The sequence below is a fragment of the Erpetoichthys calabaricus genome, chromosome 2 (assembly GCF_900747795.2).
Source record: "Erpetoichthys calabaricus chromosome 2, fErpCal1.3, whole genome shotgun sequence".
Classification (NCBI taxonomy): Eukaryota; Metazoa; Chordata; class Cladistia; order Polypteriformes; family Polypteridae; genus Erpetoichthys; species Erpetoichthys calabaricus.
Genome location: NC_041395.2, coordinates 338,478,243 through 338,622,421, shown reverse-complemented (window position 1 = coordinate 338,622,421; position 144,179 = coordinate 338,478,243).

Genomic DNA, 144,179 nt, shown 5'->3' with positions numbered 1-144,179 from the left:
GGTGCATGGCACAAGCAGAGCTTCAGGGAAGATACCTTGTCAGTTCTACTCCTCAGCCTAGCACCTAACTCTTTGAATTTCTACAGCAGAACTGACAGACTACCTTTATGTATGTCATTTGTTCCAACATGGACAATGAAAATCGGATCCACCCCCACTCTGGCCAAGAGCCTATCCATCCTCCCAGGGAGGTCTCCCACCTGTGCACCCAGAAGGCAATACACCGTGCAAGACTCTATAACTCTGGAGCAAACCTGCGGTTCAGTCCCCCTAATGATCAAGTCCCCAACTATCACTACCTCTTTCTTTCTGGAAAATAGTATTGAGGTGGCCCGTTTGGGCTCCCTGGATACTCCTTCAGCAGCAGAAATAAAATAATTAGAAGACAAAATACAGTTCTCTCTCTGATTTTTTTCATTATTTTTCAACCTAGGTACAGAATGATTAATATTTAAAAAATGATCTTATCACATCTTGTTTAATTTACAGAAAATGCTTTTCCTGGTGAGGGTTGCAAATGAAGCAGCCCAAGCAGGTTAACCCAGACTTCCCTGTTCTCCAGCTACAGATTCTATTCCAGTTCTTACTTTGGAATCCCTGGGTGTTCCTGAGTCCTCTGAGATATACGGAGATATAATCCCAACAGCGTGTCCGGGGTCTGCTGGAGGTTCTCTACTCAGCTGGATGTGATCCGGAACAATTCCAGAGGTAGCCACGTCATTATGACATGTCCCAACTACCTCAGTTGGTTTTCTTTGATCCAGAGAATTAGTAACTCTAATCTGAGGCTCTCATCAATCGAAGAGCTTCTCATCATGACGCATAGTGTCAGCCCAGCGACCCTGCAAAGGAACCTCATTTCTGCCACTTCTAATCACGATCTCATTATTTTCGTCATTACCCACAGCTCATGACCATACAGTAGGTGAGGGCAGGGATGTGGATCATCCGGTAAACTGTGAGCTTTACCTTCAGACTCGGCTCCTGCTTCTCCACCATGAACCTGTACAGCGCCTACAGAACAACTGCTTATGCTCCATGTTACAATAACTACAAATAGTGACTAGTCCTATTATTGCCTGGCTTGTGGACTTCTTACTCACCTAAACCCCAGTAAGTGTCTTTTTCTTTCTGTCTCTTCAGTTCTTCTTTATGTCTCTGTTTTTAGTCTTTGTTTGTGGTCTTTTCCAAGCTTCTTTATTCATTCTGCTATGTAGGCAGGTCTGCAAAATGGAAGGTGACAAAGCATTTTCTGTCCATCTCAGCTTCTTGGTTGTTGACTGGGTGCCAACACTCAAATTTTGCTTCTGGGCATTCATTGGAACAGCTTGGCCTCTAGTGCCACTCCACTCCAATGATCTATTTGTAACCCGGTTTCTTGCATGGATTTTTTGCCTTCACTATTGATTACCTGCACCAACCCAAAGTCCGTAACAACTCAAAATAAAAGTAGCACTGTTGCAAAAGGTCAGAAAATGGAAACAGTTAGAAATAACTATTTTCCCTTTCCTGTCGTCCTACACTATCCTTCCATTTTTTTTGTCAATGCCTGTGTATCCTTTTCTTTTTTATTGTATGGTAACTGCTACCTGAAAAAGTGGGCTAAAACCTCTCCAAAATCTAAGTGCCTAATCCAGCATCTCTCCTAAAACTGACCTTTGTTCGTTGCATGAGACCAGCTCACGTTTCTGCATTTGCAGGGAGTTTCATAGGCTGTCTTTTTAATGAACTGGTCAGTTAGGTTTCGAATTATTGAACCTAAGTGTGTGTGTTTTTTAATTACTGACTGGCCTAGCAGTGCTGTTAGGACACTCACACCTCTGTGCATTACTGACTTGTGGCTTGAGCTTGTAAAACTTTCTGCTGCACCATCTCCCATCCTTTGTACTTTTGCTTGTCCTGTTTCATTCAAACCAACTCCTAAACTGGTGCACTTTCTTTCCAATGCAGTCATTCTTGCACTAGCATTTTCAGACATTTCACACACAAGCAATTGAGTTTCTTTCACTTCCACTGTTCCTTGTTTTAATTCCACACTTAATTCCACACTTGACTGCCCTTCTATCTAATTTCTTTTTCCTAAACCAAATTTCAATGCAGCACTGGTTACTTTTCCTAACAGTGGCAAAATATCTATTGGAGTAGCATGTTCTTTAAATACTAGACAGACCTCAGAAAAGTGGAAGGAAACACCCTTGCTGTTTTTCCTTTCTTTCATTCCTCTCCTTTGGCTCACGCTCAAATTCCCACTCTTTATCTGAGCTCTCATCAATCTCAAGCAAGTCACCCACCCTTATTTTAGGGTTCCAGTCAGATCCCATTACTACTGCCCTAACTTTTACCATGGGCAGTTTACACTACTTTTTTCCTCTGCTTTCTCTGCTTTCCACTTTGGCAGTGGGTGTGTACATGCTAGCACCTCACATTTTTCATGCCAACTGTTACATCTCTCAGCACTTAGACATTTACACAACATTCTATTTTCACTTTCCACCACTTTGCTATTTTCTTTCTCATATTGATCTTCTTTATTGCCAATAATACAAGATAGAAAACCTCTGAAAACAGCAGCTGTCTTCTTTATACCTGATCTGTTTTCCTGCTTTAAATCCTCACAGCCCCCTTCCATTTTGTGACACACTCGGCTCAGCTTCTGCTTTCCTTACCTGCAATATGGATTTCCATTTCCTCACTTTAGCCTGCTTGCCTCTGCCACTCCATTGGAAGATGGTTGGCTTTAATATGAATTTAGGTATTTCTGAGTCCACAATACTACTCTAATACAATTTGCCAAATTCATTATGGGTTGGCCTAGTTTTGCACCTGTAACACAAACATACACAAAGATCCTAAAAGAAGAAGTGTCATATGAATGATGCATGCAGTGCCCATCACTCCCCAGCATTCCAATTAGGAACTCACTACCTCCAGCACAAATAAACATGCGGGTGTCTTCGTGACACACACAAAATCTCAACACTTTCCTTTGGTTATATGCCATTCATCAACCAAACAATGATTTACTTCCAAAGCATTGGTACACTGGGTGCCCCAAAATTCACATACATACCCACACATGTACAGTACATCAAAACAGTATTTGCAAGTAGGGTGCAAAACATGATTAACCCCAAAATCCAGCCGATTACGCAAATTGTTTTGTCTTGGTAGAGTTCTATATTTCTCTACTTTCCCCCTTTTGTTTTAACGTGTAGCCTTTGTCAGAAAGCCTCAGATCTCACAGACTTAGAACTGTTTAGAAGGTATTGTAATATATAACTTCTCCCCACTTTCTCTTCTACATTTATAACCTCAGGCAATTAGGTGTAGTTAAAGACAAGCAAGAGTTAATTTACACTTTAAATAATATATTATTGATAATATTGTGAATATTGACAACCATAAGACCTGAAAATTGCTGATGTGTAGCTTCAGACGGCACACAGCTTTCAGCTTTCTTCAGAACAGGCCGCATGCCTCTCAGTATGGCTGCTGAGCTGTGCTCTTCATTGTGTGGTCCTCTTCATGGAAATGTTGTGAGAGATGCTCCTTCATGATGATGATGTAAGAGACAGAGGGAGCAGTAAATCAATTAAATTAATAGACTCTCTGTCCAAACCCTACAGCTAATAGGGCGTTGTGGTACTTAATGGCTTCTGATTTAAAACCAAACAGGCAACTTTAGACCAATAGAATTCTGGTGCGACACAATGGTTTGACGCCTGCCATCAATACCATTTGTTAAGGGGAAACTTTCCAGTTAGGTATTTGGCCTTCATGCAGGGGTTGAGAGGGAGAGTCCTGAAGAGAATCACTGGTCAAACTGGTTTTAGGCACTTCGCGTGACCCGTTCATAAAATTACAAAGACTCAGTCCTAAAGACGTGGGGGGTGGGGGGGTGGGGGTTTTCTTAATCATCAAACCATTGTTGTTCTTATAAATAATGTAACACTAATATTACATTGCTTTGTGTAAGTTACAGATAAAGACATACAAAATATGTATAATCTTATATACAAAATGTCACACCACAACAGCATGTACAGCTGCCACAGCACCTGGCACACTTCTGTTACTTGATGATGAACCTGCTGACAGCAAATTCTGAGATGTATAGAAACATCTGATCTGCTCAAATTCCAGTAAATGCTTCTAAACTTAATGCACGGTGCTTCATCCTAAAACAAGAGAATGATTCAAACATACTGCTGGGGCAACAGAGGAGTTTTTCAAAACTAAAAGTTGGAAAATTCTAGAATGGCCAAGACAGTCACCTAATTTAAATCCAATTGAGCACCAAAGAAGGCCCTCAGCACCTGCTGATGTCTATGAATGCATGCAAAAGATACTTGACAAAGTCCTGCATATGATGGCTTTAACAGACCTGTCATTGCTGTGTCCAGACATTATGGTTGCCTGAAATTTGGAGGACTGTGTAAAAAATGTGTTGTGTGACCAACATTTATGCAAATCCCTTTAAATGAAAGTCTACAATATGCACTTTAATCACATAGGAATTGTTAAGATTTGTAATTTTAAACTGCGGAGAAGTGGAGGAAATCAAGGATAAATGTGTCTTTTTCCTAAACATTATGAAGGGCACTGTGTTTACTTGTACTGTGTAGAATTAGTTTGGTTAGGCTATCAATCATAGCAATGGGGTCTTTCACCATTTGTTACAAGCAAACACCGACCATCAGCTGCTGTTCTGCAGGCACTGTATCTGTCCATGGAGGTGAAGCGGGAGCCAAGAACAATAAATATTTTGTATGTCTTTATTTGTAGCTTGGGCAAAACTAAGTCAGGAAAGTGAATTTTATGACAGAGTTGGAGGAAGTGCTTGAAACAAATGTTTCTCTGCTAAAGTCAACTAAAAATTTCATCCATCCATCCATCCATTTTCCAACCCGCTGTATCCTAACACAGGGTCACGGGGGTCTGCTGGAGCCAATCCCTGCCAACACAGTGCGTAAGGCAGGAACAAATCCTGGGCAGGGTGCCAACCCACCTCAGGACACACATACACACCCACACACACACCAGGGACAATTTAGGATCAGCAATACAACTAACCTGTATGTCTTTGTACCATGGGAGGAAAGTGGAGCACCCGGAGGAAACCCACGCAAACACGGGGAGAACATGCAAAGTACACGCAGGGAGGACCCAGGAAGCGAACCTGCAAGGCAGCAGCACTACCACTGTGCCACCGTGCCGCCCACAAACAAATATTAATTGGAATGAATTAATGAAAAATCTAACCTAGAAAGATTTGTATCAATAATTACTATGTAATTACCTATATCAGTACACTGTAACTTTGAGATATTACTCCGTACTTACTGTGTAATACAAAGTAACTCTATAGTTAATTACTCAGTTGTCATTGTTATTCCACACTTTATATAATTTCAATGTAACTATTTATCACTGATCCAAAAATAAGTGTAATTACATAGTTACACTGTATCTGTACTTTAAACATGTAATAAAAACTTCAGGGTATGTAACTACAACTATGTAACAGATGTTCCACGCTCTGGGAAGTTTTAATGGAGAGTTGCAGTGATACCTGCATAGGTTTTCAATGATATTTCAAGATCTTTCTTAAATGGTGAAAAACACCTTTGCAAAGTGGTGAACGCTTTTGCCTCACAGATCCTTTATACTGAGATGGAATTCTGTCTGGACATACAGTATAGGTGTGAGAAATATGTACATTCTAGACATGTGTCTCTGTGTCTTCTTGAAGAGTTTTTCTGCCATATCCCAAGGACATGTAGGTTGGGTTACGTGGCCATATATGTGAGAGCGTGAGTGCTGGTGTGTTTGTCAGTGGGCCTTGCAATGGGATGGCTGGGATGTTTCCTGCCTTGTGCCTGATGATGCTTCTAATGGCTCTCTGACCCTGTGAACCTGAATTGGATCTTGTAAGCTTGGCAGTATTATAGTAGGGATGGGTATATTAATAGTCCAAAAAAATGTAACAATAAATAGTGTAACACAACTACAAGAATGTGACAAATGCTTGTTTTAGCAAAACATGTCAAGGAAGTGCCCCTCTAGATTTTGCATATTTCAGCAATAAAGTCTTCTTTTGTAAGCGATTGTACCAGCAGGATAAGTGACGATAATATAATTACTCTCAGTCTTTTGCCAATATTACAGTGGAAAAGTATATTAATGTGCATAAGAAATCATCAGCCATCTGATTTATGATTTTGTCACTTCTTAAGATGCCATTAACAAATAACACAAACCAAAAGGGCTAGAACCTTACATATCATTGGAGTGGCCATCATTTCTCATGGACTTCTCAGAATCCTCACCAATTTAAGTAACAGTTACTAATCTCAGTTTAAGTTGAAGTTACCAGTAATCTTTCATGGTGCACTAAATAACAAAAGATAATGCAGGACATATAATGAATGTCTGCCTGTGCAGTTTCTATCTGCAGTTAATAGCATGCACTGAGAAAAGGATTACTCAGGGGGTTTTGGAGATGGCTGCAACATATCTGCAAGCAAATAAACATCTGATCTTTTCATCTTGATTTTCAAGTATTTTTGGTAGTTATCTCAAACGTTGATACACATCCAGGTGAATTCATTTTTCTAAAAGCTGGTAATCAAAGGTGTAAAGTCTACAAGCAGGGAAGCTCCAAACATAAAATGGTTTAAGTACATACCTCAGTGTTAAGACTCAAAAAGAACATCAAGAAGATTGCTGACAGTCAGGCATTGAAGGCATCTAAAACAAACAGCATAAAGAGGAACTGCAGGATTAGAAGAGAATTCAAGTACTCTGTGGTTATATAATACTCAGAAGGGATTTGCATACTGGGAAGAAAATGTCAGCATGTTGTACTAATACGTTACTTACCTAGGAACTGCCTACTTGTAAAATGTAACACCTTTGAGAACAGAATGTACTTACCAAGTACTTATTAAGTACATACAGAGGAATTGCCTACTTAATGTGAAGTGTAACTTGTTTGTGAACAGAATATACGCTACGTGTACTAAATGTGTACTTAAACAGAAAGAAGCTAACATGTTTTTATTCAATACCTAGGCAAGAATAACCTATAAAGAAGTATCTTTTATCTTGGTTAAATCTTGAATGCATATTTTCACTCTCTTGTCCTCATATATTTTATTTAAACCTAACAATCAGAAGAGAAACAATATACTATAAAAAAAAATACATAAAAAATAAAAGCAAATACTGTTTTAAAAAATAATTTTATTGTTACCTAAATACAGAACTGCAATCAAATTAAATTTTATTAAAAATAAATAAGCTACTTATACTATCACATTGAGACACTATTATAGCTACATAATTAATTTAAAATTAACAATTACAGAAATTAAAAGTAAAAGTTTTCAGGTTTTAATGCAAAAATGCTTGTAAATACTACATATTGGCTTACATTTTTCAATATTTTATATTATACATAATGAAGATATATCAATAAAAACTTCCATATATTCAACAAATGTTGGGTCATACTCCATATTTTATAACACAGTATAGGAATGTTTACCCTCAACCCTAAAATGCATGCATGAATAACATGATAATTATTGTCAGATTGACTTTAATGAACATTTTTTCTTAATGCACTATAAACTTACTGAATGTCATATAAAAGCTGTGAAAGAATTCCTGTCTGGTTTTTCTTTCCTAACCAGTAAGTCCATTCTATGAATGCAAGGTGTTCCTTTAACAGATTTGCAGTACGATTAACCCTTAACCTTCACACTTGTGTATTAATTGTTTGCCACGCTCGGTCATTATGTTGAGTGTGACTTCCTGTCTGTGGATCAACAAAGTTTCCTTGTGATTGACAGAATAATGTCTTTACCCCCGTAAGCTAATAGCCCTGACATAAGCACGTCACTTATCACTAAGGACCGATGACCCTCTTCTAATATGTCTCCGGATGATTGGAATGAATGTGTTCTGAGAACATTTTTTTTACCATTTTCAGAAGAGGTCGTTGATGATTCCTGTTCATTTCCAGCATGCCAAAGACGCCACCTTTTCTCATCCAGGTTCTTCAATATCAACCCAAGTTGTTCTAAGGAACAAAGGACAATCAGTTTAACATTCAAATTGTTACTTCTGACTATTAGACCAAATATATTGTGCTCCTGAACTGGGTTTTCTCTAACATGATATTAAATTAAAAAATCAACATTACTATAGTTTATAAATAAAAATAAGCTTTACAGCTTACCATAATGTTAATTCATTTAAAGAATACATGCAGTGTTATATCAACTATTGCATTAATTAGTTGAAAATCCACACTGCAAATCTAAACTTAACAACATTTATTGTTAATTCCATTATGCGTTATTTACTACTTTAAATCTTCAGATTTTATTCACTTTAAGTGACAGTTTAGACGGTTCTTCAGAAGTCTTAATACATTTGTGTAACCACAGACTAATAACAAGTCCAGTTAATAGTGTGTTCTTTATTAATAAAAACAATTCACAAGCAGATTTTGATTGTTTCCTTTCTGGGCTTTGTGAAGAACAAAGCACTGGGAATAGTAAAGATTTCTTGCTTAGACTTCTGTTAATTAAAAGTCTTCCTTTATTTTATTTAAATCCCCTTAGTACCATATAATGGCTAAGGCATTAGACTATAAAAGTTGAGTTTCCAGTTCAGCTCCTGACACAGACTTACAGATCAACATTATTTATCTCACATATTTTCCAGAGGTGCGGTTGTTGATCACTAAGCATTTGTTTTATGCTGAACATGCAAAACACATCGAGTGGTGCTTTTTAACTACGCAAAAACAGTACATTTTTTTCTTACTTGTTATTTAATTGAAGCTCTTTTAGGTGGTGCCAAAATTTCAATGGAAAGTCTTCACACTATTATATGTTCTAAATAAGATGAATTGCTTAAAACATGAATACTGTATATATAGCAAAATCTTTGTGTAATACCTTTCTTTTAGGAGAGAATTTGATTCATCAATCACAACAAATCTTTGATGGCCCCCAATTTTTAGACACTTCCTCCTTCTGAGCTTCTTCATTGCTTTAACACACACCTTAATAATATGATTCATGTGAACAAATTAATCAGAAATATTTTAATACAAATAATATAAATAGAAATACTAATAAATGATATAAGTACCTAAAAACAAATGGTAACAAAGAAACAAACATTCTGCCCCATGTATTGTGCTGTGTTGTTTGATGGTATATTGTTTGATAGAGAAATAAAAATGAATTAATTTTAACTCAAGAAGTGAGAAAGATTTTACATTCCATGTTGTTACTAAGGAGAAGTCTGTGCATTTAAAGATACAATTATTTACTGTCAGTGTTACTAACACACTGACCACTTTAGCTAAATTCTAACTTTAACCTCTTAACTGTGGTTAGAAACTAAATATGCAAATAAATTAAACTGATACTGTGCTTAACAAGAAATGTTTAATTACAGATTTCAGTCAATATGGAAAAGCGTTTCCTTTTAAAAAATGAAAACTGTTTTGAAAATCCAAAATTATTAAACACATATTTTTAGGAAGGGCGGCACGGTGGCACAGTGGGTAGCGCTGCTGCCTCGCAGTTGAGAGACCTGGGGACCTGGGTTCGCTTCCCGGGCCCTCTTTGCGTGGAGTTTGCATGTTCTCCCTGTGTCTGCGTGGGTTTCCTCCCACAGTCCAAAGACATGCAGGTTAGGTGGATTGGCGATTCTAAATTGGCCTTGGTGTGTTTATGTGTGTCCTGCGGTGGGTTGGCACCCTGCCCAGGATTGGTTCCCTGCCCTGTGTTGGCTGGGATTGGTTCCAGCAGACCCCCGTGACCCTGTGTTCGGATTCAGCGAGTTGGAAAATGGATGGATGGATGGATATTTTTAGGAAAGGAAACTATATTTTATACAGCACATAGTCACCGTTACTACATTCACTAAAGCATAAAATTCAAATAAGAAACAACATTGCAAAATAATAAATAAAAACAAACAATTATTAATTTTTTATCTGGGAATAATTATAGCCTGGGTGTTGTCTTCAAATATTTTATCACCTAATCAAGAAGAAAACACAACACATAAATAAACCGACCATACAAGTCAGTATTACCTTTCTAAGTCACTTTGTCATTTTAGTCTGTCTGTGAGCTCACCACAACACTACCATTTTATAGATCTTCCCTTTCACTCTTGCAGGTCCTCCCTCTTCTCTTACAAATCATTACTGCCACTCTTCTCCACCCAGTCAACCCTGCCTGCACTTTCTTCACCACCTCTCTACCGCATTCTCTGTTGCTTTGGACTGTTGAACCCAAGTATTTTAATTCATCTACCTTCACCACCTCTGCTCCTTCCACCCCCTTCCCTCTCATTCACACACATGGACTCCATGTTACTCCTACTGACTCTCATTCCCCTTCTCTCTACCACCTCTCACCTGTACCACCATCTCTCCAGGTTCACCTCAATCTGCTGTCAACTCTCACTATAGATCTCAATGTCATCCGCAAACATCATAGTCCTGTCTGGCCTCATGTTGTGGGTCCAGCAAGAGAGGGAAGACTCATGACAGGACCAAGCAAAGCTCACAGACAAGAAGTGAGGCGTACCTAAGTCATTGCAGCAACACAGGGAGCCCAGAAGTGACAAAAGAACACTCACTCCACGAGGAAGAGACACTGACAGGGATTTGACAGTTCAGCAGCAAACGTCCAGCAAACCGAATGTTTCCGTGGACATTTGGTACACAACATGCAAACTGGACTTTGCACCATTAAACATTGTGTAATCCACTGTTCTGTTTTTAATGGACTTTTAGAGTTTGGACTGTGTGATATTTTTTTCAAAGGTTTTCACTCCTGATATTTTTAAATTCTTGTCTACATTTTTTTCTTGGTGTATTTTTATATCATCTGGTGTAAAACAGGTTACTATTGCTTTTCCTGAAATTGTTGCTTTGTCATTCCTTGTCCGCCCAATTTAAAGAAACCTGTGTGCTATTATCTGTAAATCTCAAGATTTCCCAGTCTCTTAATAAAAGTGGATGGCGTAGTTGGACATTTTAACTCAATAACGCAGGGTAAGTCCAACTTTTCTTAATCTGTTAGTATCCTGCTAGGTAGTCTATCAAAAATTAAATATTTCAGTATTTTTTTCTACTTATTAGGAAGTTTTTTTAAAGCACAAAGAACCAACTTCACATGCAGAGAACCCTTCCCAGAAAAGAATGATGCTTTGTCAAGCGATGGTTCAATGAGGAACCGCGCAACACAATAAAGAACCATAAAATGCCAATTAAAGAACCAGGAGTTTTTGTGTGAGCAGTTCTTACACACTTCCCAACACTCCAATACTTTTTGGATGGAAACAATGCATAGGACATATAAATTTAAATTTTTCCAGATATGTTGAAGAATGTCACCTTCTACTTTTCTGATGCTGTTGCAATTGGATCGATGATCACATTTGTGTGCTTTAGACTCCTTGAGACTGTGTGTCTGTTTTATCATAAAAAGGTTCAGGCATCAACATTTCATTTAGTACACATAGCAGGTATATATTTCAATAATATATTTTGTGTTCAGTATCATTTATTCAAATATTATTCGCATTTTCAGAATCAATGATATTTACTGTTGCTGCCAGAACAGACACTAAATTGATACGCTAATTTGAATCAATGGGAAGTCAAAAGAAAATGACAGACCGCTTGTTTTTCCTCAGTCTTGTGAGTTTCTCCCCAGCTCAGAAATCTTGTGGCAATGCACTGAAGGAGCTTGGGAAGAAACTGGTGAGGAGCATATTCTCAAACCATATGTTTTCTGACTCAAAGCTTTAAATAATCACACAATTTGAATTTTAATAAAGGACTACACTAACACAGTGCACGCATACTTTTCACTTTGGCGATTGTCAGTGAAGTTTGTTGGTCACGTCTTTCTTGGTGTTAGTTAATCAAACTTGAAACTACAGGTAGTATTATTTTAAAAGTTTAGTGCATGAATGTAAGCTTATAACACATACTTCTTTTATTGGGGAAGCCTTGGTCTATTCAAATTTTATAATCTGACTGCAGGACAATGGACACTGTTACAGCTGAGGAGTAGATGTCAACACGGAGAACATGCACACTTCATGCAAGTCTTGTATTAAGTATGTGTTACAAGTTGTATGTGTTAGAAGACAGTGGCCAAATCTGAACTCCGGAGCCTTTCTTGGTGCAGTAATGGTTAACTCTACTGCCTTCCACTAACCCTAATTTCAAATCCCAGCTGGTTGCAACAAAAATGCATTGGAGACCCCTGAGCTGGCTGGTAATCTCTTGGCTCTCTTTATTTCTTATTATTTTTGGCTGGTTAAGAAAAAAAATAAACAGGGGTTCAATTATCAGTAGTGAATGGTTACCATTTAAGAAAGTGACTGGAATGAAAACCTGCATACACTGCAGCCCTCCAGGATCGAGTTTGACACCCGTGATCTTGAATGCACTTGACACTTCAATGAATTATGATGTTTGTCAAGCTCATCAGGTATATGAAGTAAATCAGCATTTCTGAACAGGAATGTGCCTGCAGCAATGAGATAGAACATTTTCACGTGTCTCTACTGGGTGGTTCAGAATCAGCATAAGTGGATCTATAAAAGGGGGAAAGAGAGAAACTGAATCACAGAAGACCAAGATGGCTTTACTGGTACTGCTTGTATCCTTGAGCATCATGTCTGCAGAGTCTCAATCCATCATTGCTGAGACTATGACATTTCTCAATAAAGGAAGAAATCCAAATGGCACATTTCAGGTATACAGTTAAGTTCAATCTGTAGTCAAAATAACTAAATATGTAGATATTAGGCTTGAAATAATGTACAAGAAGTGCTTTTAAACAAACAAGCAATCTTGTTTCTAATGTTATATTCTAATTTGAAAATCTATTAAATGAGAATAAAACAGCTATACAAAGCATATGTCATTTGTGTATAACAATTACAATATTTATCATAGTAATAATTTCTTTTGTAAACCTAAATCAGTGTTATTGAAGCACAGACATTTCTAATTAGACATCATTGGGCTAAACTATTCATCACCCTGGCTAACATGAATGTATTTAATTTTCCTGCAGGTGGAATTTCAATACAAAGCGACTTATTATGGCTCTGGTAATTTACAGACTTTCGAGTACTGCTACAATGGAGTTTGCTACCAGATGGGCACTGGACTCCTAAAAAACATTTCAGGTTCAGATTCAGAGATTGGCCTGTCTTTGTTAGGAGGATCCACGGTGATAAATGCACTCAGTGACAAACCATTTGATGTGAGGTAGGTGGACAGATTCCAGCCCGCACTGGTCCTGGTCTGGACTAAGTGGGTTACAAAATGAAATGACATGTGCTTAACCCATTGCATTTTATAAGGTGAAAAATGAAGTGATTTTTTTTGCTTGTTTTGTTCTTTTTCTTTGTCCTATCTTTAAATATAAACTTCAATACATGAGCAATGGTACCAAGAATGCAGTCAGACATGTTTTTTGGTCACATACACCGTCAGCATGGCACTGCCTGATCTAAACACTAGCGTGGAGAGTCGCTCACGTACTGAAGTGTCTATAGCTGCAGGTGGAAGCTGCCATCGCACTTCCCATAACTGATCTTTTCCTAAATGAGGAGTAGCATTGCACATGTACTTTGTTGGCATGCCTATGTCGATCAAACACAGGATGCTCTGCAGTCTACTTGTGACTTTACACTGTAGTTATTAAATAAATAAATATAGGTAAACAACATTCGATGTGGCGTTTATAAAAGTAACATTTAAATGTTTTTCATATAAAGACCATCGAGAAACATAATCGCAAACAGAACTTTGCACAATACCTTGACGAGCTCTGTAAGCCCTGCTGTTTCATTGAAGACATGATTATGGCAGATTCACTGGCAGGATGACACCCATCTTTCACCTTTACGCCTGGTGCAGCTACATTGTTCTTGTGTGTGAGTGGACGTTTCTTGCAGGGAGGGCTTCTGTTCTCTTTCTCTGATGTAGAACCCTTATCCTCATCTGAGTTCACCTCAGTTATTAACACGTCTTTATTTGAAAATAGCAGTGTCAGATCAGGTGGAGCATGAACATGACTAAGAGAATAAAACTGAATAACAAAAAAAAAAAAGGTAACCTTTGCAAGTACCATAAATTTACAACAGCTGTTACAGACTCAAATCAAATGTATGTTTTATTCTATAATAGTAACAATAAGAGCAGCTCACTACTGAAATGGTAAATCTAGGAAGTGCCCAGAATTGAACTCACAACTTCTTGATTATGAGTCAGCAGTTCTTACTGCTGCCCGACCCAAGCGATCATGGCAGTGTCATATTCTAACCCGATTTCTTTGTCTTTGGTTATATTCGCGAATGAAACCGCACTTGTTTTATTATACTTGTACCTTTTATGAAAGTGTTTTTTTTATATTTTGGACTTCAGTCTTCACACATTATACACTTCATGTCAAACTTTTCTCATTATAACATGAAAAACATTTCTGTTTTAGGTATATGTGCAACAGTTTCTGTCACCCTACGTTTACCCAGATCATTGTAGACATGGAACACACATGAAATGCATGTGTTCCAAATAACAATATATTATTTAACTTCTACAACTCCAGGCACCTCACACCCAGATAAACAGACTTGAGCTGGGAGAACTTTTTGCTTGAGTTGAGCAGCGGTGGTGGGGGAGATGGGATAGCAGTCTGCTTGCTACTTGTGCTTATTGACACATTTGCAAAAGAAAAGACTCTAATGGAGAGATGCAAAGGAATAAAAGGTGGCCCAGGATTACAAGTTTTTTCGTAAGCTTCAGGGATTGTAGTGTTAACATATTGATCTTGGGACTTGTAAAAATTGGTCTAAGCTTTTATTCTTTTTTTTATTATTATTTATTGAGTTTTTTAAAAGCAAGTATCATTCCATACAAACAAGTCAAACTTAACAAAACTCAATTCAACCTCCAGCCAAGACAAGGAAAAAATCAGATAAAAGAGAAAATTTGAAAATGTCAAAAGCAGAAAAGAAAGCCCATTAAAGATGTAACCCCAAATCATGAAACAAAATCGAAGTCAAAAACAGTGGTATGATTTTGGCCAATTGAAGTACTTTAAATAACACAAGTTGTAGTAGTCAGATTCAGACAGTAAATGTACTGAGGAGTCCCCGGGCTTATAAGTCATCGCTTCAATGATGTCACCCAACACGACTTTGAGTTCCCTTGACAGCAAACACTAAAACTTGATTCTGTCATGGTAAAAAAAAAAAAAAGATAATTAATTTATATCATGTCATAATGCAGTCCAAAACAAAGTTAATAGAAACATATAAATTGTTATATTTAGAAATATGAAAAAAGTTTAAGATTATGTGATAAATTGTTTACTAGAATGAATACATAACATTGGGACTTTGGCTTATTGTGACTCTGGTACAGAATATTTTGTAACAATTTTAAATAAAGTTTAAGAGACGTTTAATAAAGTTGTATGTAATATGCTATTAAAAAGGCATGTGGTTAAGTTGCCCTCAATTCCTTCTTTTTAACTTCTGATGATGAGTCTCTTTTGATGTACTCTATCTGTTCAGCTTGATGAATAAACGACTAAAATGTTCTTGTCTGAATAGTTTAAATAACATTTCAGTTTAATAAAACACCTTCCTGTGTGTTTTGTAAAGTATGACATTTCAAACTATTACATATCAACAGATGATTATATTGTATAATAATAAGCAGTTCACACAGGGTAATGAAACTAAACATTAACAGTTCAACATTAACAAATTTCAACTCAGTTAAAAATAAAGACAACTCCTTGGAGGAAAAAAAAGTTGCTAAAAAGGAAGTTATAAAGGAAAAAAAAAACATCTTTATAAGGCATATAAGAGACAGCTGGAGAGTAATATTACAGAAAAGACAAAATGTTACCCAAAGATTCTTTCAATATTTTAGAAGTTAAAGCAAGCAAGGGATTACAAAGCAGAAGACGCTGATGGTAGAGGTGTGAAGGATTTTAAGCTGGGCCAGGATTATGAGTTTTTTCGTAGGCTTCAGGAATTCTAGTGTTAAATACTTAGGATTAACAGTACAGAGTAATGGGGATTGTGGAAGAGAAGTGAAGAAGAGAGTGCAGGCAGGATGGAATGGGTGGAGAAGAGTGTCAGGAGTGATTTGTGACAGACGGATATCAGCAAGAGTGAAAGGGAAGGTCTACAGGATGGTAGTGAGACCAGCTATGGGCTGGAGACGGTGGCACTGACCAGAAAGCAGGATCAGAGCTGGAGGTGGCAGAGTTAAAGATGCTAAGATTTGCACTGGGTGTGATGAGGATGGATAGGATTAGTAATGAGTACATTAGAGGGTCATCTCAGGTTGGACGTTTGGGAGACAAAGTCAGAAAGGTGAGATTGCATTAGTTTGGACATGTACAGAGGAGAGATGATGGGTGTATTGGGAGAAGGATGTTAAAGATAGAGCTACCAGGCAAGAGGAAGGCCTAAGAGAAGGTTCATGGATGTGGTCAGTGAGGACATGAAGGTGGTGGGTGTAACAGAGCAAGATGTAGAGGGCAGAAAGAAATGGAAAAAGATGATCCACTTTGGCAACCCCTAATGGGAGCAGCTGAAAGAAAAAGAGGGTAGAGATTTCATCTGCACTCGCTCTACCTGTTAACCTTTTGTACAGCACTGGCTTTGTCAGACAGTGTGCTATTGGCTGTCACAATGAGGGGTGAGAATGACTTTGCTGGAAGGTAGGCGCTCAGCCAGTACATATTACATGCCCAGCAATTTTTCATCGCCAGTAAATCCAACATGTCCCACAACTACTCAAGTTCTGAATGTTAGTGAAGTATTTAACCCTTAAGACTTTCTCACAATTGTATGTTATAGTGCAGAATCACAACATACTAGGATTTTTCCTAATTCAAAAATCTGAAATGTGAAAGCAAAATTAAGTTGTATTATTTCAAACTGTAATAATAATAATAATAATAATTACCTCATTCTTGTTGAGTTTGTATCCAGTCCTTGGCTTAAAGTGGTTTATTTATTTATTATTCACAGAACCACAGGGAGGGGATGCTGGTGCCATGCGTGTTGCTGCCACTCCTCCCTGTTAACAACACTTTTTATTAAAATTTGTGTTACATTTGCACTTCTTACAGTTCTTTCACTTTTTTATTGTATTTATAGTTAATGAATGCATGTGATGCTCAAACTGTACTGATCTGGATTTATTTTTATAGACTTTATGGTCTTTACCTTGACTGGGTTTGCATCCTCGGAGTCAACTAAATCTTTTTGTGGTTCATGAGACAAGTCTTATGAAAATTTCTTTGTACCATAGTGATCGTGGGGTAGAGGGGTTCTTTCATCAGAATGGCTGGCCCAGTGCTGTTTCAGCTGTGGAATGGCCAAATGGGGGAGGCAGCTTGAGGTCTCCTGGACTCTAAACAAATCCAAATCATATTATGTGATATCATCTGCAGTTAAATTCTGCCCCGTACTTGTAAAATTTTTATTTTTATACTGTTGAGGATTTGTTCTGTTCTGTGCATTGTATTGTATTGACCTCCTTCTTTTTGACACCCACTGCACGGCCCAACCTACCTGGTATGGGGTCTCTCCTTGAACTGCCTTTCCTAAGGTTTCCTCCATTTATTTCCTTACAAGGGAGATTTTCCTTGTCTTCTTAGAGAGTCAAGGCTGGGGGGCTGACAAGAGGCAGGGCCTGTTAAAGCCCATTGCAGCACTTCTTGTGTGATTTTGGGCTATGCAAAAATAAATTGTATTGTATTGTATTGTATCTAGAAGCCGGTCTTCTTGATTATAATGGATATACTGGATTGCTCTTGATTAATTCTATACATGCTTAATGACTGAGAAATGATTTGATTTTACATCCATCTTTCTTGCTGTGGAGTGATCATGCCTGTAATACCCAGCATTATGTGGCTTTATACTGGAATCTCCGAATTCTGATATCTTCATGCATATCTTGTAATATCTCCTAATATGCTTCTTCGGCTGCTTGCTATTGCCACTCATCTGTGCCACCCCACCAGTCTCACCTTCTCTGCTGTGCTGCTTCTCTGATACTTTCAGATAAGTATTGCTCTGTACTATGCTAAAATACTCTTGTGATAAATTCCTTCATATTAAACAGTTTGTCCAGAGTGTATAGTCAGATTGGAATGTCCTTATAGACACTGGCATTAGGCGGCACCTGAAATATTTACATTGTGGGTCAGATCTCCACCATTGCCAGGCTGCAAATGAAAAGGTCAACAGCAGCATGTGTTCAGGAATATGCCTTCCTATTCATGGCTTTGGAAATAAGAGTGTCAGTGTGCCATATTTGCAATTTGTTAAAATAAACATGGATCTGACCACAATGAACCCTCATCAGCTAATATTGCATCATTTTACTCAAGAGCTCTTAATGGCAAAACACCGGTGCTATCAGAATTCATTACACACTCCAACCTTGACATGTTATGCTTAAGCCTGGCAAAAACTAAATGATTTTACGTTTCTCACAGAGGCAACGCCATCCAGATGCATTTACTTCATAGAGCCTCGCAGCTCAAGACAAGGTGGAGGAGTCGCAGTAATTTTTAGAGCAGTACAGAACATCAAAATATTCCCAGTTGACTGCCTATTGTCTTTTGAGTGGCAGGCTCTTAAGGCTAATAACGAAATCAAGTTCTCTCTTACTTGTTACTCACTATCATCCCCAAAATACAATACGTCTTTTTCATTCTGATTTGACTGAATTATTAACCTGCTTAAATTCCCTTTCTCAGAGACTCATTCTTCTTGGCGATTTCAACATCCATATTGACATTACTACAGGGAAGCTGAGAAATTAATTCCTGTCCTTGCTGGACTGCTTTGACTTGTTGTTTTTCTGAATTACTCTGGTGGTCATATATTGGACCTGATCCGCACATCTGGCTTATCTGTTGGCAACACTTGTAGCTGTGATTTGGGACTCTCTGATCATAAAGCAATACTTTTCACTGTCTCATTACCTCACCCTCTTCTTACCTGTATACAGTACGTAAAATTTCTTTCAGAAACCTTAAAAAATATCTGTCCTTCTGTCCTTGCTAGTTCCATTTCTGATCTTCTGATTATTGACCTTTATAACTCAGTCATTCTTTCAAATTCTTTACAACATAAGGCAGTGGCGTAGCGTGGGTGTTAGCCGCCCGGGGCGGAGGAAAATTCCGCCGCCCCCTTATTTAGGTATTTCAATTTAAAAGACTAAAATATACAGTAATTCTAAAGAATTTTGCCGTCCCCTAAAAGTGCCGCCCGGGGCGGGCCGCCCCTGCTGCCCCCACTACGCTACGCCACTGACATAGGGATGTTTCTTTTAAGCATTCAACTCCATGGTACAATTCAGAGTTATGGTCTATGAAAGCAGCTGGCCGACACCTTAAGCGAATGTCACATAAGACTGGTCTCATTGTGCACATCCAGGCTCTCTCTGACTTATCAAAAAGCTTACAGGGATGCGCTAACTGCAGTCAAGAACACATATTATGGCCAAATAATAGGAAGTGGTTTTGTTCTCTGTAGTTAATAAACTACTTCAACCTGCATCTGGCCAAATTAACTTCTCTACCAAAGTCTGTGAAATTTTCCTCCATTTTATCCACAATAATAACCTGCTTTGTAAAATGAGTCCCACTCCCTGTGTACTGGACCCCATCCCCACCTCACTTCTAAAATCCTGCCTTTATGCCATAATCCCGACTGTTACGATGATAACAAATACATCCCTTGACACCAACCTTGTGCCAGCCACTTTTAAAAACGCTTCTGTAACACCAGTGTTAAAAATGTCTGGTCTTGATGATGACAATCTTTACAATCTTTAGCCCATTTCTCACTTACCTTTTCTGTCAAAGGTTCTTGAGTGTTTTGTAGCATCCCAACTCACCAATTACTTAACTTTTAATAATTTGATGGAGCTCTTTCAGTCTGGTGTCAGGGCACAGCACTCTGAAACTGCTCTGCTTCAGGTTACTAATGATCTGCTTATGGCAGCAGACTCTGGACAAACCAGCATATTAATTCTGTTAACTCGGAGTGCAGCATTTGACACTGTCAGACACGACATTTTACTGTCCAGAACGGAGAACATGATGGGGATTTCTGGCACTGCCCTCCCATGGTTTAAGTCCTATCTGACTGACAAGAGTTTGTTAGTCTTGGCAAGAGCAGATCCAGCTCAGCGTCAGTCATGCAAGGAGATCCTAAATTGGCCCTAGTGTGTGCTTGGTGTGTGTGTGTGTGTCCTGCAGTGGGTTAGATAGATAGATAGATAGATAGATATATATATATATATATATATATATATATATATATGGGTTGGCGCCATGCCCGGGATTGGTTCCCTGCCTTGTGCCCTGTGTTGGCTGGGATTGGCTCCAGCAAACCCCCGTGACCCTATGTTTGGATTTAGCGGGTTGGAAAATGGATGGATGAATAGACATTTTTAAGCTAAAATGAAAAAAAAAACTAAAATTAAAATGGCCAAATGTCCGTAAAACTAAACTGAAAATAAACTGAAGCTGGAATGACAGCTAAAAATACCACATAAGTTAAAACACGTTTTGAAGACCTTGCTCCCTGTTTCCATCTGATAGTATGGGGAACTTCTAAACCACCATTTAATGCCCCCCAATGTCCTTCCATTGTCATGTTGCCCCTGAAACAGTTGCTTCTGGAGATCCTTCTATTATGCTGGGCCAAGTGTGTCCTGATACTGTCACCACTGTCACACTGTAGTCAGTCCTGGACTTGTCACAGTTCTTTACAGAGGGCTTTCCTGGAAATAAAGAAGCCACATGAGTCTTGTATAAAGAACACTTTGGACTTTTTATGCTATTCATAAATCTGTAGTCTGTTCTTCCAGTACAAGTTCATGAGGTGCTGGGGCTTTAAGTCAGGACACCTGCATTATTACAGATATACTGGGCTGTATAAAGGATGTATGGTCTTCTTAATTAAATGTCACTACTTCCTCTTCATTTTGTTACTAAAATTTTTTTGAAAGCTTTTATGTATTCCTTGTCTCTCTAAAATCGCCATTTGTGTCTTGTACCTTGGCATTTTGGTTGTTTGTGGTCTGCTGGTGCAGTGACAACTTTATCCCCTCAGTCTTGGTTGTGAGACCCCCACTTGCTTGAGAGGGTGTGACAAGAATTCATGGGAAGATAGCAAAGGTTAGCCATTCACTGTCAAAATGCAAAAAGTAAAGCCAGTCTGGTAATTCAAACTGTGTTTTTTTCTTTTAGTAATAAAGTAAGAGATGTTGTTTGTAAGAATGGTAAAATGAGTTTATATATTGGGAAACAGAAGGATAAGAAGTCTTTTATTCTTTATTTTCTGTTTCAAAAGCTTTTCTGGCTGCTGTTGGTTTCCCCGCAATCGTTACACCAAATTGCAGTTTACGACTCACGTGGACCTGGGTGTGCGATCCGACACTGGACTTCCCAACAGACCTCCGATCACAGCGTTAAATCTAATTGTCAGGTTTGGAGCTCTTGCACATTTTGTTTAATTTGTTCTGAAAATTATTCCTGACCTTTGCTTTCATTTTCTTCTGTTCAGAATTCAAAAAGACTTCACCCTGAGAACATCTTATAAAACAAAACAAAACAAGCCTCTAAAAAAAGAAACCTTCTTTTTATAATTTCATGTTTAAATTTTGCTTTTATAAACTTAATTTGGGTAAAATATTTGGCTTTTAGAGAAAAGCTATAGGCCTTTTCATTTTGATATATTTATTATAAAATATGGCTATAATAACCACTAGTCAGTTATAAAAATGTGAATGCTGCTCTTTAACTTTCTCTTTCCCCTTTTCTCTCTCTGTCTGTATTTGTGTGTTTCTCACTCAAGGACATATTACAAGGTAAAAGCATAAACAGTACAATTACTAAGTAAAGTAAATAAATTAATACATACAAAGATGTATAAATAAGTTAAAACACACACGTATTAAAGAACACAATTAAACATGTAATCACAACAATTTAGAAGGATAACATCTACTGATTTTTCTAGAGAAGGCAATTCTGACCGGTGAGTTTAAAGATGTTTTTGAAACAAAGAGACATGATTTAATGCTGAAGGCAGTTTCAGAGCAGAGGAGCAGCCTAACCATCCAAACCTAAACCTCCCAGTGAAGACATGCGTACTGAGGGGACAACAAGAAGGCCACAATTACAAGAGCGCAGTGAGCGGGTCGGTGTGTAATCTGTAAGAAGATCTTTTCCATAAGTGGGAGCAGAATCATGGAGTGTTTTGTAAGTGAGGACAAGAAAAAAGTTAATACGGTACTTAACTAAAAACTAATCAAGATTTACAGAATAAGTGTAAGGTGATTTGTGAGCCTTAGTTTGACTCAATAAAGCTGAACTCCTGCCATATTTTTATTGACTTTCACTTAAAACTTTGGTTCCGGTTGGTTCTGACTACTAGCAGGCCATCAACTCCTCAGTTGGCTGGTGACATACACTTTTATTTTTGTTTTAACATTGTTTTTCTTCAATATATTGACATTGATACTGTGTTCCTGTTGAAAATTTGTATTTTGATGTGAGGTGCCACCATTTTGTGGTGTTTTCTCATGTAGACAGTCGTCTTATTTGTCGTCTTGGCAAGTTGTTAAATTTGTGATTGGGTGCAAAGCATTATGGTGATCCTGATACTATAAAAGATGGTGGCACACAGCTCATGTTGTACACATTTTTGAATTTGTGAATAAAACCTTTTCCAGGTGTTTACTTTGTTAAATTCACTTTAGAGATTCATGGCCATTTGTGCTTTTTTGACAAAGAGTTTAGTATTTATGGTAGGACTGATCTTTTAGTTAAGATTTTGGCTTGTTTTGACCATCCAGTTGCTCTCAGCTCATGGTCTTTTATTATTTTATTTGCCTAATTTTATCCAAGCAGAATATAAACTTCAACCAGTATAATCAATGCATTTGAGTGCATTTACAGTAGAACTTAATTAATTTCAGAGGCAATAAATGAGGATTTTGTGATGCAGCAACTCAAAATGACAAAAAAGGGTGTAAGGCCTCAAAAAGGAGCAAAAGTAGACCAACACTTCCAATAGTCTGTCAAGAGAAAGACCCCACTACATGCAGCCTGGTCCCAAAATCATCAGGCAGGCTGCAAGGCCTACTCAGGCCCAAAAACGGGGCACATGCTTTTAACAGTTCAAACATACTTTTAAATGTCCTCACAATGCAACAAATGCCCTCCAAGTTTATTTAAAAATATTCAAAATAAAGATAAAACAATAACAATAACGTTGAATATAAACACTTGCTGTAACATAACAAAAAAAGGGATAAATTTAAGTGAAAAATAAAGATATCAGACATGGGCTTGGTCTCCCTCATTTCCAACTTCTCACATCTCATGAGTCTTGGGCTCAGTTGTCCTCGACCTCTTTGGAGTTTACATATTCTTCCTGTGTCTGTGTTCATTTTTTTCTGTGTAGTCCAGATTTCCTCCCACATCCGAAATGTGCACTCCAAGACAAAGTTGACCTACAGTAGTGTCAGTGTGTGTGTGTGTGTGTGTGTGTGTGTGTGCAATGGACAGGCACCCCATTAAGAGTTGTATCTTGTCTTGAGCCTGACTCCCTCATGCTCTATTACATTATTTTATAATATAAATAAATTAAAGTATATTAGGTATTTATGTAATGTTTTCACCTGATGTTTTTAGTTTCCCATTTAACTGTCCCACACCTATCAAGCTGCCAGTGTTTGACCCCGATGGAGATCGTGTAAGATGTCGGTTTGGACAGCCCATCAATAAAGAGTGCTCTGGCTGCAGTGAGACTTTTGTCATCACTCTAAATGAGGTAAGAGGCTACAAATAGACATGTCAGTTAAAATAATGAGGCACAAGCAGAATTCTAAGAATTGTATACACTGCAGAAACCAAACATACTAAAAATTGATTGTCATATTATTTTTGGCTTACATATTTGAGAGCTAATCAAATAAAGACACAAACACCATTGAACCCATCAACTTACAGTCCTTGCCTTACCAAAATGCCATGGCAGCAGGTCCTCAAATAAGAACAATTTCCTTTACCTCTGAAAGCCCTCATTACTCACAAAATCACTCGTCTATGATCCCAGATTTCCTAACTTCAAACTCAACCGCAGTACAGGCTCGTGCAAATCAGCTCCTTATTATGGTGCCCCCAGTTTAGTACCAGTGTGAGTGCCACTGGGTGGTGAGGGAGAAGCAACACTGGAATCTCAGCTGTGATCCTTGTTTTTATTATATTGTTGTGAATTTATTCTTGGAAGTTCAACCTTCAAAACTGGTATAGTACTCAAATATCTTTATGAATTTAATAAAATAATTAGAAAATATCATGCATAATTAATAAAACATCTAATGGCGAAAAAAAATATATACACACGATCACATTCACATGTACAGTATATAGATTATATACTCTGTGTGTGCGTGTATTTAGAATTCTTTATATGCATACAGTACATGAATATAAATAGACAGATATGTATATGTAAATAAAATGCAGCCAATCCATTGTGGAGACCAGCCTCGACACAGACAGGCAGACACCAATGGTTCAAAACACCACACACGTTTATTTTCCATATTTACAATAAAATGAGTCCTGCACACAACCCAGTGCCCCTGCACCACACACCCTCAGTCCAGGCCTTTCAAACTCCTGTCCTCTCTTCGCCGCCTCCACTCCTCTCCTCCAAGCTTTGTCCTCTTCCACCCGACTCTGGCTGATGACTGGTGGGAGGTGGCCCCTTTTATGTTCACCCGGACGTGCTCCAGGTTCCCTCTGATGAGCTTCCTGTGGCGCTTCCTGGTGTGGCGGAAGTGCCACATGAGCACCCGGAAGCACTCCATGTGTCCCTGGTAGTACTTCCGCCAGCACCTGCGGGTGTGGCGGAAGTTCTGACATCTAGGGCTTCAGAGTCTTCAAGGCACCCCCTGGCGGTGGCCACGGGCCCCTATAGGGTTGAGCTTCCATGCTCAATTCCTGTGGCCCCCACACAGACCAGGGCGGCTGCCCTCTCGTGGTCCAGGGGAGGCATTGTCCCTCTCCCGGTCCTTCTCGGCATCCCGGCTGAGCACAGCCCCTAGCCGCCCGTCACACCATCTATGATCTGAACTTCAATAATTACTTCTTAGCTGCTAGGAACAGCCTGAATTCCCATTTCCCAGCCTGTTCACTGTGTGTAATTCATGTACTCTTTGCATATCCATGAATGCTGCCTCCTGTGCCCCTATGACAATTAGGTCGACTTATGACTCTGTTATCAGTGGTGGTAGACTGTTGTCCATCCTGAGTTAGTTGCTGCCTTGCATCTTGTAACAGACAACTCCTTAGGTAAAAGGAGTCCCTGCTACCATACAACTTTCCTGAGCTTTTATTGGATTTCTTGGATGAAACTGTAAGAAAAATGTGGTTCCAATACTTAAATATATTCAAGCCCAAGACACCAATTCCAATCCATCTTTAGTGGTATTTTAAACACGGCACATACAAGGTACATATACATAGTGTCAAATAAACGAGACATCACACTGATAAAGGGTTGGGGCAGCCACCCGTATAATATGGTATCCTGGCTGCTAAGTTGTTTCTTCAAAAATAAAGAACACCGTAGTGCATAATACAGAGTCCAAACCAAGACTGACACATAGGGGAAACGGTTAGACTTTTATAGGGGGAGACAGGAAGTGAGGTCGTATGGGTCTGGCTCAGGATCATCGGCCATTGGTTCAAGCCCGGAGGTGACATCACAGGGGCCGGAGCCGGTAAGGTCTTCTTCCATTGGCTCGGTCCCGGAAGTGACGTCATGGGAGCTAGGTGAGATCTCCCGGGAATGGTCTACAGGCAAGGGAAAAAAAGAGTCAGTGTACTCTGCCACGTCCCGGCATGCCTCAGAACTTCCTTCCCTCGAGCCCTTTAGCTGCCTCCCATGCGCACGTGTGTGACAATAGTCACAAAAAAATACTGAATACATCCCTTTTTCCTTTCAAATTAGCAATCCAATTCTGTTCTCACTTCTTACAACTATTTCCATTAACAAGCAACCATGCCAGCGCAAGATTTTTCTTAATCAGTCAACATGATATCTAAGACAGGAAACTTTTATGGCTCACCAGTTCTCTCTGTCATGGGCACAAATCCTCTTCTCAGCAGTCTCCATGATCTTCCAACACAGTAATCCTGAACTATCTGATGTTGAGCAGTTTAGTCGTTCCTAACGTAGGTGCTGCATTATTGGTGTCCACCGCATTTTCCTTCTCTTGCTCTTTATATCCACACTAATCTCATGTTTTTTTTTTTCTCTTTCCTCTGTGTCATCTACGTTTTTGTTTATTAAAGCTGGTGTGAAGCCCCCTCATTTCTGGCAATAATACAATGGCCTCAAAAAGACAAATTCTCAAGGATCTTGTTTTCCCAAGGAAAAACAAACAACTCATAAACACCTTAAATCTTAGCCTTATGTTTTTATGAGGAACCACTAGAGAACACAGACAAATTACTATATGTGGTTCGTTACAACCTCCTGCAGCTGACATGTGCGTGACCTTGTCATGGGTTTGGAAAATGATTAGATGATATATGTTTAGATAGAAGATCCTTTGGGGCAGCAGTTGGAGGAGAAAACAATGCATTAAGAATTTGGATCATGAGATGCAGTGTTAGAGGATGCACTAGTAATGACAACTCTTGACCTTTTTTTAAATAAAAGGTAACTAATAGTTGGAGGAATTACACCCCTCATTTGTACAAGATGCTTCCAATGCGGTAACAGCTGTGTATGGAGAAGGTCAGGCTGGCTAGTGTCTGTACTCCCCCAGTCTAGCAGATGGCAGCAGGTATCCTCGGAATCTAATACATGACTCCAGCTCCCCATAATGATGTTCAGGTGACCTACTTTTACTATGGCCCTTTAATTAGGAGCAGCAGGAATACCTAGGGTCACTAGGTGGGAGTTTCAGAAATTACTTATTGTCCCAGAAGGGGGCTGTGACTAGAAATTTAAAAAGTGTCCTTTAGACAAATCCACAGTGTGTGTTGAATCTGGAGATAGCAAATCCTCAACTGGAGACAAAATGAAAGGCCGTTAATGGAATGTGCTGAATTTAAAACAGATGGTGCTGAGAGGTAGACAATCAGTAGCCACCCTACCCAGACAAATTTGTGAAACTCAGCCCAGAAAAATCATGGGAGTTTTGTTTCTGTTTGTAATGTGTTTATTTTGCAAATTTCTGTTCTCTTTGCACTTTGTACTCAATTATTATTTTTGTTATTAAAAAACTTTTTTTTAATCCTATCTTGCAATATATGGGTTAATAAAGGCTAATGGGCTGACCATATTGTCCACAATAGAAAATAAGGATAATAAGAGCAAAAAATGATTATTTTATCCATACAAAATCTGTTAAACATGCTGAGTAAATTCCAGTGGACTTTTAGGATGCCATGATGTCCTGTTAGTAGTTAACATTTGCACATTCCTCAAATTGCAGCAGGCATTTCAGACTTTCTCTGTGCTATCTAGAAGATAAAAAATGTCACAAAATAACTCAATTACCAAATCACACATTAAAATAAATTATGTAGACCAGGGGTGGCGAACTCCAGGCCTTGAGTGCCGCAGTGGCTGCAGGTTTTCATTCTTACCATCTTCTTAATTAGTGACCAGTTTTTGCTGCTGATTACTTCTTTTAATTAACTTGACTCAGGCCCCATAGTTGTTTCTTTTTCTTTATTTAGCAGCCAAACAATAATGAGACACAAAACAAGCCACCACATGACCAGGGGGGTATTTTTCGTACGTGGATTACACGTTTAGCCGGATGTAATTGTCGATGATTTGGCCTGATCCTGGATCTGTCGGTTTTTCGAAACTCTTGCTGGATGTGTTGTCATAGCAGCACATCCTATTCCTCAAACCGGCTCAGAGCAGGTTTGTTCGACGTAAACAATGATTAGCTCACACATTTAATCAGTGTCCGTGCATGGAGTTCATTTAGTCATGGCTTCGCCGTTCATGAATGAGCAACCAATTGATATCGGTACGCAAATTATAAGATAAGAATTTCATATAGAGAGGGTTTTGTGTGATCAGCAAGATCCTTTATTGCTCCTGGAGGAAATTCTTTTCGAAAGATACCGCTTTAACCGAGGGGGAATATTGTACCTCAAAGATTTATTAGCACCTTATATTCGAAGTCAAACTAGGCAAAGTCGGGCTCTCACAACCACACAGACAGGTTTTTTACAAGCGGCACTTTTTTATATACTGTAGGCAATGCGGAAAATCTAACTAAAAGTGCAGTTTGCTGTTTGGCTCTGAAATATTTCCTTCAGGTTTTCATAGTGTTTCCTGGACACCTGCGTGTGCAGACTATAAAACAGGTGTTTCATGCCATTGCAGGTAGGTAATACACAGACAAAAACACCCACAGTTCCATGAAGAATCTCAATCAGCCTAACATTCTCATTACCAGGATTTCCAAATGTGATTGGGGCACATGGGACTGATCAGAGTGGAGTTTGATCAAACATTATTTGGAAAACGTACCTCTCCTCCTGATGAATAATCAGACACAGTGTCTTCATCAAATATTTGACCTTCGTCAATATCTCGTTGGTCAGACACAGGTTCTAGGGATATGACATTCCCTGCAACTGACCCAACAAAAAAGAGGGCTATATGGAACATACCTATGGCACACATCGATGACAAATATATGCAATGACCACCGTTTACCTGAAATGAAGTGACCACTGCATCCTGCCACTGGTTCTGAGGAGGAGCTTCCTCCTGGAATGCCCTCAGAAACAGGGCGATGGGCATTTTGCTGGAGAGCCAACTCTTCTGCAGCGGTGAGGTCTGGACCGCTTGGACCTCCAGCTGTTTTTTGCTTGTCTGCTTTTGTTTCCTTAAGAGGCATTAGCTCTCTGGAAATGTGTTCTTTTATATTGCGGCGTTTTAATTAACCTGAATTATAAATTAAAAAGGTATTACCCCACCCAGCATGAAAAATGACGGTTACAAGCTTACACGACAAGTTAGGATAATTCTAGCTCTTTATTGACGGTTTAACGCGGCATTACAAACGGGAAGTTTATGGCAGACATATCGGGCCTGTGGGTCGCCCAACCTATAACAGCCCGCCATCTATCGTTGCCACACTGAAAGGATTTTAGCCGGGCAGCAGATTATTTCTGAATGAGGACATACTCTTCCGCATGGAAGCTTCGAAGTGTTGGCCGTAGCTGTCCATTCTTATATTGGGTTGCTCCATGTGCAGGCTCTTGGCTCCGATCCAAACAAGGACATGAAGGATTCCAGCTCCACCTTAAAAAAATACAGGAATAGCACAATGCCTACATACAGTTTTCTTATTCTCCCAACAAGGAAATAGCATGGTGTGCTAACAGAAGGCAGAAATATAATAGGCTGACTATTCAATTCTCCAGCTGTCTGTGGCCCCTCTAGTCCTGTGCTTGGCTCGGCAATTCTAAATTCTGCTGCTGAGCCCCCTGTCTGTATGAATGAGTCCATAACAGTGGGCACAGAGAACAGTGACATTAAAATTAATAATACATAGTATAACTGCTTTCTTATTAGCTTTAAAATTAATGTTTTTTATATTATATATGATTATTTATGTCAACAATTCTTTAAATAGTTATATACCAATATTTACCAGTTTGAAGTATATTCTTGTACTTCACTTTAACCTGTTCCCATGTTCTCCTTGTGTTCACGTTTGATCTGGAATTATGACATATTAAATAATAATTAATCTGACACATAGGAAATGAAACGCTGCATTCAGTAAGTACAATGCACACTACTTAGCGTTTAATTTGTCGGACACTTTTTGCCAGCCGTCTTTTCTGGTCTGGGCTGCTTTTGCAGTGTTACATCTTGTGCATATTAAATCTTGAAATTCTTCATGTCCTTCGAATAAAAGGTCTTGCTCCGCTTTTGTGAAAAAAAATGTGCCCGTTCAGTCGTCATTTTGTTACAGCCTATCAAAGACTTATATATATGGGCTTTTCAATCAGCGTGGGCGCGCGCATTCATCTCGGATGATTAGATCCAGCTAGACTAATCTACTACACGGCTGCTTTTGAAAAACCGACTTATCCCGAATGAGTTTCACTGGCATCAACTCATCCAAGATGAGACATCTGATCTCGGATGATTTAAGAGACATACGGAAAATACCCCCCTGCTTAACAAAAACAGGAATAACAAAAAGTATACAGGTAAATTGGAGGCAAAACAAAGGTGGGCAAAATTTTCTCTCTGAGGGCCACATAGACATCTGTATGGTCTCTAGCGGGCAACATGTGACAAAAATCTAAATTTTCTAAATAATGAAAGTTATTTTCACACAATAACACATTTATTAGTCATATACACAAAGTAAGCAACAAATCAAATGAGCTTTTTTGCTGTAATTCACTTTCTGATAAATAACTTCCAAACTTACTGTGCTTAGTTTGAAAATGTCTCTACAAATTGAACTACTTAAAAACTGCAAGACTGTCATTACATATTAGACACATTGCTTTACTTTCAACATTTGTAAGTAAATAATAATAATCGTATGTCCATTCCTTGTTAAAAACACAACATTCATCTTCAATTTTACATTTTCTCACAGTAGCACTCACTGTTAGGGTAACAACATTTAAAATATAACACAGCACTTGAAAATGACAGCCGAACTAATCTGAGCGATCCAAACACACACGCAACAATGCCTGTGCTTACAGAACAAATGGTCTTCCAAATACATACAATCGAAACATCAAGCGTACACTTACACACAGTACAAAGTCCACTTTCATAAACACATGCTTCTGCTTGTACACAGGTAAAATTATAAACGAGCTTGCTCATTTGTTCACGTTTCAAACCATGCAGTGAATATCTGTTTACTTTGTAATTTCTGTTAATAAAATCACAAAGGTTTTAAACTTGTGTGTGGGCTGCTCAAATTGACGTCATAGTCATTTTTGTTAACAAAATCACAAAGATTTAAAATTTGTGTGTGGGACGCACAAATTGACATCGCAGGCCATAGTTTGCCCACCATTGTACTAAAATAATCTTATTAAACCAAACCTTATGGTTACCCTAAGCCTGCCTACACTAAAAGTCCATAAGTCGCCTATGAGGTTGTGGTCAGCTTGCCTACTATAACAACAACATTTATTTATATAAAACAACTGCACAGTACCTCAATTAGGCCTTTTGCTCATCCTTCTGAATCCTGTCCATCAAAAGATTGCCTTCAGCTCCCATTCCTCCCATTTCTACACTGAATTTGTGACCGTCTAAAAAAGAATTTCAAGCTCCAGCCAGAAAACAGTTTTGGGGACATGCTGGTGATGGACTTCACATGTAAGCAATGGTTCTTTGTATTACCTGGGACCTCACGTATAAAACATGCATACACTCAGAAACATTCGTCAGTCATTTCTTATGCCAAAAATTTAAATTTATACAGCATGAACCTGATGTGATAACTGGCTTAACTTAATGGCAAATTTTGACTATCATACGCAGCCTTTTTGGTGTTGGGATTTTAGCAACTCTGGGCGGCAGAACAATGAAGTCAACAGAAAATCTTGTGTCATTGTGCATTTCAATAACACGTTAGTCACATTCCAGTGTTCTTGAGCTAATTCTATCACAGTTAACTGACATGTTCTCTCAATACGGCTTTCTTCAACATTGGTAATAGCGCCTAATGAATGTGCTTAATGAAAATTGCCTTAGTATGCAGCCTATTTGATAAATAAAAAGGGTGTGCTGGGTGTTGTACAACATAACTGGCATGGCAGCATTACCAAGAAGCCAAACATCACACACATCATGACCTTGAAGTCTGCTTCCCACAATACTATTTGATAAATTAATGAAATCATGGATTGAGGTGAGTCACCTCGCAATGTTAGTCAGACATATTTCAATATCATAATTTAATTGTATATTAATTGTATCAAAGTGCTTTCTGCTTACCAAAGCAAATTCATGCTGTGATGCTGCCTTTATTACAATATGTGTACGGTCAATGGTGCTGATTTCATTAGGAAAATCAGTGACCCTGCAAACTACCTATTGATCTTGGCTTACTCAATCTAACCGTAAGAAAATGTAATTTATCTTGATAGTATTTTAATTATACCATCCCATAAAGATGGCATCATACAGCTCAGGGATGACCGCGAGATTCCTGACTGGTCAACCAGTTCACTCTGAAACGCCCTCATTGGCAAATAATGTCAGTGGCTATAAGATGAGTAAAAGATAAAAAATATACAAAATATATAAGTTCAGGCAACCATTTTCAAGGCAAAATTGAAACTGAAAAGTAATTCATAGTTAAAGTCGCACAGAACGTTTCTCCATTTTAAGGTAGACAAGTTTGTAAATCCCCTCCTTTAACCGTCACCTTATCGTGGAGGAGGGGTTTGCGTGTCCCAATGATCCTAGGAGCTCTGTTGTCCTGGGCTTTATGCCCCTGGTAGGGTCACCCAAGGCAAACTGGTCCTAGGTGAGGGATGAGACGAAGAGCGGTTCAAACCTCCTATGATGAATGAAAACTTTGGACGGCGTTTTCCCTTGCCCGGACGCGGGTCAGCGGGGCCCCCCTTTGGAGCCAGGCCTGGAGGTGGGGCTCGATGGCGAGCGCCTGGTAGTTGGGCCTGCACCCATGGGGCTCGGCCGGGCACAGCCCGAAGAGGCAGCATGGGTCCCCCTTCCCATGGGCTCACCACCTATGAGAGGGGCCAAGGAGGTCGGGTGCAGTGTGAGTTGGGTGGTGGCCGAAGGCGGGGACCTTGGCGGTCCGATCCTCGGCTACAGAAGCTGGCTCTTGGGACATGGAATGTCACCTCTCTGAAGGGGAAGGAGCCTGAGGTAGTGCGCGAGGTTGAGAGGTTCCAGCTAGATATAGTCGGACTCACCTCGACGCAGAGCTTGGACTCTGGAACCAATCTCCTTGAGAGGGGCTGGACTTTCTACCACTCTGGAGCCCCCGGTGAGAGGCGCCGAGCGGGTGTGGGTATACTTATTGCCCCCCGACTTGGAGCCTGTTCATTGGGGTTTACCCCGGTAGACGAGAGAGTAGCCTCCCTCCGCCTTCGGGTGGGGGGACGGGTCCAAACTGTTGTTTGTGCGTATGCACCGAACCTTCTGGGGACTCCCTCGTTCTTCTGGGAGACTTCAATGCTCACGTGGGCAATGACAGTGAGATCTGGAAGGGCGTGATTGGGAGGAATGGCCCCCCCCGATCTGAACCCGAGGGGTGTTTTGTTATTGGACTTCTGTGCTTGTCACGGATTGTCTATAACAAACACCATGTTCAAGCATAGGGGTGTTCATATGAGCACTTGGCACCAGGACACCCTAGGCCTCAGTTCGATGATCGACTTTGTGGTCGTGTCGTCGGACTTGCGGCCACATGTCTTGGACACTCGGGTGAAGAGAGGGGCGGAGCTGTCAAATGATCACCACCTGGTGGTGAGTTGGCTTCGATGGTGGGGGAGGATGCCGGTCAGGCCTGGTAGGCCCAAAAGTGTTGTGAGGGTCTGCTGGGAACGTCTGGCAGAGCCCCCTGTCAGAAGTAGCTTCAACTCCCACCTCCGGCAGAACTTCGACCACATCCCGAGGGAGGTGGGGGACATTGAGTCCGAATGGGCCATGTTCCGTGCCTCTATTGTTGAGGCGGCTGACCGGAGCTGTGGCCGTAAGGTGGTCGGTGCCTGTCGTGGCGGCAAACCCCGAACCCGTTGGTGGACACCGGCAGTGAGGGATGCCGTCAAGCTGAAGAAGGAGTCCTACAGGACCCTTTTGTCCTGTGGGACTCTGGAGGCAGCTGATAGGTACCGGCAGGCCAAGTGGAATGCGGCTTTGGTGGTTGCTGAGGCAAAAACTCGGGCGTGGGAGGAGTTTGGGGAGGCCATGGAGAACGACTTTCGGACGGCTTCGAAGAGATTCTGGTCCACCGTCCGGCGTCTCAGGAGGGGGAAGCAGTGCATTGTCAACACTGTATATGGTGGGGATGGTGCGCTGCTGACCTCAACTCGGGACGTTGTGGGTCGGTGGGGGGAGTACTTCGAAGACCTCCTCAATCCCACTAACATGCCTTCCAATGAGGAAGCAGAGCCTGGGGACTCAGAGGTGGGCTCCCCCATCTCTGGGATTGAGGTCACCGAGGTGGTCAAAAAACTCCTTGGTGGCAGGGCCCCGGGGGTGGATGAGATACGCCCGGAGTTCCTCAAGGCTCTGGATGTTGTAGGACTGTCTTGGTTGACACGTCTCTGCAACATCGCATGGACATCGGAGACAGTGCCTCTGGATTGGCAGACCGGGGTGGTGGTCCCCCTCTTTAAGAAAGGGGACCGGAGGGTGCGTTCCAACAACAGAGGGATCACACTCCTCAGTCTCCCTGGAAAAGTCTATTCGGGGGTCCTGGAGAGGAGGGTCCGTCGGATAGTTGAGCCTCGGATTCAGGAGGAACAGTGTGGTTTTCGTCCTGGTCGCGTGGATCAGCTCTACACCCTTAGCAGGGTACTGGAGGGTGCATGGGAGTTTGCCCAACCAGTCTACATGTGTTTTGTGGACTTGGAAAAGGCATTCGACCGTGTCCCTCTGGGAATCCTGTGGGGGGTACTCCGAGAGTATGGGATACCGGACCCCCTGATAAGGGCTGTTCGGTCCTTGTACGATTGGTGCCAGAGCTTGGTCCGCATTGCCGGCAGTAAGTCGAACCCGTTTCCAGTGAGAGTTGGACTCCGCCAGGGCTGCCCTTTGTCACCGATTCTGTTCATAACTTTTATGGACAGAATTTCTAGGTGCAGCCAGGGCGTTGAGGGGGTCCGGTTTGGTGGACTCAGGATTGGGTCACTGCTTTTTGCAGATGATGTTGTCCTGTTTGCTTCATCAGGCCGTGATCTTCAGCTCTCCCTAGATCGGTTCGCAGCCGAGTGTGAAGCGGCTGGGATGGGAATCAGCACCTCCAAATCCGAGACCATGTTCCTCAGCCGGAAAAGGGTGGAGTGCCCTCTCAGGGTTGGTAGCGAGATCCTGCCCCAAGTGGAGGAGTTCAAGTATCTCGGGGTCTTGTTCACGAGTGAGGGAAGAATGGAGCGTGAGATCGACAGGCGGATCGGTGCGGCATCCTCAGTAATGCGGGCTCTGCATCAGTCTGTCATGGTGAAAAAGGAGCTGAGCCGCAAGGCGAAGCTCTCAATTTACCAGTCGATCTATGTTCCTACCCTCACCTATGGTCATGAGCTATGGGTAGTGACCGAAAGAACGAGATCGCGAATACAAGCGGCTGAAATGAGTTTCCTCCGCAGGGTGTCTGGGGTTTCCCTTAAAGATAGGGTGAGAAGCTCAGTCATCCGGGGGGGGCTCAGAGTAGAGCCGCTGCTCCTCCGCATCGAGAGGAGTCAGATGAGGTGGCTCGGGCATCTGATCAGGATGCCTCCTGGACGCCTCCCTGGTGAGGTGTTCCGGGCACGTCTAACCAGGAGGAGGCCCCGGGGAAGACCCAGGACACGCTGGAGGGACTATGTCTCTTGGCTGGCCTGGGAACACCTTGGGATTCTCCCGGAAGAGCTAGAAGAAGTGGCCGGGGTGAGGGAAGTCTGGGCATCTCTGATCAAGCTGCTGCCCCCGCGACCCGACCTTGAATAAGCGGAAGAGGATGGATGGATGGATGGATGGAAGTTTGTAAATACACTGATTGTTTTCAATGGGCGATTTTGAAATTTGAAAACCTTGTACAGCATGAACCATTTCAGATATGTCAATGAAAATTGCACTGTCTGAACAAATTTCATTGAAGAATAGATGTGCCACATTTCAACCAAATTGATCCACGGGAGTGGGGTGGGGGGAGGGCTGAGTTATTTCATGTGGACAGACAGACGTAGCTGTCACGATAGGCGCTTCTCGCATAATATGTAAAAATGCTCAAAAAAAAGAAACAGTCGCATCAGAGATCCATGAGGGAGTCCACTTTTGACATCAGCCATTTTGTAAAATACATTTTCCTCGTGTCCATCTTCACATTCGCCTTAAATTCTAATATCTTTTAGTTCAATTACTAGCCTTTGGTTCAGTAACTTGGAATCCATTAATGATCATTATTAAGCAAATATTGATTCAATTTAATTGTTTTATTAAAATACCTATATAAATTATTCCTTAGTTTAACCTTCAAACCAAAATGCACTTTTTATTAGAAAACACCTACTCCATTCTGTGATTGTTAAGGGCATTTCAAATCAAGCCCAAACTCATATTCGGTGTCAAGGAGGACAATTAAATTATAAGAAAAAGTACTTTGTCAACCAAATTTATACCCACTAAGGAGCAAAAGCATACCAGAAGAAATTTCTCAGTCCAAAAATTCATTTTAAAAAGCTTTAGTGAAATTTCAAAGCAAACAGTCCATACAATAATAGAGAAAAGCTGTTACACACATTGGATAAAAGGCAAAAAAGGAAAAAATGTTTTTTCTTAAACTTAACATTTCTTGTTAAACTTCAGTAATCTTCTATGCTTAAAGATAAGTTATTTCTTTTTGCTTTACTTCACATTCAGTACGTTCTAAACGTACGGCGCTGCACATACAACTGAGCATGGTAGGGCACATTAAAGCACGGTTTGAAACTGTGTGCCCTCCATGTCTTACTTACGGCAAGGCAGATCACTAACTGAGGCTAAACTATAGTCAGAGGGACAAGAAATACTTAGAATATCTTCTAAGCAGTGGTGTGCTGGGGAGGCAGCATAAAGAAGAGAGACGCCTCACGCCTGGACAAACTGGTGAGGAAGGCAGGCTCTATTGTAGGTATGGAGCTGGGCAGTTTGACATCTGTGGCAGAGCAATGTGCACTGAGGAGGCTCCTGTCAATCGTGGAGAATCCACTTTATCCACTTAACAGTATCATCTCCAGACAGAGGAGCAACTTCAGCGACAGACTGCTGTCACCGTCCTGCTCCACTTGCAGACTGAGGAGATCGTTCCTCCCCCACACTATGCAACTCTTCAATTTCACCCAGGGGGGTAAACGTTAACATTATTCAAAGTTATTGTCTGTCTGTACACCTATATTGTTATCACTCTTAAATTTAATATTGTCTTTATCAGCATGCTGCTGCTGGAGTATGTGAATTTCCCCTTGGGATTAATAAAGTATCTATCTATCTATCTATCTATCTATCTATCTATCTATCTATCTATCTATCTATCTATCTATCTATCTATCTATCTATCTATCTATCTATCTATCTATCTATCTATCTAGAATATACCAATTCAATTCAGCTTGTGGGGTTTATAAGAACCTCCCATATACTATGCACTAATTTATAGGCAAACATTTAACATAACTAAGAAAATGCTTCTGTCAACTTAACCTAAATAACTAGTAAATGGCTCTTACAGAAACAATTCATATACTGCCCCTCTGAACCTACTTAAACAAGATATTATATCCCTGACTAGCCTGTTTGGTGCCTACTGCACTTACCCACTTCTTTATACAATTACAGTACAATTAAATTTATTTTTGTGTAGCCCAAAATCACACAAGGAGTGCTATAATGGGCTTTAACAGGCCCTACCTTTTGACAGACCCCCAGCCTTGACACTCTAAGCAGACAAGGAAAAACTCCTAAAAAAACCCTTGTAGGTGTGCAGGATGTCAAAAAATAGGAGTAAATACAATACAATACACAGAACAGGACACAAGTAATCCTAAATACAATATAATACTGCAATACAAATATTACAAGTACAGAGCAGAATTCAATAGTACATGATATTACATAATACAATTTGGATTTGTTCAACAGTCCTGGAGACCTCGGCCATCAAGCTGCCTTCCCCTATTAGCCATTCAACAGCTGAGTCATCTCTGGGTTAGCCAATCTGATGAAAGGACCCCTCTACCCAACGATTCATGTGATCCTCCATCAGAGGAGACTTTTCTTTAGGCAGGCAAAACAACTTGGCAGGTGGGCTGTGGCACCAAGTGCCACATGTGAGTACCGAGAAGAGAAACAGAATAGGTGAGGGTTAGTAACAAATTATAACAATCATGTTACTTATGTTTTAGTGCTAATGACTAACAACAGAAATGCAGTCTGCACAGTTAATCTGCAGCTTTAATCAGGGTGTGCTAAACTGAAATGGTGAATCTTCAGTTAGGATCTGTAACTAAAAGCACGACCTCCCACTGTGATTTTATTAATCCTTGGAATCATGAGCAGACCGGCATCTTGCGATCTTAATGTGCGCTCAGGTTTGTAAGTCATGATAAGTTCAGATGAGGCTTTTTATGTTAAAAGGAGGATTTTGAAATCTGCCCATTATACACACAATGCTCTCCCTTCTCGTCTCCTGTTCCTTTTTAGATATGCTGGCCTCACTTCATCTCCTGTCATCTACACTTCTCTCAACTCCACACTCAAAATGAAACTGGCCAGATGGGGATTTTAAGCCAGTGCCACTTAGTAATTCCAGGCAAATCTTGGGAAGTACCACCAGACATAACAACAGTAACATTTATTTATATAGCACCTTACTCAGGAAAGATGGTCAGTGGGGAAAGGGAAAAAAAAATTCCAGTGCAGAAAAAGACCACTGGCGTTCTGTAACTAAAAGCTCACCCAGGCCCTGCTGGCCTTTCTATCATATATCTAAGAGATAGAAAAGAATAAAATACAGAGTTAGTTTACGTAAACATCCTCAAGGACAGGATCTTTGTATTCTTCTTTCTACCACCAGCCTCAAGGAATTTTGATCAACTACAAATTTAACAAAAATTCTGAATAAAAAATTAGGTTTAAGTCATGATTTAAACAACTCTGTCATTCCAGCCTGGTGTATCTCTATAGGTAGATTATTCCATATTTGTGGAGTTTTTAAACTAAAACCAAAACAGAGTATGCAGGGCCTTTATTTGGAAACAAGCCTACTAAGAATAAATTGAAATAATCTGAATGAAAAATTTCTGTGGTGTGACCCTTTAAAGTCAAACTCTTCTGCTGTGACACTGATCATATGATTGCACATCCGGCCAATGAGCTCCCTTGGATTTTGTGTCTCAGCCTTGTGTGAAGTCGTTGAAGTGTTTCTCATTGTTTATTCTTGTTTTGCTTTTTTTCAGACAACATGTGAACTTTCATTTAGTGACGCATTCGGATGGTCAGGCATACTTGATCTCGTCATCGAGGATTTCCCTCAACAGGACATTACATTAACATACAGTGATGGGTCCTCCGTGAGCAAAGGAAACAGTCCAACAAATGAACCTCTAAGCAAAATACCATTCCAGGTTTGCTACAGTAAGTGTTTCTTTAATGCTTACAATTTTGTTTTATTTTAATATTTCCATACTGCTTGAAAAATACAGAAGAATTCATGGAAATTAAAACAAAAATTAAAAAGTAAAAAAAAATTCCATCAGTTAATAATTTCTTTAAAAATTAGGTTTACATTGTGATTAGTGGTGCTGCTCTACAGTACCTTGGTTCACAGGGTCTTTGGAGTTGGCATATCATCCCCCTGACTGGATTACTGCACCACCCTCTACCTTCCTAAGCTAATTGACTGTCAACTCAAAAGTGACTTGTTGCACTGTGACATACAGGATTGATTCCTGCCCTTCTCTTGATGCTGGGATTGTGACCTTCTACTATGGAAAATGTGAGTTTAGATACTGAATGGATGTTCACAATAGGGTCAGAGACATAAAAAAATAATTAAAATGGATATTGCAAGTGTCATGGTGAAAGACTGAAGGCAGGCCGAGGTAGATGTGACATTTGTTGGAATAATGAAGAGAGCAGACCCTTGAAGTGGTGAGCGGGAAGACCACACAATCATCCCTTTTATCTTAACAAGTGCTCTGAGCTATTAGAAGGAGTAAAATAGAGGGGAATTATGGATAAAGTGAAGGCAGCCTCATTTTAAAGGAGTAGAGGATATCAGACAGCATGTCATGGGAGCCCCATAAGTAAAAAGCTTTAGTAGGCTGACCTAAAGGAAATGAAAGCTTGAACAAGATACATTTCATAGGTAGTGTATGAGGCAGCTGGCATTCATGCCCGGCCAGGATGCTTCCAGAATGGAAGGACAGGGGGAGGTAGTTTATGAAGTGCACTGCCTCTCCTGAACCGTTAGTTGGCAGCCCTCCTGGGCTGCCACAGCTCCACGGATTACCACAGGCCATGCTGGGAGTTGGAGTTCACTACAGCCCTGTTGGGTGCCGTGGGGACTGCCGGGGGTGCTGCAGGGATTGTTGAGCCCTTGTGGACAGGGCTCACACCTTAGACAGAAGCATTCCCAGGTCATGAGGATGCAACACCAGAAGTACTCCCAGGATGCAGAATATAAGGGGCAGCCTCACCTCATTTGGAGGCCAGAGTCGGGAGGAGGTGGATGAAGCTCACCGAAGAGGTGTGGAGAAGGAAGGAGGCTGCAAGACTCCTTAGGAAATGGACAGTGTTTACTGTGCGTGTAACTGCTAGTATCAGTCCTTGGACACTGCTCTGGGTCGGGGTGCCTTTTCCTGAATAAAGGGCTTTGTGTTGGACTGAGCTGGTGTCTTTGCCTGTCTGTGTCGGGTTGGGGCGGCAGGTGTGCCCGGGTCTCCACTGTAGTTGTAAAGGGTGATATCTTGTGAGTAGTGGGAAGAAAGAAACTACAAGAGAGGTATAGTGTAAAATATGGTAATGTTGTAATGATGATTCCAAGGTAATTTACTTATTCATTGATAAAATTGCTGCAAATCATAAGCCTTTGTTGTCATCAAAGACTTCAATTCCACCTACTTAATCATGAAGTGGGCTGAAACAAATGTTTAAACAACAAACAGTAAAAATTAGTAATTACTTTTACTCTCTCAAAAAAACCATCCTCAGTCTTTATATTAACAACAGCAATTCAGTATGCCCTAAAGAAAAAAAAAATAATGCTTCATTCTGTAACATCGTGTCTTGTTTCTGTTGCCTAATTTGTGCTTTTTTTCCCAATTTCCTTAATATTTTTCTCATATGCAGTACATACAACATTTTGCAAAAAGCATGCAATGCTAATTGTCGATTGGAATTTCAAACTTAGGAATGATATGCAGGTGGACAACAGTGTTAGCTTTTTTAAGCATAAAAGGCTTTATTTTTTTAAAAAGGTAGAATGTAATCAGCTCATTCCAGATTTATTGTCACGTGTGCACAGTACAATGAAATTCCTGTTTGCACATTCGGCCAACACAAACCACACCACCATCTTGCGATGGCCACCATAGATTATGTAAACTGTAACATTACACAATATGGTTGGTATTGATGTGCGAAACAGATGAGATTCCTTTTGCGTACGGCCTTGTGAAACTGATGCTAAATTTGTTTTGCATGTAATTTTACTATCACTCCTCCCAGAATTACGCCTCTTTGAATATGCAGATAAATATAAATAGCCCCTTATGTTTTGTGTTCTATGAAAAGACAATGGCAAAAGCATGGGGAAAAAGAAGAATTTCATTGAATACCAAGTAGAGGCAAGAAAAATCATACTATTTGTTGGTTTAAGCAGTGATATAAACAACAAAAGGAAGAAACTCGAAAGTTCAGAAAGTTGCACAGTGCCCGAAATAAATAAGAAGTGGTCAGATATCAAAATCGCAGAGAAACGGTGAGTCGTAGCCCACTGTCTGAGTGTCATATGGAAGCGTATTAGGGTTCAGAGAAAAGAAAAAAAACTGGGACACAGTGTGAAAAAAAGTTTGAAATTTCCTTAAATTCACTTTAATCACATACTTTATTTAGTCATTAAGTAGAACGTCATAAACTTCAGCTTAAAATCGTTTAATAGTTTCTCAAATCCCATCGTATCTAAAGTAGCATGTTAAATGCTTTGCATTCTATGTGTTCTTCTATGTACTCTTATGCGTGTGAATCACTACGTGCTTGGCAGGAACAGGGGCGTGAGCTCATTAGTACCACTGCAGGACTGATTCCTCACATATTTAATCATTAACCATGCACATTATTTAAATGAAGTTAAAAATTAATGTGTATAATGTAACATATATACTTTACTGCATTTCATCTTAAACATGAAATCAAGTTCTCCAAGAAGATAGCGCCTGGAAATCTAAATCGACTAAGAAGCCAGTCGTTACCATCTGTAAATATGTGCTTTCTTCTATTGAATTGAATTGAATTCTTTTATTGTTATTGCATGGTACAATGACATTCAATAAGCAAACTCTCCATAAAGTTATTTTCCAATAAAATGGTAAAATAACAACAATAATAACAACAACAACAATAGGATAAAAAACAGTGAAAAATATACAATATGAAAGCATAAGTGGCTCAGTTGTGCAATATTACAACTGTAATGCAAGTTAACAGTGAGGTAATTGTACTTATAAATACAAACAGTTCAACTGAGAGCACTTGATGGACTGATTGAGTACGTTTATAGCTCTTGGGATGAAACTGTTTCTGAACTGTGAGGTCCGTACAGGAAAGGCTCTAAAGTGTTTGCCAATGGGAGAAGTTCAAATAGACTGCACATGTCTGAGGCAGCATGTGCTAGAAGCTGTATCCCGATATTCCTCCCCTCTTTTGAAACAATCTGCCATAGAGCTTTCTGATCAGCTGCTGTACAGCTGTGATTCCACACTCAGATACACTGAGTTAAAAATACTCCGAGTGGTGCACTGATAGTAACAATGCTAAAGTGACTATGGTATTTGGAATAGTTTGGCCATTCAGTGCACCATTATATGGTTACAGGTTGATTGAACTAAAAAATGCCTTGAACTAAAAAATGATGTGCGGTTAATTTCAGGGATTTTGATAAAGCCACTTCAGGATTGTGAATCTAAAAAATAAAGGGAAACCACACAGGAACAGTAGCACTGCTTTGACGCTGGGTGCCGTCAGTTTGCAAAACCGAGCAGAGAACTTGCGTACACAAGGGATTGAGCTTTACGGCAAGTTTAGATTTTATACATCGCAATGTGAGCGTGGAAACTGGTGTACGCAACATTTTTGTGCGTATGCATATGCACCATTTATACATGAGGCCCCAGGAGATTTTACCCTGAGCAGCCAACCCAGAAACAAACATTTGCTCTCTAGGAAAGGGTGGCATTACTGGCTAAGGCCATTTGAACAGACCCCCTTCCAGATCGTGCAGCAGGTCGCCTGCTTCCTCTTAATCAGAGAATTACCTAAATATTTTGCCCAGCCGGTCTGGGGAGAATTTCTAAACATGGATGAGTTCATTGAGCTCATTGAGACATCTAGGACGGCCTCACAATCTGAGAGACCAGAACGGTCCACTAGCGGACACTATGGGGATTGCGTCCCACCAAATCTGCCCCTTTCTTACAAGCCAGAGCCTGTTCCGAAGTCCCCGGACCCGTGGGTGCGCAACCTGCTCGAGGAATAAGGAGGTGTGCAGATGGAGAGAGAAGAGAGGCTTATGTGCGCTCACAAACCCCTTGACGATATCACATATGGGAGTAGTAATTGTGAACGGATTTAAAATTGAAGCATTCTTTGATTCTGGCAGCAACTTGTCCATTGTTGATCGCCGATATGTACTACCGTGACAATGGCTAAAATTAAAGACCAGTATAACTTGTATACATGGAGGAATCTGTCATTATAAAACCGCCTTATGTTTCATCAGTCATGGAGGATTGCTTAAAAAATTCCCTGTAGCGGTCCTCACGAATCCACCTTTCTAGGTGATCCTAGGGCGGGACTGGTCTAATAATAAATGTGGTATAGTACTGACTACTCCCACTCCTAACCTAGGCCCAGTAATAGAAGGAAATGATCCTTCTCCAGGTGTTTTCACACCGTGTTCTCAGACGACAGAGAGAGATACGGAAGGCCACGAAACGTCATCTCCCAATGCCTCAACAAGCCAGCAGCTAACCCCACCCCTTGAGGTCAGACCGGATCCTCTCTCTGAAATACAGTTGCAATTTGAAGAAACTCCGGCTTCTTTCAAAATTCGCTTAAAATGCAGTCATGCTAGTCAATGGCTAACACACTCATCAGCCCATGCCACAGGGTCTTCACTTTGTGATTGAAAATGATCTGTTGTATTGGGTAGTGGAGCATGAGGGGGAGGTGTGAAAGTTGTTGTTAATCCCACGAACCTACCAACGGCAAGTCTGTGAGTTAACACACACCCACCTCATAGGAGGCTATTTGGGCGCCAAGAAAACGTTAGAGCGTATCAAGCTCCGATTTTATTGGCCGGGGATTAATGAGGAGGTTCGCCATTTTTGTATCTCGTGTCTCGTGTTCAGAGTGTCAATTACGGCAAATTCGTCCCTTGATCGATGTCCCCTTTTGAAAGGATTGGGGTCGAAATTGTAGGATCCCTAGAGCCCTCTGCCTGAGGACACAAGATATATTAGTTCTCATGGATTATGCTACCTGATATCCAGAGGCTGTTCCTTTATGCTCAGCTACCTCCAAGGCTATTGCACAAAAACTTGTAGGGGTCTTTGCACGACGTGGCATCCCTTATGAAGTCCTTACGGATGAAGGGACGCCTTTTACCTCGGAAATGTTCAGGGAAACGGCCAAGTTACTTAAAATAAAGCACTTAAAGACGGCGGTGTATCACTCTCAAGCCAACGGTCTAGTCGAGAGGTTTAATCAGAATCTCAAACAGATGCTTCGCAAGGTGGTCAGCGAGGATGGGAGGAACTGGGATCAGCTCCTCCCCCTCGTGCTCTTTGCCTATCAGGAAGTCCCACAAGCCTCTACGGAGTTACCGCCTTTTGAATTATTATATGGATGACAACCCTGGGGAATTATGGATATTTTGAAAGAAGGATGGGAAGGAGAGGCTCCTCCCTCTAAAAATAAATTAAAGTACATCGTGCAATTACGCGATCAATTGTGAAAAATTTTACCTATATTAAAAACTCACATGGAGGAGGCGCAAGCAGCACAGGCCCGCTAATATGACCACGATACGACTCTCCAAAAATTCCACCCAGGGGATTGTGTCATGGTTTTAGTTCCTACTTCCCATTCTAAACTGCTAGCCAATTGGCAAGGCCCTTACAAGGTTAAGGAGAGGAAAGGGCTCATTGATTACCTGGTGAAACAACCTATTCATCGGCTGTGCAAGCGGGTTTATCATGTAAACTTGTTGAAGCCATGGAAGGAAAGGGATCCTAATCCCTCCTCTGCTCAGCCCCGCTCATTATTTACTTTGAAAAATATCCTTAACTTCGGCACTGAAATGAATTCTAAACAGAGACAGGAGGTCAAAGCAGCTATCCTGTCTGTCCCAGAGGTTGTAAGCGAAAAGAATGGGTGGACCTCTCTGACTGCACACGACATAGTGACGGAGCCCGGAATTATTGTTCGAGAGCACCCTTATCGGGTTCCTGAGTTAAAGAAAGCAGAAGTGGAGCTTGAAATCAAGCGCATGCTGGAAGTAAGAGTGATAGAGGAAAGCTTTAGTCCCTGGTCCAGTCTGATCGTCTTGGTTAGTAAGCCTGATGGGAGTTGGAGGTTTTTCAGTGACTTCCATTGGCTTAATCAAGTCTCCCAATTTGATGCTTATCCAATGCCTCGAGTGGACAACCTCCTTGAGAGGCTGGGGCAGGCAAATTTTTTGACCACACTTGACATGATGAAGGGGTACTGGCAGGTTCCTTTAATGGATTCCACTAAGGTCAAGACCACGTTTAGCACCCCTAGCGGATGCTGGCAGTATCGTATCCTTCCATTTGGGTTACATGTGACTTTCCAGTATATGGTGGATAAAGTGCTCTGCCCCCATAATGTGTATAGTGCTGCCTATTTAGATGATATAGTCATTTATTCCAGCACATGGAAGGAACACGTACAGCAGGTCAGAGCGGATTTGCAGATGCTGGGAGAAGCCGGGCTTCGAATCAATCTAAAAAAATATTTTTTGGGTTGAAAGAAGCTAAATATTTAGGCTACCTGGTGGGTCAGGGTACCGTGAAGCCACAGTGTTCAAAGGTTGATGCCATATTGAAGTGGCCTCGGATTAGCTGGGTATTACCGGCGGTTTCTAGCTAGGTTTTCAGAGAGAGCGGTGCCCTTGACTGATTTAACAAAGAAGAGGGCTCCTAATAATGTGGGATGAACTGATAAGACAGACGCTGCATTTTGTGACTTAAAGCAGGCCCTTACGTCAGCACCAGTATTGAAAACGCCTAACGCCTTGTCACACACGTGAGATTGGGAGACATCTGAAAGGCCTTAAGAATAGTACTATCATGCCAGACCAGGGGGTGGTGGGCTGCACTAACTCTCTTTTTCAATCTTCTGCAGACCATCCATGAGATATCTCACTAGGTCCCGGCCCCAGTGATGTCGTCACTTCTGAGCCTAGCGCCATAGACAATATCACTTCCGGGACAAAAGACATCACTTCCGGTTCCAGTCCCAATAACGTCACATCTGGTCCCGATCTTTAAAGCCACTATCTGTTCCTGTTATTTTCATTTCTGTTGTGGACTCAAACCTGTGATCACCTCAATCAATTTAAAACCCATTTGCAGCCAAGCACAATATACAGGTGGCTTCCCCAAACCTTTTTATGTCTATGGTCTGCTTTTGTGACACCCTGGCTAGTAGAAACACCATACAAATGGTTGTGCCCATGGAAGATGACTGCTGAAAATGGTGCAGAAAAATGGTAACACAGTTAAAATAATAAAAAAATAAAAACAGAAAATAAACAAGTTCAGAAATTCCAAAGATGGAACAAACCAGAACAGACAATGTCAAAAGACATGTCGTTAGCATCAGTGCACTTGGAAATCTTCCTTTATTAGCTACAACCAAACTGACTCATCAGCACATTTCTTGAACAAATTGCATATGGGCTTATGTATTTTTTGTGGGAAGATAATAATAATATAATAATAGCACATTTTATTTATATAGCGCCTTTCCCATGCTCAAGGCACTTCACAGAATTTAAGAAAGAACGGCAGGGTATACAATATATAACATTGTAAAAACCAGATAAATAAATGAAGAAGATTAAGACAGTAAATTCAGAGAAAAAGCCTAACAGACAACATAATTGATGGTCTCGCACACACACATACAGGTTACATGAGCATCTTGACAGAGATAAACTGAGAGAAGGGTAATAAAGTCAGGTAGACCTAAAAGCCTTCCTGAAAAGATGAGTTTTGAGTTGTTTTTTAAAAGAATTCATGGAGTCAGCTGACCTGATTAATTTTGGTAGGTCATTCCAGAGTCTGGGCGCTATACAGCTGAAGGCCCTGCTGTCACCCATGGAGTGTAGATTAGTGTGGGGCACAACAAGATTGCCAGAATCAGAGGACCTTAGTGGGTGGACAGGCACATAGTGATGGAGAAGGTCACTGATTTAGTTTGGCGCAATGTTGTTTAACCCTTTGCAGTCGTATTTAATTTTCAACGTCACGCTACATTAGTCGTAATTAATTATTGAAAAAACGCCAATAATTACAGCAGTTATTTTTTTCAAGCACGTAGGAATAACACAGGCCACTTTTCTCGACCAGGCGACTGTGCAAATCGGTCAGAAACTTGCAGGGCCACCAGCGGTGGCCTGACGACCTATAGCGCACTTTTTACTAAGGCCAGTTTTCTGGCCTAACGACCGCAAAGGGTTAAGGCTTTGTAGGTTATTAATACAATTTTATATTCAATTCTGTAAGATACAGGGAGCCAGTGAAGGCGGAGCAGGATGGGTGTGATGTGCTCGCTGCTGCTGGTCCGTGTAAGGACTCTTGCAGCCGAGTTTTGAATAAGCTGGAGCTGTGATATAAGATTAGAAGGGGCACCTGCCAGTAGGAAATTACAATAATCGATGTGGCATGTGATAAAAGCAGGGACAAGTTTCTCAGTATTAGAAAAGGAGAGGAAGGAGCGAACACGGGATATGTTACAGAGGTGAAAGTAAGAACGTTTCTTAATGTGATTTATGTGGGAGGAATTAAACATGATACCAATATTCTTTACAGTAGACGCAGGTCTGATGAGATTACCGCCAAGATGGACTGGGAAGGAGCTCATTTTATGAAGTTGCACTTTAGTCTCAGTTTGCAGGAGTTCAGTTTTGTTGCAGTTTAATTTTAAAGAGTTCTGCTCCATCCAGGTATTAATTTCACTGAGGCAGGTTGTGAGCTGAGAAAGCTCAGATGAAGTTCTATTTTTAACATTGAAATAGAGTTGAGTATCGTCTGCATTAAAATGATAACCCAGTCCAAAGCTACGAATAATATGGCCAAGGGGAAGCATATAAATACAGAAGAGCAGAGGGCCGAGGACAGAGCCCCGAGGAACTCCTTGTGTGACTGGCGCTGAGCTGGATCTGCTGTTGCCAAGACTAACAAACTCTTGTCTATCAGTCAGATAGGACTTGGACCACTGGAGGGTAGTGCCAGAGATACCCAGCATGTTCTCCATTCTGGACAGTAGAATGTCATGGTTGACGTGAGTGTCAAATGCTGCACTGAGGTGTAATAGAATTAATATGCTGGTTTGTCCAGAGTCTGCTGTCATAAGCAAATCATTGGTTACCCGTAGCAGAGCAGTTTCACAGCTGTGCTGCACCCTGAAACCAGACTGAAAGGGTTCCATCAGATTATTAGAAGTTAAGTAATTGGAGAGCTGGGAGGCTACAACACGCTCAAGAACTTTTGACAGAAAAGGTAAGTGGGAAATAAGCTGAAAATTGTTAAGATTGTCAGCATCAAGACCAGACTTTTTTAACACTGGGGTTACAGAAGCAATTTTAAAAGTGAGTGGCACAGAGCCAGTGTCAAGGGATGAGTTTATTATTGTTGTAACAGTCGGGATTATGGCATGAAAGCAGGATTTAAGTAGTGTGCTGGGGATGGGGTCCAGTACAGAAGTAGTTGGCCTCATCTTACAAAGCAGGTTATTAACAAACGCAGATGTGACTGGTGAGAACTTAGAGAAAGAGCTGGATGGAGTAGGAGAACAGGGAAAGATATAAACAGATGATGTATTTATGTTAGTTGAATTATTTAGATCTTAAATTTTGTTATGGAAAAAGTGGAGGAATTTCTCACAGACTTCAGTAGAAGAGGTAATTATGCCAGATGCGGGTTCGAGTAGTTTATTAACTACAGAAAACAAAACCTTTGGGTTATCGTGGCCACTTTCTATTATTCTGCCATAATGGGTGTTCTTGGCAGCAGTTCTAAAAGATAAATTATGTGTTTTCTGTTTTATACAACCTGGTATCTATCCATGGTATGTTGTGTCAAAAAAGATACTGATCTGATTTATAATTATTTAAAGATAATATATACCATGACAAAAAATAAGAAGACTGCACTTCAATGAACCTGCCAGGGTTAAGCTACACCACTAGGTGACTTTTCCCCAACTCAGGTAGGGGAAAGTTCCTTAATAGCACTCAGTTTAAATCGCTCCTCATATTTAAGGCTGCCATATTTATTCAGACTGAATATATTATACATGATTTAGAGGGCTTTTATGTAATTTGCAAGTGACTTCTGCTCACCTTTAACATTGACACATCAACTGCCAGAAGATGACTGTCTTTACTGTCAGCATTGGACACTTATTTGCTTTTTGCTATGTTTTCTAGGGTTTTATGAATCTCCCAGCTGTACCTTGGGGGATTACATACCTCTGCTTTTGGATTCTACTCCTCAAAATCAGGAAAGAAAAACTGCATTTGTTGGTAGTCAATTTGAGTTCAGCATCACTGCACGTGCATCACTGGCAAAGTAAGTTCTAAGTTTTTCTGAATGATTTTACATTTTCAAAAATTCTGTCATGAATGACTAGTTGTAAAGAATCTTTCACTATTTCATATCTCATTTTATTAAGTGCTTAGATTAATATAACATTTTAATATTTCTGAGTTCATTAGAAGACAGTACAGTGCATAGAGTTACATCCTGATAGTCCTGGGATCAAATCTCCACTCAGACCAAGTCTGATTTCTCTATGTTTGTGTTGGGTTCCTGCAGGTCCCAGATACCAGCTGATTATGTTCTATAAAATTAATCTTGCATATAAACGAGTGTAGGTGCGCATGTGGCTGACTTTTGATGTCTTGTCCAGAGATGACTTTTGGCATTCTGCCTGACTTTCTCAGGATAGGCGCCAGTTATTAACATCTTGAGATGTATGAAGGACTTTCCTTTCTTTCCTTGTGAGGATTTCCTGTTTTACTGCAGTTGTGTAATGGGAGGAATGGGGGAAGTAAAGGGGCTGATTGAAGCCTTCCGTCATTGCTTGTAGCACCAAGCTTTCTGCCTTTCTGCCATCTTGTGAATTCCCAATGGTTCTTGTTTAGTAGTTATTGATAACATCTTATTCAATGCTGAGGACCTCTCTTTTCCCATTGTTGCATTTGATTTTGCCTAATGTCAAAGGCACCTGCAAGGGGGGGGGGGGGGGGGTCCTGAAAAAATAATGCCCCCCTTGTGACCCCTATTAACCATACAATTATTTTTCTTCTGATATTAAGCTTTATATGGGACTATAAATGCTACATGTGGACTTCTTTACGGGTGTAAAGTTAGTTTTCCTTCATTCCATTTTTAGTTTTAGTAGACGAGTTCCACAAACGCTGGACACTTGTGGTGGTTCAGTTTTTATACGTGTATTTATGTTCTGCTCTTTTCTGTATTTCTTTTGCACATCTGTCTTCCTCTCTGGTAAATTTTTGTTCCTTGTAAGGTCATTAGAAAGTAAGTTATGTAGGTTTGTTGTGCCATTGAAGCTCCTCTTCTCTCCATTTGTATCAGGGAGACAAGTAAACTTTTTGATCTGTGACTGTAATATAATATCATGGCCAACTTTTTTTAATACAGTGTATAGCCTTGTGACAGACTGGGTGAGCTCCACACTCCCTTATCACTTCTTGGAGCCTCTTCAACCCATAACTATAAATAGACTTGTACTGAGATGAGCCAGGCAAATGAGGACACACACATTCAGCAAGTGGTGGGTGCAAAAATGTGCATAAAATAAAATAATGCGCAATAAACATGTGGAGGTTAAAAGGCCAAATGAAAATATCCATATAAATGAGGTTAAAAATCACAAGCAGTAAGCAGTTCTGTAAAAACTCACAAGCCATGGTTCATTCTTTTTAAAATCCATCCTCACTGCTGCTCACCCATCAGGATCTACTCAGTTCCCAGGGACACCTGTCAACAAGCACAGGCATCCTTCATGGGCCTACACCCTAGCCACCTCATTCAGCCACCACTGGGTTGGTTAAAAGCTCCACTGTCATCTCTCCTAAACACCTCCATGCTTCCATAGGTATGTCATCTGGACAGTGACGTGGAAAAAACATTCCTCTGTATTCAAAGAAGGCAGTTGTGACCCAGATGAGTGTGCAGAACTTTTCTTTATTTGCAGATCATGCATAAATGCCTCAGTCCATGGAGTGATCTATTAATTAAGCAATTCATTCTGTTTTATACTTTTGTAGCACCATTACCTCATCTAATAAATCACATCATCTGACTCTTAATATGTAGAATTCTATCATCTTAACCAATCAACTACAGCCAGCAGTAACTTCATATATACAGTATGTCAATTCTTCCATTATTCTAAGCATCGCTTCGTTTAAAGGGGTGTCCTACAGGTTTTCCCATTGATCTTATCACTGTTTCTTAATAGGGGTGTTTGGGCTTTCTCACTAGTTTGTCCTCGCTTTTTATGGGGGTGTTTATTAATCATCTACTTTATTTTAACCTTAGTAATTACATTGGTAGCTCCTCTAATGTGCCTAAAGTTAAAATTATATTAGTTAATCCTTCAGTTACATTCAAGTCTCATCCTTATGTTTGCTAATTCATTGTCATAATTTCATATAAGTTTATACTTGTATTAAACTGTAAAAATGATCATGTATTGATTAAAATATTGACTAAAATTCTTTTTGATTAACCTCCTTAGCAATAGACTCGAGCATCACTTGGGCAACCGTATAGACGTGTCTACAACAACAACAATATTTATTTATATAGCACATTTTCATACAAAAAAGTAGCTCAAAGTGCTTTACATAATGAAGAAAAGAAAAATAAAAGACAAAGTAAGAAATTAAAAGAAGACATTAGTTAGCATAGAATAAGAATAGGGTCCGATGGCCAGGGAGGACTGAAAAAACAAAAAAAAAAAGCTCCAGACGGCTGGAAAAAAAAAAAAAAAATCTGCAGGGGTTCCAGGCCACGAGACCGCCCAGTCTCCTCTGGGCATTCTACCTAACATAAATGAAATAGTCCTCTTTGTATTTAAGGTTCTCACGGAAGGACTTGATGATGATGGTCAAACAGACTTCTGGCTTTTAATCCATCAATGTTGGAACATCATGGTGCTTTGAGTAGATGCGCCACCACCAAAAGGAAACTGGAAAAAGAAACAGAAGAGAGAGTAGGGGTTAGTACGGATTTTAGAGCCACCATGAATAGTTATTATAATGAATTGGATATACAGAGTATCAGGATTAAATTAAAGTGAAGTTATGAGAAAGCCATGTTAAAGTAATGAGTTTTTAGCAGTTTTTTAAAGTGCTTCACTGTATTAGTCTGGCGAATTCCTTTTGGCAGGCTATTCCAGATTTTAGGTGCATAACAGCAGAAGGCCGCCTCACCACTATGCTGCTACCTCCAAGGTGTGAATGAGGCAACTGACTGATCTGCTCACACTTGCACGTGTATGTATGATCAGCCAAGCAACTCAATCAACCTTGGAGCGAAATGCGCTCACACACATGCGCTCCCGATTGGAGCCTGCAATTACGGGGAAACGATTATTTATTTAAAAATTTCACGGCGCTACAGACCTATTATCACAATCCTGCAAATGTTAAACATAATTGATATTTAGCTTGATGCCAACAAATTAGTCTGGTCTAAAGCTAATAAATAATTACTTTTCGTTCACAAGATTAAAAAGACAATAAATGATAATGAAGTTAAAAATGTACATATTCGAAGTGAATCATGGGGTGCGTTTAACAGGTTTAACACTATAACTTAATTTAAGTGAATGCATGTTTAAACAAATGGGAAAATTAAATGAAGTTTGATTTATACCCTGATATTTTTTTTCTAAGAATACTGCAGAAGCAGGTGGAGAGAGGAAGGATGAGGAGACCGAGGCAGAGGAAAAAATCAAAAGACAGAGCAGAGCAGAGAATACTTGAGAGGAAATAGAAAAGTTGTCTAAACACCTGAGTTGACAGTGTTTCTCGAGCCTTATAAGAAAGTGTTTCATTATTTATTTAAAGTTTATAAGATAGCACTGTCTTTATCTGTTAACACTGCTGCTCAAGGAGAGCAAGCAGAATTAATTTTGGGGATTTGTGGACATATTTGACAAAAAGCAGAGTAACAGTAAAATAAAATTATGAAGAACTGCATGTTGTTTATGATAAATATTCCTAAATGGACAAGGCAGGAGCAACCCTTGGACAGGGTGCCAGTCCATCGCAACGTGAACACATACATACACACACACCGGTGACAATTTAGCATTACTAATCCACCTGACCTAAATAGCTTAGGACTGTGGGAGGAAACAGGAGCACTCGGTGCAAACTGTGGACGTTGAAAGTTGGGAACGACAAGGAAACGGACATCAATATAAAATAAAAATCAATTTTGTCTTTATTCTTGGTGAGAGGAGGCTACAGACCCTGTCTGCATAATGATCATCACACATAATTCGTTATACAATATCGAAAGCTACCTTAAAAGTTAGGTTAGTACATTTGTCTTACAGGAATAGACTCTTACAACTTAGTGTCTGTATTAGATTACATTTGTTCAGTTAGCTTAATACCTCCTTATTTATTAATACATAAGTGACATGTTTCTTATAGTTCTATTAGCACCATACTTTATTATTTGGAAAGACTAAAGCACCTTAATTCTAAATATTTCTTTCTCAATTCCCCCCTTTGCACATTAAATGTGCACTTTATCAGTTAGACTAGTGCATCATCACAGTCTGGAAAGGGTTCGGGAAAGGGGTCGGGGATGAGAGAAAAGGTATGTACTGGGAGTCAGGGTCAGCACTGAGGAAATAAACTCTAGTAATGGAGGTGTTGATAAGCCTTTGTAAGAGGGCTCAGATGCATGGGATAAGACAGCAACCAAAAAGCATGAAAACTGCCAGACAATAAGGACAGTTATGAGAATAGTTTTAATCCAACCGGCCCAAGACCCGAACCATTTTTGAAAGAGTTCATCAAGAGGGTTAGCTATTCCTGAGTTTTCTGCTAATACGATAGATAGGGAGGTGAGGCCAGCTAAAGCACGGGTAAAGGAACCGTCAGGGGCAGTGTTGATAGGAATAGAGGTACAGCAACTGTTACTGAACACAACACACACAATCCTCAAATTTTCAGTTGCATTTCTAGCGTGTACTTCCTGAACATAAGATACACTTGAAAAGGTAACAAGGAAAGATATGTGTATCCTTAAAAATATCACAGTTAAAAAAAATTATTGGGAAGGAATACATCTAGGAGATAGGGTTTAGCAGTGGCACATGCATAAGAAGAATGTGTTCTTAATTGTGTAATAGTAACCTTCAAACACTTACATCGTAGATTATCCTCTAAGAAAAAGGGAATAATCCCTTGACAGAGTACCAACACAGAAAGTCCAAAAAATAAAAAAATAGCAACAACCTAATGATTCAGTCCACTTTTTAAAGTGAGCGACGTGCATTCAAGAAAGGAGTAAACCTGATTTAATTATAGATAACCTTGTTCTTAAATCATGCTCCTGGACTTCCCACGGATTTTACCCCAGTCCTAAGTTCCAGTGTTTGCAAACACATCACTCCAGCTTGAACATTCAGACAGGCTGGAGGAGGAGCTTGAATCAGATTTATACCCGGGTTGAGTCACACAGACGTATTTTTCAGACCATCTCCATTTGTCTTGTCTGTCCAGGGAACAACAGACCAAAAGTCAACCTGTACTGAGGATGTTTTCCCTACTTCATAATTCAGAATGGGAATTTGATGTCCATCAATCAGGATTACAGAGTGAAACAACACCCAGATTGCAAAAATTATGGGTGCCACCTTTTGCAGTGTAAGACGTGGATCCAGGCAGGAAGTCTTTCGACTTTAACGGCGTGAGGTGTAGATAGCAGCACCTGGAATGTTCCCCTCCAGCGAGGTTGATGCCAATGTTTCCTTCGAGTGTTTCTGACCAGTATCCTGGTTCCAAGGGGGATCTGGAACTCCATCGGTGGGGGACCAGTTCGCCAAGCCTGGTTAACCTGTTCATGGACTTCCTTCAGGGAGGCTCGGAGACCTATAAGACTGGAGAGAAGATCATTGTCCACAGTATGCAGAGTGACATTTCCGATAACCATGCCAACGGGCATGGGGCGTCCAGTTAAAATTTCAAATGGCGACAGTTCCAACTGCCGATGTGTCCTTCCTCTCAACCCCATCAAGGCCAGGGATAGAGCATCTGGCCAGGTTAAGTTTGTCTGCTCACAGATTTTTGCCAGTTTTGATTTTAGGGTGCCATTACACCTTTCTACAATACCTCCACTTTGGGGATGGTATTTGCAGTAATGATGAACATCTATCTGGAGTCAAATAGTCAGCTCATTTATTACAGAATTCACAAAATGGGTACCGCTATCGGTCTGCAGTTTCTGTGGTATTCCCCATCTTGGAATAATTTCTTTTATCAGAGCTTTGGCCACAGTTTTTGCATCTGCATATTTAGAGGGGAAAAGCTTCCACCCATCGGGAGAACACTTCAGCAATTACCAAGCAAAAACGGTAACCTTTCGACGGTGTTAACTCAATGAAGTCCATTTGGAGGTGTTCGAATGGACCCATTGGGTTAGGAGTGACGGTGGGGCTTACCTGAGTACCTTTACCTACGTTAAACCTTTGGCATAGTGTGCTTTGTCGGAAGAATTGTTCAGCATATGTAGAGAACCATGTGGTTTTCCAATGTCGCCCGACATCCTGAGTCATAGCAACTTTTCCTGCATGATCCAAGCCATGTGCGATTTTTTCCATTCCTGGAAAAGAAGCCTTTGGGAGGAAAGGTTTGTTAGTTTGTTTATGGGTCCAGACCCCATCAGAGAGGGATCCTTCTTGGGACTACTTTATCCTTTCTCGGTCAGTAGCAGCACTATGTAAAGAAATAATTTGATTATCAGGGTCTTTGTCATCCTTCTGTTGGAATAAAGAGACTGGTGTGTTATTATAGGCGGCCTATTTAGCAAAGTGGTCAGCCAGTTTGTTTCCTTGGCTGACTGGGTCTTGTTTTCCAGTATGGGCTTACCAGTACTGGTTTTGAATCCCCTTATTTTCCATAATGCCCCATGATCATGGCAGACTCCAAAAGCATACCTGGAATCGTTGTAAATAGTGACTTTTTTTTTAAGCCTGCTGACAGGCACGGGTGAGCGCTATAATTTCTGCTGCCTGCGCGCTTAGTACAGATGAAATGCAGTTTGCTTCAAGCAGGCAGTTTTCTTTGACTATAGCGTAGTTGGCAGACAACGTCCTGTCTTCTAAGCGCAATGAACAACCATCTACAAATAATATATTCCCTTTTTTCCAGAGGTACCTCCTGTAAGTTTCAAGATTTTTGTGATTTTCGTCATGACATTTGTGTGGTTCTCCTTCTTATTCCAGTGGCAGGGTTTAACATAGAACATCTTTCAATTGTGACAATCGAGAGAGTGCACAGTACATTTTGATAATGTATTGCTTGCGCAGTAGTAAGATGTGATATTTTCATTTGCATTAAGATAGAATGAACTGCATGCGGCACTTTTACCGTTAAGGGGCTCATGAGCACAATGTTTGAGCATGCTAATACGGCCTCTGTTGTTGCAGCAGCTGCTTTCAAACAGGCCAGGATTGTAGCGGCCACTGGATCCAGTTTTTTAAAATAGTATGCGACCGGTCTTTGTCTATCTCCTTGTTGTTTGAGTTAGTACTGCAGTCATATACCCCCCTTTCTCGTCCACGAACAGAGTGAAAGGACGAGACTAGTCCGGAAGTTCTAACACAGGCGCGGACATTAAAATTTATTTAAATATCAGTTAAAGCCTTCTCAGCCTGCTCCATTCATGAAATTTTGGAAGGATAACCACCTGCCTTGTAATAGGATGAGGTAAAATTTGAATAGCCTTGATCCTATCTTTAGATAGTGCACTTTTTAAATCACATAGAGCCTGCTTATTCTACTGTATGCGGCTAGAAAGAGGAAGGTCGACAGTGTTAGCTAGATTTTGTAAGGGCTGTGCTCTTTCAGAAAAATTTAGGATCCATTGTCGACAATAACCAAGAATGCCTAGTATAAACATAACCTGTTTTGTGACCAGTCTTGGAAGATTTTGGATAGTGGTTATGCGGCCTTTTGACAGAGCTCTGGTACCACAAGTGATGTCATGCCCTAAGTACTTGACAGTGGCTTGAATCAGCTGCAGCTTTGTTTTAGAAACTTTATGGCCATTTTCTGCAAGGTATCTTAATAATGACTCCGTATCTTGCGGGCATGCTTCCTCTGTATCGCTACAGAGCAATAAATCGTCAACATACTGTATTAATGCACTTCCCCTGCAGTCAAATCATGACCCAGGTATTTCACTTTTCTTTAATTAGTTGCAACTTTTTCCGGAACACTTTGTGCCCGACTTCTGCTAGGAAAACCAACAAAGCCTTTGTGTCTTCATTTCATTATTCCTGAGCCTCAGAGCATAAAAGCAACTCAGCTATATATTGCACCAGGACACTACCTCCCTCATTGGCCAATAAACCTTTCAATTTTTATCTTTTCTAGTTCTTGTCCACACACACACGTGCGCACACAGAGCCTCTGTATATCCCAGCGGCATCACAGTTCAAGTCCAACGCTTCCCATTAAAGTGAATGCGAACCAGAACTGGGAGTTAGGGTGAACAGGAATTGAAAAGAAAGCATTCGCGAGATCAGTAACAGAAAACCACATAGCAGTGGACGGGACTGTAGAGAGAATAGTGGAAGGATTAGGGACTATAGGAGTCCTAGTGTGTATAGCAGCATTGACTCCGCGGAGGTCCTGAATGAACCGTCATGAGTCATCTGCTTTCTAACTGGAAGAATAGGAGAGTATTGGATCAGAATAATAGCACCCTACTTAACTAAGTCAGTATGAACAATGGTAATATCGGCCTCAGCTTCAAGCGAAAAAGATATTGTGCACAATGTAAACAAAAAGATGACTTTGGGAAAATGACCAAGGGCTCAGCATGAGCTATTCAGAAAAAATATTATTTCCCTTGTACCCAGAGAGATGAGTGGAGCAAATCTAACTTAAAGATCTGAAGGGTAAACAGCATGGGTGTAGGTGGAGAGGTGGAAGATGAAAGAGAGATACTGCTCCAGCCAATTCTGCTGAGATGTAACAGTTCGTTATGCAAATAGTTTCTTTTTCTGACAGCAGCAGCTAAAAAGTCCAAGAGCCAGACTTCACCATAATGCAGTCCACAATCATGCAATACAGTAAAAAGATTTGGAATACTGTAATCCAAGAGGAACCCAGGACAGCAGAGATTTTTGCTGTTTTGAGAAAAACATGAACAATCAAGGCAGCATAGATGCGTGTAATGGTGGTGGTCAGTGCAAGGGCGGTGTGTTGTTCTAATGTGACCTTCACTCCCTTTTTTCGTAACTGAGATGTAAAGGCACAGGAGGGCCATCAAGTCTTGTCCAAACAAGTTCACTGGGCATTAGCGGGCTGATATATTTTACATTTATTTGTGCTTGTAACTGTCCACTGAACACTGAACTGGCCACTATAAACCCCCTATCGTCCCAGAGTCTCAGTCCATTGCCCTCTCACATCATTCCAGCTTGGAATTAGCTTCCTTCTAAGGACCTAAATCCATTCTGCAGCATTTGGATTATACATGTCATCTAACTGTTTCTCCGCCTCCACGAACTGGTTCAGCAGTTCCTGAATCACCTCTTTTAATTCTTGCAGGTCCGAGTTTCTTTGCACTATCAAGGTGGGACGGTTTTAATCAGAGTCTGGCTGTTGTACATTATATTGCGGAATTGGCACTTGTATTAATGGTGCTTGAAATTACATTCTTTCATATTCATGTTTGACCCTGAGGGGTCAGAATTGGGGCTTATGAGGCATCCCTTTCCCCCGAACCATGTCTTTGTGCCACAGTACTTGCTTGCACCGATCGTAACTGAGGTTGGTGGTGATCTCTGCCCTCTCCCTCTTCTTCATCCCTCTCTGGCTGAAACTGTTCATTTTAGAAATCATCAGGACCATCTTCTTCCTCTCCCTCATTAATTCCTCCAGCTGCCCCAAGGGGTGGTGATGGACTATTGTCCTCAAAGGGAGGGGAAATGCATGCTGTCGCTAAATCCAGGTATAATCTGTTCTTCTTCTTATTTATATTATTTTTATTTACTTATTCTTCCTTCCTTTGTCCAGACTTTTGGGACGGTTCTTGCATTATCAAGAACAACTTTTCTTTTTCTGCTATAAGTTTCATTTGGCTTTGCAGTCCCTCATTGCACTTCTGCATCGCTTTCAGGGCTCTATCTTTAATTATTAATTCCTATCTATCAAACATTTCCATTTTATATGGCCCTCGACTACAGCACCCTCGTGCATTTCTATATACAATCTTCCTAACGTCCTGCATTTCACTCATATCACCAGAGCTTCTACTGGCCACCTGCCCCCGCTCTGTTTATTCCACCGTTTACATTATTTTTTAAATCTGCTTTCTGTACTATGTAGCGCCTTGGAGAGTCGCCTTTTTTTTTTTCCTTTTTCCCTTGGTACGTTTTCCGAAAAAAATCCTCTGAACAGAGGCTCCTCATTCACACCCTGTTTTTTCAATTTCTTTCTTTAGTGAATCCCTGACCGGGGGGTACTTTCCCTTTTTACTAAACTTCCACCTCTCCCTTCTAATTACGAGACTACTTAAGACCCCGTCTCATTCCAAGAGGCGCTCTTATCATTACCTCCCTAGTACCTCTCCCGGACGGTAAAGCAGTTGTGCTCACCGGTCACCGATCTTATTCCTGTCTACAATTTGCACCTTCACTCAGGTTCTCCGACAGGAGGGGAAATGTTTGGGTGAAAATAAACTGTAGAAGTAACACCCGAGGAAGACAGGAATAGTTCAATCAATTTAGTCTTTATTCAGTCACAGATGAGTATGTTGATTCATGCTTTGCAAAGCAGAAGAGCCAAGTTTTCCGGTTTCAGTCGGCTTTAGTATTCAGTTTCTTCCCTCTGAAAACAATCCTTCCAACAGGGGCTTTTGGTTACCCAAAGGAGTTGTAACCGGTTTACTATTAGTTTTCCCCATGGTCGGTGAGTTTTCCACACTCTTTTTGCTAAATCAGCCTCAATTGTCGCTTCACTCCCGGTCCCTCCTGTCCCCTAGTCCACCGGGACGATCAACCTGATTAGCGGGCTGACAGTCTCATTCAAAGGCCGTTGGTCTCACCCGAAGGCCGCTGGTTACTGCTGTTTAGGTGATCGATTCCCCGAGTGACCCATTGGGTTCAGAATATAATCAGACCGTTAGAACAAAGAGTCTCGCCCTCCCACAACAGTGCTTTTTCCCGATCAAGAAATAGATAGATAGATAGATAGATAGATAGATAGATAGATAGATAGATAGATAGATAGATAGATAGATAGATAGATAGATAGATAGATAGATAGATAGATAGATAGATACTTTATTAATCCCAATGGGAAATTCACATTCTTCAGCAGCAGCATACTGATACAATAAATAATATTAAATTAAAGAATGATAATAATACAGGTGAAAAAAAAAAAAAAAAAAAAAAAAAAAAAAAAAAAAAAAAAAAACACAAAAAAAAAAACAAAAAAAAAAAAAAACCCAGTTATTTATCTATTCTTCCCACTCCCTTCCGTTATTTTACTTTTAAGCCTCAAAGAGACTTCTTCTCCGTTTCCTAGGGAGTGTACTTAACTCACGTCCTTAACATTCATAATTTTTACACTGTTTTATTTTCGAGAGCTTATCTATACATTCCAGTCCACTCACTGCCTGTTTTTTTTTTATCAGACTCCCTCGATCGACTCACCAAAAATTTTTTCTCCCCGTCTGGAAGTTCCCAGTTCACTTGACTTTCAGGAAAAAATCAGTGGAGGACAAGGGCTCCTCATGTGGGACACGGCAGAAGCAGGCCAGTCCTAACTTTTTCTGGAGCTGGTCCTGCCGATCCGGCCGGAATTGGTCCTTTTGCTGGTCCTCTGGACGATCCCACTCAAGGAGTCACTTGGCCATCTCTGATCCGGGTCATGGCACCAAAAAACTGTGGACGCTGCAAATTGGGAACAACAAGGAAACGAACACCAATATAAAGTAAAAATCTATTTAGTCTTTATTCTTGGTGAGAGGAGGCTGCTGACCCTGTCTGCCAGCAGCCTGCCTGTAGCCTCCAGACCCTGTCACATTCCAGTGTGCCACAAACCATCCGCCCCCTAGTAGGAAGCTGAGACTTCCTTTAATACTCAAGAAGAAAAAAGAAAAAAACGCAGCAGTTCATTTTGAGGTCATACATAGATCGTTATAGCTTGCGGTCACACCCTGGATTGGAACATACAGGAGCACACAGAGTGTTTCTAACAGTTAAAAGAGTTATTAGCACATTCACAGTCTTAAGCAATAGCCCTTGTGAGCATCAATACACACAAGAGCAACTGCAGCGATCTCCCAACTAACTGTCACAGTACTAAAGTTAGTTTAGTACATTTGTCTTACAGGAATACACTCTAACAGCTTAGTGTCTGTATTAGATTACATTTGTTCATTTGTTAGCTTAATACCTCCTTATTTATTAATACATAAGTGACATGTTTCTTATAGTTCTATTAGCACCATACTTTATTATTTGGAAAGACTGAAGCACCTTAATTCTAAATATTTCTTCCCCAAAACCCATATAGACAAGGAGATAACCTGGAAACTCCCTACAGGCTCCCCTGACTCTTTAGCTGATAGGCTCAGTTGATCATTCACCTTACTAGTGTATGACCTGTTAATTTTTTTTTCCAATTGCTCTTTTAATTCATGAACATTGAATAAATGAATGTATTTTTTATTCTATTCCTTGCTATGCCTGCGTACAATTGATCACATTATGATGTGTAAACCCACAATCGCATTCCCTGCCTGAGAGGATAACAGCACCATGTAATTTGGCTTGTGTATGTGTGCAATTAATTTCTGTCTTCTATCTACTGTATGTTAATGTGGTTTTATGGATTTGTGATAAGGGCTATTTCTTTTAGTGAGATTGCCCCTCAAAATAGCGCCATGGGATGGAAGGTCAAACAAGAGACAGAGAGAGTAGGGGGATCTTGACTAAAGAAGGAACATGCTGAAGAAACTCTAGTCAGGGGAAAGCAAACCAGTATACACAGAAATGCAACATATAGGTATCTATGGAGGAATTAAGCAATATGAGTTCTTTGTTATGCACATAAAAGACAGAAGCACATTTCCAAAAACTGTGATGAACTTGTGGAATCCTCTTACTTAGATGAATCTAATAGAAATTCTGTGCTCATTATTGTATTCACAAGTTATCACTACTTATTCATTGCAAGAGTGAGGACTTAAGGGTACTCTGGAGCTGACCCTGAACCCAAACAGCATCACAGAAGTTCAAACTTACAAATGCAAGGGGTTTATTAACACATAAGGGAATAAACTTCAGCAGGGGAGAATTGAATATTACATAAACGGTAAACCATCAAACACATAATCCTCAGGCTTTCCTAGACAATACGGTCAGTACCTGCCCTGTGGGGTCTCAGGTTCACTTAATAGCTGTTTTCCTGTAGTTCCCCAGGCTCACCTTGTTTAGCTGAACCACAACATTCTCCTTCTCTCAGCTCTGGCCTTCTGTCTACCTGCCAGGCGAGCCTTAGTCTGCTGCTCCCTCCAAACTCTAAGCTCCTTAATCTTGAGGCCCAGTCACACGTCTGGGTAGCCATTAAAGACTTTTAGGCTATGGGATGGCCATTTAAAGTCCTCCAGTGACGCTCCAGGAGATTCTTCTTGATCCACATACCACTGGAATGTTCCACCAGTAGGAGTTTGAGATTTGCACTGACTGCCCACGTGCCTATTGTAGAGCACCTGGTGGATTTTCTGTGAGTTGCTGTATCTCTGACACAAGTTTTCATTTGTTTACTCATCTAATATGGTGGACATTTTTGCACTTTCGTTCGTGTTGTATAAAAATTGATTTCTGTACATGACTGAGTCTGCTTGATAAGGTTTAAAATTGCTGCTTTTGCACATTCAGATTTGTTTTTCCATTTTGTGAAAGTGTGTGGAAGAGTTTCATCTGCTGTAGATAGGATGTTTCAAGTTTTATTGATGAGCACATTTTTACTTTGGGCCTTTGAATGACGAACAAGCAAAAGTAAAATCAGCAGCTCATCAAAACTGACATCAGACCACATGTACACATGGAACTGAATTTCAGCGCGTTGTGTTAGATCAGTCGCTGTGCACACTTGTAGGTCTTAGTCACAATTATATCTAACATTACTTATGAACAGATTAAATACTGCAAGAGATCATCTGCATCTAATAAGTCTGACTTGCACCCTGGAAGTCAAGTGAACAGCGGTTTTTAACATTTCCTATTACTCTTGTCAGAACAGAAGTCACTTTTTTGTTTATTGTTTGAGCTGAATGATCACATTTATATGCTCACCACAGCTATAACTAGAACCAATCATGCAATCACTCCCTGTCCATTTCTGAAGAACTATTACTAATATCACATGATGAAATGCTTTTTACTTCCCACCACACTGTTTATGTTCCGACAGCCCACATTTAGCTTGGCTCACAGCCACAAATCCTGTTCCAGTAATCACCCTCCATCACTAACTACTGTTCAGAGGAGATGAGTAAAGAGTGCGACTAACAGAGGAGAACAGTAAAAAATTAAACAGCACTCAATCATCCCGTCAAGCATCAGGAATATTTCTTTGAAAACCAAAAACAAATATTTATTCAGGTGCTCTGATTAATTTTGATGCCTCTAAGGTTCACATGTCTTAATTTATATGACATTTGTATAAGACTGCTGTGAAGGTTGTTTATAATTTCATTTGTAATTACACTTTGTCTCTACCAGTGTTTCCAATATAGTGGTTACTGGCCCACTGAATCTGAACAAATCTTTCCAGTTTGATACCATGACAAGAACTGGTAATGCAACTGTAATGTGGACCCCATCTGAAAATGACGTGGGCAACTATATACCATTTTGTTTTACGGCTTGGACTATGGAACCGTAAGTCTTTTAAAAACAACAAGAGAAATGTGAGTTAAATGCAGAAAAATGTTTCAGCACGTCACTCCTTCTCTTCCAGGTATCAGTCTGAGATGAGATGCATATTTGTAAATGTAATGCCTAAGACGCCCATCATGACGACTATGACACCCAGCAGTAAGTGCTGCTTTCTGTTCTATGATAACTTTACTCAAAGAATTTCATGGGATTGTACTATTATGTGAACAAATTGTTAGCTTTGATAGATGATGATAATAATGAATAAACTATACTACTGTAGTTATCTGGGGCAATTATAATTTATAGATATAAATTTCTTCTTGACTTAATTATTTACAACTATTATTTTTTGAAGCAACCAGATTCAGTGGTTCAAGTGGAGTTGGCATGTTATGTTTGTTCAAATTTTCATCTTGGTACTCCTGGTTTCTTAATACATTCCCAAGGACTTGTGTTTTAGGTTGATTGGTGTGCATGAATGGACCCTGCAAGAGAGACTGTTGGGTTGGCCTGTTTGCTTGCCTTGCACTTGATGCTCTTGGGATAGAACCTGACAGCCATGATGAATGTTATCTTATGTAGAAGCCAAGAAGATTATGACTGTTTTATATCACTGTAAAAGACACCCACTCAGGAGAAAATAGTTCTGCCAAGAACAGACCATTCTGCCCAACAAACTCCCCAAACCTATTTACCTAATACTCAAGTAACATCAAACTGAGTTTTGAAGAACCCTAAAGTCCTACTTTTTACAATCCGGTGTTTTGATATTCATACTTTATGTACTTCTTTTGGTTTGTGATCTGCTTGGTTACAGGATTCCGGAATTCTGCAGCTACCACTAAGGCTGGAGTACTGAGCATGATACTCAAGCAAAAAAGTTTTGACTTTTAATGTTGTGACTACAACATTAGCTTTTTAGGATTGGCTCTTACATTAGTGTTTTATTTTGCAAACAGATAGATAGATAGATAGATAGATAGATAGATAGATAGATAGATAGATAGATAGATAGATAGATAGATAGATAGATAGATAGATAGATAGATAGATAGATAGATAGATAGATAGATAGATAGATAGATAGATAGATTGGTGTGTTGTCTGGGGACAAACATCTGAATGACTAAAAAGCAAGAAAATGCAAAAGACAGAAAACTGTGTCTTCTGAGATCAGTCCAACCTGTCATTGGTGTGGACACCAAGTACTTGTAGGAGTGGACCACTTCTCCATCAACTCCCTGAATAGTGACCAGACATAGAGTTTTTTTGGGTGCAGTTAAAGTTAATAACTAGTTCTTTGGTTTTGCTGTTGTTAAGATACAGACAATTCTGTCTGCACCAAGAAACACATTTCTCCACCCTACTTCTCTCCTATATCTCATATTCTTTATCAATACACCCCATAAGTGCAGAATTTTCTGGGAATTTCTGCAGGTGACATGACATGCTGTTATATTTGTGTTTAATGGTGAAAGGAGTGATGAGAAAAACAGAGAGGCCTGTTGATTGTGGTGCTCCAGTGTTGCTCACACAGTATTGTACAGTACTGCCTGACAGATAGTCCATCATCCAGGACACCGCAGGCTCATCCACCTGCATATCTCAGAGTTGACCCCTTAAAAGTCATGGCTGGAGAAATCAGAAAACACCATCCTCACAGTGCTGCCATCTTTGTCCAGGTAAGAATAAGGTTTGTGGAGCAAAGAGATAATTGAATTCTCCACTCCAGTGTTTGTCCAAAGGCAAACTGCAGTGTGTCCAGGTGATCTACCAAGAGATGACTCATATAGTCCAACACTATCCTCTCAATGGTCTTCCAGATGTGAGATGTGAGTGCCACTGGACTTTAATCATTATGTAAAGGGGCACCTGCCTTCTTTAGAACAGGAACAATGCCGGATGTTTTCCACGGCAGGTTTCTCTTCACTTGGTCTTTAGCTATGGACAGCCCACCGTGATTCTCAGAGGTGGACTCATCACTGGCTGTTCCAGAGGATGTGGCAGGAGTTGTTGATATAGTAGGGCTGGTGTGGAAAGACTGGTCATTGGAAGAGGATGGCAGTGGGAATGAAAATTTAAAAAAAAAATTGGTTTAGTGTGTTAGGTTTGTCCACATCCCCATCAAACACCTGAGCCCTGGATTGCTTGAGTCCAGTAATAATTGCCAGTCCATTCCAGACATCCTTCATGTTATTCTGAGTGAGTTTGTGAGCCAATATTTGTGTTAATATTATACATATTGGTCTTGGTTAGGGTTCATAGATAACTTAAGCGCGCCCACTTTTGCCATAATAAAATATAAAAAAGGAAACAATGAGGATCACTACTATTCTGCAATTCCTTAAAAACTTGCTTGTATTATAGTAGAATGATTCATATTTGAACTCCAGAGCAAAGCAGCTGAGTGTGACTATTTCTTGCAGACATCAAAGCTAACATTGAGTGCACTGAGACGACGATGAGCCTGTTTGTGCTGAAGTCTTCGGTCCCGGGCCTAAATGAAAATAACTTGCGTCTTAATGACCCCAACTGCACCGTGACATCTAATTCAAGCCATCTGATTGCCAGCTTGTCTTTGAACTCATGTGGCACAGAAGTTCAGGTAATGACCCAAACATTGGCATGTTAGGAAAATTATTAGGGCAAAATGTGCTTGAAGTGTGACTCAAATTGAGAACAATGTTTTATGTCCACGGTTTTGAAACTGTGGTACGCGTACCACTGGTGGTACTTCAAGTCATGCCAAGTGGTACTCGTGTGGTCCTTTATTTTCCATGAATCGATGTTGCTAGAATGCCAATATGTTGCATATAATCATATATAGTATACGTATACTACTGTAAATGCGTGGAAGACTCCAAGCCTGGTTTTATTAGGCACTTTAATGTCATAATTATAGTTATTATAGTGATTATAGTGACTTTTTCTTCAAAACAACACGGGCATAAATTAACGATTCATTGACAGTGAAACTTCAGTTTACTGGTCCTCGCGGAGTGGTACTTGTTCAAAAAAGTTTGAAAACCATGGTTTTATGTAATTAAAAACTTACCTTAAAACTCTACTTTTCTTCTTTTACATCAGTCTCTGTCCCCATTTTGGATTAATCTGATGGATGCCAGAATTCTCCTCCTTTGGTTCTTTCTCACTTGCCAAAGAAAATCTCACTTCTGACTCCAAGGTCAAGCTAATTTCCTTGGTGACTTTTGACTTGTTTCAGATCTTACTTTGGGTGCAGCTCTGGGGTCACTCTTTATCTAAATAAACACCAGACTAGAGGTGATCCTGGTTGTTTCTAGAGCCTCTACTGATACGAACCCTCCATAGCTGTTGAAGAGTCAATTCTCCAACCTTTCTGTGAATCGTCATATTCTAGGTGATAATTGTCATCTTTGGTGTTTGGCATTGGCAAAACGAAGGTTTGCACTAGGTTGTGGCAACCAAAGAAGACCTGCCCTAGTGGGCCTAGAGGTCATCCTGGTCCATTTACCTCTGTGCACCTTATTTTTTCGCCTGCCTTACTAGTAAAACCGATTAATTTCCAGTAAGCACCAAATGGCTCAAACGTTTTCTAATAAGTTTAATGCTTCCTTAACATTTTCTGGGTTATCCCCTCTCCATCATTATTCAGATGTGCATAATGATCCCGAGTTGTTTCTCTGTGTAGTGGGTGCGGCAACACTGTACCAGTGCATGCTCCTCAACTTGACTTGACTTGACTTGACTTGACGTTATTATTGTCTGATTGGACCCAGTTTTTGGCCACTACTTATTTTGATTTGCTTATTGGTTAAAATATTTGTGCCATTTCAGAGATGTTTTCTGAAATAAAAAACACTTAGGTAGGGTTTTTTAATACTCAGGGATTCTCAACATGAACTTTGTTTGCTTCCTGAAAGTGTCTTTTCCATGATGTCAATTTTTTTTTTGCGGGTGCCACCGTTTTCTGGAATGGTTGTCGCTTTATTGCTAGAATTACGACCCGGTAGTGAGTGGCTGTGACATAACGGGGTCAGAGGGTTTAAATGTCATGACAAAAACTTTCTGTTCATGTGACATTGCAGATAAACAGTGGTGAGAAGTAACTAATGACATTTACTTTCATTACTATACTTGAGTAGAATTTATAGGGAATTGTGTTTTTTATTGTATTTCTAAAAGTAAATGGTTTCAATCTTTAAAAAAGTATTCATTTAGTAACCTTCCAATTTCATTGTATTTTTCATGGTGTCTCATTACACAGTACAATTGATGGGCTTTGTTCCAAATTTAGAATTCACAGTGGTCAATTAAAACAAAACTACATATAGAAATTTTAGTGTCATAGATCTGGATACGCAAAGTAGTTTAATAAATGTCATCATGGTCGTACAGTTTTCTTCTTTTCTCTGCTATAGTCAATGGATGCACCCCAGTATATCACAATGTAATGATTAAGTGTGCTGTAGAAGTTACCTCCGTAAAGCTAATCTCTAGTGACTTTAGTAAATTAAAACCTGGATGGAGCAGAACTCTTTAAAATTAAATTGCAACAAAACTGAACTCCTGCGAATTGGGACTAAAATGCATCTTAATAAAATGAGCTCCTTCCCAGTCCATCTTGATCTCATCAGACTTGCCTCTACTGTAAAAAATCTTGGTGTCATTTTTGATTCCTCCCTCTCTTATTCCGCCCACATAAATCACATTAAGAAACTTTCTTACTTTCACCTCCGTAACATATCCCGTGTTCGCTCCTTCCTCTCCTTCTCTAATGCTGAGAAACTTGTCCATGCTTTTATCACATCTCGCATTGATTATTGTAATTCCCTACTGGCATGTGCCCCTTCTAATCTTATATCACAGCTCCAGCTTATTCAAAACTTGGCTGCAAGAGTCCTTACTCAGACCAGCAGCAGCGAGCACATCACACCCATCCTGCTTCACCTTCACTGGCTCCCTGTGTCTTACAGAATCGAATATAAAATCCTACTAATAACCTACAAAGCCTTAAATAACCTCGCGCCAAAGTACATCAGTGACCTTCTCCATCACTATGTGCCTGTCTGCCCACTAAGGTCCTCTGATTCTGGCAATCTTGTTGTACCCCACACTAATCTACACTCCATGGGTGACAGCAGGGCCTTCAGCTGTATAGCGCCCAGACTCTGTAATGACCTACCGAAATTAATCAGGTCAGCTGAGTCCATGAATTCTTTTAAAAAACAACTCAAAACTCATCTGTTCAGGCAGGCTTTTAGCTCTACTTGACTTTATTACCCTTCTCTCAGTTTACCTTTATGTCAAGATGCTCATGTAACCTGTGTGTGTGTGTGTGTGCTAGGCCATCAATTATGTTGTCTGTTTTTTTTCTCTGAATTCACTGTCGTAATCTTCTTTATTTATTTATCTGGTTTGTACAATGCTATATACTGTATACCCTGCCATTCTTTCTTATATTCTGTAAGTGCCTTGAGCATGGGAAAGGCGTTATATAAATAAAATGTATTATTTTATTATTATTAAAGGACAAGCTAGGATAACATGCGCATCATTTTTCAAAAGATGCTCCCCTTCAGTGTGTGATACTTAGGTTTGGTGCATTTAGCATATATGTCATTTGTTAAATGAGCGTAGTGTGCATTGATAACTTTGTAATATTTCCCATAAATTTTCTGTATAAGGGCCCTTGCAAAATTTTTTGGTTTCAAAAGGCTCCACTGTAAGGCCGAGTCCATAACACCTGCCTCTCGTGGTTCACGTGCCACAAAAACTAAATGACAGGGTCAATTAAATTGTCTGAAAGAATTAAGGATTTATTTGTAACACTCGGACAGAACTTGAGGTAAGCTTAACGTGTCTGAAATTTAATCCAAACTAGAACAGATTTTGTTGTTTTTTTCTGACCAAGCCACCCACAATCACCAGTTCACATCATACAATGTCACATTTCTATTAAAGTTCAGTTACACGGGGCTCTTTTTAGTGATAGGCAGGGAAAACCTTCCTGAGTTATTATACACCAAACTTTACACCACTGTCTGTCCCAGATCTCTGATATCAAGTGCCGTTTCAAAGGCCAGTGCTTACCCTGCTGTCTGCTTATACAACTTTGTAGCGGGGCCACATAGTGTTTAAATGTCAGTTCTGTGTGCGTCTCGTTTCATTGTCCCGTTTACTGTTTATGTGCATCAGTTAATGCCGTCCCCGAAAAAAGGGGACGGATGATGGAAGGAGACCACAGCCGCAAACCTGGAAAACACCTGTTTTCAATCAATCAATCTCAGCCGTCACAGGACTATATAAGCCAGCAGGAGGAGAAGGAAGAGAGAGGAGAGAAGGAGATTTTTCATTCACGACCACGAGCCAACGGTACCAGTTATTGTCCACATCGCGCTTGCCAATCCAGTTTGTTTTTCCATCTGCCGGATTTATTTCACGGACCTCACCACGAAAGACCCCGGGGTAGGACTTAATCATCCACCATTCACACGAGGATTCACGGTGAGGCTGTTCCATTTTTTCCGGGGAGATTCAAACCACTCAATATCACTAATTCAGACATCCGCTTTCAGGACAGTTTCATTATTGCCGGACTCACATTCTCATTCATTTTCAGTTTATCATTCATTGTTGTTTTCGTGTTGTGTGTTTATTTGTTACAGGGACAAGGGAGGGTTTTTGTTGTATATATTTATATATGTTTGGTGGTGTTTTGTTATTGCTGGGGTGGAGGGATATTTGTAATATTTATGTTTCTATTTTTATATTTCATTTAATACATATAATCTGTTTAATTTTACATCCTGTTTTTGTGCTTATATTTTTCACCGTCGATTGTGGGGAAAAGTTCAAATGGTAAGAAGTACGGCTTGATAGTAGATTATTATTCAGTAAATTATCCAGGCCACTGGTCTTGGAGGTGTAGCTGCCGGCTGGGTAAAAGGGGTCGGCCGTTACAACTTAGCAGAGAAACAGAGCAGATTTAAAAGACAGGAAAATGAACAATTTAACACTTATGCTGATATTAAGATCATACTTTTCAACAATGTGTTTAGCAAAAAAATAACTGATTTGAAATTATATTGACGACACACATGCTGAATTATTTTAAGCGTGCATTTCAACTGAACAACAATTGACAAAATATAAGAAGTTAATTTTATCATCTGATAATTCCTGAACTCTTTTTTTTTTTTTTTTTTTTTTTTCCTTTTTCAACACTCGTGTGTAAGGATGTGCAGCACAATCACCAGAATTTTACTGTTTGTTCATCAGTCATCAAATTCCCTATTTTGAGATAACATATTAACCGTGGCTTGTGTTTTTAAAATGTGCTTCAATATGCCTGTTCTCTGCAACTTGTATTCGCCTGATGTCAACAGGATTCAAAATCCTTTTGTCTGCTAATGCTCTTTATTTGCAAAACTGTAAGTTTTTTTCTCTACTAAAGAAACTATGCTTTATTACAATAATTACAGATTGTTTAAGTTACTTGCTTACCATGCAGCCATAGTCAAATTGTCATTTTTTGCGTGACATACACAGGGATGTTCACTATTAATGTAGTAGGCCGGGATGAGCCAGGCCAACAACTTTTTAATAGTCTTAATGATTTAGCAGTTTATTATTGATTTCAAATTGTAATTTGCATAGTGTGCATGTAGTAATAAAAATATGTTGACTTGTGTTCATAAATTTAAACCTCATGAGTATGAGGTACTTTGGAGTTAATGAAGGAACAAACAAACCTTGAACAGTCCATCACAGGGCAAAGACACACCAAATGCACATTAGGGCCAATTTAGGATCACCAATCCACCTAACCTGCACATCTTTGTACCGTGGGCAGAAACCACAGCACCTGAGGAAACCTACACAGAAACTGGGAAAACATGCAAACTCCACACAGGGAGGACCTGGGATGTAAACCCCGATCTCCTTATTGTGAGGCAGCAGCACTACCACCACGCCACTGTGTCTCCCTTGAAATGTACACTAAGTAGTTAATTACAGGTTGAAATCAGTAAGTCTGCTGTGTGCTTAGTTTAAATTTTCTTATAATTTTTGGGGGGATTATATTGACATGCACAGGCTAAATTTGTTGAATTCTAAGTGCCATATGAAGTACTGTACACCATTTGCTATTTACAAAATTTCAGTATATATATATATATATATATAATATATATATAGTGTGAAAATAGCAGACAGAAAGCCACAAAAAAAAAAAGCTGGGTCCCCTTTTAAATGTAGGTGAACAAATGAGCAAAAAAAGCACATGGACAGGGTGATCCTTTAACCATCTCAGTGATTCTGTTTATTTATTTATTTATTTCTGAACTGCTGCTATTTTATCTTTCACTTCACTCTTATAAGCTGCTTTGAGTAATTTCAGCTGGAAAATTTTTTTTGTGTCTTCCTTTCAGTCTGCAAAGAAAGATGTGAATATTTTGAAGGGGGTGTATGTACCCACTGTATTTCTACAAGACCCTTAGAGTTCGTGCAGCCCCAAACTTTGTGTTTCTTGCAATACTTGAAAACAAGCAGGTTTTAATAAATGTAGATGTAATATGAATGGGCAGACAGCTCTAAGAAAAAACAAAACCAGTTAAATCTTACCGCTCCACAGCAGTAGTCCTATTGTCCAGTTAGGCTGACTAAAAGAAAGTAAGGCATCAAGATGGCCATCTCACTGTTTATAATCCAAGAAATCAAATTTACTTTACTCGATTCTGAAACTTCACTGCTTTCTCTCATTCAGTGTTGATACCCCCATCTTTCAAAAAGAACTACAACAAAAATAAGGATACAAGCACAAGGGGTTCAATCTGCAAAGGGGTCTGAAGACAAGGCTGTAAGGTTGTAGCATTGCTAATAAAGGTGATGACAGATGTCCAGTCAGGATCAAACCGTATTTCTTAATTACTACAGTGTGATAGAGAGACAACATCATCTGCAGTAAATCAAACAAACTAAAGACAAATTGTAAAATCAACATCATTACTTTAGGTCGTGAAGAAAAGAATTGGGTTACAGATATACATAATTAAAATGTAAATGTCAGATGAGAATAGGTCTGTTTGCAGGGGAAAAACATATTGCTCCTGAAAGAGTATTTTACAAGAGGTAAATGTGCATCAAAACTCAACACATACCATAGCCAGAGGTGGCAAGTATGACAAAGGACTGTCCGTCTAGCATCAAGAGTACAAAGGCAGGCGTAGAAAATGAGGGCAAATCAATGTTTTTAATAAGCTTTGATTTTTTTTAAAACAAGTTTTCTCGTACTTTAAGTTTATACAGTACATGTAATCCTTGTACAACATGGTGATGACTGACATCCCATATCAGTGCATTCGCAATAAGCAGCAGCAGCTGCATGCTGGTCAACTACTGCAACAATTAAAACATGTCTGACATCATTGGTGTGAATACCCAAAACAGGAAACTAAACTAAATCAAATAATAATAAAAGGATATTATACATGGGGCAGCACTTTGGCACAGTGGTAGCGCTGCTGCCTCGCAGTTAGGAGACCTGGGTTCACTTCCTGGGTCCTCCCTGCGTGGAGTTTGCATGTTCTCTCCGTGTCTACATGGGTTTCCTCCCACAGTCCAAAGACATGCAGGTTAGGTGCATTGGCGATCCTAAATTGTCCCTAGTGTGTGCTTGATGTGTGGGTGTGTGTGTGTGTGTGTGTGTGTGCCATGCAGTAGGCTGGTACCCTGCCCGGGGTTTGTTTCCTGCCTTGCGCCCTGTGTTGGCTGAGATTGGCTCCAGCAGACCCCCATGACCCTGTAGTTTGGATATAGAGGGTTGGATAATGGAAGGATGGATGGATATTATACATGTTGTGGTCTATGAGTCCTGAAGAAAACAAGGCCGCCCCATTTTATGCACAAAATAAAAAAGAAAGAAACAAAAGAAATACGTGCAATCACCTTGCTCGATGTTCTGGTCTAAAAAGCGACGTCACCTTTCAGCGATATCCGCTTTATATACTGTCTGGGTAATAAGGGGTGTGGCTTCTCTGTCTCATTTGCCCTCACTGGGCATCGTCTTAGCACTGTGATAGAAAGAAAAGGAGACAAAATTGTTAGCAGGGCGCATCGCATATCTCAGATACATCAAGAAGGTGATCTTCTGACACGCATGTGTGATGATGTCCAAAATCTGACATAGTGGGGGAAAAGATTTTAAAAGTCAAATACGTTTTCCACACTGACAGAAAACTAAAGTCACTGGCACAACTTCATTGAACTGAAAATATTTACCTGGTTAAAGTCAATATTCAACACTCCACCATTGGAAAATCAATGTGGAAAACAAGGAAAAATCCATTGGTCTGAGAAGAATTTTAAGGCTCATCTGCAGTTTCACAAAACAGTTATCAAGATTTAAAAAATATATTTGTTTTGGGTCTGGGACTCCAAAGTGGATTATTTTGACCTCCATGTGTCATATTATGTCTTCTTATTGTACTATAAGATCCTCATCATTTCCTACTTGCATTTGTGCAGAGTTAGAGGTGCATGGACACAGGGTTACGGCAGCCATTTTATTTACATTTGAGTCACATGTTCCGTGATTGTTTTGAAATTTGTACTGATAAAGAAAAGACATTTTACCTATTAGGAGAAAACTCTCTACCAATTAGCTTGGTTTTAGATGTTGGATTTTACCTCTTACCCACTTGGTGTGTACAAATGTGTTTTGCACTTAGTGTTAGAACTCTACTACATGTGACAATTTTCTTTTTAAGTCAACTAGAAACAATCTCTGTTTCTTGGTACCTGATATGCATATCAGTCATTTACTTTTCTATTCAAAGGGGTAAATGTTTTCAACAAGTGGGACACCAGTTCATTCCTAACGGGTAAAGAAGGCTGCATTGGGAATCAATTCCAGGTCTATAACATTCTCGAAGTCCATCAGAATTTTAAGTTATAGTCCCAATTCATTTTCAGACTCTTCTCGACCAGTTTGATTTATTTTATCTCTCTGTTTGTGTTATTTTCTGCAACACCATTCCAGCTGGGTCATGTTTGTGATTGAAGCAACTAAGATGCCACTTACCATCTGGTATAAATATGGCAACAATTGGTATCTTTGGATAAAATTCCTATTGCAATGCTTTGCGTTTATCTACACTTTTAATTTTAGTTTGAGGGCCTTATTATTATAGATGGAAGCACAGGTAAGTCATTGCCTTCTAGGCATTGCTTTCTAGAGCACCTCTGCCAGTGCCGAAAGGCTGAGTGCATGGTTATCTGCCAAGAGCCACCCTTCCCTGATGTTTCACCCCTTTAAACATCTCAAGATGGTGGGACAGTGATACTGATGTCTTTCTACTACTCCCCCCTACAGCCAGCCTTAGTTTCCTTGCTCTTTCAGTTGTGTGTCACTTCTTCTGAGCCAAAGCCAGAAACTCCTTTTTAACCTCTTCTTCCAGTTGTTTGACCAATTTCTTTTACATGGAATCGGTAATTCCAACAACGTTCAGAAATCGTTGGTGGAATATTGTAATGAAACCTCTGCTGTTGACTTCTACAGAGTAGAACACATCATCTACCCTCAATGCACACTTCTGCCAACTCCTTCGACTTCTCCTTCTTCCTTTCAAAGCCTGCCTCCATTCCTTCTTCCCACAGGACAAGGAGCTTGTCCATGATCACTGTCCTGACAGAGATAAACCACAGGACAATGTCTGCTCAGAGGGGAGATGTAGTAATTTTGAGTAGAACCATCCACTACCGATAAGGTTCCACTTAGACAACTTGACTTTCACATTTCCTTTAGTTTGGACATTGATGCTCTTACGACTATTCTTTAACTTTGCCACTTTGGTTTTCATCTCCTGATTGAGGTACTTATTCATAGTAATCTTTTAAACTTCCTTCTCCCATAAAAAGAACTAAGCTTGAGCAATGTTTCATGGCAACAAACACTAAAATGGGGGGGCTCAGTGACAAAACGTGGGAAAAGGAGAGAACAGGGCAGTAATCATACTGTCTCTGGACATAAATAAACTGAAATGACATGATTTCTTTTTAAACTTGACCCTGCTCTTAGTCTTTCCTTTGCCTGATTGAAGGTCCTTTCCATTTCTGCCTGTTGTGTTTCTGTTTTTTGTTCATATGACAGTCACATGATGGAGGACAACCAATCAATGTGAAAGTAAATGACCGTTTGAAACATGATAGTTATGTCTGTGCTTTAGTTTGTTTTATTTTGCTTGATTTTTTTTAACTTCCCCAGTATAATGGTTAACACTTTAACTTGTAATTTCTTTTTTAGGATAATGGCACTGTCATAATTTTTCAGAATGAAATTTCAACTTTTGATTATCCTAATCAAATTATAAGCAAAGGAAACCAGGTGGAGATTCCCTTCAGTTGTGCTTATCCAAATACGGGTCAAGTGTCTGCTTCATTTAGCCCTCACAAGTCCGACTACAAATTCTATGAAGCCGGCTTTGGGACCTTCACCTTTTTGTTTGAGTTTTATGACAGCAGCGACTTCACCAGCATCATCGACCCCAGCGAGTACCCAGTTAAGGTGGAACTCGGGCAGATGTTGTACATGGGCATCAGTGTGGATTCATCGCTGGAGAACATCAAGCTGTTTGTCGATACATGCCGGAGTACGCTTCATGATGACCCCAATGACTCCATCTATTATGACATCATTTCAAATGGGTAAATCACATTTACGTGTTTAAAAGTGTTTAATGGTACAGATTAGGCCCTTATCTTTAGGTGAGTTTCTTGGTTGCCCTTTAAATTGTCAGAGATTTCAATTCTCAGACATTTTTGAGCTTCATTCTAAATCCTAATAATGCTTGAAATTTAACTACATAGAAGTAGATACTTTATTAATCCCAATAGGAAATTCACATATTGACATTAGTAATGACAACATATATACGGTATTCATTGTTCAATGTCTAATCATCCAAAAATGATTCCACATTCATTGTCCACGTATACTAAGGTGTGTTACTGTTCAGATGTATTTGAGGGTCAGATCTCCTGCACTGCACCATTAGTCAGTCATTATCTATTCATGCTATCGTGGGATGCATCAGGAGTGGGCAGGAGGAGGAGTATAGGGACCTAATCAAGGACTTTGTTAAATGGTGCGACTCAGACCACCTACAACTGAACACCAGCAAAACCAAGGAGCTGGTGGTGGATTTTAGGAGGCCCAGACCCCTCATGGACCCCATGATCATCAAAGGTGACCGTGTGCAGATGGTGCAGACCTATAAATATCTGGGATTGCTGCTGGATGATAAATTAGACTGGAATGCCAATACTGATGCTCTGTGCAAGAGAGGACAGAGCTGACTATACTTCCTTAGAAGGCTGGCGTCCTTCAACATCTGCAATAAGATGCTGCAGATGTTCTATCAGACAGTTGTGGTGAGTGCCCTCTTCTACGCGGTGGTGTGCTGGGGAGGCAGCATAAAGGACACCTCACGCCTGGACAAACTGGTGAGGAAAGCAGGCTCTATTGTAGGCATGAAGAAGGACAATTTGACATCTATGGCATAGCGACGGGCGCTGAGCATACTCCTGTCAATCATGGAGAATCCACTGCATCTACTAAACAGTTTCATCTCCGGACAGAGGAGCAGCTTCAGCGACAGACTGCTGTCACCGTCCTGCTCCACTGACAGACTGAGGAGATCGTTCCTCCCCCACACTATGCGACTCTTCAATTCCACCCGGGGTGGTAAACATTAACATTATACAAAGTTATTGTCTGTTTTACCCGCGTTTTTTATCACTCTTTAATTTAATATTGTTTCCTTATCAGTATGTTGTTGCTGGAGTATGTGAATTTCCCCTTGGGATTAATAAAGTATCTATCTATCTATCTATCTATCGATCCATCCATCCAACATTACCGTGGAATTTGGACCTTTGCCTGGATGAGTATAAAATGCAGATTTCTTTTCCGTAGCCATTTCTTGTAAATCTGTTTTGTTGTTTAGGATTGTTAACTAGCAGGTTGGTCAAATTTTATTCTAATTCATGATCCAAACAGATAACCTTCCAATTCCTATATAATCACCTGATGCAATCATAGATCTGTTAGTAATCGAACCCAATTAAGCCCATACCAACTCCAACCCACTGTTGTCTTTCTTCTGTTAGGAAGCAGCGTTTAGCTTTGACTCAAAATAACATTTCTGACTTCGGCTCGATTATCCAGATATATTGTTTGTAGAAATCTGGTTGTTCATGTTTGTGCATATTAGTAAGTTTAAGGTAGAAGTGCATTAGTCTTTTTGAAGTTCACTTGCTTACACTTTAGACTTCACCAATGCTGATACTGTGGGGCACCACAGAGCTTCAACCTCCAGACGCAAAAGGCAAAAGGGAATCCGTGACTCAGAGAAGCAGACACCTTCTGTCCTTGTGACGAGGCTTCCCTTCTGGGAAAAGGTACAAACAACCAACCTGGATGGGAAACCAGTCCATCTCTGTCTTTCTGATAAGACCTCCCTTCGTGTAAGGAACCACCTTCCATCCTGATCAGGATCCCAGTCCATCCACTTTGGCACTCACACCAGGAACATCATAAGTGTTCACTTTTTTACTGTTAGTCAGCATATGAACACTTTCATCTGTCGCAACTTTTAGGTTCCTCTTTCCTGGCAAATTTCCAGTTAGCTGCCAATTATATTTTCACTGAATTATCAGTCTTGAGTAAAGTGATTGTTGTCTCAGAACCTTCGCCATTTGACTGGCTTAGTGAACAAAAGTCACTGCCTTCTAGATCTTTCTTCCTTAAAAGTGAGTAGAACTGAACAGTGTCAAATCATTGGACTTGGCTAGTTTCTTAATAGCTCAGTCAAAGTAAGTGAATAAATTAAATTAGATATTAATGTAACTTTTCATTGAGTATGTTTTTATTGATCATATTGGACCTGTTGGATACCTTAAATAATGACTTTATTTCTGAAAAGCTATCATGGTAACTGCCTCAGAGGTTCAATATTTATTATTACTGATATTCACACAACATAATGTTGAAACAGAAACAGAAAAAAAATCATAAAATGTGAGTAAAATACACTAAAATTTTTTGATAGTTGTAAAGTCTGTTCTGGAATCCTGACTGGAAGGATAGCGCAGATGGATGGTCATCTTGGCCATGATTGTTCCTATTCCCTTTCCAAGTTAGGGACAAGACATAATGAATGGACTGCCTGCCAAGAACGTTATGATATGTGGCAGGGCTCCTCTGGTCTGGTGCCGGTTTGGACAACTGCAGGCCTGCTTGGGACTTTCTGTTTGGAAAGCAGCCCTGTTGGGTTCCTCTGGGGACGCCAAAGGACATGGAGAAGACTCCATTAACCTATGGTGGTACCGCCTGACCCGGACGTGCTTCCTGGGTGCACCAGAAGCACTCACAGGTATGACCTAAAGGCGTCCTACGTGCCTCACTCAGGTGAGTTGGAGTTAGGAGGAGGTGGGCAAGGATTGTCTGGGAGGAGTGATGAAAGAAAGAAAGAAAGAAAGAAAGAAATAGAATTGTGATTGTAATTGTGCTGACGTTGGAAAGAGAAGCATGTGTATGGCATATTCATTTTAAAAAACGGTAATTTGAACCTGGGACTGAGTCTATACACTTGTGTCTGGGATTTAGGGCTCTGTTACGCCTCTTACAGGCCCCTACAAGTAAAATGAATATAATTACACAATACGATAAGAAAGCAATATGAAACAACTTCCACAGCAATGTAAACGGTCGTATGATATGCTAAAATAATGAGTCCTCTGTTTTGATTTAAATACTGAAACTGGTAGACATTCTGTTATGTTGGTCGATAGATCGTGTCTGTGTGCCTTACAGCTAAAGGCTGCACCAGTTTTATTTTTTACATTTCACTGCATAGAGTAACTAACAACCATGTAGCCCTCACTGAGTCTTAAAATGAGATCATTCTGAACTCTGGTGAAAATATCCCATTACAGATTTAACTTTCTTGTATTTTATAAAATATAAACCAACAGGCAGAATCTACTAGTTAAAAAGCATCGCTCCTAATTCTGTTGCATGTAAATCCATCTTTAGTAGTGTGGAAGTAACCCCCAAGGAAGACAGCAATAGTTCAATCAGTCAGTCTTTATTCAGTCACTGGTGAGTACATAGGATTCATGCATTGCAAGGCAGAAGAGCGAAGTTCCTACTTTTCAATCAGCTTTTTTATATTTTCTCCCTCCACCATCCCCTTACTTATAAAAAAGCATAATATCGTTTACCTAAGCATTTTATTTTATTACGCAAATCGGCCAACTGTTTCTGTTTTGTGTACGTGTCAGAGGGGGCCGTAAAGATGGAAAGGTCTAACAGAGAGGAAGTTGTCCTCAGTCAGCTTACTGCACCCTGTCTTATGACAGACGTCTGTATGAATAACTAACCTGCCGTTAGAGCAAAACAGCTTTGTCAGCTTTTAACCCTTAGTAGCTTGCAAGCACTTAATTTATCTTTCACAGTAGCAAACATTGGAGCTAATTGTTTTCTTCTCCTCCTTTCATCCCTGCCTCAATTTGTTGATGTTTGAGGTCACTCGTTGATGCACAGCTATTTGAGGTTGATGTCTGAATGTTTGACTGGACTGTTTTAAAGCCTTGAAAGTTTTCTTTTTCTGCCATTCATTTATAGAGATACTGGTGTACTAAGGACCACTGTCTTGTGTCACCATCCAGTATTCTTCTAACATTAACTGTTGGACTGATATTCTAACATTTTTTGTGTAGAATACTCTGGAATAAAAAGGAGTTCACCTAGAGGTTGCGTTCTCTGCATCTAGCATACTCCAGTGCAAAATACAAGAACCATATGAAGATCATCAAAGCGGCCTGTAGCACATCACATAGGGGACCTAAACTTCTTATTTTGATTGTAAAACCAAAGCAAGACTTCTGTCATAAAGTGTTTATATGCATTCTTTACCTCAAAATATAAGAAGTGACTTTATTCATGTTAGATATTGGTATATTGTCAATAGTTTGCTTTGAGAGGCAGCCAGACAATCGAAATGAAAATGACTATTAATACAGAACTCATACACGTCATGCTCATGCTCTGCCAGATCAGCCTTATGTTTCAAGTATAAGAATGCTATTCATGCATTACAGAATGGAAATGCTGTAGTTCTGTGGTGTGGAAGGACACTGGGTTCTGTTTAAGGTCTACCTGTGTATTTACATGGTCTCCAGTTTTCCCTCTCAGAACCTAAAGATGCGTGTATCATGTTAATATTACCCACTATCAGGGCCAAGTGCGTGAGTAAGTGTGTCCTGCGATAGACTGCTGCCCCATCCATTTTTGGCTCCCCTCTTATGCCCAACACTCACCCTAAAAGTGGATTAATAGCTGTTCAAAGTGACTGATAAGTTATGTGTTCTGTATAACTTCATTCAAATGAAGCCTAAGAATAAATGAAAATAAAATGGAACTAAGAGAGGTTTCCCCATATTGTCATTGTCCATGTGATTCAAGATTGTTATCTTATATATAAACGTTGACGCATTGAAGTGTGTGTGTCTGTCTCTCCGGCCAGAAAGTGCAAGGGAACAGCATGAAGCTCAAAGACACTGACTATGTCGCCAAAGTGAAACTGCAGAGAAAGGAGAAACTCGCTAATACACAAGCGAGGCGAGCACATTGGAAAAAAACAAAACCTCCGAGGACAGAGAAACTGGTTTAGGCACCGATAGACAACTGAGGCAAGCACGTCGGCTAAATGAAACCACAAAGGAAAGAGAGCCTCACTTAGCTGCTAATGCACAACCAATGCGATTGATTGAAGTGCCAGAATCTGTGGTTTCTAGGAGCCCGGACTTTTTACAGCATGGGCTTACATAGCTAAACTAATATAAATGTGAAACCACTGACACATTTCTCACTTGGAGCTAGAATGTTCTGTCTAATTGAATAATTGATTTATACATTGAATTGTGTCTCTTCTAGGTGTGTGTTAGATGATAGTGTAATGATCTTTCCCACCAATCAGACTCAATTTAACCTTGGACTGGAAGCCTTCAGTTTTATTGGACGTTACCCCCAGGTAAGCGATGAGCACACATTCACTCATATTTCCAAATATAATCATTTTATCTGCTTGTTGATTCTATCAAATGTTTATATTGTTGTTCTACTTTTAGGTGTTCATCACCTGCAGTGTCATTCTGTGTGACGCTGACAGTCTAGACACCCGATGCTCTCAGGACTGCATTGACAGCACAAATGGCACAGACAGGAAGAGGAGGTCAACGTCTTTGGAGAGCCAGAAACACTTCATTTCCCAAGGACCCCTCTACCCTGCTGGGAAGACTCAATACAATAACAGTAAGGCTGAATCTATTTTTTGGGTCTAAGTTAGTGAAGAATGCTTTCAGTGAATCTCTTTTTACTTTGTCACAGACTGACTTACTTTTGTCATTTTGGCAACCATTAAGAAGAACAGTTCTTAACAGATAGATAGATAGATAGATAGATACTTTATTAATCCCAAGGGGAAATTCACAATAATAATTTCATTCAATAATAATAATGGAAGCTATTGTTTGTGTCACCCAGCCACAGGGGTTGCACAAACCATTGTTTTTCTTATTGCCAGTCCCAAGCTGGATAAATGGGGAGGGTTATGTCAGGAAGGGCATTTGCCAGAAAAATATGTGGACAGCAATACGAATTTCCATTCCTGGATTGGTTGAGGCCCTTTTTTTACAATCGCCACCACCAGTACTGTTAGCATATGACAGAGTGCCTAGAGAGGAGTTTTAGCTACTGGTGGCAGAAGAAGGAGAGGGTGGGGGAAGGCGTGTCCGGGGTGGATATGGGGGGGTGTTAGAAGTTAAAGAGAGTGGAAGTGAGGGTAGGAATTTTGAATGTTGGCTGCATTAATGGTAAGGGGAGAGAGTTAGCTGATGTAATGGAGTGAAAGAAAGCTGATATGTTGTGATTACAAGAGACTAAATGGAAGGGGAGTAAGGCCAGGTGGTTCGGAGGTGGGTTCAAATTGTTCTGTCATAGTGTGGATGGGAGGAGAAATGGGGTAAGGGTTATTCTGAATGAAGAGTATGTCAAGAATGTTTTGGGGGTGAAAAGAGTGTCAGACAGAGTGATGATTATGAAACTGGAAATTGGAGATGTGATGGTGAATGTTGTTAGTACATATGTCCCGCAAGTTGGGTGTGTGAAGGATGAGAAATAAGTGATGGACAGTGTACCAAAAGGAGAGACAGTGGTAATTAGAGCAGACTTCAATGGATATGTTGGTGAAGGGAACAGAGAAGATGAGGAGGTAATGGGTAGGTGTGGTGTCAAGGAGAGGAATGAAGAATGTCAGATGGTAGTGGATTTTGCAACAAGGATGGACATGGTTGTGGTGAATGCATATTTCAAGAACAGGGAGGAACAGAGGGTGACATACAAGAGTGGAAGAAGATGCACACAAGTAGATTATATTCTATGTGGAAGGGCCAGTCTGAACAAGATTGGAGACTGCAAAGTGGTGGCAGGGGAAAGTGTAGTTAAACAGCATAGGATGGTGGTCTATAGGATGACGTTGAAGATCAAGAAGAGGAGGAGAGTGAGGGAAGAGCCAAGAATTAAATGGTGGAAGGAGAAAAAGGAAGACTGTGAGGTTGAGTTTAGGGAGGAGGTAAAACAGGCACTGGGTGGCAGTGAAAAGTTACTAAACTACAGCACATGTAGTAAGGGTGACAGCAAGAAGGATGCTTGACATGACATCTGGACAGAGGAAAGAGGAAAAGGAAACCTGGTGGTGGAATGGGGAAGTACAAGAGAGTATACAGAGGAAGAGGATGGTGAATAAGAAATGGGATAATCAGAGAGATGCAGAAAGTAGACAAGAGTACAAGAAGATAAGGTGCAAGGTGAAGAGAGAGGTGGCGAAGGCTAAAGAAAAGGTGTATGAGAGGTTGGACAATAAGGAGGGAGAAAAGGACTGGAGGACTAGACAGAGGGGGCGAGTTGGGAAAGATGTGCAGCAGGTTAGGGTGATAAAGGATAAAGATGGAAACGTACTCACAACCGAGGAATGTGCATTGAGCAGGTGGAAACAGAACTTTGAGATGCTGATGAATGAAGAGAACGAGAGAGAGAGAAGGTTGGATGATATGCAGATAGTGAATCAGGAAGTACAACCGATTAGCAAGGAGGATGTAAGAACAAGGAGGAAGTTAGAACAGCTATGAAGAGGATGCAGAATAGAGAGGCCATTGGTCCAGATGAAAAACCTGTTGAAACATGGAGGTGTTTAGGAGAGATGGCAGTGGAGTTTTTAACCAGATTGTGGAGTGGAGAAGAAGTGTTATTAGATATATATATATATAAGGTACCGAGTTTTAACAATAAGGGGGATGTGCAGAGCTGTAGTAGCTACAGGGGAATAAAATTGATGAGCCACAGCATGAAGTTATAAGAAAGAGTAGTGGAAGCTCGGTTAAGAAGTGAAGTGATGATTAGTGAGCAGCAGTGTGGTTTCATGCCAACAAAGAACACTACAGATGTGATGTTTGCTCTTAGGGTTTTGATGGAGAACTATAGAGAAGGCCAGAAGGAGATGCATTGGGTCTTTGTGGACCTGGAGAAAGCACATGACAGGGTGCCTCAAGAGGAGCTGTGGTATTGTATGAGGAAGTTGGGAGTGGCAGAGAAGTACGCAAGAGTGGTACAGGATATGTACGAGGAAGTGTGACAGTGGTGAGGTCTGCGGTAGGAGTGACGGATGCATTCCATGTGGAGGTGGGATTACATCAGGGATTGGCTCTGAGCCCTTTCTTATTTGCAATGGTGATGGACAGGTTGACAGATGAAATTAGACAGGAGTCCCCGTGGACTATGATGTTTGCTGATGACATTGTGATTTGTAGTGAGAGTAGGGAGCAGGTTGAGGAGACCCTGGAGAGGTGGAGATATGCTCTAGAGAGGAAATAAATGAAGGTCAGTAGGAACAACAAAGAATACATGTGTGTAAATGAGAGGGAGGTCAGTGGAATATTTAGGATGGGGGGAGTAGAGTTGGCGAAGGTGGATGAGTTTAAATACTTGGGATCAACAGTACAGAGTAATGGGGATTGTGGAAGAGAGGTGAAGAAGAGAGTACAGGCAGGGTGGAATGGGTGGTGAAGAGTGTCAGGAGTGATTTGTGACACACGGGTACCAATAGGCGTGAAAGGGAAAGTCTAGAAGAGGGTAGTGAGACCAGCTATGTTGTATGGGTTGGAGATGGTGGCACTGACCGAAAAACAGAGTTAAACATGTTAAGATTTGCATTGGGTGTGACAAGGATGGACAGGATTAGAAATGAGAACATTAGAGGGTCAGCTTAGGTGGGATGGTTTGGAGACAAAGTCTGAGAGGCGAGATTGTGTTGGTTTGGACATGTGCAGAGGAGACATGCTGGTTATTTTGGGATGTTAAGGACAGAACTACCAGGCAAGAGGAAAAGAGGGAGGCTTAAGAGAAGGTTTGTGGTTGTGGTGAAAGAGGACATGAAGGTGGTGGGTGTGACAGAGCAAGATGCAGAGGACAGGAAGAGATGGAAACAGATGATCCACTGTGACGACCACTAATGGGAGCAGCCGAAAGAAGATTATTGTATATGTGTCTGTGAACTTTTTTATGCAGTTTCACTTCAAAACTAGCTTGACTGTCATAAATAGTATTTATTGTTGTCTTGTTTACATCATATGAGACAAGCAAGGGTAACAAAGGGAAGGCAAACAAGAAGCCTGACACACTGTAGGGTGCAGTGAAAGTCACTTAAAAGATTAATTTTTTCTTTTTCTTTTTTGAAGTCCATTCCATAAGATATATGTCCAGGTGACAAACAATACTGGACACAAAATACTTCCCATAAAATTTCATTACAACTACTGCACCTCCTGTAGATTCCCAGGTATTTCCTGGCTTTTTAACACATCCAAGGCCTGTCATATTCTACATCTGCCTTGAGGTCGCCTCACACTTACGAAGAGTGGTTAAACCCCCATCTTTGTATATATCGCCTTTAATAGTGAGCACTACTACAAACCTGTTTACAGAAATCATTTCTTATGTGCCATGACATGTGGAGGAGTACAAGGAGTACTGTCTCTGAATATTAAGGTTTACTTAATGTAAGTCACAGTACGCATGAGCACACATTTTAAAATATAGATAGATAGATAGATAGATAGATACTTTATTAATCTCAAGGGGAAATTCACATATATATGTTGTTAAATGATATCAATCATTGAGAACTTCCATTAGCATAGTGAAGTTCATAATATTTATGGCAAGCCAAATTAACATTTAGAGATATCTCAAAATGAATTTTATGATATCTGGAAATGCATTTTAGATATCTCAAATTGAATTATAGATATCTAAAAATATATCTATTTTAAGATATCTAAAAAGAATTGTATGATATCTCAAACAGATTTCAAGATATCTTGAAGTGATATGCTGTACATTTTCAGATACCTGAAATGCATTTCAAGATATCTTAAATGCAATTTGAGATATCTTGAAATATGTTCATGTGCATTTTGAGATATCTCAAATACATTTTCAGATATCTTAAAATAGCTTTCTGCACATTTCAAGATATCTCAAATACATTTAAGATATCTCAAAATGCACAGGAAGTGATTTTGAGATATCATGAAATGTATTTGAGATATCTTGAAATGTGCAGGAAGTCATTTTAAGATATCTTGAAATGTACTTGAGATCTTGATGTGCAGGAAGTCATTTTAATATATCTGAAAATGCATTTCAAACATCTCAAAATGAATTTGGGATATCTTAAAATGAAAAGAAAGTTATTTTAAGATATCTCGAAATATAATTTAGATATCTTAAAAAGCATTTAAGATATCTTGAAATTCATTGTTTTTTCAGATATCTTAAATACATTTTTAGATATCTAAAATTAATTTCATGATATCTTAAAATGGGTCTCTGCTCTATTTCAGATATCTAACAATGTATTTCAAGATATCTAAAATTGTATTTCAAGATATCTAAAATGCATTTTAAGATATCTTTAAAAGGACACTCAATTATTTCAAGATATCTGAATAGCATTTTCAGAAATCTACAATACAATTTATCTCAAATACATTTCCAGATATCTCAAAACAGCTTCCTGTCCATTTTCAGATATCTCAAATACATTTTCAGATATCTAAACATCACTTCCTGCTCATTTCAAGATATCTCAAATACATTTTAAGATATCTTATAATAAACAAAAAGTCCCATTGAAATAATAGGCAGTTTTACAGGAAATGATTTTGAGATATCTTGAAATGCATTTAAGATATCTTAAAATGCATGAAAGGTCAATTTAAGATATCTGAAAATTCATTTGAGATATCTTGAAATGCAGACACAATTATTTTGAGATATCTGAAACTGTATTTAAGATATCTTGAAATGCATTTGAGATATCCCAAAAGGTATTGCAGATATCTTAAAATGTAAAGGAAATTATTTTAAGATATCTCAAAGTGAGTTTCAGATATCTTTAAAAGTAAATTACATTTTAAGATATCCGAAATTCATTTTGAGATCTCTAACTGTTAATTTGGCCATATAATATATTTGTATCTATCATTATTGCTAAACCTTTGGATTATAAGCCAAACTGTTCGATAAATCAGTGTCAAACAATGGCACCTGGTTAACATTACCTTGTATAAATATCAAAACCATTGTATATTTGTGGAAATTAAGGACCCAAAAATAGTAGATTTATTAAAAAAATAAAAATAAAACAATTATAGGTATGAATGCATGGAGTGAGCACAATTTAAGGTAAACAAGGAAAAATAAACACTATATGCTGCTTTTCTAGGCTTAAATAGACAGCCAATGTCCTGTTTACACCCTGGGTTGGCTGCCCGCTTCCACAGCTGTATATTTCCAAAGTCTTTCCATTATTACCTAAATCACTCAATCTTTGTACTACTTATGCCAATTTAACCCAAGTCACGATTAATGTTGTGGCTCTGAACTCAACTGTCCACTGAGGTGGCTGACTTATATCCAATGTTTGGTTTCTTCTGGTCAAATCCCTGGGACTGCTTTTTTGGGTTAGCAATGTGCCCTGTAAGCCCTGAACTCATCCTTGAGGAGCTCCATCTTGTGAACTCTGTTTATTATGTAATGTTCAGCATCTGATTCCCTTTAAATGGGCAGAAAGTTTGTCCTCTCCTGTGTATGGCAGGTGTACATATAGCATAGACCTTTTTGAGTCACAGAGCACTTTAAGAATCTGATGAAAGCTATGTACCCCTTTCCCAAAAATATAAATATAAACACAACTTTGCATGCAATGAATATTATGTACTTTATTTATCGAGATTTGATTGTCTCAAACTTTAAAGTAAACAATCTAAAAAAAACACTCCTTTTTATGCAAAAAGTCATGGCCACTCATTATAATTATGAAACACAATCCTTTTGTGCAAATTAAAACAGATCTACTACTACTATGTTTTCTACTGCCATTACTACTACTACTACATCTACTCTGAATCAACAGTACCGGGTTGTATAGTGAATATAAATGTTAATTTTTATCTGACCTTCATGGACCCCCTGCAACCATCCATAGACCCCCTAGGCGTCCAGGAACATCAGCTTAAGAACCCCTGCCCTAGACGCTTCTCTAGTTAACATTTCACAAGTTGGGGACAGTCTAAGTTACCTTTTGTTCTCCATTTTCATTTTCCTAAAATTATTTCCCTTAAGTTATTACACTTTAGCTGCCTCTTGTGAATGTAGAGAAAAGCCAAGCAAAATTATCACCTTTTATTGGCTAACTAAAAAGATTACAATATGCAAGCTTTCGAGGCAACTCAGGCCCCTTCTTCAGGCAAGATGAAGAAGGGGCTTGAGTTGCCTCAAAAGCTTGCTTATTGTAATCTTTTTAGTTAGCCAATAAAAGGTGTCATTTTGCTTGGCTTTTCTCGACATTCATAATGGCTAACACGGTACAACACCTTAGTGCTACCTCTTGTGAAAAAGACCAACACTGCCCCCTAGTGGTGTTTGGCAGACATGCACATGAACACTGAAACACCAGTTATATAGTCCTCTTTTGTGGCAACTCCTCTGTTCAGCAGTCCCAGTACTGATTGGACCCCCTCTATAATATTTTTTGGGAAGTGTCTTGGGACGTTGGTGACTATGGACATTAAGTATATAAAATAATAAGTCTATCTTTGTATTCAGTACATTATATTAAGTAACACTTTTTTCCTTTCCTATTTTTTCTTCACAGATTTAGGGCAGAATCTGAATCTGAATACTGTGGTTGTGGCAGTGGCATTGATTGTAGCAGTGGCCATTTTTGCTGGTGCCGTGGTTTTCAAGGCGAAAATGTCAAAGGTGGTCAGATATGAAAGCCTTCCTTCATCGGGTTTTTGAATATCTTGACAATGGCGTCTCAATGGAGCAGATTTCTGAGGAGAAATAAGAGTGAAAAGGCGCTCTCAGCTTCACTATAAACAGATGTGGTGATAATTGAATTAAAATCAGGGTCGGGTTTTTAATTTAACGTTAAATTTGATTTTTCTTTTTAATCAGTCTGAAAGAAATCAAACACAGACAGTAAATAACCATCACACTTATTTCTTCATGTTTAATTTCAGCTCATTCTATTTAGGGGGTTTTCTTAATGCCAAAGCTCTAATTTACCTATCATGTCTACAGATTGGGTGAGGTGCTGCACTGGTGCTTCTTGGAACCATCATCTTGGGTTCAAACCCCTCAGGTGAAGTTCTCTTTGAGTTTTCCTCACACATTCTAAAGATGTGCATTGGGGGTCAGTTAGTCATCAACATGGGCATCTCATGTGAATTTTAGTGGAACAAGCAATGGACTGGCACACTTGTGCCTGATTCTATTGGCATAGGCGTTGCTCCACTGTGCCCTCCAATTGGATTACGTGGGTCTCATAATGTTATTTTTGCTATGTTAGATTAGACACACTGAAAATACGTACAGCACTCTGGTCCCAATGTGTCAAGAGAGTATCGGCAACAGAAGTAAAGCAGGCTGTTAAACTCCTCTTCTTTATTTTGATTCCATATGTTTGAATGATGTTGTCTTCTAAGTGTCCTTCTCCTGTCTTCTAACTCAGATGTTGGTATTTACTGTCATGTCCTCAGCATAATCTAAAGAGATTTTTTTAATTATCAGTGTACTGTCTGAACATCTAATTAAAGATTTTGAAATATCAAAATGTCTTCTGGGTGTTATTTGTACAATAAAACATTAAAGCTAACTGAGAAATTGACCAGACCAACTGCAATAAATGAAGAGGGGTGTTTATTTGGGATTCCCTTTGAAATATGCCACAAAGCCCTCCTTATGATCATTTTTTCACTCTCCAACTTAAGCACCTCAACACCTCAGACACCTGGTAGGGTTGTGATGGGTGGGAGGTTGAAGGAGACCACCAGTAGTCTTTATCTCTAACCCAACCAAGAGGGATTTCAAGCAAAGGAACCAAAACATATGAGCAGTCCCACAGCCAGCTCCTGTTAGCCTTGAATAAAGCCCACCTCTCCATCCATTTCATGTGTGAGAGAAGAACCGGCATCTCAGCTCATGTGAAGCCCAACCCCTTACCTGGCCAGAAAGCCTTGATAATAGAAGGTCAGGGTGGGACTAACAATACCTCCTTTCCATGCCAGAACTTGGATGTGGATGGACATTACAGTGAGGCTGGTGTCCAAATAGCACAGGGAGTAACTGCCTGCTATGGGCAAAGTATCCCCTTGTATACTGGGCAGCAGCATTATGGACTCCTGCAGGGCAGCCCTGTCAAGCTCTGGAGTTTTGTGGCTCAGTGACACCCCCTACAGGCCACACATAAAATGACTTCCATTATAAACTGCCCTCCATAATTGTTTGGTAAACAGACACAAGTATTCCTAGATTGACCCCTCTGCTCCACAGTTTAAAATTATAAATCGAACCATTCAGACATCGTGATTAACGTGCACATTGCAGACTTTCAATTCAGGGGATTTGCAGACATTTCGGTCACACCATGTAGAAATGACTTTTTTTCTAATGGTCTCCACATTTCAGGACAGGAATAACGTGTGTGACAATTGGCGTCACAGGTGTTTGTGATTCCTCAGGTGGGTTTCATGACTTCATCAGATACCTCAGCTTGCTTCTCCCCTTTGTAGTCTGTAGTTGCTATTGTTTGAGCTGTGCTAAGGAAAGTCAAAGAAGCCATTATGAGCCTGACCAACAAGAATGAAAACATTGGAGATATCGGTGAAACCTTAGGATGACCAAAATCAATTGTCTGGAATATCATGAAGAAGAAAGAACGCACTGGTGGGCTCAGTAATCGCAAAGGGACTGGTAGCCCAAGGAAGAACTCCACTGCTGATGACAGAAGAATTTTCACTGTGGTAAAGAAAAAGTCCCCAATGCCTGTCTAACAGACTAGAAGCAGTCTTCAGGGAGCTGATGTGGATGTGTCAGAGACGACTATCAGCAGAAGACTTCATGAAAACAAATACTGAGTCCACACTGAAAGATGGAGACCACAAGTTAGCTGCAAAAACAGGATGGCCGGATTACAACTTCCCTGGAAGAAATTTGACCTTTTACAGAAGCTCTTTAAATAAATAAATATATAGATAGTGTGACAGATAGGGGGCGCTGTCATCCCCTTGAACCCTCAGACCAATCGTCAGACACCAGATAAAAGTCCAAATATTGACTTTATTATAATAATAATGTGCACAAAGCAGCTTCACCACCACTATACTCAATAAACAATCAATAATCCAACAATAACAATTCCTCCACACCACCCAGCAGCTCAGTCACCCTTCCTCCCAACTCGGCTCACTGCTGGGATCTCCCACAGTCCTTTTAAAGTCTTTAACTCGGAAGTGTTTCTGTCCCTCAGTCCATGTGACTTTATAACACTTCTGGGTCAGGTGAAAACTTCTTCTTTTCTTCAACCCGGAAGTACAGTATATCATTTCCTCTGTCCCCGTGACAGGGAAGTACTTCCGGGTTATAAGGAAAATACAAGTCCCTGAGCCTCCCTGCAGCATCCCCTGGTGGCCCCCATGGTATCCAGCAGGGCTGTGATGAAAGACTCCAAGTTCCCTGATGCCCTGCTGGAATTCGGGGCCCTTCCATGTTGTAGGAATGGCTCCATCTGGCGGCTTAGGGGTATTGGCCGGGATAAGCTGCCGGCCATATTTCACAATAGATAAATAAATAAATAAATATTCACACATACTATGGCCTGAACATACACCAGAATGACTTAAAATGTTATTTCCCAACCTCGGTCCTGTGGACCCCCTGTGGCTGCAGGTTTTTGCTCCAACAGGCTTCGGTTTTTATTTGGACTCCTGGGCTAATTAAGTGATGTGTTATTTCCCAAGTTCTGTGCTTTGGGAACAATACAGAAATTAGAAAACTAAGCTTTGTATTTGAGTCCAAAACACTCATATATCAAGGTGAATTTCCCCATAAGAAATAATGGAAACTCAGATGATTTGTTCCACAACCCAAAACTATTCATATAAAAATGATTAATACAAAATCTAAAGTAAAAATACATAAAACAAATTAACCTGCACTTTACCTTTGAAAAGAATCATGGCTGGTGTGAGTGAGTTTCTAAACTCTTGTGGGACTCCACCCAACGGGACGACACTCGGAAGAGCGTCCCAAAGTAATCGCAGTCTCCCAGCGCTGTAGCAGTTCGCTGTAAAAGCGAATCCAAAAAGATCGCGGACAGTGTGAAAGAAAACTCCTGACTTAGCAGTCCCAGTCCCAGAGTGGCCCTATACAGGATTATTGTTATTCGTATAATGAAAAAGGCACTATATAAATAAAATGTATCATTATTTTTTTTAATTATTACTAAAGGATCCCTAGTCATGTTTGTTGACACACTGCTGCTGAATAATTTGTTGGCCAGAAGTCCTTAGTGTTAGTGTGTCAGAGTGAGGATTGTACATTGACGTGACAAACATATAAAACCGCAAACATTATGAATATAATGAACTGAATGCATTGTAGTTTCATTTTAGGAGGGCCAGTGCTGCATATTTGCACTAAAGAATTTTTTAATTTTTCTTTTGTGATTCCTTCTCTGCATAAAAACGCCTTAACTTTCATTCCCTCCAACTTGTTTATAGGCTAATGTTTTGACACAACATGGTTTGTTTGCTGCTGCCTGAAGACAATACAAAGGAAAACAGTAAGTACAGTAAGTAAGTAAACTTTATTTATAAAGAGTTTTTCTGCACAATCAAATAAATTGTGGGCTGTATCAGGAGTGGGCAGGAGAAGTATAGGGACTTTGTTAAATGGTGCGACTCAAACCACCTACAACTGAATACCAGCAAAACCAAGGAGCTGAGGGTAGATTTTAGGAGGACGAGGCCCCTCATGGACCCCGTGATCATCAGAGGTGACTGTGTGCAGAGGGTGCAGACCTATAAATACCTGACAGTGCAGCAGGATGATAAATTGAACTGGACTGCCAATACTGATGCTCTGTGTAAGAGAGGACAGAGTCGACTATACTTCCTTAGAAGGCTGGCGTCCTTCAACATCTGCAATAAGATGCTGCAGATGTTCTATCAGACGTTTGTGGCGAGTGCCCTCTTCTATGCGGAGGTGTGCTGGGGAGGCAGCATAAAGAAGAGGGACGCCTCACGCCTGGACAAACTGGTGAGGAAGGCAGGCTCTATTGTAGGCACGGAGCTGGAGAGTTTGACATATGTGGTGGAGAACGGGCGCTGAGCAGACTCCTATCAATTATGGAGAATCCACTGATCTACTGAACAGGATCATCTCCAGATAGAGGAGCTTCTTCAGTGACAGACTGCTGTCACTTTCCTGCTACACTTACAGACTGAAGAGATTGTTCTTCCCCCACACTATGCGACTCTTCAATTCCACCCGGGGTGGGGTAAACGTTAACATTATTCAAAGTTATTGTCTGTCTGTATACCTGTATTGTTATTACTCTTTAATTTAATATTGTTCTTTATCAGTATGCTGCTGGTGGAGTATGTGAATTTCACCCTGCTCTTTTTACCTTGCGCTCGCCACAAACGTCTGATAGAACATCTGCAGCATCTTATTGCAGATGTTGAAGGACGCCAGCCTTCTAAGGAAGTATAGTTGGCTCTGTCCTCTCTTACACAGAGCATCAGTATTGGCAGTCCAGTCCAATTTATCATCCAGCTGCACTCTCAGGTATTTATAGGTCTGCACCCTCTGCACACAGTCACCTCTGATGATCATGGGGTCCATGAGGGGCCTTGTCCTCCTAAAATCCACCCTCAGCTCCTTGGTTTTGCTGGTGTTCAGTTGTAGGTGGTTTGAGTCACACTATGTAACAAAGTCCTTGATTAGGTCCCTATACTCCTCCTGCCCACTCCTGATGCAGCCCACGATTTATTTGATTGTGCAGAAAAGCTCTTTATAAATAAACTTTACTTACTTACTTTGCTTACTGTTTTCCTTTGCATTGTCTTCAGGCAGCAGCAAACAAACCATGTTGTGTCAAAACATTAGCCTATAAACAAGTTGAAAGGAATGAAAGTTAATGCGTTTTTATGCAGAGAAGGAATCACATCTCTGTTTTAACTACAGTTCGGTATCTAATCCTGAGAAGTGACAGCAGGTAGCTGATACAAACCAGAAAGAAAAATTAAACAATTCTTTAGTGCAAATATGCAGCACTGGCCCTCCTAAAATGAAACTACAATGCATTCTGTTCATTATATTCATAATGTTTGCGGTTTTATATGTTTGTCACGTTAATGTACAATCCTCACTCTGACACAATAACACTGAGGACTTCCGGCCAAGAAATCATTCAGCAGCAGTGTGTCAACAAACATGACTAGGGATCCTTTAGTAATAATTAAAAAAAATAATGATACATTTTATTTATATAGTGCCTTTTTCATTATACCAATAACAATAATCCTGTATAGGGCCACTCTGGGACTGGGACTGCTAAGTCAGGAGTTTTCTTTCACACTGTCCGCGATCTTTTTGGATTCGCTTTTACAGCGAACTGCTACAGCGCTGGGAGACTGCGATTACTTTGGGACACTCTTCCGTGTGTCGTCCCATTGGGTGGAATCCCACAAGAGTTTAGAAACTCACTCACACCAGCCATAATTGTTTTCAAAGGTAAAGTGCTAATTTGTTTTATGTATTTTTACTTTATATTTTGTATTAATCATTTTTATATGAATAGTTTTGGGTTGTGGAACGAATCATCTGAGTTTCCATTATTTCTTATGGAGAAATTCACCTTGATATATGAATGTTTTGGACTCATATACAAAGCTTAGTTTTCTAATTTCTATATTGTTCCCAAAGCACAGAATTTGGGAAATAACACATCACTTAAATAGCCCAGGAATCCAAATAAAAACCGAAGCCTGTTGGAGCAAAAACCTGCAGCCACAGGGGGACCCCAGGACCGAGGTTGGGAAACATTTTAAGTCATTCTGGTGTGTGTTCTGGCCATAGTGTGTGTGAATATTTATTTATTTATTTATTTATTTATTTATTTATTTATTATTTAGCTTATCCTGGCCAATACCCCCAAGCCACCAGATGGAGCCATCCCTGCAAAATGGTAGGGCCCCAAATTCCAGCAAGGCATCAGGGAATTTGGAGTCTTTCATCACAGCCCTGCTGGATACCGTGGGGGTCGCCAGGTGATGCTGCAGGGAGGCTCAGGGACTTGTATTTTCCTTATAACCCGGAAGAACTTCCCTGTCACGGAGACAGAGGAAATGATATACTTCCGGGTTGAAGAAAAGAAGTTTTCACCTGACCCGGAAGTGTTATAAAGTCACATGGACTGAGGGACAGAAACACTTCTGAGTTAAAGACTTTAAAAGGACTGTGGGAGATCCCAGCAGTGAGCCGAGTTAGGAGGAAGGGTGACTGAGCTGCTGGGTGGTGTGGAGGAATTGTTATTGTTAGATTATTGATTGTTTATTGAGTATAGTGGAGGTGAAGTTGCTTTGTTCACATTATTATTATAATAAAGTCAATATTTGGACTTTTATCTGGTGTCTGACGATTGGTCTGACTGTTCAAGGGGATGACAGCGCCCCTTTTTTGTCACACTATCTATATATTTATTTTATTTATTTAAAGAGCTTCTGTAAAAAGTCAAATTTCTTCCAGGGAAGTTGTAATCCGGCCATCCTGTTTTTGCAGCTAACTTGTGGTCTCCATCTTTCAGTGTGGACTCAGTATTTCTTTTCATGAAGTCTTCTGCTGATAGTCGTCTCTGACACATCCACATCAGCTCCCTGAAGACTGCTTCTAGTCTGTTAGACAGGCACTGGAGGCTTTTTCTTTACCACAGTGAAAATTCATCTGTCATCAGCAGTGGAGATCTTCCTTGGGCTACCAGTCCCTTTGCGATTACTGAGCCCACCAGTGCGTTCTTTCTTCTTCATGATATTCCAGACAGTTGATTTTGGTCATCCTAAGGTTTCACCGATATCTCCAATGTTTTTATTCTTATTGGTCAGGCTCATAATGGCTTCTTTGACTTAGCACAGCTCAAACAATAGCAACTACAGACTACAAAGGGGAGAAGCAAGCTGAGGTATCTGATGAAGCCATGAAACCCACCTGAGGAATCACAAACACCTGTGACGCCAATTGTCACACACGTTATTCCTGTCCTGAAATGTGGAGACCATAAGAAAAAAAAGTCATTTCTACATGGTGTTACCGAAATGTCTGCAAATCCCCTGAATTGAAAGTCTGCAATGTACACTTTAATCACGATGTCTGAATGGTTCGATTTATAATTTTAAACTGTGGAGCAGAAGGATAAATCTAGGAATACTTGTGTCTGCTTCCCAAACATTATGGAGGGCACTGTATAATGGAAAAAGTCATTTTATGTGTGGCCTGTAGGGGGTGTCACTGAACCCCAAAACTCCAGAGCTTGACAGGGCTGCCCTGCAGGAGTCCATAATGCTGCTGCCTAGTATACAAGGGGATACTTTGCCCATAGCAGGCAGTTACCCCCTGTGCTATTTGGACACCAGCCTCACTGTAATGTCCTTCCACATCCAGGTTCTGGCATGGAAAGGAGGTATTGTTAGTCCTCCCTTACCTTCTATTATCAAGGCTTTCTGGCCAGGTAATGGGGTGGGCTTCACATGAGCTGAGATGCTGGTTCTTCTCTCACACATGAAATGGATGGAGAGGTGGGCTTTATTCAAGGCTAACAGGAGCTGGCTGTGGGACTGCTCATATGTTTTGGCTCCTTTGCTTGAAATCCCTCTTGGATTTATCTTTAGAGATAAAGACTACTGGTGGTCTCCAACCTCCCACCCATCGCAACCCTACCAGGTGTCTGAGGTGTTGAGGTGCTTAAGTTGGAGAGTGAAAAAATGATCATAAGGAGGGCTTTGTGGCATATTTCAAAGGGAATCCCAAATAAACACCCCTCTTCATTTATTGCAGTTGGTCTGGTCAATTTCTCAGTTAGCTTTAATGTTTTATTGTACAAATAACACCCAGTAGACATTTTGATATTTCAAAATCTTTAATTAGATGTTCAGACAGTACACTGATAATTTAAAAAATCTCTTTAGATTATGCTGAGGACATGACAGTAAATACCAACATCTGAGTTAGTAGACAGGAGAAGGACACTTAGAAGACAACATCATTCAAACACATGGAATCAAAATAAAGAAGAGGAGTTTAACAGCCTGCTTTACTTCTGTTGCCGATACTCTCTTGACACATTGGGACCAGAGTGCTGTACGTATTTTCAGTGCTTCTAATCTAACATAGCAAACATAACATTATGAGACCCATGTAATCAAATTGGAGGGCACAGTGGAGCAAACAATAGTATCAGGCACCAGTGTGCCAGTCCATTGCTGGTTCCACTCAAATTCACATGAGATGCCCATGTTGATGACTAACTGACCCCCAATGCACATCTTTAGAATGTGGGAGGGAAACTCAAAGAGAACTTCACCTGAGGGGTTTGAACCCAAGATGATGGTTCCAGGAAGCACCAGTGCAGCACCTCACCCAATCTGTAGACATGATAGCTAAATTAGAGCTTTGGCATTAAGAAAACCCCATAAATAGAATGAGCTGAAATTAAACATGAAGAAATACGTGTGATGGTTATTTACTGTCTGTGTTTGATTTCTTTCAGACTGATTAAAAAGAAAAATCAAATTTAACGTTAATTTAAAAACCCGACCCTGATTTTAATTCAATTATCACCACATCTGTTTATAGTGAAGCTGAGAGCGCCTTTTCACTCTTATTTCTCCTCAGAAATCTGCTCTATTGAGACGCCATTGTCAAGATATTCAAAAACCCGATGAAGGAAGGCTTTCATATCTGACCACCTTTGACATTTTCGCCTTGAAAACCAGGGCACCAGCAAAAATGGCCACTGCTACAATCAATGCCACTGCCACAACCACAGTGTTCAGATTCAGATTCTGCCCTAAATCTGTGAAGAAAAAATAGGAAAGGAAAAAAATGTTAATTAATATAATGTACTGAATACAAAGATATACTTATTATTTTATATACTTAATGTCCATAGTCACCAACGTCCCAAGACACTTTCCAAAAAATATTATAGAGGGGGGTCCAATCAGTACTGGGACTGCTGAACAGAGGGGTTGCCACAAAAGAAGACTATATAATTGGTGTTTCAGTGTTCATGCACATGTCTGGGCAAACACCACTAGGGGGCAGTGTTCGTCTTTTTTACAAGAGGTAGCTAAAGAGTAATAACTTAAGGGAAATATATTTAGGAAAATGAAAATGGAGAACAAAAGATAACTTATTAGACTGTCCCCAACTTGTGAAATGTTAACTAGAGAAGTGTCTAGGCCAGGGGTTTTTAAGATGATGTCCCTGGACACCTTGGGGGTCTATGGATGGTTTCAGGGGGTCCGTGAAGGTCAGATAAAAATTAACATTTATATTCACTATACAGCCCGGCACTGTTGATTCAGAGTAGATGTAGTAGTAGTAGTAATGGCAGTAGAAAACATAGTAGTAGTAGATCTGCTTTAATTTGCACAAAAGGATTGTGTTTCATAATTATAATGAGTGGCCATTACTTTTTGCATAAAAAGGAGTATTTGTTTTAGATTGTTTAATTTAAACTTTGAGAAAATCAATCTCGATAAATAAAGTACATAATATTCATTGCATGCAAAGTTGTGTTTATATTTATATTTCTGGGAAAGGGGGTCCATAGCTTTCATCAGATTCTTAAAGTGGTCTGTGACTCAAAAAGGTCTATGCTATATGTACACCTGCCATACACCAGAGAGGACAAACTTTCTGCCCATTTAAAGGGAATCAGATGCTGAACATTACATAATAAACAGAGTTCACAAGATGGAGCTCCTCAAGGATGAGTTCAGGGCTTACATGGCACATTGCTAACCCAAAAAAGCAGTCCCAGGGATTTGACCAGAAGAAACCAAACTTTGGGTATAAATCTGCCACCTCAGTGGACAGTTGAGTTCAGAGCCACAACATTAATCGTGACTTGTGTAAAATTGGCATAAGTACTACAAAGACTGAGTGATTTAGGTAATAATGGAAGGACTTTGGAAATATACAGCTGTGGAAGTGGGCAGCCAACCCAGGGTGTAAATAGGACATTGGCTGTTTATTTAAGCCTAGAAAGGCAGCATATAGTGTTTATTTTTCCTTGTTTACCTTAAATTGTGCTCACTCCATGCATTCAGATCTATAATTGTTTTATTTTTATTTTTTAATAAATCTACTATTTCTGGGTCCTTAAGTTCCACAAATATACAATGGTTTTGATATTTATACAAGGTAATGATAACCAGGTGCCATTGTTTGACACTGATTTATCGCACAATTTGGCTTATAATACAAAGGTTTAGCAATAATGATAGATACAAATATTATGAAATTCACTATGCTAATGGAAGTTCTAAATGATTGATATCATTTTACAACATATATATGTGAATTTCCCCTTGGGATTAATAAAGTATCTATACTCCCTCCATCCTCAATATTCCACTGACCTCCCTCTCATTTACACACATGTATTGTTCCTACTGACCTTCATTCCTCTCCTCTCTAGAGCATATTTCCACCTCTCCAGGGTCTCCTCAACCTGCTCCCTACTCTCATTACAAATCACAATGTCATCAGCAAACATCATAGTCCACGGGGACTCCTGTCTAATCTCATCTGTCAACCTGTCCATCACCATTGCAAATAAGAAAGGGCTCAGAGCCAATCCCTGATGTAATCCCACCTCCACATGGAATGCATCCGTCACTCCTACCGCAGACCTCACCACTGTCACACTTCATCGTACATATCCTGTACCACTCTTACGTACTTCTCTGCCACTCCCAACTTCCTCATACAATACCACAGCTCCTCTTGAGGCACCCTGTCATGTGCTTTCTCCAGGTCCACAAAGACCCAATGCATCTCCTTCTGGCCTTCTCTATAGTTCTCCATCAAAACCCTAAGAGCAAACATCACATCTGTAGTGTTCTTTGTTGGCATGAAACCACACTGCTGCTCACTAATCATCACCTCACTTCTTAACTGAGCTTCCACTACTCTTTCCTATAACTTCATTCTGTGGCTCATCAATTTTATCCCCCTGTAGCTACTACAGCTCTGCACATCCCCCTTATTGTTAAAATTCGTTACCTTATATATATATCTAATAAACACTTCTCCACTCCACAATCTAGTTAAAAACTCCACTGCCATCTCTCCTAAACACCTCCATGTTTCAACAGGTTTTTCATCTGGACCAATGGCCTCTCCATTCTGCATCCTCTTCATAGCTGTTCTTAATTCCTCCTTGCTAATCTGTTGTATTTCCTGATTCACTATCTCCACATCATCCAACCTTCACTCTCTCTTGTTCTCTTCATTCATCAGCATCTCAAAGTACTCTTTCCACCTGCTCAATGCACACTCCTCGGTTGTGAGTATGTTACCATCTTTATCCTTTATCACCCTAACCTGCTGTACATCTTTTCCAACTTGCCCCCTCTGTCTAGTCCTCCAGTCCTTTTCTCCCTCCTTAGTGTCCAGCCTCTCATAGAACTCATCATACACCTTTTCTTTAGCCTTCACCACCTCTCTCTTCACCTTGCACCTTATCTCCTTGTACTCTTGTCTAATTTCTGCATCTCTCTGATTATCCCATTTCTTATTCGCCATCCTCTTCCTCTGTATACTCTCTTGTACATCCCCATTCCACCACCAAGTTTCCTTTTCCACTTTCCTCTGTCCAGATGTCATGCCAAGCACCCTTCTTGCTGTCACCCTTACTGTATCTGCTGTAGTTTACCAGCTGTCTAGTAACTTTTCACTGCCACCCAGTGCCTGTTTTACCTCCTCCCTGAACTCAACCTCACAGTCTTCCTTTTTCTCCTTCCACCATTTAATTCTTGGCTCTTCCCTCACTCTCCAACTCTTCTTGATCTTCAACGTCATCCTACAGACCACCATCCTATGCTGTTTAACTACACTTTCCCCTGCCACCACTTTGCAGTCTCCAATCTTGTTCAGACTGGCCCTTCCACATAGAATATAATCTACTTGTGTGCATCTTCTTCCACTCTTGTATGTCACCCTCTGTTCCTCCCTGTTCTTGAAATATGCATTCACCACAGCCATGTCCATCCTTGTTGCAAAATCCACTACCATCTGACCTTCTTCATTCCTCTCCTTGACACCATACCTACCCATTACCTCCTCATCTCCTCTGTTCCCTTCACCAACATATCCAGTGAAGTCTGCTCTAATCACCACTGTCTCTCCTTTTGGTACACTGTCCATCGCTTATTTCTCATCCTTCACACACCCAACTTGCGGGACTTATGTACTAACAACATTCACCATCACATCTCCAATTTCCAGTTTCATAATCATCACTCTGTCTGACACTCTTTTCACCCCCAAAACATTCTTGACATACTCTTCATTCAGAATAACCCTTACCCCATTTCTCCTCCCATCCACACTATGACAGAACAATTTGAACCCACCTCTGAACCACCTGGCCTTACTCCCCTTCCATTTAGTCTCTTGTAATCACAACATATCAGCTTTCTTTCACTCCATCACATCAGCTAACTCTCCCCCCTTACCATGAATGCAGCCAACATTCAAAATTCCTACCCTCACTTCCACTCTCTTTAACTTCTAACACCCCCCCATATCCACCCCAGACACGCCTTCCCCCCACCCTCTCCTTCTTCTACCAGCAGTAGCTAAAACTCCTCTCTAGGCACTCTGTCATATGCCAATAGTACTGGAGGTGATGATTGTAAAAAAAGGGCCTCAACCGATCCAGGAATGGAAATTCGTATTGCTGTCCACATATTTTTCTGGCAAATGCCCTTCCTGACATAACCCTCCCCATTTACCAAGCTTGGGACTGGCAATAAGAAAAACAATGGTTTGTGCAACCCCTGTTTCTGGGTGACACATATACAATAATAGCTTCCATTATTATTATTGAATGAAATTATTATTGTGAATTTCCCCTTGGGATTAATAAAGTATCTATCTATCTATCTATCTATCTATCTATCTATCTATCTATCTATCTATCTATCTATCTATCTATCTATCTATCTATCTATCTATCTATCTATCTATCTATCTATCTATCTATCTATCTATCTATCTATCTATCAAGAACTGTTCTTCTTAATGGTTGCCAAAATGACAAAAGTAAGTCAGTCTGTGACAAAGTAAAAAGAGATTCACTGAAAGCATTCTTCACTAACTTAGACCCAAAAAACAGATTCAGCCTTACTGTTATTGTATTGAGTCTTCCCAGCAGGGTAGAGGGGTCCTTGGGAAATGAAGTGTTTCTGGCTCTCCAAAGACGTTGACCTCCTCTTCCTGTCTGTGCCATTTGTGCTGTCAATGCAGTCCTGAGAGCATCGGGTGTCTAGACTGTCAGCGTCACACAGAATGACACTGCAGGTGATGAACACCTAAAAGTAGAACAACAATATAAACATTTGATAGAATCAACAAGCAGATAAAATGATTATATTTGGAAATATGAGTGAATGTGTGCTCATCGCTTACCTGGGGGTAACTTCCAATAAAACTGAAGGCTTCCAGTCCAAGGTTAAATTGAGTCTGATTGGTGGGAAAGATCATTACACTATCATCTATAACATACCTAGAAGAGACACAATTCAATGTATAAATCAATTATTCAATTAGACAGAACATTCTAGCACCAAGTGAGAAATGTGTCGGTGGTTTCACATTTATATTACTTTAGCTATGTAAGCCCATACTGTAAAAAGCCCGGGCTCCTAGAAACCACAGATTCTGGCACTTCAATCAATCAATCGCATTGGTTTACGCATTAGAAGCTAAGTGAGGCTCTCTTTCCTTTGTGGTTTTATTTTGCCGACGTGCTTGCCTCAGTTGTCTATCGGTGGCTAAACCAGTTTCTCTGTCCTCGGAGGTTTTGTTTTTTTCCAATGTGCTCGCCTCGCTTGTGTATTAGCGAGTTTCTCCTTTATCTGCAGTTTCACTTTGGCGACATAGTCAGTTTCTTTGAGCTTCATGCTGTTCCCTTGCACTTTCTGGCCGGACAGACAGACACACACACTTCGATGCATCAACGTTTATATATAAGATAACAATCTTGAATCACATGGACAATGACAATATGGGGAAACCTCTCTTAGTTTCATTTTATTTTCATTTATTCTTAGGCTTCATTTGAATGAAGTTATACAGAACACATAACTTATCAGTTCACTTTGAACAGCTATTAATCCACTTTTAGGGTGAGTGTTGGGCATAAGAGGGGAGCAAAAAATGGATGGGGCAGCAGTCTATCGCAGGACACACTTACTCACGCACTTGGCCCTGATAGTGGGTAATATTAACATGATACACGCATCTTTAGGTTCTGAGAGGGAAAACTGGAGACCATGTAAATACACAGGTAGACCTTAAACAGAACCCAGTGTCCTTCTACACCACAGAACTAGATAGATAGATAGATAGATAGATAGATAGATAGATAGATAGATAGATAGATAGATAGATAGATAGATAGATAGATAGATAGATAGATAGATAGATAGATAGATAGATAGATAGATAGATAGATAGATAGATAGATAGATAGATAGATAGATAGATAGATAGATAGATAGATAGATAGATACTTTATTAATCCCAAGGGGAAATTCACATACTCCAGCAGCAGCATACTGATAAGGAAACAATATTAAATTAAAGAGTGATAAAAATGTGGGTAAAACAGACAATAACTTTATAATGTTAACGTTTACCACCCTGTGTGGAACTGAAGAGTCACATAGTGTGGGGGAGGAACGATGTCCTCAGTCTGTCAGTGGAGCAGGACGGTGACAGCAGTCTGTCGCTGAAGCTGCTCCTCTGTCCGGAGATGAAACTGTTTAGTGGATGCAGTGGATTCTCCATGATTGACAGGAGTCTGCTCAGTGCCCGTCGCTATGCCACAGAGGTCAAACTGTCCATCTTCATGCCTACAATAGAGCCTGCTTTCCTCACCAGTTTGTCCAGGCGTGAGGCGTCCTTCTTCTTTATGCTGCCTCCCCAGCACACCACCGCGTAGAAGAGGGCACTCACCACAACTGTCTGATAGAACATCTGCAGCATCTTATTGCAGATGTTGAAGGACGCCGGCCTTCTAAGGAAGTATAGTCGGCTCTGTCCTCTCTTACACAGAGCATCAGTATTGGCTGTCCAGTCTAATTTATCATCCAGCAGCACTCCCAGATATTTATAGGTCTGCACCATCTGCACACAGTCACCTTTGATGATCATGGGGTCCATGATGGGTCTGGGCCTCCTAAAATCCACCACCAGCTCCTTGGTTTTGCTTGTGTTCAGTTGTAGGTGGTTTGAGTTAACAAAGTCCTTGATTAGGTCCTTATACTCCTCCTCCTGCCCACTCCTGATGCATCCCACGATAGCATGAATAGATAATGACTGACTAATGATGCAGTGCAGGAGATCTGACCCTCAAATACATCTGAACAGTATCACACCTTAGTATACGTGGACAATGAATGTGGAATCATTTTTGGATCATTAGACATTGAACAATGAATACTGTATATATGTTGTCATTACTTATGTCATTATGTGAATTTCCTATTGGGATTAATAAAGTATCTATCTATCTATCTATCTATCTATCTATCTATCTATCTATCTATCTATCTATCTATCTATCTATCTATCTATCTATCTATCTATCTATCTATCTATCTATCTATCTATCTATCTACTTCTATGTAGTTAAATTTCAAGCATTATTAGGATTTAGAATGAAGCTCAAAAATGTCTGAGAATTGAAATCTCTGACAATTTAAAGGGCAACCAAGAAACTCACCTAAAGATAAGGGCCTAATCTGTACCATTAAACACTTTAAACATGTAAATGTGATTTACCCATTTGAAATGATGTCATAATAGATGGAATCATTGGGGTCATCATGAAGCGTACTCCGGCATGTGTCGACAAACAGCTTGATGTTCTCCAGCGATGAATCCACACTGATGCCCATGTACAACATCTGCCCGAGTTCCACCTTAAGTGGGTACTCGCTGGGGTCGATGATGCTTGTGAACTCGCTGCTGTCATAAATCTCAAACAAAAAGGTGACGGTCCCAAAGCCGGCTTCATAGAATTTGTAGTCGGACTTGTGAGGGCTAAATGAAGCAGACACTTGACCCGTATTTGGATAAGCACAACTGAAGGGAATCTCCACCTGGTTTCCTTTGCTTATAATTTGATTAGGATAATCAAAAGTTGAAATTTCATTCTGGAAAATTATGACAGTGCCATTATCCTAAAAAAGAAATTACAAGTTAAAGTGTTAACCATTATACTGGGGAAGTTAAAAAAATCAAGCAAAATAAAACAAACTAAAGCACAGACATAACTATCATGTTTCAAACGGTCATTTACTTTCACAATGATTGGTTGCCCTCCATCATGTGACTGTCATATGAACAAAAAACAGAAACACAACAGGCAGAGATTGAAAGGACCTTCAATCAGGCAAAGGAAAGACTAAGAGCAGGGTCAAGTTTAAAAAGAAATCATGTCATTTAAGTTTATTTATGTCCAGAGACAGTATGATTACTGCCCTGTTCTCTCCTTTTCCCACGTTTTGTCACAGAGCCCCATATTTTAGTGTTTGTTGCCATGAAACATTGCTCAAGCTTAGTTCTTTTTATGGGAGAAGAAGGAAGTTTAAAAGATTACTATGAATAAGTACCTCGATCAGGAGATAAAAACCAAAGTGGCAAAGTTAAAGAATAGTCGTAAGAGCACCAATGTCCAAGCCAAAGGAAATGTGAAAGTCAAGTTGTCTAAGTGGAACCTTGTCGGTAGTGGATGGTTCTACTCAAAATTGCTACATCTCCCCTCTCAGCAGACATTGTCCTGTGGTTTATCTCTATCAGGACAGTGATCATGGACAAGCTCCCTGTCCTGTGGGAAGAAGGAATGGAGGCAGGCTTTGAAAGGAAGAAGGAGAAGTCGAAGGAGTTGGCAGAAGTGTGTACTGAGGGTAGAAGATATGTGTTCTATTCTGTAGAAGTCAACAGCAGAGGTTTCATTGCAATATTCCACCAACGGTTTCTGAACATTGTTGGAATTACTGATTCCATGTAAAAGAAAGCTGCGGTGGGTTGGCACCCTGCCCGGGATTGGTTCCTGCCTTGTGCCCTGTGTTGGCTGGGATTGGCTCCAGCAGACCCCCGTAACCCTGTGTTCGGATTCAGCGGGTTGGAAAATGGATGGATGGATGGATGTAAAAGAAAGTGGTCAAACAACTGGAAGAAGAAGTAAAAAAAATGAGTTTCTGGCTTTGGCTCAGAAGAAGTGACACACAATTGAAAGAACAAGGAAACTAAGGCTGGCTGTAGGGAGTAGTAGGAAGACATCAATATCACTGTCCCACCATCCTGAGATGTTTAAAGTGGTGAAACATCAGGGAAGGGTGGCTCTTGGCAGATAACCCTGCACTCAGCCTTTCAGCACTGGCAGAGGTGCTCCAGAAAGCAATGCCTAGAAGGCAATGACTACCTGTGCTTCCATCTATAATAATAAGGCCCTCAAATAAAAATTAAAAGTGTAGATAAATGCAAAGCATTGTGATAGGAATTTTATCCAAAGATACCAATTGATGCCATATTTATACCAGATGGTAAGTGGCATCTTAGTTGCTTCAATCACAAACACATGACCCAGCTGGAATGGTGTTGCAGAAAATAACACAAATAGAGAGATAAAATAAATCAAACTGGTCGAGAAGAATCTGAAAATGAATTGGGACTATAAGTTAAAATTCTGATGGCCTTCGAGAATGTTATAGACCTGGATTTGATCCCCAATGCAGCCTTCTTTACCTGTTAGAAATGAACTAGTGTTCCACTTGTTGAAACATTTGCCCCTTTGAATAGAAAAGTAAATGACTGATATGCATATCAGGTACCAAGAAACAGAGATTGTTTCTAGTTGATTTAAAAAGAAAATTGTCACATGTAGTAGGGTTCTAACACTAAGTGCAAAACACATTTGTACACACCAAGTGGGTAAGAGGTCAAATCCAACATCTAAAACCAAACTAATTGGTAGAGAGTTTTCTCCTAATTGGTAAAATGTCTTTTCTTTATCAGTACAAAGTTCAAAACAATCACGGAACATGCGACTCAAACGTAAATAAAATGGCTGCCATAGCCCTGTGTCCATGCACCTCTAACTCTACACAAATGTATATAAAAGCAGATATCGCTGAAAAGTGACGTTGCTTTTTAGACCAGAGCATCGAGCAAGGTGATTGCACGTGTTACTTTTGTTTTTTTCTTTTTTATTTTGTGCATAAAATGGGGTGGCCTTGTTTTCTTCAGGACTCTGTCAAATCTATCTCATAGACCACAACATGTATAATATCCATCCATACTTACATTATCCAACCCTCTATATCCTAACTACAGGGTCATGGGGGTCTGCTGGAGCCAATCTCAGCCAACACAGGGCGCAAGGCAGGAAACAGACCCCGGGCAGGGTGCCAGCCTACCACATGGCACACACACACACACCCACACACCAAGCACACACTAGGGACAATTTAGGATCGCCAACTCACCTAACCTGCATGTCTTTGGACTGTGGGAGGAAACCACGCAGGGAGGACCCTGGAAGTGAACCCAAGTCTCCTAACTGCGAGGCAGCAGCGCTACCACTGTGCCAAAGTGCCACCCCATGTACTGTATAATATCCTTTTATTATTATTTGATTTAGATTAGTTTCCTGTTTTGGGTATTCACACCAATGATGTCAGACATGTTTTAATTGTTGCAGTAGTTGACCAGCATGCAGCTGCTGCTGCTTATTGCGAATGCACTGATATGGGATGTCAGTCATCACCATGTTGTACAAGGATTACATGTACTGTATAAACTTAAAGTACGAAAAAACTTGTTTTAAAAAAATCAAAAGCTTATTAAAAACATTGATTTGCTCTCATTTTCTATGCCTGCCCTTGTACTCTTGATGCTAGACGGACAGTCCTTTGTCATACTTGCCACCTCTGGCTATGGTATGTGTTGAGTTTTGATGCACATTTACCTCTTGTAAAATACTCTTTCAGGAGCAATATGTTATTTCCCCTGCAAACAGACCTATTCTCATCTCACATTTACATTTTAATTATGTATATCCATAACTTAATTCTTTTCTTCACGACCTAAAGTAATAATGTTGATTTTACAATTTGTCTTTAGCTTGTTTGATTTACTGTAGATGATGTTACCTCTCTATCACACTGTAGTAATTAAGAAATACGGTTTGATCCTGGCTGGACATCTGTCATCACTGTTATTAGCAATGTTAAAACCTTACAGCCTTGTCTTCACACCCCTTTGCAGATTGAACCCCTTGTGCTTGTATACTTATTTTTGGGGTAGTTCTTTTTGAAAGATGGGGGTATCAACACTGAATGAGAGAAAGCAGTGAAGTTTCAGAATCAATTTTTTGATTTCTTGGATTATAAACAGTGAGATGGCCATCTTGATGCCTTACTTTCTTTTAGTCAGCCTAACTGGACAACAGGACTACTGCTGTGGAGCGGTAAGTTTGAACTGGTTTTGTTTTTGTCTTAGTGCTGTCTGCCCATTCATATTACATCTACATTTATTAAAACCTGATGAAATTACTCAAAGCAGCTTATAAGAGCCAAGTGAAAGATAAAATAGCAGCACTTCAGAATAAATAAATAAATAAATAAACAGAATCACTGAGATGGTTAAAGGATCACCCTGTCCATGTGATTTTTTTGCTCATTTTTTCACCTACATTTAAAAGGGGACCCAGCTTTTTTCCTGTGGCTTTCTGTCTGCTATTTTCACACTATATAAATATATCAATATATACTGAAATTTTGTAAATAGCAAATGGTGTACAATACTTCATATGGCACTTAGAATTCAACAATTTTAGCCTGTACATGTCAATATAATCCCCCCAAAAATTATAAGAAAATCTAAACTAAGCACACAGCAGATTTACTGATTTCAACCTGTAATTAACTACTTAGTGTACATTTCAAGGGTGACACAGTGGCGTGGTGGTAGTGCTGCTGCCTCACAATAAGAAGATCGGGGTTTACATCCCAGGTCCTCCCTGTGTGGAGTTTGCATGTTTTCCCAGTGTCTGTGTAGGTTTGCTCAGGTGCTGTGGTTTCTGCCCACGGTCTAAAGATGTGCAGGTTAGGTGGATTGGTGACCCTAAATTGGCCCTAATGTGCGTTTGGTGTGTCTTTGCCCTGTGATGGACTGGCACCCTGTTCAAGGTTTGTTTACTGCCTTGTGCCCTATGCTAGCTGGGATAGGCTCCGGCACCCACCTGTGACCCTGCTCAGGACTGAGCGGGTTTGAAAATGAGTGACTGACATCTCTATCCAAAAGATTGAATCGCAAAGCAAGTTCTACTCCCCTCCGCTGGAATTTCCTTTAAAGTTATGACCACAAATTTTTAATGTTAGAAGTACACAATGAAGGCTGTATTATTTTTTTTTTTAGTTTTTATATTTAAAAGTTGTTTCATGTACATAAATCTTTTGATGCAAACTGCAACTGTCAATGTTTCTATTAAGTGTCAAAATTTATAAATTTCTAAACATAGAACAAATATGACAGAAACATCCAGTGTCACCTCTTGGTTTGTGGACCTCTGCTGGATTCCAACCTATGAAAACATTTTCTTTTTCACACTGTTGTGGGGTACAAAATCTGTAAACTTTTTTCTGTATTTTCATTATATTTTGCTCAAGACAACAACAGATGAACTAAATTCAGGACACATCAAAGCATATCATATTCCCAGTTGTACTTCACTTTTAAAACAGCTGTTTAAGCAAAAGATGAAGACATGGCAGTGCCTCAGGCTATCAATTACTTTATAACCTGAGAAAGGATGGACATCTGGAACAACAAGTAGCTAAATTGGTTTACAGCCTGGGAAAGGAAGACATGCCAGTAGGTTTTAAGCAACATCAAAAAAAGTGTTATTGTTTAGGGAAAATAGACGCGTGAATTCATTCATCATATTGACAGCCAGCCAATCAGAATATCTAACAATCACATCTTGCAAAACCCCCTGGTAAAATTTTATAATAAATATGCCTCATCTGAAGAACGATATAGGAGGGAGGAAGAAGAAGGGAGAAGGGAGAAGGGAACAGAGTGACATCAGAAGAGGGCACCGGCAACGTGCGTCCGTTTACATCTGATCATCAGAAAAGCATCTCATGAACAACTACGAGTGCTAGATCACTAGCCGCTTGCGACATTCATCCTTTTCATCTTTACTTCTTCGTAAGCTTTTTCTAAAGACTATATATATCCAGACTTTTCTGTCAGTCCTATTTTCTATTATTCTTTGGTCTATTGGTATTATTAATCCTGTCAAAAAATTCAATGCTGTTTTTAACTTTTTTCACACACATTCGACTAGGAGGGAGCTGAATGGACCAAGTGGAGGTAATTACCCATCAGGCCAGGGGGTGGCAGAGTGCGCTAAATCTTATTCTGTTATCCAGTGTGTTGAGACTCATTCTTTTACACTTTCTATACTTTGTCTTAATGTCTAGAGTGATTGAAGTAATAAGGTAGATTTCTTTGAGCACCTGGTGCAGTCAGAGATTTGCCATTGCCTCTGAGGTTTATTAAGGGCTGAGGGTGAGAGCTCCACCCAAAAGTAGGGAACAGGACGTAAAGTAAGACATTCTTGGCTGATAAATGGCCTATAGTCAAGGATGCTGAGCCTTTGTATGTTTAAATGTATTCTTGGAGACCAAAGTAATATTTAGGTCTGAGATATCTTTAAAATATCGTATTGTATTTTGTTCGTGCCGATAATAAATAAGTCTCTTGAAGTGCTGAGAGTGTGACAGGTTGTGTTATTCCTAAGGAACTTGTGTGGTTTAAAGTGCCAGAGATTAACCAGCTGTGTGTGTCATTCACAGGGTACGGTTGAGTTTCTGTGTGTATGCGTATAGCTACGTATGCATGTGTTAATCTTAGGTGCAACAGGAGACCAATCTGGTAATGAATCTGATGAGTACAATTATCCCTAGGTAAAGGGTAAGTAGAGAGAAATACCATAATAATACACACACCAAAATCCAAATAAACAGAACAGAAGTCAGTGAGATTTCAAACTGTAATTATTATTGAAATTATTAAACTGTTTCCTTCATTAACTCCAAAGTACCTCATACTCATGAGGTTTAAATTTATGAAAACAAGTCAGCATATTTTTATTACTACATGCACACTATGCAAATTACAATTTGAAATCAATAATAAACTGCTAAATCATTTAGATTCTTATTAAAAAGTTGTTGGCCTGGCTCATCCCGGCCTACTACACTAATACTGCACATCCCTGTGTATGTCACGCAAAAAATGACAATCAGACTATGGGTGCATGGTAAGCGTGTAACTTAAACAATCTGTAATTATTGTAATAAAGCATAGTTTCTTTAGTAGAGAAAAAAACTTACAGGTTGGCAAATAAAGAGCATTAGCAGACAAAAGGATTTTGAATCCTGTTGACATTAGGCAAATACAAGTTGCAGAGAACAGGCATATTGAAGCACATTTTAAAAACTCAAGCCACGGTTAATATGTTATCTCAAAATAGGGAATTTGATGACTGATGAACAAACAACAGTAAAATTCTGGTGATTGTGCTGCACACCTTTACACACGAGTGTTGAAAAAGGAAAAGAAAAAAGATTTCAGGAATTATCAGATGATAAAATTAACTTCTTATATTTTGTCAATTGTTGTTCAGTTGAAATACGTACTTAAAATAATTCAGCATGTGTGTCGTCAATATAATTTCAAATCAGTTATTTTTTTGCTAAACACATTGTTGAAAAGTATGATCTTAATTTCAGCATAAGTCTTAAATTGTTCATTTTCCTGTCTCTTTTAAAGCTGCTCTGTTTCTCTGCTAAGTTGTATAAGCAGACAGCAGGGTAAGCACTGGCCTTTGAAACGGCACTTGATATCAGAGATCTGGGACAGACAGTGGTGTAAAGTTTGGTGTATAATAACTCCGGAAGGTTTTGCCTGCCTATCACTAAAAAGAGCACAGTGTAACTGAACTTTAGTAGAAATGTGACATTGTATGATGTGAACTGGTGATTGTGGGTGGCCTCGTCAGAAAAAAACAACAAAAGCTGTTCTAGTTTGGATTAAATTTCAGACATGTTAGGCATACATCAAGTTCTGTCCGAGTGTTACAAATAAATTCTTAATTCTTTCAGACAATTTAATCGACCCAGTCATTTAGTTTTTGTGGCACGTGGACCACGAGAGGCAGGTGTTATGGACAGTGTCCTTACAGTGGAGCCGTTTGAAAACAAAAAAATTTGCAAGGGCCCTTATACAGAAAATTTATGGTAAATATTAGAAACTTATCAATGCACACTACGCACATTTAACAAATGACATACAGTATATGCTAAATGCACCACACCTAAGTATCATACACTGAAGGGGAGCATCTTTTGAAAAATGACACCCATGTTATCCTAGCTTGTCCTTTAATAATAATAAAATAATACATTTTATTTATATAGTGCCTTTCCCATGCTCAAGGCACTTACAGAATATAATAAAGAATGGCAGGGTATACAGTATATAGCATTGTACAAACCAGATAAATAAATAAAGAAGATTACGACAGTGAATTCAGAGAAAAAAAAAACAGACAACATAATTGATGGTCTCGCACACACACACACAGGTTACATGAGCATCTTGACATAAAGGTAAACTGAGAGAAGGGTAATAAAGTCAAGTAGAGCTAAAAACCTTCCTGAACAGATGAGTTTTTAGTTGTTTTTTAAAAGAATTCATGGACTCAGCTGACCTGATTAATTTTGGTAGGTCATTCCTGAGTCTGGGCGCTATACAGCTGAAGGCCCTGCTGTCACCCATGGAGTGTAGATTAGTAAGGGGCACAACAAGATTGCCAGAATCAGAGGACCTTAGTGGGCGGACAGGCACATAGTGATGGAGAAGGTCACTGATGTAGTTTGGCGCGAGATTATTTAAGGCTTTGTAGGTTATTAGTAGGATTTTATATTCGATTCTGTAAGATACAGGGAGCCAGTGAAGATGGAGCAGGATGGGTGCGATGTGCTCGCTGCTGCTGGTCTGAGTAAGGACTCTTGCAGCCGAGTTTTGAATAAGCTGGAGCTGTGATATAAGATTAGAAGGGGCACCTGCCAGTAGGGAATTACAATAGTCGATGAGGGATGTGATAAAAGCATGGACAAGTTTCTCAGCATTACTGAAGGAGAGGAAGGAGCGAACACGGGATATGTTACGGATGTGAAAATAAGAAAGTTTCTTAATGTGATTTATGTGGGCGGAATAAGAGAGGGAGGAATCAAAAATGACACCAAGATTTTTTACAGTAGATGCAGGTTTGATGAGATCTCCGTCAAGATGGACTGGGAAGGAGCTCATTTTATTTAGATGCATTTTAGTCCCAATTTGCAGGAGTTCAGTTTTGTTGCAATTTAATTTTAAAGAGTTCTGCTCCATCCAGGTTTTAATTTCACTAAGTCAGGTTGTGAGCTGAGAAAGCTCTGATGAAGTTCCAGTTTTAACATTGAAGTAGAGTTGAGTATCATCTGCATAAAAATGATAACCCAGTCCATAGCTACAGATAATATGGCCAAGGGGAAGCATATAAATACAGAAGAGAAGAGGGCCGAGAACAGAGCTCTGAGGGACTCCTTGTGTGACTGGTGCTGAGCTGGATCTGCTGTTGCCAATCAGTCAGATAGGACTTGAACCACTGGAGGGTGGTTCTTTAGAACAACTGGGCCCTGCTTTGTTCACAACAAACTGGTTATCAAAAATTTACTGTTGTGTTTTTCAGTAAAATTAACTATGATTTTTTTTTGTTTCATTTATGCTGTTTTATAAACACCCCGCTAGTTTAAAAACAACTTAGTTTCCATGGGATTTTGTGAATTTGAGGAAGAGATCTTGAGCTGCAGCCTGTTCCACAGATTTTGGGATACAATTTACTCCACATAATGAAGCTATTTTGTCTTATTTTCTTGTGACTGAAATGCTCTTCTAAATGTGACCTGTGACTTTATAGTAATATCTGTCTTTTAACAAACAGCGTTGCCACTATTACTGCACTGAGAACTTTCCACTTCCATTTCGTAGGTATCTCCATGTGCATCAAAAACATGAAGTCACTAGAGATTAGCTTTACGGAGGTAACTTCTACAGCACACTTAATCATTACATTGTGATATACTGGGGTGCATTCATTAATTATAGCAGAGAAAAGAAGAAAACTGTACGACCATGATGACATTTATTAAACTACTTTGCGTATCCAGATCTATGACACTAAAATTTCTATATGTAGTTTTGTTTTAATTGACCACTGTGAATTCTAAATTTGGAACAAAGCCCATCAATTGTACTGTGTAATGAGACGCCATGAAAAATACAATGAAATTGGAAGGTTACTAAATAAATACACTTTTTTGAAGATTTAAACCATTTACTTTTAGAAATACAATAAAAAGTACAATTCCCTATAAACTCTACTCAAGTACAGTAATAAAAGTAAATGTCATTAGTTACTTCTCACCAGTGCTTATCTGCAGTCTCACACGAATAGAAAGTTTTTGTCATGATCTTTAAACCCTCTGACCCTGTGATGTCACAGCCACTCACTACCGGGTCGTAATTCTAGCAATAAAGCGACAACCATTCCAGAAAACGGTGGCACCCGCAAAAATAAAAAAAATGGCATCATGGAAAAGACACTTTTAGGACGCAAACAAAGTTCATGTTGAGAATCCCTGAGTATTAAAAAACCCTACCTATGTGTTTTTTATTACAGAAAACATCTCTGAAATGGCAGAAATATTTCAACCAATATACAAATCATAATAAGTATTGGCCAAAAACTGGGTTCAATCAGACAATAATGATATCAAGTCAAGTCAAGTTGAGGAGCATGCACTGGTACAGTGCATAGACGCACCCACTACACGGCGAACAACTCGGGATCATTACGCACATTGAATAATGATGGAGAGTGGATAACCCAGAAAATATTAAGGATGCATTAAACATATTAGAAAGAGTTTGAGCCATTTGGTGCTGACTGGAAATGAGTGAAAAACACCAAAGATGACAATTATCACCTAGAACATGACGGTTCACAGAAAGCTTGGAGAAGTGACTCTTCAACAACTATGGAGGGTTCATATCAGTAGAGGCTCTAGAAACAACCAGGATCACCTCTAGTCTGGTGTTTATTTACATAAAGAGTGACCCCAGAGCTGCACCCAAAGTAAGAACAGGAACAAGTCAAAAGTCACCAAGGAAATTAGCTTGACCTTGGAGTCAGAAGTGAGATATTCTTTGGTAAGTGAGAAAGAACCAAAGGAGGAGAATTCTGGCATCCATCAGATTAATCCAAAATGGGGACAGAGACTGATGTAAAAGAAGAACAGTAGAGTTTTAAGATGAGTTTTTAATTACATAAAACATTGTTCTCACACAGTTAAATCACATTTTGCCCTAATAATTTTCCTAACATGCCAATATTTGGGTCATTACCTGAATTTCTGTGCCACAGGAGTTCAAAGACAAGCTGGCAATCAGATGGCTTGAATTAGATGTCACGGTGCAGTTGGGATCATTAAGACGCAAGTTATGTTCATTAAGGCCCGGGACCGAAGACTTCAGCACAAACAGGCTCATCGTCGTCTCAGTGCACTCAATGTTAGCTTCGATGTCTGCAAGAAATAGTCACACTCAGCTGCTTTGCTCTGGAGTTCAAATATGAATCATTCCACTATAATACAAGCAAGTTTTTAAGGAATTGCAGAATAGTAGTGATCCTCATTGTTTCCTTTTTTATATTATATTATGGCAAAAGAGGGCACGCTTAAGTTATCTATGAACCCTAACCAAGACCAATATGTATAATATTAACACAAATACTGGCTCACAAGCTCACTCAGAATAACATGAAGGATGTCTGGAATGGACTGGCAATTATTATTGGACTCAAGCAATCCAGGGCTCAGGTGTTTGAAGGGGATGTGGACAAACCTAACATCCATCCATCCATCCATTTTCCAACCCGCTGAATCCGAACACAGGGTCACGGGGGTCTGCTGGAGCCAATCCCAGTCAACACAGGGCACAAGGCAGGAACCAATCCCGGGCAGGGTGCCAACCCACTGCAGGACACACACAAACACACCCACACACCAAGCACACACTAGGGCCAATTTAGAATCACCAATCCACCTAACCTGCATGTCTTTGGACTGTGGGAGGAAACCGGAGCGCCCGGAGGAAACCCACGCAGACACGGAGAGAACATGCAAACTCCACGCAGGGAGGACCCGGGAAACGAACCCGGGTCCCCAGGTCTCCCAACTGCGAGGCAGCATCGCTACACAAACCTAACACCCTAAACCAATTTTTTTTTAATTTTCATTCCAACTGCCATCTTCTTCCAATGACCAGTCTTTCCACACCACCCCTACTATATCAACAACTCCTGCCACATCCTATGGAACGGCCAGTGATGAGTCCACCTCTGATAATCACGGTGGTCTGTCCATAACTAAAGAACAAGTGAAGAGACACCTGCCGTGGAAAACATCAGGCATTGTTCCTGTTCTAAAGAAGGCAGGTGCCCCTTTACATAATGATTAAAGTCCAGTGGCACTCACATCTCACATCTGGAAGACCATTGAGAGGATGGTGCTGGACTATATGAGTCATCTCTTGGTAGATCACCTGGACACACTGCAGTTTGCCTATTGGACAAACACTGGAGTGGAGAATTCAATTATCTCTCTGCTCCACAAAGCTTACTCTTACCTGGACAAAGATGGCAGCACTGTGAGGATGGTGTTTTCTGATTTCTCCAACCATGCCTTTTAAGGGGTCAACTCTGAGATATGCAGGTGCATGTGGTGTCCTGGATGATGGACTATCTGTTAGGCAGTACTGTACAATAATGTGTGAGCAACACTGGAGCACCACAATGAACAGGCCTTTCTGCTTTTCTCATCACTCCTTTCACCATTAAACACAAATATAACAGCATGTCATGTCACCTGCAGAAATTCCCAGAAGATTCTGCACTTATTGGGTGTATTGATAAAGAGGATGAGATACAGGAGAGAAGTAGGATGTAGAAATGTGTTTGTTGGTGCAAACAGAATTGTCTGTATCTTAACATCAGCAAAACCAAAGAACTAGTTATTAACTTTAACTGCACCCAAAAAAACTCTATGTCCGGTCACTATTCAGAGGAGTTGATGTAGAAGTGGTCCACTCCTACAAGTACTTGGGGTCCACATCAATGACAGGTTGGACTGATCTCAGAAGACACAGTTTTCTTTCTTTTGCATTTTCTTGCTTTTTAGTCATTCTGGTGTGTATCCCCTCTGGGGACAAACATCTATCTATCTATCTATCTATCTATCTATCTATCTATCTATCTATCTATCTATCTATCTATCTATCTATCTATCTATCTATCTATTTGCAAAATAAAACACTAATGTAAGAGACAATCCTAAAAAGCTAATGTTGTAGTCATAACATTAAAAGTCAAAACTTTTAAAGCGATGACACTCCAGCTATGGAATGTTTTGCTTGAGTATCATGCTCAGTACTCCAATCTTACTGGTAGCTGCAGAATTCCGGAATCCTGTAACCAAGCAGATCACAAACCAAAAGAAGTACATAAAGTATAAATATCAAAACACCGGATTGTAAAAGTAGAACTTTAGGGTTCTTCAAAACTCAGTTTGATGTTACTTGAGCATTAGGTGAATAGGATTGGGGAGTTTGTTGGGCAGAATGGTCTGTTCTTGGCAGAACTATTTTCTCCTGAATGGGTGTCTTTTACAGTGAAAAGGGTTTGAACACAGTCATAATCTTCTTGGCTTCTACATAAGATATCATTCTTCATGGCTGTCAGGTTCTAACCCAAGAGCATCAAGTGCAAGGCAAGCAAACAGGCCAACTCAACAGTCACTCTTGCAGGGTCCATTCATGCACACCAATCAACCTAAAACACAAGTCCTTGAGAATGCATTAAGAAACCAGGAGTACCAAGATGAAAATTTGAACAAACATAGCATGCCATCTCCACATGAACCACTGAATCTGGTTGCTTCAAAAAATAATAGTTGTAAATTATTAAGTCAAGAAGAAATTTATATCTATAAATTATAATTGTCTCAGATAACTACAGTAGTATAGTTTATTCATTATTATCATCATCTATCAAAGCTTACAATTTGTTCACATAATAGTACAATCCCATGAAATTCTATGAATAAAGTTATAGAACAGAAAGCAGCACTTACTGCTGGGTGTCATAGTCGTCATGATGGGCGTCTTAGGCATTACATTTACAAATATGCATCTCATATCAGACTGAAACCTGGAAGAGATGGAGTGACATGTTGAAACATTTTTCTGCATTTTAACTCACGTTTCTCTCGTTGTTTTTAAAAGACTTACACTGACGCAGTAAAAGCCGTAAAACAAAATGGTATATAGCTGCCCACGTCATTTTCACATGGGGTCCACATTACAGTTGCATTACCAGTTCCTGTCATGGTATCAAACTGGAATGATTTGTTCAGATTCAGTGGGCCAGTAACCACTATATTGGAAACCCTGGAAGAGAGAAAGTGTAATTACATATGAAATTATAAACAACCATCACAGCAGTCTTATAGAAATGTCAAATAAATTAAGACACGTGAACCTTAGAGGCATCAAAATTAATCAGACCACCTGAATAAATATTTGTTATTTGGTTTTCAAAGAAATATTCCTGATGCTTGACGGGATGATTGAGTCCTGTTTAATTTTTTACTGTTATCCTCTGTTAGTCGCACTCTTTACTCGTCTCCTGTGAACAGCAGTTAGTGATGGAGGGTGATTACTGGAACAGGATTTGTGGCTGTGAGCCAAGCTAAATGTGGTCTGTCGGAACATAAACAGTGTGGTGGGAAGTAAAAAGCATTTTATCATGTGATATTAGTAATAGTTCTTCAGAAATGGACAGTGAGTGATTGCATGATTGGTTCTAGTTATAGCTGTGGTGAGCATATAAATGTGATCATTCAGCTCAAACAATAAACAAAAAAGTGACTTCTGTTCTGACAAGAGTGATAGGAAATGTTAAAAACCGCTGTTCACTTGACTTCCAGGGTGCAAGTCAGACATTTTCGATGCAGATGATCTCTTGCAGTATTTAATCTGTTCATAAGTAATGTTAGATATAATTGTGACTAAGACCTACAAGTGTGCACAGCGACTGATCTAACACAACGCGCTGAAATTCAGTTCCATGTGTACATGTGGTCTGATGTCAGTTTTGATGAGCTGCTGATTTTACTTTTGCTTGTTCGTCATTCAAAGGCCCAAAGTAAAAATGTGCTCATCAATAAAACTTGAAACATCCTATCTACAGCAGATGAAACTCTTCCACACACTTTCACAAAATGGAAAAACAAATCTGAATGTGCAAAAGCAGCAACTTTAAACCTTATCAAGCAGACTCAGTCATGTACAGAAATCAATTTTTATACAACACGAACAAAAGTGCAAAAATGTCCACCATATTAGATGAATAAACAAATGAAAACATGTGTCAGAGATACAGCAACTCACAGAAAATCCACCAGGTGCTCTACAATAGGCACGTGGGCAGTCTGTGCAAAACTCAAACTCCTACTGTTGGAACATTCCAGTGGTATGTGGATTAAGCAGAATCTCCTGAAGCATCACTGGAGGACTTTGAATGGCCATCCCATAGCCTAAAAGTCTTTAATGACTACCCAGACGTGTGACTGGGCCTCAGGATTAAGGAGCTTAGAGTTTGGAGGGAGCAGCAGACTAAGGCTCGCCTGGCAGGTGGACAGAAGGCCAGAGCTGAGAGAAGGAGAATGTCGTGGTTCAGCTAAACAAGGTGAGCCTGGGGAACTACAGGAAAACAGCTATTAAGTGAACCTGAGACCCCACAGGGCAGGTATTGACCGTATTGTGTAGGAAGGCCCTGAGGATTATGTGTTTGATAGTTTACCGTTTTATGTAATATTCAATTCTCCCCTGCTGAAGTTTATTCCCTTATGTGTTAATAAACCCCTTGCATTTGTAAGTTTGAACTTCTGTGATGCTGTTTGGGTTCAGGGTCATCTCCAGAGTACCCTGAAGTCCTCACTCTTGCAATGAATAAGTAGTGATAACTTGTGAATACAATAATGAGCACAGAATTTCTATTAGATTCATCTGAGTAAGGGGATTCCACAAGTTCATCACAGTTTTTGGAAATGTGCTTTTGTCTTTTATGTGCATAACAAAGAACTCATATTGCTTAATTCCTCCATAGATACCTATATGTTGCATTTCTGTGTAAACTGGTTTGCTTTCCCCTGACTAGAGTTTCTTCAGCATGTTCCTTCTTTAGTCAAGATCCCCCTACTCTCTCTGTCTCTTGTTTGCCCTTCCATCCTATGGCGCTATTTTGAGGGGCAATCTCACTAAAAGAAATAGCCCTTATCACAAATCCATAAAACCACATTAACATACAGTAGATAGAAGACAGAAATAAATTACACACATACACAGGCCAAATTAGATAGATAGATAGATAGATAGATAGATAGATAGATAGATAGATAGATAGATAGATAGATAGATAGATAGATAGATAGATAGATAGATAGATAGATAGATAGATAGATAGATAGATACTTTATTAATCCCAGGGGGAAATTCACATATTCCAGCAGCAAAAATATTAAATTAAAGAGTAATAAAAAAAAAAAAATGCAGATAAAAAAACAGACAATAACTTGAATAATGTTCAACGTTTACCCCCTCTGGTGGAATTGAAGAGTCGCATAGATTGGGGGAGGAATGATCTTCTCAGTCTGTCAGTGGAGCAGGACAGTGACAGCAGTCTGTCACTGAAACTGCTCCTCTGTCTAGAGATGACACTGTTTAATGGATGTAGTGGATTCTCCATAATTGATAGGAGCCTGCTGAGTGCCCGTTGCTCTGCTACGGATGTCAGACCGTCCAGCTCTATGCCAACAATAGAGCCTGCCTTCCTCACCAGTTTGTCCAGGCGTGAGGCATCCTTCTTCTTAATGCTGCCTCCCCAGCACACCACTGCGTAGAAGAGGGCACTCGCCACAACCATCTGATAGAACATCTGCAGCATCTTACTGCAGATGTTGAAGGATGCCAGTCTTCTAAGGAAGTACAGGCGGCTCTGTCCTTTCTTGCACAGAGAATCAGTATTGGCAGTCCAGTCTAATTTATCGTCCAGCTGCACTCCTAGGTATTTATAGGTCTGCACCCTCTGCACACAGTCACCTCTGATGATCACGGGGTCCATGAGGGGCCTGGGTCTCCTAAAATCCACCACCAGTTCCTTGGTTTTGCTGGTGTTCAGTTGTAGGTGGTTTAAGTCGCACCATTTAACAAAGTCTTTGATGAGGTTTCTATACTCCTCCTCCTGCCCACTCCTGATGCAGCCCACGATAGCAGTGTCGTCAGCAAACTTTTGCACGTGGCAGGACTCTGAGTTATATTGGAAGTCCGATGTATATAGGCTGAATAGGACCGGAGAAAGTACAGTCCCCTGCGGCGCTCCTGTGTTGCTGACCACAATGTCAGATCTGCAATTCCCGAGACGCACATACTGAGGTCTGTTTGTAAGATAGTCCACGATCCATGCCACCAGGTATGACTCTACTCCCATCTCTGTCAGCTTGTCCCTAAGGAGCAGAGGTTGGATGGTGTTGAAGGCGCTAGAGAAGTCTAGAAACATAATTCTTACAGCACCACTGCCTCTGTCCAAGTGGGAGAGGGATCGATGTAGCATATAGATGATGGCATCTTCCGCTCCCACCTTCTCCTGGTATGCGAACTGCAGAGGGTCGAGGGCGTGTTGGACCTGTGGCCTCAGGTGGTGAAGCAGCAGCCGCTCCATGGTCTTCATCACATGTGATGTTAGAGCGACAGGCCGGAAGTCATTCAGCTCACCAGGATGTGATACCTTTGGGACTGGTGTGATGCAAGATGTTTTCCAAAGCCTCGGGACTTTCCCCTGTTCCAGGCTCAGGTTGAAGATGCGCTGTAGAGGACCCCCCAGCTCTGATGCATAGACCTTCAGCAGTCGTGGCGATACTCCATCTGGACCTGCTGCTTTGCTGGCACGAAGTTTACTCAGCTCTCTGCTCACTTGCGCTGCTGTAATTGTGGGTGGGGATGTCTCTCCTATGTTGGTATCAGCAGAAGGATGTGTAGAGAGTGCAGTAATCCGAGGTGAGAGTGGGTTAGGGTGGTCAAACCTGTTAAAGAAGATGTTCATTTCGTTTGCTCTCTTCACGTCTCTCTCGATGGTGGCACCCTGCTTCGAGCTGCAGCCAGTGATGATCTTCATCCCATCCCACACTTCCTTCATGCTGTTGTTCTGCAACTTCTGCTCCAGCTTTCTCCTGTACTGCTCCTTCGCCGCCCTGAGCTGGACTCGGAGTTCCTTCTGCACGCGCTTGAGCTCATGCTGATCACCGTCTTTAAAGGCCCTTTTCTTCTGGTTCAAAAGGCCCTTGATGTCACTTGTAATCCATGGCTTGTTGTTAGCATAGCAGCGTACTGTTCTTACTGGAACTAAAGTGTCCATACAGAAGTTGATGTAGTCAGTAGTGCAGTCAACAACCTCCTCAATGTTCTCACTATGTGATCTATGTGATGAAATTACATGGCGCTGTTATCCTCTCAGGCAGGGAATGCGATTGTGGGTTTACACATCATAATGTGATCAATTGTACGCAGGCATAGCAAGGAATAGAATAAAAAATACATTCAATGTTCATGAATTAAAAGAGCAATTGGAAAAAAAATTAACAGGTCATACACTAGTAAGGTGAATGATCAACTGAGCCTATCAGCTAAAGAGTCAGGGGTGCCTGTAGGGAGTTTGCAGGTTATCTCCTTGTCTATATGGGTTTTGGGGAAGAAATATTTAGAATTAAGGTGCTTCAGTCTTTCCAAATAATAAAGTATGGTGCTAATAGAACTATAAGAAACATGTCACTTATGTCTTAATAAATAAGGAGGTATTAAGCTAACAAATGAACAAATGTAATCTAATACAGACACTAACTAAGCTGTAAGAGTGTATTCCTGTAAGACAAATGTACTAAACTAACTTTAGTACTGTGACAGTTAGTTGGGAGATCGCTGCAGTTGCTCTTGTGTGTATTGATGCTCACAAGGGCTATTGCTTAAGACTGTGAATGTGCTAATAACTCTTTTAACTATTAGAAACACTCTGCGTGCTCCTGTATGTTCCAAACCAGGGTGTGACCGCAAGCTATAACGATTTATGTATGACCTCAAAATGAACTGCTGCGTTTTTTCTTTTTTCTTCTTGAGTATTAAAGGAAGTCTCAGCTTCCTACTAGGGGGCGGATGGTTTGTGGCACACTGGAACGTGACAGGGTCTGGAGGCTACAGGCAGGCTGCTGGCAGACAGGGTCAGTAGCCTCCTCTCACCAAGAATAAAGACTAAATAGATTTTTATTTTATATTGGTGTCCGTTTCCTTGTTATTCCCAATTTTCAGCGTCCACAGTTTTTTGGTGCCGTGACCCGGATCAGAGATGGCCAAGCGACTCCTTGAGCGGGATCGTCCAGAGGACCAGCAAAAGGACCAATTCCGGCCGGATCGGCAGGACCAGCTCCAGAAAAAGTTAGGACTGGCCTGCCTCTGCCGAGTGCCGCATGAGGAGCCCTTGTCCTCCACTGATTTTTTCCTGAAAGTCGAGTGAACTGGGAACTTCCAGACGGGGAGGAAAAATTCTTGGTGAGTAGATCGAGGGAGTCTAACCGGGGAAAAGAAACCAAGCAGTGAGTGGACTGGAATGTATAGATAAGCTCTCGAAAATAAAACAGTGTAAAGATTATGAATGTTAAAGACGTGAGTTAAGTACACTCCCTAGGAAACAGAGAAGTCTCTTTGAGGCTTAAAAGTGAAATAAAGGAAGGGAGTGGGAAGAATAGATAAATAACCGAACATTTCGTGATCGGGAAAAAGCACTGTTGCGGGAGGGCGAGACTCATTGCTCTAACGGTCTGATTATATCCTGAACCCAATGGGTCACTCAGGGAATCGATCACCTAAACAGCGGAAACCAGCGGCCTTCGTGTGAGACCAGCGGCCTTTGGGTGAGACTGTCAGTCCGCTAATCAGGTTGATCGTCCCGGTGGACTGGAGGACAGGAGGTACCGGGAGTGAAGCGACAATTGAGGCTGGTTTAGCAAAAAGAGTGTGGAAAACTCACTGACCATGGGGAAAACTAACAGTAAACCAGTTAAAACTCCTTTGGGTAACCAAAGCCCCTGTTGGAAGGATTGTTTTCGGAGGGAGGAAATTGAATATTAAAGCCGACTGAACCCGGAAAACTTGGCTCTTCTGATTTGCAAAGCATGAATCAATGTACTCATCTGTGACTGAATAAATTGATTGAAATATTCCTGTCTTCCTCGGGTGTTACTTCCACAGTTTATTTTCACCCGAACATTTCCCCTCCTGTCGGAGAACCTGAGTGAAGGTGCAAATTGCAGACAGGAATAAGATCGGTGACCGGTGAGCACAACTGCTTTACCGTCCGGGAGAGGTACTAGGGACGTAATGATAAGAGCGCCTCTTGGAATGAGACGGGGTCTTAAGTAGTCTCGTAATTAGAAGGGAGAGGTGGAAGTTTAGTAAAAAGGGAAAGTACCCCCCGGTCGGGGAATTGCTAAAGAAAGAAATTGAAAAAACAGGGTGTGAATGAGGAACCTCTGTTCGGAGGATTATTTTCGGAAAACGTACCAAGGGAAAAAGGAAAAAAAAATAAAAAAGGCAACTCTCCAAGGCGCTACATAGTACAGAAAGCAGATTTTAAAAATAATGTAAACGGTGGAATAAACAGAGCGGGGGCAGGTGGCCAGTAGAAGGCTCTGGTGATATGAGTGAAATGCAGGAAGTTAGGAAGATTGTATATAGAAATGCACGAGGGTGCTGTAGTCGAGGGCCATATAAAATGGAAATGTTTGATAGATGGGAATTGATAATTAAAGATAGAGCCCTGAAAGCGATGCAGAAGTGCAATGGGGGACTGCAAAGCCAAATGAAACTTATAGCAGAAAAAGAAAAGTTGTTCTTGATAATGCAAGAACTGTCCCAAAAGTCCGGACAAAGGAAGGAAGAATAAGTAAATAAAAATAATATAAATAAGAAGAAGAACAGATTATACCTGGATTTAGCGACAGCATGCGTTTCCCCTCCCTTTGAGGACAATAGTCCATCACCACCCCTTGGGGCAGCTGGAGGAATTAATGAGGGAGAGGAAGAAGATGGTCCCAATGATTTCTAAAACGAACAGTTTCAGCCAGAGAGGGATGAAGAAGAGGGAGAGGGTCGAGATCACCACCAACCTCAGTTACAATCAGTGCAAGCAAGTACTGTGGCACAAAGACATGGTTCGGGGGAAAGGGATGCCTCATAAGCCCCAATTCTGACCCCTCAGGGTCATACGTGAATATGAAAGAATGTAATTTCAAGCACCATTAATACAAGTGCCAATTCCGTAATATAATGTACAACAGCCGGACTCAGATTAAAGCCATCTCACCTTGATGGTGCAAAGAAACTTGGACCTGCAAGAATTAAAAGAGGTGGTTCAGGAATTGCTGAACCAGTTTGTGAAGGCGGAGAAAAGTTAGATGACATGTATAAGCCAAATGCTGCAGAATGGATTTAGGTCCTTAGAAGGAAGCTAATTCCAAGCTGGAATGAGTGAGAAGGCAATGGACTAAGACTCTGGGCCGATAGGGGGTTTATAGTGGCCAGTTCAGTGTTCAGTGGACAGTTACAAGCACAAATAAATGTAAAATATATCAGCCCGCTAATGCCCAGTGAACTTGTTTGGACAAGACTTGATGGCCCTCCTGTGCCTTTACATCTCAGTTACGAAAAAAGGGAGTGAAGGTCACATTAGAACAACACACCGCCCTTGCACTGATGCATTACACGCATCTATGCTGCCTTGATTGTTCATGTTTTTCTCAAAACAGCAAAAATCTCTGCTGTCCTGGGTTCCTCTTGGATTACAGTATGCAAAATCTTTTTACTGTATTGCATGATTTTTGGACTGCATTATGGTGAAGTCTGGCTCTCGGACTTTTTAGCTGCTGCTGTCAGAAAAAGAGACTATTTGCAAAACGAACTGTTATATCTCAGCAGAATTGGCTGGAGCAGTATCTCTCTTTCATCTTCCACCTCTCCACCTAGACCCATGCTGTTTACCCTTCAGATCTTTAAGTTAGATTTGCTCCACTCATCTCTCTGGGTACAAGGGAAATAATATTTTGCCTGAATAGCTCATTGTGAACCCTTGGTCATTTTCCCAAAGTCATCTTTCTGTTTACATTGTGCACAATATCTTTTTCACTTGAAGCTGAGGCCGATATTACCATTGTTCATACTGACTTAGTTAAGCGGGTTGCTATTATTCCAATCCAATACTCTCCTATTCTTCCAGTTAGAAAGCAGATGACTCATGACGGTTCATTCAGGACCTCCACGGAGTCAATGCTGCTATACACACTAGGACTCCTATAGTCCCTAATCCTTCCACTATTCTCTCTACAGTCCCGTCCACTGCTATGTGGTTTTCTGTTACTGATCTCGCGAATGCTTTCTTTTCAATTCTTGTTCACCCTAACTGCCAGTTCTGGTTCGCATTCACTTTAATGGGAAGCGTTGGACCTGAACTGTGATGCCGCTGGGATATACAGAGGCTCTGTGTGCATACGTGTGTGGACAAGAATTAGAAAAGATAAAAATTGAAAGGTTATTGGCTAAAGTGGGGGGGGTGGGGGTTGGGTCAGTGTCCTAGTGCAATATATAGCTGAGTTACTTTTATGGTCTGAGGCTCAGGAATAATGCGAAGAAGACACAAAGGCTTTGTTGGTCTTCCTAGCAGAAATTAGGCACAAAGTGTTCCGGACAAAGTTGCAACTAATTAAAGAAAAGTGAAATACCTGGGTCATGATTTGACTGCAGGGGAAGTGCATTAATACAGTATGTTGACGATTTATTGCTCTATAGCGATACAGAGGAAGCATGCGCGCAAGATAAGGAATCATTATTAAGATACCTTGCAGAAAATGGCCATAAAGTTTCTAAAACAAAGCTGCAGCTGATTCAAGCCACTGTCAAGTACTGGCATGACATCACTTGTGTTACCAGAGCTCTGTCAAAAGACCGCATAACCACTATCCAAAATCTTCCAAGACTGGTGACAAAACAACAGGTTATGTTTATACTAGGCATTCTTGGTTATTGTCGACAATTTTTCTGAAAGAGCACAGCCCTTACAAAATCTAGCTAACACTGTCGGCCTTCCTCTTTCTAGCCGCATACAGTAGAATAAGCAGGCTCTATGTGATTTAAAAAGTGCACTATCTAATGATAGGATCGAGGCTATTCAAATTTTACCTCATCCTATTACAAGGCGTGTGGTTATCCTTCCGAAATTTCATGAATGGAGCAGGCTGAGAAGGCTTTAACTGATATTTAAATAAATTTTAATGTCCACGCCTGCGTTAAAACTTCCGGACTAGTCTTGTCCTTTCACTCTGTTCGTGGACGAGAAAGGGGGGAATATGACTGCAGTACTAACTCAAACAACAAGGAGATAGACAAAGACCGGTCGCATACTATTTTAAAAAACTGGATCCAGTGGCCGCTACAATCCCGGCCTGTTTGAAAGCAGCTGCTGCAACAACAGAGGCCGTATTAGCATGCTCAAACATTGTGCTCATGAGCCCCTTAACGGTAAAAGTGCTGCATGCAGTTCATTCTATCTTAATGCAAACGAAAATATCACATCTTACTACAAGCAATACATTATCAAAATGTACTGTGCACTCTCTCGATTGTCACAATTGAAAGATGTTCTACGTTAAACCCTGCCACTGGAAGAAGAAGGAGAACCACACAATTGTCATGACGAAAATCACAAAAATCATGAAACTTACAGGAGGTACCTCTGGAAAAAAGGGAATATATTATTTGTAGATGGTTGTTCATTGTGCTTAGAAGACAGGACGTTGTCTGCCAACTACGCTATAGTCAAAGAAAACTGCCTGCTTGAAGAAAACTGCATTTCATCCTTACTAAGCGCGCAGGCAGCAGAAATTATAGAGCTCACCCGTGCCTGTCAGCAGGCTTAATTGAAAAAAAAAAAAAGTCACTATTTACAACGATTCCAGGTATGCTTTTGGAGTCTGCCATGATCATGGGGCATTATGGAAAAAAAGGGGATTCAAAACCAGTACTGGTAAGCCCATACAACATCAGAAATTAGTGGAATCCCTTCTCGAAGCTATAACAAAACCATCGAAACTGGCAACAGTTAAATGCCAAGCCCATACTGGAAAACAAGACCCAGTCAGCCAAGGAAACAAACTGGCTGACCACTTTGCTAAACAGGCCGCCTATAATAACACACCAGTCTCTTTATTCCAACCGAAGGATAACAAAGACCCTGATAATCAAATTATTTCTTTACAGAGTGCTGCCACTGACCGAGAAAGGATACAGTGGTCCCAAGAAGGATACCTCTCTGATGGGGTCTGGACCCATAAACAAACTAACAAACCTTTCCTCCCAAAGGCTTCTTTTCCAGGAATGGCAAAAATCGCACATGGCCTAGATCACGCAGGAAAAGTTGCTATGACTCAGGATGTCGGGCGACATTGGAAAACCACAGGGTTCTCTACATATGCTGAACAATTCTTCCGACAAAGCGCACTATGCCAAAGGTTTAATGTAGGAAGAGGTACTCAGATAAGCCCCGCCGTCACTCCTAACCCAATGGGTCCATTCGAACACCTCCAAATGGACATCATTGAGTTAACACCGTCGAAAGGTTACCGTTATTGCTTGGTAATTGCCGATGTGTTCTCCCGATGGGTGGAAGCTTTTCCCCTCTAAATATGCAGATGCAAAAACTGTGGCCAAAGCTCTGATAAAAGAAATTATTCCAAGATGGGGAATACCACAGAAACTGCAGACCGATAACGGTACCCACTTTGTGAATTCTGTAATAAATGAGCTGACTATTTGACTCCAGATAGATGTACATCATTACTGCAAATACCATCCCCAAAGTGGAGAAAGGTGCAATGGCATCCTAAAATCAAAACTGGCAAAAATCTGTGAGCAGATAAACTTAACCTGGCCAGATGCTCTATCCCTGGCCTTGATGGGGTTGAGAGGAAGGACACATCGGCAGTTGGAACTGTCGCCATTTGAAATTTTAACTGGACGCCCCATGCCCGTTGGCATGGTTATCGGAAATGTCACTCTGCATACTGTGGACAATGATCTTCTCTCCAGTCTTATAGGTCTCTAAGCCTCCCTGAAGGAAGTCCATGAACAGGTTAACCAGGCTTGGCGAACCGGTCCCCCACCGGTGGAGTTCCAGATCTCCCTTGGAACCAGGATACTGGTCAGAAACACTCGAAAGGAAACATTGGCATCAACCTCGCTGGAGGGGACCATTCCAGGTGCTGCTATCTACACCTCACGCCATTAAAGTCGAAAGACTTCCTGCCTGGATCCACGTCTTACACTGCAAAAGGTGGCACCCATAATTTTTGCAATCTGGGTGTTGTTTCACTCTGTAATCCTGATTGATGGACATCAAATTCCCATTCTGAAATATGAAGTAGGGAAAACATCCTCAGTACAGGTTGACTTTTGGTCTGTTGTTCCCTGGACAGACAAGACAAATGGAGATGGTCTGAAAAATATGTCTGTGTGACTCAACCCGGGTATAAATCTGATTCAAGCTCCTCCTCCAGCCTGTCTGAATGTTCAAGCTGGAGTGTTGTGTTTGCAAACACTGGAACTCAGGACTGGGGTAAAATCCGTGGGAAGTCCAGGAGTATGATTTAAAAACAAGGTTATCTATAATTAAATCAGGTTTACTCCTTTCTTGAATGCACGTCGCTCACTGTAAAAAGTGGACTGAATCATTAGGTTGTTGCTATTGTTTTATTTTTTGGACTTTCTGTGTTGAGTCTCTGTCAAGGGATTATTCCCTTTTTCTTAGAGGATAATCTGCGATATAAGTGTTTGAAGGTTACTATTACACAATTAAGAACAGATTCTTGTTATGCATTTGCCCCTGCTAAACCCTATCTCTTAGATGTATTCCTTCACAATAATTTTTTTTAACTGTGATATTTTTAAGGATACACATAACTTTCCTGGTTACCTTTTCAAGTGTATCTTAAGGTCAGGAAGTACACACTAGTAATGCTCCTAACTGAAAAGTGAGGATTGTGTGTGTTGTGTTCAGCAACAGTTGCTGTACCTTTATTCCTAACAACACTAGCTGGCCTCACCTCCCGATCTATTGAATTAGCAGAAAACTCAGGAATAGCTAACCCTCTTGATGAACTCTTCCAAAAATGGTTTGGGTCTTGGGCCGGTTGGATTAAAATTATTCTCATAACTGTCCTTATTGTCTGGCAGTTTTCATGCTTTTTGGTTGCTGTCTTATCCCATGCATCTGAGCCTTCTTACAAAGGCTTATCAACACCTCCATTAATAGGGTTTATCTCCTCAGTGCTGACCCTGACTCCCAGTACACACCTTTTCTCTCATCCTCGACCCCTTTCCCGAACCCTTTCCAGACTGTGATGATGCAGTAGTCTAACTGATAAAGTGCACATTTAATGTGCAAAGGGGGGAATTGAGGAAGAAATATTTAGAATTAAGGTGCTTCAGTCTTTCCAAATAATAAAGTATGGTGCCAATAGAACTATAAGAAACATGTCACTTATGTATTAATAAATAAGGAGGTATTAAGCTAACTGAACAAATGTAATCTAATACAGACATTAAGCTGTAAGAGTGTATTCCTGTAAGACAAACGTACTAAACTAACTTTTAAGGTAGCTTTCGATATTCTATATGTGTGATGATCATTATGCATACAGGGTCTGTAGCCTCCTCTCACCAAGAATAAAGACTAAATTGATTTTAATTTTATATTGGTGTCCGTTTCCTTGTCGTTGCCAACTTTCAGCGTCCACAGTTTGCACCGAGTGCTCCTGTTTCCTCCCACAGTCCTAAGCTATTTAGGTCAGGTGGATTAGTAATGCTAAATTGTCACCGGTGTGTCTGTATGTATGTGTTCACATTGCGATGGACTGGCACCCTGTTCAAGGGTTGCTCCTGCCTTATCCATTTAGGAATATTTATCATAAACAACATGCAGTTCATCATAATTTTATTTTATTGTTACTCTGCTTTTTGGAAAATATGTCCACAAATCCCCATAATTAATTCTGCTTGCTCTCCTTGAGCAGCAGTGTTAACAGATAAAGACAGTGCAATCTTATAAACTTTAAACAATTAATGAAACACTTTCTTATAAGGCTCGAGAAACACTGTCAACTCAGGTGTTTAGACAACTTTTCTATTTCCTCTCAAGTATTCTCTGCTCTGCTCTGTCTTTTGATTTTTTCCTCTGCCTCGGCCTCCTCATCCTTCCTCTCTCCACCTGCTTCTGCAGTATTCTTAGAAAAAAAATATATGGGTATAAATCAAATTTCATTTCATTTTCCCGTTTGTTTAAACATGCATTCACTTAAATTAAGTTATAGTGTTAAACCTATTAAACGCACTCCACGATTCACTTCGAATATGTACATTTTTAAGTTCATTATCATTTATTGTCTTTTTAATCTTGTGAACGAAAAGTTACTTATTAGCTTTAGACCAGACTAATTTGTTGGCATCAAGCTAGATATCAATGATGTTTAACTTTTGCAGGATTGTGATAATAGGTCTGTAGCACCGTGAAATTTTTAAATAAATAATCGTTTCCCCGTAATTGCAGGCTCCAATCAGGAGCGCATGTGTGTGAGCGCATTTCGCTCCAAGGTTGATTGAGTTGCTTGGCTGATCATACATACACATGCAAGTGTGAGCAGATCAGTCAGTTGCCTCATTCACACCTTGGAGGTAGCAGCATAGTGGTGAGGCGGCTTTCTGCTGTTATGTACCTAAAATCTGGAATAGCCTGCCAATAGGAATTCGCCAGACTAATACAGTGAAGCACTTTAAAAAACTGCTAAAAACTCATTACTTTAGCATGGCTTTCTCATAACTTCACTTTAATTTAATCCTGATACTCTGTATATCCAATTCATTATAATAACTATTCATGGTGGCTCTAAATTCCGTACTAACCCCTACTCTCTCTTCTGTTTCTTTTTCCAGTTTCCTTTTGGTGGTGGCGCATCTACTCAAAGTACCATGATGTTCCAACATTGATGGATTAAAAGCCAGACGTCTGCATGACCATCGTCATCAAGTCCTACCGTGAGAACCCTAAATACAAAGAGGGTTATTTCATTTATGTTAGGTAGAATGCCCAGAGGGGACTGGGCGGTCTCGTGGCCTGGAACCCCTGCAGATTTTATTTTTTTCTCCAGCCGTCTGGAGCTTTTTTTTGTTTTTTCTGTCCTCCCTGGCCATCAGACCCTTTTCTTATTCTACGTTAACTAATGTTGTCTTATTTTAATTTCTTACTTTGTCTTTTATTTTACTTTTCTTCATTATGTAAAGCACTTTGAGCTACTTTTTGTATGAAAATGTGCTATATAAATAAATGTTGTTGTTGTTGTAGACATGTCTATACGGTTGCCCAAGTGATGCTCGAGTCTAACGCTAAGGAGGTTAATCAAAAAGAATTTTAGTCAATATTTTAATCAATACATGATCATTTTTACAGTTTAATACAAGTATAAACTTATATGAAATTATGACAATGAATTAGCAAACATAAGGATAAGACTTGAATGTAACTGAAGGATTAACTAATGTAATTTTAACTTTAGGTATGTGAAGCTCTTGCCTCACATTAGAGGAGCTACCAATGTAATTACTAAGGTTAAAATAAAGTAGATGATTAATAAACACCCCCATAAAAAGCGAGGACAAACTAGTGAGAAAGCCCAAACACCCCTATTAAGAAACAGCGATAAGATCAATGGGAAAACCTGTAGGACACCCCTATAAACGAAGCGATGCTTAGAATAATGGAGGAATTGACATACTGTATATATGAAGTTACTGCTGGCTGTAGTTGATTGGTTAAGATGATAGAATTCTACATATTAAGAGTCAGATGATGTGATTTATTAGATGAGGTAATGGTGCTACAAAAGTATAAAACAGAATGAATTGCTTAATTAATGCATCACTCGATGGACTGAGGCATTTATGCATGATCTGTAAATAAAGAAAAGTTCTGCACACTCATCTGGGTCACGACTGCCTTCTTTGAATATAGGGGAATGTTTTTTCCACGTCACTGTCCAGATGACATACCTATGGAAGCATGGAGGTGTTTAGGAGAGATGGCAGTGGAGCTTTTAACCAGATTATTTAATGGAATCTTGGAAAGTGAGAGGACACCTGAGGAGTGGAGAAGAAGTGTACTGGTGCCAATTTTTAAGAATAAAGGGGATGTGCAGAACTGTAGTAATTACAGGGGGATAAAACTGATGAGCCACAGCAAGAAGTTATGGGAAAGAGTAGTGGAAGCTCAGTTAAGAAGTGAGGTGATGGTTAGTGAGCAGCAGTGTGGTTTCATGCCAAAAAAGAGCACCACAGATGTGATATATGCTCTGAGGATGTTGATGGAGAAGTATAGAAAAGGCAAGAAGGAGTTGCATTGCGTCTTTGTGGACCTGGAGAAAGTGTATGACTGGATGCCTCGAGAGGAGTTGTGATATTGTATGAGGAAGTCGGGAGTGGCAGAGAAGTATGTAAGAGTGGCACATGATATGTACGAGGGAAGTGTGACAGTGGTGAGGTCTGCGGTAGGAGTGACGGATGCATTCAAAGTGGAGGTGGTGTTATATCAGGAGTCGGCTCTCAGCCCTTTCTTATTTGCAATGGTGATGGACAGGTTGACAGATGAGATTAGACAGGAGTCACCATGGACTATGATGTTTGCTGAGGACATTGTGCTCTTTAGTGAGAGTAGGGAGCAGGTCGAGGAGACCCTGGAGAGGTGGAGATATGCTCTGAAGACGAGAGGAATAAAGGTCAGTAGGAACAAGACAGAATACATGTGTGTGAATGAGAGAGAGGTCAGTGGAATGGTGAGGATGCAGGGAGTAGAGTTGGTGGATGAGTTTAAATACTTGGGATCAACAGTAAAGAGTAATGGGGATTGTGGAAGAGAGGTGAAAAAGAGAGTGCAGGCAGGGTGGAATGGGTGCAGAAGAGTGTCAGGATTGATTTATGACAGATGGGTACCAGCAAGAGTGAAAGGGAAGGTCTACAGGATGGTAGTAGACCAGCTATGTTATGTGGGTTGGAGAGGGTGGCACTGACAAGAAAGCAGGAGACAGAGCTGGAGGTGGCAGAGTTAAAGATGCCAAGATTTGCATTGGGTGTGACGAGGATGGACAGAATTAGAAATGACTACATTTGAGGGTCAGCTCCAAATGGATGGTTGGGAGACAAAGTCAGAGAGGCGAGATTGTGTTGGTTGGGACATGAGCAGAGGAGAGATGTTGGGTATATTGGGAAAAGGATATTAAGGATAGAGCTGCCAAGCAAGAGGAAAAGAGGAAGGCCTAAGAGAAGGTTTATGGATGTGGTGAGAGAGGACATGCAGGTGATGTGGGTAACAAAGCAAGATGCAGAGGACAGGAAGATATGGAAAAAGATGATCCACTGTGGCAACCACTAACGGGAGCAGAGGAAAGAAGAAGTAGAAGTTTTTTCCACGTCAAAAGGGGGACAGAAGGGCAGTGATAGACAGAAAAATGTTAGAGGAAGAGAGAACAGAAAGACATGGAGGATAAAGGAAAACATGATAAGAGACGGCAGGATCAGGAGAGGAGCTGGCAGTCAGGAACATGAGCCCCAGCAGAGCAGCGTGTGGCAGAGGCTCAGGAGGGGGCTGGTAAGCATAGGAGCAGAAGAGACCAAATGCTCCAAGGAGTTTACCACCTGAAGGTAGTGTGGTGACGGCAGATGGGAGAAAGCGCAGGGCTCGTGGATTCCTGCAAATGCTGATGGATGACATTGAGGGACATAAGTCGGGTTTGGGGGCACCCCAGTGGTGGCAGAATGAGGTGGCTAGGGTGTAGGCCCATGAAGGATGACTGTGCTTGTTGACAGGTGTCCTTGGGAACTGAGTAGATCCTGATGGGTGAGCAGCAGAGAGGATGGATTTTAAGAAAAATGAACCAGGGCTTGTGAGTTTTTAAAGAACTGCTTACTGCTTGTGATTTTTAACCTCATTTATATGGATATTTTCATTTGACCTTTTAACCTCCATATGTTTATTGCTCATTATTTTATTTTATGCACATTTTTGCACCAACCACTTGCTGAATGTATGTGTCCTCATTTGCCTGGCTCATCTCAGTACAAGACTATTGATGGTTATGTGTTGAAGAGGCTCCCAGAAGTGATAAGGGAGTGTGGAGCTGACCCAGTCTGTCACAAGACTATACACTGCATTAAAAAAACTTGACCATGATATTATATTACAGTCACAGATCAAAAAGTTTACTTGTCTCCCTGATACAAATGGAGAGAAGAGGAGCTTCAATGGCAGCAGCAAACCTACATAACTTACTTTCTAATGATCTTACAAGGAACAAACATTAACCAGAGAGGAAGACAGATGTGCAAAAGAAATACAGAAAAGACCAGAACATAAATACACGTATAAAAACTGAACCACCACAAGTGTCCAGCGTATGTGGAACTCGTCTACTAAAACTAAAAATGGAATGAAGGAAAACTAACTTTACACCAATAAAGAAGTCCATATGTAGTATTTATAGTCCCATATGAAGCTTAATATCAGAAGAAAAATAATTGTATGGTTAATAGGGGTCACAAGGGGGGCATTATTTTTTCAGGACCCCTTTGCAGGTGCCTTTGACATTAGGCAAAATCAAATGCAACAATGGGAAAAGAGAGGTCCTCAGCACTGAATAAGATATTATCAATAACTACTAAACAAGAACCATTGGGAATTCACAAGATGGCAGAAAGGCAGAAAGCTTGGTGCTACAAGCAATGACGGAAGGCTTCAATCAGCCCCTTTATTTCCCCCATTCCTCCCATTACAAAACTGCAGTAGAACAGGAAATCCTCATATGGAAAGAAAGGAAAGTCCTTCATACATCTCAAGATGTTAATAACTGCCGCCTATCCTGAGAAAGTCAGGCAGAATGCCAAAAGTCATCTCTGGACGAGACATCAAAAGTCAGCCACATGCGCGCCTACACTCATTTATATGCAAGATTAATTTTATAGAACATAATCAGATGGATGGATGGATGGATGGATGGATGGATGGATAATCAGCTGGTATCTGGGACCTGCAGGAACCCAACACAAACATGGAGAAATCAAACATGGTCTGAGTGGAGATTTGATCCCAGGACTATCAGGATATAACTCTATGCACTGTACTGTCTTCTAATGAACTCAGAAATATTAAAATGTTATATTAATCTAAGCACTTAATAAAATGAGATATGAAATAGTGAAAGATTCTTTACAATTAGTCATTCATGACAGAATTTTTGTAAATGTAAAATCATTCAGAAAAACTTAGAACTTACGTTGCCAGTGATGCACGTGCAGTGATGCTGAACTCAAATTGACTACCAACAAATGCGGTTTTTCTTTCCTGATTTCGAGGAGTAGAATCCAAAAGTAGAGGAATGTAATCCCCCAAGGTACAGCTGGATATTTTGAATGACTCTAGAAAACATAGCAAAAAGCAAATAAGTGTCCAATGCTGACAGTAAAGACAGTCATCTTCTGGCAGTTGATGTGTCAATGTTAAAGCTGAGCAGAAGTCACTTGCAAATTTCATAAAAGCCCTCTAAATCATGTATAATATATTCAGTCTGCATAAATATGGCAGCCTTAAGTATGAGGAGCGATTTAAATTGAGTGCTATTAAGGAACTTTCCCCTACCTGAGTTGGGGAAAAGTCACCTAGTGGTGTAGCTTAACCCTGGCAGGTTCATTGAAGTGCAGTCTTGTTGATGTTTAGAGCCTTTTTTGTCAAAATGTACTTCTGCTATTCCATGCTTTAAGAAACTTAAACCTAAAAATGTACACCATGGAAGAATTTTTCTAAGGGCAAAGAGAATGAGAACTTACCTTGATGCATGGTAAGAACATCTTATTTTTTGTCATGGTATATATTATCTTTAAATAATTATAAATCAGATGGATAGATACCAGGTTGTATAAAACAGAAAACACATAATTTATCTTTTAGAACTGCTGCCAAGAACACCCATTATGGCAGAATAATAGAAAGTGGCCACGATAACCCAAAGGTTTTGTTTTCTGTAGTTAATAAACTACTCGAACCCGCATCTGGCATAATTACCTCTTCTACTGAAGTCTGTGAGAAATTCCTCCACTTTTTCCATAACAAAATTTAAGATCTAAATAATTCAACTAACATAAATACATCATCTGTTTATATCTTTTCCTGTTCTCCTACTCCATCCAGCTCTTTCTCTAAGTTCTCACCAGTCACATCTGCGTTTGTTAATAACCTGCTTTGTAAGATGAGGCCAACTACTTCTGTACTGGACCCCATCCCCAGCACACTACTTAAATCCTGCTTTCATGCCATAATCCCGACTGTTACAACAATAATAAACTCATCCCTTGACACTGGCTCTGTGCCACTCACTTTTAAAATTGCTTCTGTAACCCCAGTGTTAAAAAAGTCTGGTCTTGATGCTGACAATCTTAACAATTTTCAGCTTATTTCCCACTTACCTTTTCTGTCAAAAGTTCTTGAGCGTGTTGTAGCCTCCCAGCTCTCCAATTACTTAACTTCTAATAATCTGATGGAACCCTTTCAGTCTGGTTTCAGGGTGCAGCACAGCTGTGAAACTGCTCTGCTACGGGTAACCAATGATTTGCTTATGACAGCAGACTCTGGACAAACCAGCATATTAATTCTATTAGACCTCAGTGCAGCATTTGACACTCACGTCAACCATGACATTCTACTGTCCAGAATGGAGAACATGCTGGGTATCTCTGGCACTACCCTCCAGTGGTCCAAGTCCTATCTGACTGATAGACAAGAGTTTGTTAGTCTTGGCAACAGCTGATCCAGCTCAGCGCCAGTCACACAAGGAGTTCCTCGGGGCTCTGTCTTCGGCCCTCTGCTCTTCTGTATTTATATGCTTCCCCTTGGCCATATTATTCGTAGCTTTGGACTGGGTTATCATTTTTATGCAGACGATACTCAACTCTATTTCAATGTTAAAAATGGAACTTCATCTGAGCTTTCTCAGCTCACAACCTGCCTCAGTGAAATTAATACCTGGATGGAGCAGAACTCTTTAAAATTAAACTGCAACAAAACTGAACTCCTGCAAATTGAGACTAAAGTGCAACTTAATAAAATGAGCTCCTTCCTAGTCCATCTTGGCGGTAATCTCATCAGACCTGCGTCTACTGTAAAGAATATTGGTGTCATTTTTGATTCCTCCCACATAAATCACATTAAGAAACTTTCTTACTTTCACCTCTGTAACATATCCCGTGTTCGCTCCTTCCTCTCCTTTTCTAATACTGAGAAACTTGTCCCTGCTTTTATCACATCTCGCATTGATTATTGTAATTCCCTACTGGCAGGTGCCCCTTCAAATTTTATATCACAGCTCCAGCTTATTTAAAACTCGGCTGCAAGAGTCCTTACATGGACCAGCAGCAGCAAGCACATCACACCCATCCTGCTCCGCCTTCACTGGCTCCCTGTGTCTTACAGAATCGAATATAAAATTGTATTAATAACCTACAAAGCCTTAAATGACCTTGTGCCAAACTACATCAGTGACCTTCTCCATCACTATGTTCCTGTCTGCCCACTAAGGTCCTCTGATTCTGGCAATCTTGTTGTGCCCCACACTAATCTACACTCCATGGGTGACAGCAGGGCCTTCAGCTGTATAGCGCCCAGACTCTGGAATGACCTACCAAAATTAATCAGGTCAGCTGACTTCATGAATTCTTTTAAAAAACAACTCAAAACTCATCTTTTCAGGAAGGCTTTTAATAATAATAATAATAATAAATTTTATTTATATTGTACTTTATATTTTAGCAATCCCAAAGTGCTACAGAGTAAAAATAGAATAATAAAATAAAAAAAAGAACAGAAGAGTCTATAAAATACTTTAACAAAATGACTTTCTAAAAAGATGAGTTTTTAGGTTTCACTTAAAGGCCTCAGTCGACTGTGGGGCTCTCAGGTAATCAGGGAGGGCATTCCACAGCCTCGGCGCCACCGATGAAAACGCCCTGTCACCCATGCTGCTGAGCTTAGTTCTGGGGACTTGAAGAGTGTTAGTGAGTACAGAGCGGAGGGAACGTAAGGAGTTATGGGGGGTAAGGAGTTCCTGTAGATAAAGAGGGGCATGTCCATAAATGCACTGATGGGTAAGAAGGGAGACCTTGTACTCTATTCTGAATGAAACAGGGAGCCAGTGAAGGGTTTTCAGGATTGGGGTGATGTGATCATACTTTTGCACCCTCATCAGGATCCTGGCAGCGCTGTTCTGAATATACTGGAGTCTCTGGACACTCTTGCCAGGAATCCCAATGAGGAGTGCATTACAGTAATCCAGCCTGGAAGAGACAAAGGCATGGACGAGCTTCTCTGCATCTGCCAGGGTGAGTAATGGGCGGAGTTTGGCGATGTTCTTGAGATGGTAAAAAGATGACTTACAGAGATATTTGATGTGGGTGTCAAAAGTAAGTTGGGAGTCCATTCTAACACCCAAATTAGTAACAGATGTGGAAAGAGGAATATTTTGGCCAGAGAAAGTAATACTGGTGATGGTAGAAGAGCGAAGATGATGTGATGTACCAACTAAGATGGCTTCTGTTTTGGATCTGTTCAACTGAAGAAAATTGAGCCTCATCCAAGCCTCTATCTCCTCCAGGCAGGTAGACAATGTAGATGTTGGCAGAGGAGCAGTAGAGGAGGTAGGAGTAGTCCTGAGGTAAAGCTGAGTGTCATCGGCATAGCAATGGAACGATAAACCATGTCTGCCAATGACAGTTCCAAGGGGGAGCATGTAGATAGTAAAAAGGATAGGGCCCAGCACAGAGCCCTGTGGAACACCACAGGCGACGTTGTGGGTGTGGGACTTTGCGCTGCCAAGGGCGACATGCTCAGTTCTGCCAGTCAGGTATGATGTAAACCAATTTAGAACAATTCCTGAGAGTCCAATAGTGTATTGCAGGCGGTGAAGAAGGATGTTATGGTCTATTGTGTCAAAAGCAGCTGTCAGGTCAAGGAGGATAAGTAGTGAAGGTGAACCAGTATCTGCCGTCATCAGAAGATCATTGGTGACCCTGACCAGGGCTGTTTCAGTGCTATGGCCAGGGCGAAAACCAGACTGAAACTTTTCAAACAGATTGTTCAGTTTGAGATGATCGTGAAGTTGTGCTGCAACTATTTTTTCCAGGACTTTGGAGAGAAATGGAAGATTGGAGATGGGCCTATAATTGGAGAGAACTTCAGGATCCAAGGTGGATTTTTTCAGTAGAGGTCTGATGACAGCAGTTTTTAGTGCAGAAGGAATATGGCCAGCCAGGAGGGACTGATTTATTATCCTGGTGATAAGTGGAGAGATGGCAGAAATGTTGGCCCTCAGCAAGGGTGAGGGGAAAGGGTCCAGGGAACTAGTAGACGGTTTCATTTTCCTGATGACATCCTCCACCTCTTCCCGTGTGGCAACAGAGAAAGAGCAAAGAGGATGGACGGTCTCAGACAATGAGTCAACAGTTGGGAAGGGCAAGATATCCTTGGTAGAGAGGTGTAAACGGATATTATCAACTTTTTGTTTAAAAAAGTTGATATACATGTTGCATCTGTCATCAGTGGTCTCAGAATGGGCAGGTAAAGGAGGTTTGACAAGATGATTTATGGTTGAAAAAAGTTTTTTAGGGTTGCTGGAGCCATTTCTGATGATGGTGGAATAAAACTTGGACCGTGCAACCTTCAGAGCTTCTGCATACGCTCTCATGTGTTCTCTGTAAGCCTGTTTATGGACAGTCAGCCCAGAGGCCTTGAGCCGCCGCTCAAGGACACGCCCAGCCGCCTTCATTTTTCGCAGCTCGCAGGTATACCAAGGTGCTGAGCACGAGAATGAGACGGACCTAGATGTTAAAGGGGCGTGGAAGTCCAGGAGACTGCTCAGGGACTGGTTGTAAAAATCCACAAGGTCAGCAACAGAGAGGGAGCTGATAAAGTCAGAGGAGAGAAATGTAAGGTCCAAGGCCAAGGCATCCACATTGATATTCTTCAGATTTCTGAAGTAGATCTGTCGTTTTGGTTTGATACGGGAGGAGAAAAAGGGCAGCTCCAATGACACAACTTTGTGGTCTGAAATACCAAGATCAAATACCTGTAGATTCCTGATTGGGGCACAGTTTGAAATGACCAAGTCAAGAGTGTGACCCCTAGAATGTGTGGGAACATCAACATGTTGTTGTAGGTTGAGAGAATCTAGCAGCTCAAGGAAATCAGCAGTGAGATAACCTGTGGGATTGTCAACATGAATATTTATATCTCCTAAGATTATGATGTTGGCAGAAGTAGCACAGAGTGTTGTGAGAAGATCAGTAATTTCCGGAATAAAGGCAGAATTGGGTTTTGGAGGTCGATACATAAGGAGAACAGTCAGGGGAAACGGGGGCTTACATTTAAATGCAAGGCACTCACAGGAAGATATTGCAGGTATCGAGATAGGGGACAACCCCAGGTCCTGACGGTGGATAACAGCTATTCCACCACCACGCCCAGTGCTGCGAGCTGCCTCCAAGTAACTGTAGCCAAGTGGACAGGCTTCATTTAAGGCAGAGTAAACCTCTGACTGGTGCCAGGTTTCTGTCAGACACATGAAGTCAAGTCCTTTTTCCCTGATGTGTTCTTCAATCAGTATGGATTTATTGCTGATAGATTGAGAGTTAAATAGTTCAAATTTAACCAATGACTGTGAAGTAAATCTCTGTACAGGACGCAGAACATTAAAATCCACTCCACGCAGCTTAGAATTCATTCCACAAAATAAATCCAGCCGGGGATGTGAAAAACGAACCGGCTGGGACGACGTTAATAAAGACGCACCAGCCGTGGCGGCTGACATTGTCGTGATGCGGCGTAGGTTGTTAAAGTTCACTCCCCGGCGGCGGTGACGGAGCGAGGCAGGGAAGTGTACCGGAGCATCCGAGGGCAAGAGGCATTTCGGGAGCATTGACTCATGTTGGGAGCCAGGAGAGTTGTTCCTAGAGAGGATCCGGGAGGCTCGGAGCCGAGCCCTGGTGCCTCCACGCTTCCCACGGCGGCGGCGTTTCCATCGGCGACCGGCCAAGCCGTGGACAGTGACGAGGAAGGCCGGGACTTCCTCAAACAGTCGGCCAAAGGTTTGACTGAACTCCGGAGTCAAATGTTGAGAAACCCCCGCACTCGTTCGAAGAGCCAAAAGGGTGAAGCGATCATAACGAATGATCGAGTCAGGAAGAACATCACAGGAGTAAGTAAGCCGAGAAAAAAGCAGGAGTAACAAGAAACACAAAAGCCAGAGTGGTCTACTTGACTTTATTACCCTTCTCTGAGTTTACCTCTCTGTCAAGATGCTCATGTAACCTGTATGTGTGT